The 133297-nt window shown below is 34.8% G+C and overlaps 12 protein-coding genes, 3 non-coding genes and 3 pseudogenes across 18 annotated transcripts; 14 read left to right on the forward strand and 4 right to left on the reverse strand.

The window, feature by feature from the left end:
* The first annotated feature begins 659 nt into the window (after positions 1 to 659).
* Positions 660 to 9702, forward strand: LOC125811614 (V-type proton ATPase subunit H-like). The gene is made up of 12 exons (XM_049491134.1): positions 660 to 752; positions 2127 to 2242; positions 2924 to 3049; positions 3690 to 3792; positions 4033 to 4105; positions 5233 to 5298; positions 5406 to 5523; positions 6236 to 6397; positions 7085 to 7210; positions 7520 to 7645; positions 8092 to 8271; positions 9210 to 9702. Exons 2-12 carry the CDS (start codon positions 2207 to 2209, stop codon positions 9456 to 9458), a joined length of 1365 nt encoding a protein of 454 aa, XP_049347091.1. The 5' UTR covers positions 660 to 752; positions 2127 to 2206; the 3' UTR covers positions 9459 to 9702.
* A 3249-nt stretch (positions 9703 to 12951) lies between these two features.
* Positions 12952 to 15187, forward strand: LOC125811959 (uncharacterized). 2 transcript variants are annotated; one of them, XM_049491507.1, is made up of 3 exons: positions 12952 to 13947; positions 14128 to 14657; positions 14944 to 15187. In XM_049491507.1, exons 1-3 carry the CDS (start codon positions 12969 to 12971, stop codon positions 14965 to 14967), a joined length of 1533 nt encoding a protein of 510 aa, XP_049347464.1. In that variant the 5' UTR covers positions 12952 to 12968; the 3' UTR covers positions 14968 to 15187. The 2 variants fall into 2 exon arrangements, with proteins under 2 accessions (XP_049347464.1, XP_049347463.1); XM_049491506.1 differs by having other exon boundaries at positions 12952 to 14657.
* A 727-nt stretch (positions 15188 to 15914) lies between these two features.
* Positions 15915 to 17341, forward strand: LOC125811655 (zeatin O-glucosyltransferase-like). The gene has a single exon (XM_049491179.1). It carries the CDS (start codon positions 15948 to 15950, stop codon positions 17334 to 17336), a length of 1389 nt encoding a protein of 462 aa, XP_049347136.1. The 5' UTR covers positions 15915 to 15947; the 3' UTR covers positions 17337 to 17341.
* Positions 17342 to 28058: 10717 nt separating this feature from the next.
* On the forward strand, positions 28059 to 29469 carry LOC125811605 (zeatin O-glucosyltransferase-like; annotated as a pseudogene).
* A 180-nt stretch (positions 29470 to 29649) lies between these two features.
* Positions 29650 to 31800, forward strand: LOC125811902 (zeatin O-glucosyltransferase-like; annotated as a pseudogene).
* Positions 31801 to 32432: 632 nt separating this feature from the next.
* On the reverse strand, positions 32433 to 33880 carry LOC125811800 (zeatin O-glucosyltransferase-like). Its single transcript, XM_049491343.1, has one exon. The coding sequence runs from the start codon at positions 33873 to 33875 to the stop codon at positions 32493 to 32495; it is 1383 nt and encodes a 460-aa protein (XP_049347300.1). The 5' UTR covers positions 33876 to 33880; the 3' UTR covers positions 32433 to 32492.
* Positions 33881 to 37095: 3215 nt separating this feature from the next.
* Positions 37096 to 38686, forward strand: LOC125811790 (peroxidase 44-like). The gene is made up of 2 exons (XM_049491333.1): positions 37096 to 37299; positions 37904 to 38686. The coding sequence occupies exons 1-2, from the start codon at positions 37096 to 37098 to the stop codon at positions 38684 to 38686; spliced, it is 987 nt and encodes a 328-aa protein (XP_049347290.1).
* A 2369-nt stretch (positions 38687 to 41055) lies between these two features.
* On the forward strand, positions 41056 to 48838 carry LOC125811410 (eukaryotic translation initiation factor-like). Its single transcript, XM_049490887.1, has 9 exons — positions 41056 to 41463; positions 44656 to 44727; positions 45103 to 45204; positions 45446 to 45637; positions 46106 to 46203; positions 46479 to 46566; positions 46657 to 47007; positions 47113 to 47355; positions 47439 to 48838. The coding sequence occupies exons 1-9, from the start codon at positions 41305 to 41307 to the stop codon at positions 48453 to 48455; spliced, it is 2322 nt and encodes a 773-aa protein (XP_049346844.1). The 5' UTR covers positions 41056 to 41304; the 3' UTR covers positions 48456 to 48838.
* On the forward strand, positions 43452 to 43557 carry LOC125812002 (small nucleolar RNA snoR103). Its single transcript, XR_007441952.1, has one exon. It is a non-coding gene; the product is annotated as a small nucleolar RNA snoR103 (small nucleolar RNA).
* On the forward strand, positions 43927 to 44032 carry LOC125812001 (small nucleolar RNA snoR103). The gene has a single exon (XR_007441951.1). It is a non-coding gene; the product is annotated as a small nucleolar RNA snoR103 (small nucleolar RNA).
* A 2008-nt stretch (positions 48839 to 50846) lies between the features above and the next one.
* Positions 50847 to 53591, reverse strand: LOC125811762 (uncharacterized). Of its 2 annotated transcripts, none has more exons than XM_049491300.1 (4): positions 53020 to 53591; positions 51914 to 51984; positions 51167 to 51686; positions 50847 to 51071 (listed from the first exon to the last, which is right to left on the reverse strand). In XM_049491300.1, exons 1-4 carry the CDS (start codon positions 53134 to 53136, stop codon positions 50889 to 50891), a joined length of 891 nt encoding a protein of 296 aa, XP_049347257.1. In that variant the 5' UTR covers positions 53137 to 53591; the 3' UTR covers positions 50847 to 50888. The 2 variants fall into 2 exon arrangements, with proteins under 2 accessions (XP_049347257.1, XP_049347258.1); XM_049491301.1 differs by having other exon boundaries at positions 50847 to 51089.
* Positions 53592 to 54659: 1068 nt separating this feature from the next.
* On the forward strand, positions 54660 to 60481 carry LOC125811476 (nucleoid-associated protein At4g30620, chloroplastic-like). The gene is made up of 7 exons (XM_049490974.1): positions 54660 to 54814; positions 57023 to 57177; positions 58092 to 58192; positions 58298 to 58337; positions 58619 to 58690; positions 59490 to 59546; positions 60298 to 60481. The coding sequence occupies exons 1-7, from the start codon at positions 54763 to 54765 to the stop codon at positions 60373 to 60375; spliced, it is 555 nt and encodes a 184-aa protein (XP_049346931.1). The 5' UTR covers positions 54660 to 54762; the 3' UTR covers positions 60376 to 60481.
* Positions 60482 to 62936: 2455 nt separating this feature from the next.
* Positions 62937 to 66700, forward strand: LOC125811421 (uncharacterized). The gene is made up of 9 exons (XM_049490900.1): positions 62937 to 63948; positions 64277 to 64361; positions 64492 to 64587; positions 65015 to 65167; positions 65253 to 65360; positions 65461 to 65580; positions 65778 to 65903; positions 65985 to 66068; positions 66414 to 66700. Exons 1-9 carry the CDS (start codon positions 62987 to 62989, stop codon positions 66537 to 66539), a joined length of 1860 nt encoding a protein of 619 aa, XP_049346857.1. The 5' UTR covers positions 62937 to 62986; the 3' UTR covers positions 66540 to 66700.
* Positions 66701 to 67379: 679 nt separating this feature from the next.
* Positions 67380 to 67452, forward strand: TRNAE-CUC (transfer RNA glutamic acid (anticodon CUC)). Its single transcript has one exon. It is a non-coding gene; the product is annotated as a tRNA-Glu (tRNA).
* A 595-nt stretch (positions 67453 to 68047) lies between these two features.
* On the forward strand, positions 68048 to 69329 carry LOC125811719 (early nodulin-like protein 1). The gene is made up of 2 exons (XM_049491256.1): positions 68048 to 68231; positions 68992 to 69329. The coding sequence occupies exons 1-2, from the start codon at positions 68048 to 68050 to the stop codon at positions 69327 to 69329; spliced, it is 522 nt and encodes a 173-aa protein (XP_049347213.1).
* Positions 69330 to 71454: 2125 nt separating this feature from the next.
* LOC125811422 (probable cyclic nucleotide-gated ion channel 5) lies at positions 71455 to 81762 on the forward strand. Of its 2 annotated transcripts, XM_049490902.1 has the most exons (8): positions 71541 to 71610; positions 74441 to 74528; positions 74951 to 75535; positions 76147 to 76359; positions 76919 to 77223; positions 78555 to 78666; positions 79875 to 80111; positions 80849 to 81762. In XM_049490902.1, the coding sequence occupies exons 3-8, from the start codon at positions 75020 to 75022 to the stop codon at positions 81542 to 81544; spliced, it is 2079 nt and encodes a 692-aa protein (XP_049346859.1). In that variant the 5' UTR covers positions 71541 to 71610; positions 74441 to 74528; positions 74951 to 75019; the 3' UTR covers positions 81545 to 81762. The 2 variants fall into 2 exon arrangements, with proteins under 2 accessions (XP_049346858.1, XP_049346859.1); XM_049490901.1 differs by lacking the exon at positions 74441 to 74528 and having other exon boundaries at positions 71455 to 71610.
* An 870-nt stretch (positions 81763 to 82632) lies between these two features.
* On the reverse strand, positions 82633 to 85737 carry LOC125811500 (leucine aminopeptidase, chloroplastic-like; annotated as a pseudogene).
* An 8783-nt stretch (positions 85738 to 94520) lies between these two features.
* On the reverse strand, positions 94521 to 98380 carry LOC125811485 (leucine aminopeptidase, chloroplastic). Its single transcript, XM_049490988.1, has 9 exons — positions 97943 to 98380; positions 96422 to 96827; positions 96154 to 96348; positions 95837 to 96065; positions 95640 to 95766; positions 95372 to 95545; positions 95213 to 95273; positions 94934 to 95121; positions 94521 to 94834 (listed from the first exon to the last, which is right to left on the reverse strand). The coding sequence occupies exons 1-9, from the start codon at positions 98153 to 98155 to the stop codon at positions 94706 to 94708; spliced, it is 1722 nt and encodes a 573-aa protein (XP_049346945.1). The 5' UTR covers positions 98156 to 98380; the 3' UTR covers positions 94521 to 94705.
* Between the last annotated feature and the right edge of the window lie 34917 nt (positions 98381 to 133297).

The following is a 133297-nucleotide window of genomic DNA, read 5'->3' on the forward strand; positions in this document are numbered from 1 at the left end:
CACCCCCTATCAGCCCCCACCCCAAAAAAAAAATTAAGTTTGTTTTTAAAAAATATTTTCAATTTCAAAAATTATTTTCTACTCTAGTAAAAATAAAAGAAATTTTTCAAAAACATTTTTCATTCATAAATCAAACACAAAAAATCTTTTCTGAAAAATATTTTCTACTCACTAACCAAACATGAGAAAATAAGTCAAAAATCAACTTGTTTTCCAAGAAAACATTTTCTAGGAAAACATTTTCTTTCATACCAAACACACCCTTAAGTCAGTTTTGGTTCCTTAAATTTGTCATAAGTAAGCACTTTTAGTTTCTATCAACTATATAATAAGTTAGAGTTGTTTGACTTAATGAGAATCGAGAATTATTTTTTTTAACGGAAAACACCATGAAGATCCCCTCAAATCCCATAAACAACATTAAAAACTACAAGATTAGAGAGAAATTACATCCAAAAAGTTAAATTAGACACGAAAAGTATTTATAATTTTTTTTTTAAAGAAAAATGCACAAACTAAACTTCCAAATCTAACAACTAGAATTTGTAAAATGATGATTGATGACCAATAGTATTGCTTTTGACAAACTTTAAGGACACATTCAAAATTTATTAATAATTAAAGGACCAAATGTGCTATATTTTAAGTCTTTGAATCACTTTTTTTTTTCCCTCAAGGTTGATCTATCTGCTTGGCTCTTTCAGATTTCAACTCCCATCTGTGGCACCTCTGTTCATCACCACCTTCATATGGTATTTTTATTTGTATTTATTTATTTTCATTTAATTAATCTCTTTTGAAATTTATGTCAATTTCAGTTAATTGATTGGATTATAGTACTGGTTTTTTTTTTTTTTTTTTTTTTTTTGGGTTGAGTGGAATGTGAAATGTCAAATCTTGGGTTTTAAAGGTTGAATCTTGAAAAAAACAAAAGGTTGAGTCTTTTTCATTTTTTGATGAGAGGAATGAGAATTGCTAATTTTGGGTTTTAATGAATGTGTTTTAGAAGATAAAGATTGAGTCTTGAAAAGAAAAAAGTTTTTTTTTTTTTTGTTGTGCTTGAGAGGACTGTGAAATGCTAATGCTAATTCTGGATTTGAATGAGCGTTTAATATGAATGCTTTTGTGGTTCAATTTGTTTATGATAGTTAGTTTGGATTAGTGAGCTTGAATTGTAGGGATTGTTTGAAATGGGGTGAAATCTGAATCCAAGGAAAAAAAGATTGTGAGGTCAACTTTTGATCTGCTAACTTCTCATTGCTTTATGTATCCGAATTTCGGTTAATTGACTTGATGATAGTATTTGGTTCTTTGATTTTTGGATGAGAGCAATGTAAAATGCTAATTCTTAGTTTTAAAGGTTGAGTCTTGAATTTCGAACAAGAAAAAGTTGAGTCTTTTCTTTTTTTCTTCTTTGTTTTTTTTTTGGATGAGAGGAATGAAAAATGATAACTCTAGGAGTGTTAAGTTTGATTTAAAAAAAGAAAAGGTTGAATCTTTCTTTGTTGTGCATGAGGGGAAATGTCAAGTTTGGGTTTGATTGAATGTAAGGCTGGGTTGAAAAAAATGAACTGGATAGAAATTGGGCGTATTGCTTCACGAGTAAAATGCTTTGCTTTTGTGGATCAATTATTAAATTATAATCTGTTGGAATTAGTGAGCTCGGATTGTGCTGGTCGTTGCCGACGGTCTATTGGAGACAACCTCTCTACCTCACAAAGGTAGGGGTAAGGTCTGCGTATATCCTACCCTCCTCAGACCTCACTGGTGGGATTACATTGGGTATGTTGTTGGATTGTGCTGATCGTTGAGATTTTGAGGTCAACTTTTGATCCACCAACTTCTCATTACTTTATGTATCCCACTTTATATGCCTATTGATTCTCTGACAGTCATTTTCTTGTGACGCTTCTCTTGAAATGATGTATTTTTTTCTGTAAACATCTGGTTATTTCGTTTCTACAAAATTCTCTTTTTTTTTCTTTTCTTTTTGTTGTGTTTTTCAAAATTAAATTCACTCAGTTTGTGAGAAACATTTGATGATCCCGTTTTTAGGTGAATCTGCTTACAATGTATGACTTAATTATCTGTCAGAGTTTTGATATATATATGTGGACTCTATACAGGTTGAAGGAAACAACAGATTCTGAATTTTCTTGTTTCATTAGAGGATATAAGATTTTCATATCGGAAGAATATAATCACAATGACAATTGAAAATGCTGAGCTCACCACCGAGCAGGTATTTTTTCGCATGAATAAGCATCGTCATGAATCTACAGTTATGTACTAATAAGTTGATTTCTACCATCATTGTAATGAACATCTAGGTCTGTGGCAGTTAGTTGCTTTCTTTTTCATCCATTGACCTTCTTCTTCTTCAAAGGCTATAATAGCTTGTCTGTGTAAATAAAAGAAACAATAAATGGACGACTAGAACACGAGGTTCATGACTTGTGTTAAAGTTTAATTATTAGTTGCCTTTGTAGTAGAGAATTATTTGACATAGAAAAGTTGTCTATTCTCATGATTGAAAATCGTATTTACTCTTTCTATTTTAACCATCGGGGAGATTCATCTTAGATTATTCTAGCAAATAGTAGAATCGTGGCTAGGTAACTAAACTAGTGATCTACCCAATTTATTGTAGAAATTTTCGCAATCAATGATTGGACCATGCAAACTAGAAATTTTTTTTCTTGGCTAAAGAAAGATATTACTTGATCTATTTCCATGTCGCTCATGATATGTATCAACACCCAGACATCCATTGCAAGTGCGTATCCCACTTTTGCACAGTAGGGTTATGATATCCACAAGAAGGGGTGGGTGGGGGCGGTGGAATAAAGGAAACTGCAACTAGTAGTGTGATCAACTGTGTCTCTTACTGCACAACTCATATTGTGTGCTTTACTGTTTAAAGGTTTTGAGGAGGGATATTCCATGGGACACTTACATGACCACGAAACTGATCAGAGGAACAGATCTTCAGCTGTTGAGGCGTTATGATAAAATGGCTGAAAGCTACAAATCTCAGTTGCTGGATAATGTAACGTTTTCTGTGTTTTCATTTAGCTATGATTTACATGTTAATTGCTCCCCAATTCCGGCTCATGCATCTTACTTCCATGTTCACTGAAACTTTTCTGCCTAATCTTTCTTTTATTTAGTTGGATTTTTCTTCTAAATTCTATCTGGAGAAGGTCTCATATATAGTAATATTGTGTTTGCTTTTTATGTCACCAGAAAAATGAGTCGGAACTCACTGGGAGAAAAATTAAATATTCTCTTCAATCGATATTGTTGATATAGTACAATCACTAATCTTATCTTTACTAATCCGCGGTGGCTCACGCCGAATTCCTGCCTATTTTTGTTTTGTCTCTGATTCTGTGTCCTCCTTATGTGTGGCTTCGGTGTTAATCTATCAAAAGTTATTCATTAATAAAAAAAGGGTTGTCCATATAATTTCAGTTATCAGTTGATGATGATGTTTGTTTTCAAGTTTTTTGTAAGCTACATACAATATGCTTGTGGGGAACGTACGTAATGGTGTTTCCAACAGATGAATTAAAGAAATACCTATTTTTACTTCAGTTTTGGTTTCTTTTTCAATCTTCTATCGTCCTTGATGTTCCAGAATGGTCTTTAGTTTTACTACATTGATAAACTGGAAGCATTTTTTGCAGGACGGTCCAGCTTATATCCATGTTTTTGTTACTACTTTACGAGATGTCTTCAAGGAAGAAACTGTGGAATATGTTTTAGCTTTAATTGATGAAATGCTTACAGGTAACTGGGGTGCATCTTTCACTGCAAAAGAAAAGAAGTATTATCAACGAACAACTTCTGTCACTAAACAACAAAAATCGTTGCTAATCCTAAATAACGACGGATTAGTGGTGGATTATCAAAAAAATCGTGTTAGCTATGGGCTATTTAGCAACATATTAGCCATGCTGATTCATGTTTTCTTTTAGTGTTTTAGATCTCTTTTGATAGATTGACCAATCTATACTCTTGTTCTTGCAGCAAACCCAAGAAGAGCGAGATTATTCCATGACAGCTCTTTATCCAATGAAGACACTTATGAACCTTTCCTCAGGTGCTTTTATTAAGTATTTTTTCGAACTTTTAGTCTGCTGTTGTCAGATGTGATGGTGCCTGTTGTACTATACTTTGAGCTTGTCTCCTAGATTTATTTTTCTTCCTTTCTCTCTCTATAACATGCTTGATGCACTACTCCCTCTTTATCCTATGTCTTCATGAATTCACATGTGTTTTTTTTATAATTGTGGTGTTTGCCCCATCTTGTGCGCACCTCGACTAATTCCACGGGATACTTGCCACGTCCCACCGGCAACAGATGCCAAGTTGGCTAAAACAGATGGGAGGAAATCACCTAGTGTTTTGCTTCTGTTGGGATTTGAACCTGAGACCTCGTGTATTCACGTGTTGATATATGGATTTTCCTATATCTATACTTTTATATGGCTTCATACTTTATCATCTCAATGCCCAGTTTACAAGATCACTGAAGAGTTACTGTTCCTCACGTTTGAGATGCAGTTAGCAGTAGTTCATTTAATTATATTTTATTTCATTTCTTGATGATTCATCAGCAAGTTAAGTGTTTGAAAATATCAGATATTTTGAAGGCGAAGTTCTTTTCTCTTTCTTTTGTGCTCCTTATCCAAAATCCACTAGAACTGCTTCTCTTTTTTAAAATCCGGTCAACACTTGATCTTTTGTATTTATAAATTCTCGTTAATTTGGTAAATTTTATTGATGGAGAAACTGACCTATAGTCCTTTAGGATTTTAATACCCTGCATCTATTTAAGTGGTAAGGTTCATAATCAAGACTTTCTGAACTATGCCAAATATTAGGAGGCAACATGGAGTCAAAAACAAAGTCAACAACCCTACGGTGCTTCGATTAATTATATATGCATATGTATCCCAGATTGATTTTACTCCTGAAACTAAACAGTGGGTTCATATGTCATTTGGCTCTAACGGAGCAAATGTTGAAAATGGAAAATCCAAAATCCAAATGCACATGTAGATAGCTCAACAGGAAAATGAGAGTTGTATGTTCTTTTGAAATTCACTGTTCTGCCTATATGCAGTCTCTTCTTTGCGATAATTATCTTTTAAATACAGAAGATTGTATGTTTTCTTGCGTCATCACATCCTTTCTTTTTTTGAATGATGAGTTTATTTCTTTCAGATTTCTTTGGAAAGGTAATTGGTTCATACAAGAGAAGAGCTGTAAGATTCTCTCTTTGATAGCGAGGTAGTAAAGTCATTATTCCTATGATGTCATTCAGCTCGAGAGACTTAAATTAGGACGATTTACTGATAACTTCCATATGGTTCTTCTATTCTTTTTGGTAATTCCAGTGCCAGGCCAAATGTTCAGAATGTTGTTGATGCAAATGGAGATGCCTCGAGTTCAAAGAGGACACTCACCACTATGGAAAATGTTCTGAATGGCCTAGTGGATTGGCTATGCGCACAGGTTCATCTGCATTCCTATATTTTGCACTTTTACTTTGTACCTCCACTTGTGGTCCCCCAGCCCCCCCACCTCAAATTTTTATTTTTATTTTAACCAATTCGTGAGGTGTTTTTTCTAGACATTTTAAGGGGATTTGCAATGGTTTAAGGAGGTATTGAATTTCTGCAGTAGTACTTGCTAATCTCTTTGCTCTTTCAAATTGTGGCGTCTCTCTCTGTTGGCACAATACATAAACAGACACTCAAACTTGGCCGCAGCTGACAAGTAAGAACTTCCACTATGAGTATGCACATCTCTAGACACCTCAACTCATCCTCACTGTGTCAGTTGTACACTCCAACTTACTAATAATCATCTAGACACCTCTAAAATTTATGTGCCACGTCAGCATCGGGTGTCCATGAGACAGTGGGACAACTGAGTGTCTATTTGCCATTTGAGACCAAGTTGAGGTGTCTAGATGTGCGCTCTCATAGTTGGAGTGCTTATCTGCCAACTGAGGCCAAGTTTGAGTGTTTGCTTATGTATTATGCCGTCTCTTTTTGCTTGTTATGGTATTCTTTCTTAATTTTTAAGTCAATAAAGTGATGGGAGAAAAGGAGGGGCATATGTGTGATGTTGTGGGTTTATTTTCACTTGTTGCTAGAAGCATAAAATTATATGACAATTACTTGTTACTGTTGTCCATCCTGATTCCTCTGTATCATTTCAGCTGAGAAAGCCTTCTCATCCTAGTTGTAGCATTCCCTCTGCAATCAATTGTCTTGCAACTCTGTTGAAGGAGCCTGTTGTTCGACGTTCATTTGTTCAAGCTGATGGAGTGAAGCTGCTCGTTCCTTTAATTTCACCAGCATCTACTCAGCAGTCCATTCAGGTTCGTGTTTACACTAGTATTGCCACATGTTAGACCAATTTCATAAATTCTGTAGCCGTGCTGGGAAGTGACTGTTAAGATGGTTGTCATTTCACTCCATGTGTCATGCAGCTCATAATTGTTGACAGAAAGTTCCATGCTTCCATCTTTGACCCGTCTTCCATACATGGGCCAAATTACAACAACATACTTAGTGTAATCCCACAAGTGGGGTCTGGGGAGGTAGAGTGTACGCAGTCTTAATCATCAAGCGAAGATTTTTTGTTCTTCCTTAGTCCAATCGAGATATATTTTATTGTACAATTGATGTGGAACGAAGGCATTTCCGGGGAGGTGAGGGTCGTAGACATGATATTTAGATCACCTTGAGTTGAGAAGGAAAATAAGAGGTAGAGAGGTCGACTCTCGACTCAAGGAAAGCATACCAAAGCAGATCGAAAAAGAAATAATGGAAGTGAAGAAATCATGGCAAAATACTTTAGAGAGTATGACAAAGCATTCTGGAAAAAAGGAACAGTAACTACAACATAATAGTGTGATAATTGAAGTTTAAGCGACAGTAGATAATAGCAGAAATAGGAGGACAAGAAACTACACATAGGCCAAATTACAACCTTTTTTTAGTAAAGCGGTTTCTCCGCAATTTTAACAATGATGCATCTGATTCACTGTTCTTCTTTAAAGCAGCTTCTCTACGAGACATGTCTATGCATTTGGCTTTTGTCTTACTACGAACCTGCAATTGAGTACTTGGCTACTTCTAGGGCCCTACCTCGATTGATTGAAGTTGTTAAAGGTTCGACAAAGGAGAAGGTGAGCTATTTTTGCTGCCATTTGTTCTAATATCATTTCTACTGGCTATCCCTATGTCTTAAACTTAATGTAGCTGTCTCCTTTGGATGCCTAGAAAGAACTCAGGAAGAATATCTTTTCTGCTTGCTATCCGCTAGTTATGTAGTCATGATTGACTTCCTTCATTCACGTTCATCATTCACTTTTCTTGAGTTAGTTTTCAGTCATTTGATTTCTAGGCAGTAATCTGTTGCATTTTCTATTTATCCATCTATGAAGTATATTTGACTCATCATCGTTCATGGCATTTTTATGTATCAATGACTACAGGTAGTCAGAGTTGTCATCTTGACTCTTAGGAATTTGCTTGCCAGAGGGTCATTTGGTGCTCAAATGGTAGACCTGGATGTGCTGCAAATTGTACAGAGCTTGAAAGCGCAGGCTTGGAGTGATGAGGTGAATTGAACGGTTTTGTGGTTTTTAATTTGATACAGTATCTTACTTTATTTTCTATTTCTGTATAATAAAAGCAAATTGAAAGAAGTTCCGCCAAAGTTGAAATAATAGACTGTTTAGACAGTACTTAATCATGTTAACATGTCTATGGAATAATCGTGAACCTTTTAAGACAGAACTTCTTGTTTCTGAGGATGAATCTTCTTTTCCTGCACCTAAAAATAATCCTAATGTAGGCGGATTTAGTCAGGGAGATGCAGAAATAGTACTTTTAAGATCCATTACGTGTCCAATGAATTTTTGTTCTTCTTGGCATATGTTATTTTGGCACAAATCATTTTGGTTCTTAAAAAGAAACAGTTCGAGAAGGTTTAGTTGGCCGAAATGAATTTCTAGATTCACAGATTTATCGACATCACCCTAATTTGCCGTGTAATCTGTTTTAGGACCTTTTGGACGCTCTGAATCAACTTGAAGGAGGATTGAAGGCCAACATCAAAAAATTGAGTTCGTATGATAAGTACAAGCAGGAAGTCCTACTTGGCAGTCTTGATTGGTCCCCCATGCATAAAGATCCTCTATTCTGGAAGGAAAATATAACTTGTTTCGAGGAGAACGGTTTTCAGGTATTGCCTATGGCATTTCTCATTCTTTCGTATTTGCTTAAACACCATAAATTACCATTACTGTTGTGCCTATCTGTGAGAAAAACAAAAATCTTGCAGGTCGCGTAACTGCTCAACAATCTTGCTGGCAATGACTTGCTAAATGAAATCCAAAACTTAACACATTATAAGTAACCACATATATCAGTTATAATAGTCAATAGAGTGGTGAAGTGTTTTTGAAGTGAAAAGCACAAAAAACGACAAGGTCCATAGGGATTGAAGCTCACACTTCTGTGAATAAAAATGTACTATTTACAGTAAATTAAAAACTATCAAACATCTACAATTTAGTACAGTAAAGATAAATTGAAACTAAAATAACTAATTTCAATATCGAATGTACAATAATGTCAATATTAATCTAACTCCTCAAAGTTGCGAATCAAAGAAGTGGATTGGTTCTCGTTGTATTTACTTAGCACCCATTTTTAAAGCGATAACCTCTTGCTTCACATGAATCATGTTTTAAGCACCGAAGCAATGACTCTTAATAACACTGGTGTTGTGGTGATCTTTGTAGGTTTATTGTTTTCATCCCCTGTTACTGTATTGAGTGTATAAGTAAATGGTCAAAAACACACCTGAACTATCACTTTTTCGCGAGTTTCACATCCCAACTATCAACTGTTCCATTTTTGCTTATGTATTAAAACATACCTAGTTAAGTAGATGGTGATAGTTCAGGTAGGAAAAATGAATAGTTGATAGTTGGCCTAGGTGTGTTTTAATACATAGATGGTGATAGTTCGGGTGGGGAAAGCGAACAACTGATAGTTGAGGTGTGAAACTCGCGAAATAGTGATAGTTCAAGCGTGTTCTTGACCATTAACTCATAAATCAGTCCAACGACTATTGTACTGAGTGTATAGAGTGATCATTGTCGTGTTGTGTTGCAGATCTTGAGAGTGCTCATGACGATTTTGGATACATCAAATGATGCAAGGACACTTGCTGTAGCTTGCTATGACTTGTCACAGTTCATTCAGTGCCATCCTGCCGGGCGAGTCATAGTGGCTGACCTCAAAGCTAAGGAACGGGTAATGAAACTATTGAACCACGGAACTGCAGAGGTCACGAAAAACGCCCTGCTTTGCATCCAGAGGCTTTTCTTAGGCGCCAAATACGCCAGCTTTTTGCAGGCTTAAATTATCTTCAATGGCTCCATTCTTTTAGACAAACTATACATATTTTGTTATTTCAAATGACACAAGTTTGACAGTGGTCATGTTCTATTTATTCATTTTTTTCTTATTATTGTTTGATGAGATCGGACAAACATGGACAGTGAGGACTCGTATAGCCGACCTCAGCTTGTTTGACGAGATCCTCACCCAGACAAATGCATGTATCATGAGTTAATTTTATTTCTATACAATAAATGGAGTTTTTCCCCATCATCAATGAGTTAATTTTTCCAATATTGATGCTATTTTTACTTGTAAATCCCAAAGAGTTACATATTTTCTCACATTACAAGACGACTCTATTTTACTAGGAAGATACAATACTCATTTGTTTGCATTTAATGGAGGTCTGAATTTGAATGATTCAGACATTAGGTCATTAAGTGCGTTTGTTTTTCTACTTAAAAATCTCTTAATGGGTCTGAATGAATCAGATCTGTGACAGAATTAAGTGTCTAATGACCAACGACTATAGTAAAAGATTCCAGTCCGTCATGTTTTGTGCCCCCCATGAAGACGACTTTACTTTACAGGAACACACAAATTATTCATTAACGTTCGTCAAAGAAATTCTAGCCATCCAATTTACATCCGAGAAAAAAGGGCAGTATGGTGCACTAAACTCTTGTCATGCTCAAGGTCCGAGGAAGGGTTGGATCATAATAAATTTCTTATATACCTTATATATTACTATTTTCACAGCTTAAATTTGTAACTTGTTAATCACACGACAATAACTCTTACCATTTCCACCCCCTCCTCACCACCACATATACACATGCCTTTAATGCCATAATTTTACCAAATAAATCAACTTGAAACAGGCAGTTGAGGTAACTGATGTAAAAAGAATATGTGGCATTTTATGAGCCACTTGCTATTTTCAATGATATAAAGTGCAAATTTGGAAGTTTTCGATAGAAACAACAACACCATATCTCTAAGTTATATTTTTTGTTTCCTACATATCCCTAGAAACCAGGGCGAAGCTACAATAGGAGTCTAGGGAGTATAAGATGTACATAGATTTTACCCCTGTCTTTGTGATAATTGAAAGACTATTTTCGACTGATACTCAATACTAAAAAGTCACTATTTTCCCATTGAAAAATCTTCGGTGGTCTATCCACAGATATTTTGATTGAATCAGTTAGAAAAGAAAATTTTCCAGTGGTTATACCAGTATTTCAATGGGAATCTTTTTCCAGTGGTTATACCAGTATTTCAATGGGAATCTGCTTTTGACCAGTCTTTTTCGAGTGAGCTGGTTCGGTGGAAATAGGGGGTGGGAAATCCTATTTTATAACACAAATTTCTCATTGATTCGGGGTGAGAAAAACGCTATTTCTAATAGTGGCTCGGCTCATATATATGGATATTTAATTGTGAATCCTGTAACTAAAACAAGTTATGAATTCGAGTTCATACCTAATACTATAGCTTTGCCTAATTATTAATTAATTGGTCCCATTAATTGTGGTTAAATCTAGAAGTAGAGGTAAATATCTCTATCTATACAATTAATACGAAAAGCAAGCGCTGGCACTAACTTCTAAAAATAATTTAAACCATTTCATTAAGACAATTAAATCAATTTTAGCCTTAGCATGCATAGTTTCATAAACTAATCTAGATTCAAAGGCGAAGTCAGAAATTCTAACAAGACGATAAAAAAAATGCATGAATATTACTATTGAGATTTAAATTTATGACCTAAAATAATTTTTTTAGCTATAACTTGTTGAGAGACGTATAAGAAAGGAAAAGAGTCTTAAAAAGGGGTCCACCTAGCACAATAAGGTAGTTGGGGGGGGGGGGGCAGTGTTTCTGTGAACACTCGATAGTCTAGATATGAAACTCGTAGATAATCACGTAGCTCTTAACTAGACTAATATAGATACAAGTTCCACACTATGTGTATTTCTTAGGTCATTAACAACCAATTTCTCTTCAAACACCACTTTCACTTACTATCTTTTAATTCATCATTTTTTTCTATCGACGTCTCAGTTAATTAACACTCTACTAAAAATGTCGAATGCTCGTATTGCAAGGTTTGTTAGTGAAGCAGCACCACCACAATTTGTAAATATTATGAGAAAGAGAGCATCAAAGATGTTGGAGACAATCAAAGAAGATGATAAAGAAGTTAATTATGAGACATCATCAATTTCTCCAAAGAGTTCATCATCTTCAATGAAGTCTAAGTATTTTGTCAAAAAAGTTCAAATGTCTTTTCCTTTTTTTGGAACTAAATCCTCTTGTTACAAGAGAAATTAGTCCATATTAATATATGTTGGTTAAGTTTGTATGCTAATTTCTAAATTAGTATATATTATATTATCCATCCAAGTGAGTTTGTGTTTAAGCAAAGATACTCTCTTTGTTTGAGTTCTGAGAATGGAGTCGCCTCTGATAATTAAAGAGGGTTTTACTCCAAATTGTGAGACTTTTCTGGTGTGAATCTGTATTAATCAGGCTCTAAAATAGATATCAGACAACATATATATGAAAACTAAGAGCAAAAGATACTCTATTTGTTCTTGTTTATGTAACAATGTTTCCTTTTTAGTCTGTTTCGAAAAGAATGACAATTTTCTAAATTCGGAGACATAGTCTTCTTTATGTATTATTCCATATTAATACAATTTTCTTTTTGTTACCGCATAAATGTCGGATTCTCCAAAATGCGTTACTTTTAGAGTATCTGACACACACGTCAATTTTTTTTAACGATCCAACAACTTAGTGTTCAAGGTAATGATATATTTGCCCAAATCTATTAAGATATGGATTTGGAAGAGACAAGGAAAAAAAATATTATTCGCACTTAATATTTAAATCACTTAATTTGATGTAAACACTAAATGCGGATTCACAGAGGATTTGTTTTACTTTTCATTTTGTAAAACACAAATTAAATCAAAAACAAAACTGTCATGAAAAAATTATAATAAAAAAAAATCAAATTTTTTTTTGATCTGAAAAATCTCCCTAGAGGAAAGAAAATCAATTTATATTATCTTTGCCTATTTGATTATCTTCCTCTAGTGGAGATTTTTCTATTTTCATTGATCCTTCATCAACAATAACATATCTTTTTATCTTAAATAACTTTTTTTTTCTTGTTAATTTTGTGATTCCTTAGAAAATAAATTTAAATATTTGAGGTTTCTTCATACCTGAAAATAATAAATTTGAAATTTGCTCTTTTTTGTCTAGATGTAAATGTAAATTTTTAGATAATTTCTTGTTGGATGTGCAATAGGTTGATCAAAATTGAATCTTTGGAGCTTTAGGTGATTCATATAGTACTATTATCAATTAGCTAGTAGTGAAATCAGAAATTTCGCTAACGGTGTTATTTTGACCTGTATAATATAATTTTTCGACGAAAGGTGTTCATTTCTCTTATTAGAGATATAAACAAGATTGTTTTTTTCTTCCTTTCTTTTTTTTTTGTTATGTTTGATGGCTGATATTGGCAAGGCAATGTCTCGATTCGACGTAGAATCATTACAAGAAATGCTTTGTGTTCAAGAACAACTTATAGAGAAGTTGTACAATGAGTTGGATGAAGAGAGTGAAGCCTCATCTAGTGCAGCAACTGAAGCGTTATCGATGATTTTACGTTTACAAGGTGAAAAGGCTGCAGAGGAAATGGAAGCAGAACAGTACAAGAGATTTGTAGAAGAAAAAATGAGTCATGCTGAAGAATCATTATCTGTTTTACAAGAACTTATTGATCAAAAACAGATGGAGATAGATGAATTGGATCATCATGCACAAGCTTATCGATATAAGCTTGTGAGTATGGGCTATGATGATGATATTGATGATAGTGATCTCGAATATCTCGAGGATTTAGAAGGAAAAATGATTGTTCAATCTATTGGGAGGTGTAAATCCACTCCGAATATCACATTGAAATATGCTAATATGAAAAAGGATGTTCTTAAAGACGAAAAGATCAGTCCAAAACGCGATTTGAATGATGTTCCAACGGCTGGGAGTATAAGTTTGTACTGTGAGCAGATCGAAAAGTTGGAAGAAAGAGTGAAACAGATTGCTGGTGCTAACTATGCGAAATTGTCTAGTTTACCAGTTTCTAAAAGAAGCTCTTGTAACAATTTCTTGGAGCAATTTAAAGAAACGTACCTTGTTCAGCATCGAGGGAATAAATCAGATAACGAAGTTGCTGCTAGTCGTTCTGCTTCTCCTCCGAATGTTCTTGATGTCTTTGAAGTCCCTCGAGCCATTAAAGACGAAGATTTTGTTGTCCGAAAGGAGGCTCAAAAACAACTTGTTAAAGATGAAACTGATTCGCATAAGAAATATTTAGTACCTATGCAGCATTTGGATATTTGTCCTACAACTAGTGCTTCAGAAACAGCAGAGATTCGTCATGTCAATAGGACGACGTTTGAGATAGCTGAAGTCGAGAGACAAGGTACGAGGCAAGAACCCGAGAGACATGAAGAGCTAATGTTGTTACATGACATTAAGGAGCAACCAAATTTAGTACCTGAGCAGCATTTTGAAATTTGTCCAGCAACTAGTGCTTCAGAAACAGAAGACATTCATTGCGTCAATAGGACCACGTTTAAGAAAGCTGAAGTCGAGAGACAAGGTACGAGGCAAGAACCCGACAGACACAAAGAGCTAATGTTGTTACATGACATTAAGGAGCAACTAAATTTAGTACCTATAAAGCATTTGGAAAATTGTCCAATGACTAATGCTTCAGAAACAGCAGAGATTCGTCGTGTCAATAAGAAGTTTGAGATAGCTGAAGTCGAGAGACATGGTACGAGGCAAGAGACAGAGAGACACAAAGAGTTAATGTTGTTACATGACATTAAGGAGCAACTTAATTTAGTACCTATGCAGAATGAGAACAAGTTACATAGAGTAGGTGAAGCTGCTTCTCCTACCACTAGTGCTTCAGAAACAGCAGAGATTCGTCCTGTCAATAGGACAACGTTTGAGGTAGCTGAAGTTGAGAGACAACGTACGAGGCAAGAATCTAACAGACACGAAGAGCTAACGTTGTTATATGAGATCAAGGAGCAACTAAATTTGATGCAATCTGACATTAAAACTTGGAAAAATATCAAGTCCCATCCAAGAAATGAGCCATCTGTAGTTTCTCTAACAGAGGTACTCTCTTTAACTGCTCTGTATGCGTTTTTGTGTTGCTATAAAAAAAATATTGTGCTCGCGATAAGCTATGTTGCTCGGACTCTCCAAAATGTTGTGGCACCCCTGATCAGTATCCTCCAGAAAAGCACTGCTTTTGGAGGATCTGACACGCACCCCTATTCAATATCCTCGAAATGCACTACTTTTGGAGGATCCTACATGCACAAGTCGACAATTTTGACGAGTCCTAGCAACATAGGCAATAAGTATATAAAATCTGACGGTGCATTGATTTGGTGGACAGGTGATGGCTTGTTTTTGGCTTTGATCCAGCTATCAAAAAGCTTGCAAGTTCAAGATGTTGAGATTTTTGCTTATTATGGCTTTTGAGTTGAGACAGTCAGTGTCCGAGCCAAGATTTTCACTAATAAAGTAGTAATTACACGAAGAAGCTAAGGGGATTCAACATATACTATATATACATAAAAGATAATTTTGTTCTTAAATATACCATGTAACTTTCAGCTAAACGGGATTCGGATGAACCCCCTTGCTCCCTCCTAGCTCCGCCCCTGAGTTTAGTAGTACTTTTGGCCTTTTTACGAAAATGGTCCCGTAGTACGATTCAATTATAAAATTGATTATTAGTGCCTTGTAAAAGTTTGTATTTCAAGAATCTGCAACAATTGACCATATCAACCAAGAAAAGATCTTTTATCTTGTTATCAGGTTTCAAGTTTTGTATAATTAAAATTTTTAATCAACAATGACTATACAGAAGTATGTTTTTGATACTAATGGTTAATTAGTCTCCTATTTCTTATGTCATTCATGATGAATTCCTTGATTCTACACTCAGAATAGTTGTCGTTCGGATCCTTCAAAAATTCCTCCTAGTGTGTGTGTCGGATCCTTTAAAACACGTCATTTTTGCAGAATCTGAGCAACATAGCTTAATTGTGTATTTATTTTTTGCCAACAGGTTTGGGGATACTTGAATATAACACCTTTTTTTTTCTCCTTTATAGGTCATAGAATTGTGTGCCCACTCCTTTATAGGTAATTGAATTGTGTAGCCAACTCTATGGAAAGTTTTAAATTAATAGAGTAATGTCTATCATTTGACTTTTTTTCTCTAATTCCGTTTCAATTTATCTCACTTACTTTCCTTCTATAAATCCAACACCATGTATGACATATTTAATATCACGAGATTCAAAAGTCTTTATTACCGTCTTTATAATACACAATTGTCAAACACATTGTAAGTTATTCATTTCTCAGTTCTTCTCTTCTTTTATTCTTCCAATGTCTACAAACTCATCAGACAATGTTGCTCACCTTGATGAAGTGATTGTAGCCATGGTGCCATTTCCTGATTTTAGCCATCTCAATCAACTCTTCTTTCTTGCTCGTTTCATCGCTTCCCATAATATACGAGTACACTTCCTCTGCCTTGCTGATCGGAACCAAAATTTGAAACTTCGCGTCCAAGGTGGTCTATGTGCCTCAAACATCCATTTTCAGGACCTTTTGGTACCTTCTTCTCTTGATGCTGGCAATGATTTGCCTTCGATTATTATATTTATGAAAACGCTCGTTGAGCCCATTAGAAGAACTTGTACTGATATCTCTACCAATGCGAAGAGATTGGTTATAATTCATGATTCCATAATGATGGAGCATATAAGGGATGTTCATTCATTGATCCCAAACGTGGAGTCTTATATGTTCCACGCCATTTCAGCTTTTGCAAGATACTCTATGCTCCGACAAAGTATTAATCACTTAGTTGATGATGATGATCATGAAAAAATGATCAAACAAATGCACGATGAGTTTCCGTTGTTGGAGAGCTGTTGTGGACCATATGCAGCAGCACTCGTTAGAAAAGAACATGAATGGAAGCTCAATTCAGGAGAAATCATGAACTCGTGCAGAGAAGTCGAAAGTAAGTACCTGAATTTACTTGCACATACAAAAGACAAGAAGTATTGGGCTATTGGTCCACTTCATATGTTGCTAGAATCACGCGACTCTAGCAACATGACGAAGCATGAATGTCTAGAATTTCTAGACAAGCAAGATGTTAACTCAGTTATATTCGTCTCGTTTGGAACAACCACTACATTAAGACAAGAGCAAGTCAATGAGCTCGCGCTTGGTTTAGAACAGAGCAATCATAACTTCATTTGGGTACTAAGACAAGCAGATAAAAAGATAGAAACCGAAAAACTTGAAGAGAATGAGGAGAAGATTGAATTGCCAAAAGGATTTGAAGAAAGAATGGAAGGAAGAGGACTAGTGGTGAAAAATTGGGCACCACAATTGAAAATCTTGGGACATACATCGACAGGCGGGTTTTTGAGTCACTGTGGATGGAATTCTTGTCTCGAGAGCATTAGCATGGGAGTGCCTATAGCAGCTTGGCCAATCAATTACGATCAACCATTTAACGCTGTTTTTGTAACCAACTTGCTGAAGATTGCAACATCTGTTAGGAGTTGGGAACGTCAAGAGGAATTGGTGACAGCATCAACCATTGAGAAAACTGTCAACAAGTTGATGGGAACGACAGAAGGGATCGAAATGAGGCAAAGGGCAGTAGAGTTGAGCAATAAGATCAGGAATTCTGTTAGCCGCGGAGGAGATGCACGCAAGGAAATTGAATCTTTCATATCTTGTATTATCAAATAACTTCATAGGGGCAGAGGCGGAGCCAGATTTCAAGCTCGTGGGTTCTAAATTTTAAAAAGGATAACGATCTTAAAAATCACAAAACACAAATTATGTTAATGAGATGTTTGAAAACATTATCTTAGATATTGTTATTCTAAAAACTTATTTTAATAATATGAAGCTTTGAGTAATTTAATTTAAAGTTCTAAAATATTGTCAATGAAAGATGAATAATTTTTTAAATATAAATTTCGAACATTTTTATTATAATCTAGAATACTATTTTAAGTAAGAAAAAATTATTAAATTCACCATTAATATTTTCGCACCTAAAATATATATTTTACTAGTTTCATTGTGACCTTGAACCATTTCGAAAAGCAAATAACAACTATTCACTATAATCAATTATCAATATGTGGAATAACCCTAGAAAATATTAAAAATTGATTTTTGAATAGATAATTCTAAGGTGTAAAAGAAAACAAATAAGAAAAAAATGAAAAAGGAGAGGCGGGAGTACATAGTACATATCGAAGGGCAGAGGTTGGGTGATAGAAATCAGATCAACAATAAAAGTTAGAATCCTAACTTTTGAAAATAAATTTGGGTTAGAGTTTTTGAATATTTGAGTAGAAATCAATGAAAATATATTTGGGTTAAAATTTTTTGAATGTCTAGAAATCAATAGTTAGATATTGTTTTAGAGTATGACCACTATTTTTTTTTCCTCATTAACCGTTTTTCTGTTTTTTTTTTTAATTTTATTTTATATGGAGTATAAATTATCATTTGCCAATTTTCTATACCGGTTTGCTGTTTTTTTTTTTAAAAAAAAAAAGGGAAAATGCATAAGTACCCCCCCAGCCTATATCCGAAATTTCAGAGACACACCTAACCTTTACTAAGGTCCTATTACCCCCCCGAACTTAATTTATCTATAATATTCTACCCCTTTTCGACCTACATGGCACTATCCTTGAAAATTTTGTCAACATGCGTTGCGCCCACAAGATAGTGCCACGTAGGCCAAAAAGGGGTAGAATATTACATATAAAATAAGTTTGGGGCGGGGGAGGTAATAGGACCTTAGTAAAGGTTAGGTGTGTCTCTGGGATTTCGGGCATAGGCTGGGGGGGGGGTACTTATGTATTTTCCCAAAAAAATTTTATAAATTATCATTTGCTAATTTTCTATTTTTTATAAAAAAAAAAATCCAATGTTTTTATCTGAAATTAATTCCAATTCCAAAAATTTAGTGCCATGAGTGGGCTTTGAACCCACGACATGCGTAATGAATGACTTCACTGGGTGTGTGGAGACCGCTAGGCCACCAACCTCGTTATGCTGGAGGGTTCTGAATTTTATGTGTACGTTTTATTTGATATTTTAATATGAATATAGATTCTATGAAAAAGTCAGTGGGTTCGTCCGAACCTCCTTCCGCTACAGTAGCTCCGTCCCTGCATAGGGGTGTCATTTAGACACACAGCTAAGAAGAAAGACAAGAAAACCATCGCGATATCACTTGTTTTATTTTTAGACTAATTGTTAGTGAAAAAAATAACCAAGACTAAGTGAAGTTAGGTCGATATAATCGAACCAATAAATTTCGAATATCAAATGATTAAACCGCAATGTACAAGGATGATTCGATAAAGATCAAAATGAGGATAAGAATAGCTCATCACTTTCATCAAATGTAGAAAGAGTTTAGGTTACATAGATCGATCGATCGTGTGAAAAATATTTATATAATTAAGTTATTTAAAAGATTTTCATTTTGACTTTCCATCTGGTGTTCGGTACCCGCATTGGAGTTCAACTATATCCGAATCGCAACAGTCCCAATATGATTTTTTCTATATCCAGGGTTCAAACCCGTGATCTTGATCAAAGGGTGAAGAGATCCCAACCATCCCATGTTGGTAATAAGTTATTTAAAATATAATTAGACTGAATGAAACTTGCAAGTTAGAAAGGGTCGTCCCAACAATAATAATATAATAACATGTCTTGTGTAGTTCCACCAGTGAGGTCTAGGAGGGAAGGATGTACGCAGACCCTAACCCTACCTTTGTGGGGTTGATAAAATGGTTTCGATAGATCCCTGTCTCAAAAAAGTGTCGACAAAACGATAAAAAAGAAAACAACAATTACAAAATGACAAGATACAAAGAGCAAACGAAGCAACAAGTAGTTGTGATAAGTGAAGAATAAAATACTAAGCTAATAAGAAACAATACTACATTGAAATAAGAGAAGATTAGAAGAAGGGACTGACCCCTTGCCTATCCCACATTAAAAGTATGACAATACTGAACTACTTTACTACTCTTCTACCCTAATCATCGACCTTTATGTCTTCCTATCTATGGTCCTATTATCAGTAAGATGAAGATATATCATGTTCTGTCAAATCACCTCCCCCAGTGTTTCTTCGTCTTACTTCTACCTCTTATAAAACTTACAATAGCCAACATATTACAACTCATTATGGGTGCATCCACATTCCACACACCTCATATTCACATGTCCAAACTATCTTAATCTCGTTTCTCTCATCAACAAAAATATATTTTGCATCAAAAGGTGATCTCAGTTGAAAATAGAATAACATGTGTTTAAGCATTCAACAAGATTCTGATATACTACTCTCGAGTATTACGACAGTTTTCCATCTAAAAGAAATCCCTAAAGGCATTATGTATAGTCCCCCTATTTTTAAGGCATATTTTGGCATTTACGAGCTAACCCTTTTAGAAATTACGTGACTTTCTTGGTTTTTTTCATGTGTTTGCCCATGGATCTAGCGCCTAAGGGGTACCCGAACATTTTTTTTGAAAATTTTGTGAGGACCTTCGTAATGAGTTGGGAGAGAATTACGTATAATCCCACAATTTTAAGGCATATTTTTGAATTTACGAGCCAACTTTTAGAAATTACACGACTTTCTTGGTTTTTCGTGTGTATTAGCTCATGGATCTGGCGCCTTGGGACACCCAAAAAAATTGTCTGAAAAAACTATATGAGGACCTCTGTAACGAGTTAAAGGAGAATTATGTATAGTCCCACCATTTTAAGGCATATTTTCGCATTTACAAGCCAACTTTTAGGAATTACGTGATTTTTTTATCTTTCGTGTGTATTAGCCTATAGATCTGGAACCTTAGGCACCCGAAATATTTTTCTATAAAAACTTTATGAGGACCTCCGTGATGAGTTGGGGAGCATTACGTATAGTCTCACCATTTTTAAGGCATATTTTTGTATTTTTGAGCTAAATTTTAGAAATTACGCTACTTTCATGATTTTCGTGTGTATTAACCCATCTGGCACCTTAAGGCACCTGTAAAAAAAATTCTGAAAAAAAAATATGAGGGCCTCCGAAATGAGTTGGGGGAGCATTATGTATAGTCCCACCATTTTAAGACATATTTTCACATTTACGAGCCAACCTTTAGGAATACGCGACTTTCTTGATTTTTCGTGTGTATTAGCCCATGAATCTAGCACCTTAGGCAACCAAAAAAAAATTATGACAAAACTTTATGAAAACCTCCATAATGAGTTGGGGTTTCATTATGTATAGTTCTACCATTTCAAGACATATTTTCACATTTACGAGCCTACTTTGAGGAATTACGTGATTTTCTTAGTTTTCGTATGTATTAGCCCATGGAACTGGAGCCTTGGCCACTCGAAATTATTTTAAGACAACTTTATGAGGACCTCCACAATGAGTTGGGGAGAATTACGTATATATAGTCCCACCATTTTAAGGCATATATTCGCATTTACGAGCCAACTTTTAGGAATTACGCGATTTTCTTGGTTTTTCGTATGCATTAGCCCATGGATTTGGCTTGGCGCCTTGGGCAACCAAAAAAAAATCTTGAATAAACTTTATGAGGTCCTCCATAATGAGTTAGGGGAGCATTACGTATATATAGTCACAACATTTTTTTAAGACATATTTTCACATTTACGAGCCAATTTTTAGAAATTACGAGACTTTCTTAGTTTTTTGTGTCCCATGGATTTGGCGCCTTGGCTAATTTTTTTATGAGTACCTCTGTCATGAGTTGTTGGAGCATTACTTATAAGTCTTACCATTTTTATGGCATATTTTTGCATTATGAGCCAACTATTAGGAATTACGCGACTTTCTTGTTTTTTCGTGTGTATTAGCCCATAGATTTGGTGCCTTGGGGCACCTGAAATGTTTTTCTGAAAAAACTTTATGAGGACCTCTGTAATGAGTTGGGGGATCATTACGTATAGTTCCACAAATTTTAAGGTATTTTTCGCATTTACGAGCCAACTATTAAGAATTACGCAACTTTCATAGTTTTTCATGTATATATGCTCATAGATCTAACACCTTGGGGCAGCTGAAATTTTTTTATGGGGACATTCGTAATGAGTTGGGGGAGAATTACGTATTTTCCCGCCATTTTTAAGGCATATTTTTGTAATTATGAGCCATCATTTAGGAATTGCGGGATTTTCTTGGTTTTTCGTGTGTATTAGTCATGGATCTTGCGTCTTGAAGCACCAGATTTTTTTTTCTGAAAATACTTTATGAGGACCTCCATAATGAGTTGGGGGAGCATTAAGTATAGTCTCACCATTTTTAAAGCATATTTTAGCATTTACGAGCCAACTTTTTGAAATTATGCAACTTTCTTGTTTTTTAATGTGTATTAGCCCATGGATCTGGGCCTTTGGCACCTAATATTTTTTATGAGTACCTCTGTAATAAGTTGGAGGAGCATTTCGTATAGTCCCACCATTTTAAGGTATATTTTCAAATCTATGAGCCAACTATTAGAAATTACGCGATTTTCTTAATTCTTCACGTGTATTAGGCCATGGATCTAGCGCCTTGAAGCATCCGAAAGTTTTTTTCTGAAAAAACATTATGAGGACCTCCGTAATGAGTTGGGGGAGCATTACATATAGTTACACCCTTTTAATACATATTTTCGCATTTACGAGCCAACTTTTAGAAATTATGCGACTTTCTTGGTTTTTCGTGTGTATTAGGCCATGGATCTGGCGCCCTGGGCACCCGAAACTTTTTTTGAATTTTTTTATGAGGATCTTTGTAATGAGTTGGGGGAACATTACGTATAGTCCCACCATTTTAAGGCATAGTTAACATTTACGAGCTAACTTTTAGGAATTATGCGGCTTTCTTGGTTTTTTCGTGTGTATTTGCCATGGATCTGGTGCCTTGGGCACCCAAATTTTTTTTCTGAAAAAACTTTATGAGGACCTTCGAGCCGTAATGAGTTGGAGGAGCATTTCGTATAGTCGCACCGTTTTTAAGGCATATTTTCACATCTATGATCCAACTTTTAGGAATTACGCGTCTTTCTTGATTTTTCGCGTGTATTAATCCATAGATCTAGCGCCTTGAAGCAACAAAAAGTTTCGTTTTGGAAAAATTTAATGAGGACCTCCGTAATGAGTTGGGGGAGCATTACGTATAGTCCCACCATTTTTTAAAGCATATTTTCGCATTTACGAGCCAACTTTTAGAAATTATGCAACTTTCTTGGTCATTTTTTTTGTGTATTATCCCATGTATCTAGCGCCTTGGACATCCGAAATTTTTTTCTGAAAATTTTTTAAGAGGATCTCCGATCCGTAATGAGTTGGAGGAGCATTTCGTATAGTCCCACCATTTTTAAGGCATATTTTCACATCTATGTGCCAACTTTTAGAAATTACATGACTTTCTTGGTTTTTTGCGTGTATTAGGTCATGGATCTGGCGCCTTGAAGCACCCGAAAGTTTCTTTCTGGAAATTTTTTATGAGGACCTCTGTAATGAATTGGGGAGCATTGCATATAGTCCCACCTTTTTTAAGACATATTCTTCACATTTACAAGCCAACTTTAAGGAATTATGCGACTTTCTTGATTTTTCATGTGTATTAGCCCATGGATCTGGCGCCTTGGGCACTTGAAAATATTTTCTAAATTTTTTTTATAAGGATCTCCGTAATGAGTTGGGGAAACATTATGTATAGTCTCACTATTTTAAGACATATTTTCACATTTACAAGCCAAATTTTAGACATTACGCGACTTTATTAATTTTTCGTGTCTTTTTTTCTTTTAATCAAAAGCATTGGGCCGTGCCCATTTATTGATACAAATTAGGAAAAATTACTGAAATACACGTCTTATGTTTCCTTTATTTCTAATATTCTCTTCTATTTCTAAAAACCTCTAAAATCCCTTATTTCTCTCCTAATTCTAAATTATTTTATAATGTATCTGAGCTACATATTATGTATCCGGTTTATTTTATAATGTATCCGAGCTACATATTATGTATCCGGTTTGTTTTACTTTTTCAGGGATTAATATAATTACAAACTAAATAAGGATAGATTGTAATTTCATATTAAAACTATGTGATTCCTAAAATTTATACAAATTAGATTAAGCCACAAAATACATGACTTGCGTCCAAATGTAACCCAAAGCCCAAATTTAATAGTGCAATTACTAGAAAGCTTAACATAAAAACTTTTCGTGTGTATTGGAGGGTTATAATTATTAGAAAACATGTCAACGTAACAAAAAAAAAAATTATTAGAATTTGGACGGTTGTAGTTATTTCCACATGTTAATGTAGCCAAGAAATGCGGGGCTATATTCCCAACGTGTTTAGAATTTTGGTTTTATGATGAGGGGCTAGACTTGTATATAGACAAATCCAATATTTTATTTTTACGGTTTTAATAATTATGGCTTTTAGCATTAATTTGATACATTTCAAAAGATTTACGTATATAATATTGAAAATATTGAATTCAGATTAACTCAATTTGAATACTCTGCATCTGTCCTTAGACTTGTATGTTTGAAAGTTTTAAATTTTTACTCGCGAATCTGAAGTTGATTTGACGCTTGTCCTTTTTATTATATTTTAATTTTACCTTACAAGTTGCACCACTATGATAATAGTATATTAGGAAGAAAGTTAAAAATGATGTAGAAATTAGAGCCTCATCATGTGGAGAAGTCAATTTAAATACTCCTATGTTTGTTTTTTTTAACTCAACAAATCACAAAGATCTGGCTTCGTGTGCCTCAATAGTTGATTTAGCGTTGAGCTATGTTGATATTAAATTCAATATAGGTAATATTATATTTGATAATTGATTAGAAGCTAAGTTTTTCATGTAAATTAACATTGTGTCTAGTTTGTAATATAAAACTCTACTGAATTAATATATGTAATAAGTTATGATGAGGAACTTTACATATTATTTTATGTAGAATAAAAAATGGAATAGTTAATAGTAATTCATAGTCAAAATGATATTTATTTACTTGATAGAAATGACGCAAGAGATCATAATCATAATTCATGATTCAATCTAACATAAAATCATCAAATTAATATCAAGGGAGAACACCAATGATTTTTCTTTCATTTTAAATTGTAGCTGAGGGAAAATAATAATAAAAAAGTACTCCCTTCATCCACTTTTAATCGTATATTGCATATTTCGAAGTTAAATCAAATAACATTAATTCGAATTTTAAACAAAAAATTGAGATATTCAAAAACTATTCGAAAAGTTATATAAATGTCAATATGATGAAAAAATATATCGTAAAATGTTAGTCAAAGTTCTTATCGTTTAATTCTAAAAAAGAAAATCATGACAGCAATTACAAAAGAGGATTTTCTTGTTTTTACTTTGATGTAAACTTTTCAATCTCCAAGATAACATCTTGATTAAAGCATAATGGTGCAATAAACAAGGCTGTTTCTCAAAATTAGCAAATAAGAGTACACATTAATTAATTAATCATGTCATTAATTTGTCTAACTAGTGCTATATGACTTGTTAATTACTTGTTCATTAACATATTCATTAATAGAGTTGCTATTGATTGTTGTGTTTGCCATGTTAACTTCCCATAATCTGAATTTCCTCCATGTCTTGTCTTTGTCTAATTACTTGTTAAAAATGAAACTGATAAGCAAGTTACGAAGATCGATGATTTTCATTTTAGATAAAATTAAACAGTCAAAAATACATCTAAAATATTTTTCTATTATAATATAATATTTGTCCACTTTATAAAATTAATGGATAATTTTATACTTAGTTCCTAATTTATCTCTATCATTAATTATAGTCATTTTCTTATTATATTTTTCAAGATATTGTATTTGTTATATTCAAAAAATGATACAGTAAAATTATCCTTCTATTTATAGTTTCTTAAAAAATGTGTATAATCAATACTAGTAGACAGGTATTAATGAACGGAGGAAATATCACTTACCATAACAATTATTAGTATTTATTATTCTATGTTAATGCAGACAAGAAATATGGGTTTTTGGTTGTTAGAATTATGAGTAAAAATTATTAGTATTTATCATTCTATATTTTAATGCAGACAAGATATGTGGGGTTTTGGTTATTAAAATTATAATAATTATTACTAGTATTTATCAGTCTACGTTAATACAGACAAGAAATGTGGGGTTTTGGTTAGTAGAATTTGGTGCGGGTGGCAATAGTTATTATATTCCAACGTGTAGAGTATTGATTTAGGATGAGGGGCTAACTAAGCCAACCACTTCCTCCTTCCCATTTTACGTGGCACCTTTTTATATTTTATTCGTTTCAAAAAAATGCCATCTTACTATAATTGAAAATAATTCAACTTTAAAATATCTCTTTTATCTTTAATGAAATGACTTTCAACCACACAAATATCTATGGATTGTTTTTTATCATAAATTTTAAAAGTCTTTATTTTTTTCTTAAATACCGTGTCAAGTCAAACAGTGTCACATAAAATGAACAGAGGAAGTAGTATTTAAAGGGTATTTTTTCTGATCGATCTTTCAATTAGGGAGCTTTCCATCTTTCAAACTTTTGACTTAATATATTTCCACTTTTATTATTTATAGTTAGTATTAGTATAATATGATATAATTATTTTTTAATATTTCATTAGTAATTAAATGCTTAGTAATATATAATTTTAATTTAATATAGGGGTAAAATAATAATCCAACTTTGCACTCCGATTCAAAATTTCATTGGTTATACATGGTCCAATTTTTTTCTATATTATCCTCAAGTTATTTAAAATATAGTTCAAAATTTCATTGGTTATAAATGGTCCAACTGTCTTTTTCTTTTTTCTATATTGTCCTCAAGTTATTTAAAAGATAATTAGCTAAAGCAACGGACACCGAATGAAAATTGGAAGATAATTATTTTGTGTAATTCTACAAGTGAGGTCTGGGAACGAAGGATGTACGCATATCAGATCCTACCTTTACGGGGTAGAGAAATTGATTTCAATAGATCGTCATCTCAAAAGAAATGTAGACATAATTTTTTATAAAAAGGAAAAGAACGACAATAAAATGACAAGATACACGGAGCAAATGAAGCAACAAAAAGGGACTTACGCCTTACCTATCCCACATAAAAGTATGACAACACTCAGCTACTTTACTACTTCTACCCTGATTCTCGACCTCTATATCTTCCTATCTATGGTCATGTCATCAGTAAGATGAAGATGTATCATGTTCTGTTTCATCACCTCCACCCAGTGTTTCTTTGGCTTACTCTTACACCTCCTTAGCAGTACATGTACATCCACACACCTATTATTCACATGTCCAGACTATCTCAGTCTCATTTCTCTCATCAACAAAAATATACTTTGCATCAAAAGGTAATCTCAATTGAAAATAGAACTGCACGTGTTTAGGAATTTAACAAGATTCTTATATACTACTCTCGAGGATTAAAGACGGTTTGTCCTCCAAAAGAATTCCGCAAAGGTTGGTAGGTGCGGAGCTAGAAGCTCAACGAATAATGAGTCGACCCCACCACCCTTTCCACTTAAATAACAAGTTTTAAGTCCTTGCAAGGTTTAAAATCACTACATGCGCTTAACACATGCATCACGCATTTTGATCATAATGGAACACTTAACATCACAAATTTTGATTACAACAACATACTCATTGTAATTTTACAAGTAGCGTCTGAAAAAAGGCACACATTACCCCACCTCTGTGAAGCAGAAAAGATATTTCTGATAGACCCTTGGTTCAAAAGAAAAGCATCATTATTTATTTATGTATGAAAATATTATTTATATAAATTAAGTAATATAAAACGAAGATAATATTTAATTAACTTATACTAGATCTACATATCACACCATATCTTTTATTATAAATGTTCATGAAAAGAGTGGCATGGTGCATCATATAGTTAGGTGCAAAATTCATTGTGTACTTTATCTTCTTTGGTTGGTCCTAAGCTAAGTTGTCGGTACAAAAATCATTCATATTAATTACTATATTTTTTAAGAAGAGTGTAAAGTCATTTTTATCGATCGATGTGGCATCAACTTTTTTAGGTGGGATAATACGAACGTAAATATTTATACAATTAACCTATTTAAAAAATAATTAATAAAATTGAAAGTTAGAAAAAGTCATTCCGACTAATAAAAATATGTATATTTTCCATCAAAGGGTGATCTCAGTTCAAAATGAAATTACACGTATATAGAATTAAACAAGACTTGGCAAAATGTGTTCAAAAATTCCAATGGTTATAAATTTACCATAGTCTTTTTTTCCTATATTGTCCTTAGTATTAATTAGTATATCCTTCCAAAACTCATTTTTCTCAAAGTTCTTTCTCCTTTTGTTGCTATGGCTGCTACCAATGAAGTGATTGTAGCCATGGTACCATTCCCTGATTACAGCCATCTCAATCAGCTCTTTGTTCTTGCTCGTTTCATCGCGTCCCATAATATACAAGTACACTTCCTCTCCTTTGTTGATGTGAACCGAGATTTGGAACTTCCATTTCGACAACCTATTGAGACCTTCTTCTCCAACAGATAAAGATGGTCGCGATGGAGAGCCTCCGATTCTAATGTTTCTGGAAAAACTCACGAAGCCCATTAATGAAATATGTGTTCAACTCTCTACTAAGGCAAGAAAATTAGTCATAATTCATGACCTTATAATGAGTGAACAAATAACGGATCTAAATACATTGTTGAATGTCAAGTCTTATATATTCCACACCGGATCGACATTTAGCAGATATTCTTCCCTCAAACAAACTATTCCTGACATAGTTGAGGATGACGATGATCAAGCAAATGCAGGATGAGTTTCCATTGTTGGAGCCACATGAGAAATATTGTTTTCAAATGGAGCTTGATGATCCGGATATCCATTACTCCGGAGAAATCATAAACTCGTGTAAAGAAGTGGAAGGTAGGTACCCAGAGTTACTTGCCAAAGCAAAAGACAAGCCGTTATGGGCTTTTGGTCCATTTCATATGTTGCTAGCAACATCACTCGTCATGATCAATGCCTAGAATTTCTCGACAAACAAGATGTTAACTCAGTGATATTCGTCTCGTTTGGATCAACCACTACATTATCACAAGAGCAAGTCAATGAGCTTGCTTTGGGTTTAGAACAAAGCAACCATAAATTTATTTGGGTACTAAGAAAAGGAGATAACGCGGAGAAACTTGAAGAGAAAGACGTAAAGATTGAATTACCCGAAGGTTTTGAAGAGAGAGTGGAAGGAAGAGGAATAATGGTTAATTGGGCACCACAGTTGGAAATCTTGGGGCATTCATCTACGGGTGGGTTTATGAGTCACTGTGGATGGAATTCTTGTATCGAGAGCATTAGCATGGGAGTACCTATAGCAACATGGCCAATCCATGTCGATCAGCCATTTAACGCTGTACTTGTAAACAATTTGTTGAAGATTGGAATCTCTGTCAAGCGTTGGTCTCACCGGGATGAATTGATAAAAGCATCAACCATTGAGAAATCTGTCAAGACATTGATGGGTACCATAGAAGGGGAAGAAATGAGGCAAAGGGCAGTGGAATTAAGCAAAAAGATCAAAAACTCTGTTAGCCGCGGAGGACTTGCACGCAAGGCAATGGAATCTTTCATATCACATATTATTGAATAACTTCACCGTTGAAATTTGCTTTTAGTTACTGCATTCGCAAAATAAGTTGTTTAGTTTGAGATGAATTTGAATTTTAGTTAAGTTGTTTGAGTTGTTGAATTTCAAATTATGCAGGTATTTATGCTGGCTATTTAAAGCTCTTCAATGCTTAATAAAATTATTGAAAGTCATTTCAATCCATTGAGAGATATTTTCAATCCTTTTTTGCTGCCCCATCTTTTAAATTATTAGCTTAAAAAACATAGATTGGCTTGATCCCTTGTATTAAATGATCTCCTCTTGCTTTGATTGCTAATGGAGACTGATGGGGATAGTGAGGTTAATATTTGCCTTTTCCTTTAGCCAACGGTCTATCGATAACGGCCTCTCACTACCTCCCAAGGACCGAGTACGCTTTACCCTCCCCAGACTCCACTTGTGAGATTACACCGGGTATGTTGTTGTTGCTATGCTACTTAGACTCTTCAAAGTTATTGGCAGGTGTGTGTTGGATCCTCCAAATTAAAGTAGTGAATCTTTGGAGGATCCAACACTGGTGTTGCAACATTTTTGAGAGTCCGAGCAAAATAACCTATTGGTCCTTACAAAAAAAAAAAAATGAAACATATTGTTCATTGTTCAAAACAAGTGGATTTGTGAGGCATACCTGGAAACACCAGCTGAAACTTGAGTCACTGATTTATCCTTATTGGGCTGATTCTGAACTGTCTGTACAATGGCCTGCATTTGGTACAAACATTATGAAGATAAAGTTTTGTTGATGGAATCCTTTTTTTTCAAAAGAAGAAGTTGATGGCCGAGTAACACTACGTAAGACGGGACAGTCAACTTGATGCGGGAGAGGCATGAGTGGCAGTTCAATCTTGTGGTATGCATAAACATGACCCTTAACTTGGTGTCAGCTGGCAACTATGACCTTTAACTTTGGGTGTGCACAAGTAGGCACTTAAACTTGTATAAAATTAAACAAATAGATACAGTTGTCCTACATGGCACCCTACATGACAATTTTGTGTCCTACATGTATTATGTCATGTAGGACACGTGTGTCTACTTGTTTAATTTTAGACAAGTTTGAGTGTCTACTTGTGCACACTCAAAGTTGGATTGTGCACACTCAAAGTTGGAGGACATAGTTGTCCGCTAAAGCCAAGTTAAGGGTCATGTTTATGTATTATGCCTGAAAATATTAAGCAATTACTTCCTCTTGGATCATCCCAAAGTTACACATGCTTTGATATTTTTGTGACTATAAGAGGTAGTAGCATTTTACCCTGTTAAGTCCTAAGCTTATTGTAAGTTATTCATTTCTCTTCTCAGTTCTTCTCCTTCAATTCGAATGGCTACTGCAGTCAGACAATGAAGTGAGTGTGACCATGGTGCCATTTCTTGAGTATAGCCATCTCAATCAACTCTTCGTTCTTGCTCACTTCATCGCCTCCCATAATATACCAGTACACTTACTCTGTCTTGTTGATCAAAGTCAAAGTTTAAAGCAGCGCGTCCAAGATGGTCTTGAAGTCTCTCCAACATTCATTTCGATGACCTTCAGCTGCCTTCTGAAATAGATGATACTGGAGACGTTGATAATGATCTGCCTTTGATTGCAGTTCTGTTGGAAAAAAACACAGGGGCAATTCGCCAAAGTCTTGTGCTCTCCACCAATGCAAAGAGATTAATCATAATTCATGCCAATCTAATGAGGACTCTATGTGGTGGTAGTGAGGAGGGGAGGGCTTTCGTTCACAAACGTTGAGTCCTACATTTTCCATGCCATCCCAGCTTTTACCAGATATTCGTTGTTCCGACAATGTATTGACATAATTGATGATGATCATGACAAAATGCTTCAGCAACTGCAAGACAAACAAGAACCCATTGTGGAAGTCAATGAGCTCCTAGAATCACACGACACTAGGATTCATATGTTGGTCCAATTCATATGTTGCTCCTAGAATCACACGACACTAGGAGCAGCACAACTCGTCCTGAATGCCTAGCATTCCTTGATGAGCAACACGTTAACTCGGTAATGTTCGTTTCGTTTGGGACAAACACTAAGTTCTCACAAGAACAAGTCAATGAGCTCATGCTCGGACATAAATCTACAGGCAGGTTCTTGAGTCACTGTGGATGGAATTCTTGTTTAGAGAGCACTAGTATGGGAGTTCACATAGCAGCTTGGCCTAACAATGCAGACCTGCAGCCATATAATGCTGTTTTTGTAACCACGAAAATTGGAATCTGTGTGGAGTTGGGTTCTGAGAGAAGGATTGGTGACAGCATCTGCTGTTGAAAAAGCTGTCAAGATTGATGGGTTCGACGGAAGGGGAAGAAATGAGGCAGAGAGCAGTGGATTTGAGCAATAAGATCAAGAACTTTGTTGGCAATGGAGGAGCTGCACGCGAAGAAATGGTATCTTTCATCTCCTACATTACCAGATAACTTTCTATGTTGTTTCACTCTCCAAAAATGTTGTTGCACCTATATCGTATCCTGCAATATTGCATTACTTTTGAAGGATCCGACACACACAAGATGGCATTTTTGGAGAGTCCGAACAACATGATGAGGTTAAATATGACACAAGATGTCCTTTAATAATAAAACACTAGCCACCTTGATATTTATGGAATGTTGTTCATATTACTAGTTTCACCAAAGAGATTTGGCTTTGTAATCCTTTACAATTTTGACCCTTTTCCCTTAATAAAACACTAGCCACCTTTGTTTCTTATGTTTGAATGCATATTGACAAGGCATAATACATAAATATGCCCTTTAACTTGGTATCATTTCACATTTATGCCCTTCAACTTTAGACGTGCACAAATAGACACACATTTTACGTGGCATCCTACATGACAATTTGCATCCTACGTGTTTTATGTCACGTAGGACTTATGTGCTACTTGTTCAACTTTATACAGGTTTGAACGCCTACTTGTGCACACCCAAAGTTGGAGGGCATAAATCTAAAATGAGGCCAAGTTAAAGGACACATTTATGTATTATGCGTGTCGACAACTAACATGATAGAAATTTGGTATGCATGAAATTTAAAGGAAACATGGCACTTGAAAAATAGTTATTCATGACATACTTGATACAAAATGTTGATGTTCATTGAGTGAAATTTATTTGGTAATACAAGAAATGAAAGATTCCCTTTCCTTCTGTGCAATTCCTCCATGACTAACAGAGTTCTTGATCTTATTGCTCAACTCGATTGCCCTCTGTCGAATCTCTTCTCCTTCCGGTGTACCCATCAAAGTCCTGACAGCTTTCTCAATAGTTGTTGCTGTTACCAATTCTTCCCTACGAGCCCAACTCCTAACCGGGATTCCAAACTTCAGCACGTTGGTTACAAAAACAACGTTATACGGTTGGTCTACTTGAATTGGCCAAGTTGCTATTGGAACTCCCATGCTAACGCTCTCCATACAAGAATTCCATCCACAGTGACTCAAGAACCCTCCCGTAGATTTATGTCCCAAGATTTCCAATTGAGGCACCCAATTCCTCACCACCATTCCTCTTCCTTCCACTCTTTCTTCAAACCCTTCTGGCAATTCAAAGTTCGAATCTTTCCCTCCACATTTCTCCGTCTCCATCTTTTTATCCGCTTCTCTTATCACCCAAATGAACTTATGGTTGCTCCTTTCCAAACCAAGCGCAAGCTCATTCACTTGCTCTTGCGACAATGTAGTAGTCGTTCCAAACGAAACAAACATTACTGAATCAAAATCTTGCTCGTCGAGAAACTCAAGACACTCGTGGCGATCCCTATTGCCCGATGACTCGGGTAACTCTTGCAACATATGAAATGGACCAAGAGCAAACAATGGCTTCTTCCTAACATTGACAAGTAAATCCAAGTACTCCCCTTCTAATTCCCTACAAGAATTCATAAACTCTCCACAATGAAGATTACATTCCCTTTCCTTTTGCACAAACTCAAATATATGGGGTCCAAAACAATCCCCCACTTCAGGCATTTCATCGAACACTTGGCGTGCAACTCCGTCTTCAACTTCACCAACAACCTGTTGAAATGTAGAATACATACAAAAAGCTGAAATCGCATGAAAAGAGTAACATTCAACATTTGATATCGCATACACTCCCTTAATCACATCCGTCATCAAAGAATCAAAAACAACCACCAATTTCTTCGCCTTCTTCGAGATTTCAACACAAATTTCATAAATGGGTTCCCCCAATATATCCAAAAACTCCAAAAATGCAAACTCATCAGCAAAATCCTCTCTGGGTTCTGAAATTTGGGTCAGAGGGGGTGCTAAAAGGTCATTAAAATGGATTTTTGAGGTATTTTGGACGCGATTTTTTAGATCTTGATTTCGATCAGTGAGAGAGATGAAGTGAAGAGGGATATTGTGAGAAGAGATGAAGTTAGCAATATGGAAAAGTTGATTGAGATGACCATGTTCTGGCCATGGAATTACAGCTACAATTACTTCATTGAGCTCAACAATGTTCGTTGATGAATTGGTAGCCATTGCAACAAAAATTGTTTGAATTTGAAAGGGAAATGTGATAAAAAGATATAATGCTTTGAATCACACCTGCCATTAAAGAGGTTATTGAGTAATATTTTCCCGTTCGTAAAATCTTAATAGCTGAGTTGATTGATTAGTTGATAGATAAACATTTATCTTGTAGACTCTAGTTTCGATTCGACAAATCTTAATAGGTGAGTTGATTGATTAGTTGATAGATGAACATTTATCTTGTAGACTCTAGTTTCGATTCGATTCGATTCTTGAACTTGTAATTCTTTTTCATTTTTCCTTCCCAAGATTTAATTTGAGGTCTCGGTTTGAGTCTCACACCTTGTTTAGTGGAGTATTGTATTATTAGTTTAAATACAATGTTTGTTTTGATTATTATTTAAATAGTATTATATTGTATGTTTAAATCCATTCTTAGGTAACGATGAAAAGATCTATTTTATGTAACGATCGATTTGGTTTGATTGTGTCGTTACCTTAATATTTTCTTCTCGTTTTGTCTTATTTATTATTTAATAATTATATTTTATTTTTTACGCTACCTTTCATAATAAATGTACTCATGTACTCCGTACCTTACTTTTTTTTAGGTTTATCATTCAAGTCATGGTTTGTGACATCATGTAACGACGGAGGAAGATACAATTTATCCAAATATTGTATTCATTAAAACAAAAGATAAATGTCAAAAACAACATCAAAATTATTCCTCTTTTTTTAGTTTAATACATAAACTACTGAGAGTGTGAGTTTCATATCTAAACTATCACTTATTGGGTGTGTTTTTGATATAAGACGATACATTATGAAACAATGTGTAACAACCATCCAATCTAAGTGAAATCTCTCAATATTGATGTTTATCTCCATTATGAGATTTTTCTTAGCGTGAATTCAAATTTAATAGCTTTTATCTCATATCAAATAGGAAAAATAATTGATAGGTGTGAAAGATTGGAATATATGCTCTTGTTTCTTTCTCTGCTTAGGCTTTGGTTATATTGAAATTTTTTTACGCAAATTTAAATTTAATCAATTTAAATGGGTATATTGAACATTGGATAAGAAAAAATTTACTAAGTGTGAAAAGTAGAAAATATGCTTTAGCTTTTTCTCCTAAGACATTAATAAATATTTTAAAACTCGATTAATTTGTATTCGAACATAAAAATTGTAATTTTGAGGTGAAGTTTATCGTCTATTAAATATAATTTTATTTTTAAGATTTTGAATTCAAACAGATTTAAAGAATATTTAACGCTGTTTGATAATATTTGATGGTGAATATACGGTACTTATATGGTGACAAAGATAATATTTCTTAAAAGACATAATACATAAATGTGTCTCCTATATAGCTTAATATAAATCAATTTGAGTGTATCTCATATGAATCGTCATATAAAACGCATGTGTCTACTTGTTCAAATTGATACAAGTTTAAGTAGACTTATACTAATATAAAAGTCAAAGATATAGATATTAGCTGAAGTCAAAATTTTAAATTAAAACACACTTAAATATTATGCCTTTATTTTTTTTAAAAATGCATGATAAATCATTTGTTGTCATGTATGAATTATTAGGGAATTTTAGAAAAGATAAATAATTCAATTTCTTAGTCATTTATCATTGTGCATGTGGTGGGGTTATTGAAAAAGAGAGTACAACTTATTTTCTATATTTCTTGCCGACAAATTCATTTTCTGCAGGTGCTTTAGTTTTTTTTTTTTTTTTTTTTTTTTATCTGGCATTCGAAATTTTTATTAAAGTACCAATTAAAATCTGAATAGCATATTACAGGAATAATGTAATAAGCAAAACACTGGACACAAACAATAGCAACATAAATCACAAGAAAGAAAACTATGCAAAAATTGCTAATATGTTAATACTAAAGAAGAAACTCTATCATTTAAATGAGAGCAATAATTTATTTTAGAAACGAAGTTAATATTTAAATCTTATAAATATTGAATTTTAGAACATGACTTCAATGAATTCTAAATTCATTTTTTATAAGTATATTTAGTAAAATAAATAAATAAATAATCAAACAGATATATAAATACTCTACTTGTTCACTTATATCGATTTGGGGTATGATCAATTCAACGTAATCAATTCACATGTTTTATACTCTTTCTTCAATAATAATTGTCTGCTATTAACTTAACACACGTTAAATAATATTATTTTATCATAGAGCAAGTATCATTGTACTTAGATTCCCAATTCAAATATTTCTGTACTTAAATTCCGTGGATTTTATCATTGTCTATTAATGTATTGTCTCATTGGAAAATGTGTTGTCCATTTTTACAGTAAGCTTAAATATAGTTAAATATAATACTCCATTAATTAATTTATATTCAATAATATTTTTTCTTGAAAATTTTGAACACCTGAATCATGAGAGGATGTTATGATCGTTGAAATTTCAATAAAGGGTAAATATAAATTTTAAAAAGCTCCTAATCGTTAGTATTTCATAAAAAAACATATAAAAAATTACAATTGATAATTTAAGACAAAATTAATAATTGCTATAATAGAGATGAAGTTGTCATTGTTATATGGATGCTTGTTTTTGTTTTAACTTTAGATGCAACACAAATCTCGATTAATCGAGCTTTGATTATGGGCTATATGGTCATAAATAAAATTATATTGATATGTAAACGGTCAACATATATAACTTAAACTCTATCATTTAGATTAGAAAAATTAAATGAAAGCCCAGAAATAACAGTAAAGTTATATTCGAGTTTATAAGTTACGAATTCGAGTCGTGGAAGCAATAAATAATGTGCGTATATTAGAATAGATTATCTAACTTCACAACTGCTAGGTTGTTTCTCTTCCCTGCATTCTACGTAAACGCGAGATACTTTGTACATCGAACTGTCCCGCTCAAATAAGGAAAATTAACATGCTACATATGGTGCCGGCTACCTTAAGTATGTACTTGTATTGGCTGCTATTTTTGCCGGCTCATGCATATAAGTATATTCTCATAATAATAAACTTTAACAAAATATACAAAAATAAGAAAGTGATATATAGTTGAACACTTCAAACTTTAACTCAAAAGCATCTTAATTTTTGCTCTATATAAATGGTCTAATACTTAGTTCTTTTGATCAATTATAAGTACCTAATTTAGTTGCTTTAATTAGTTCAAAAATATTACACAAAAATAATAATAATGAAGATAGTTGCATTATTATTGGTGTTTTTATGTTACTTTTTCCAAAATTTTGTGTCAGCTCAACTCAAAATTGGTTTCTACAATTCAAGTTGTCCAAATGCTGAATTTATTGTGAAAAGTATAGTGCAAAAGAGGTTCAAAAATAATCCTTCAATTACAGGAGCTTTGCTTCGTTTGCATTTTCATGACTGTGGTGTCAGAGTAAGTATCTATTAAAGTTATATATACTGATAGTTTCATTTATATATATATATGAAGTTTCACTTGTATACATCAACAAAATAAAGATTTTTTTACGTTATCATATATCTTAAAAAAATATGTTAATATATCAAGTTTATTTTAATCTTTAGAATACGACAAGTTACCTGCTATAAAAAGTAGATGTGACACTATAAAACTGATTTTTTCAGTGGATATTATTAAAACTACGTCACTAGTGTAATAATTTTCACACCATTGACCATCCAATCAATTTATTTATTATACCAGATAACATGTATTCACTACACCAAGAATGATTTTTAGCGGCAATTAAATAATGACAATAACTTAAGTGCTGCCAAATATATTTTTTTAGTGATAATTAACACTATTTTGCAAATGTCTCTAAAGTTGACACTGGATCCAATAACAATTAACTAATGTTGATAAAGACTTTAACACTCTTAGTTAATATGCATATTTATTGTCGCAAACAATTATTTCTGTTGTCGTGATTATTTGCAAACTACTATAGTTTCAATTGTTTTAATTAATTATATGGCAATATATTGAATTTTTTTTTGTGTAACTATTATGTCAGGGTTGTGATGCATCAATATTGATAGATTCAGATTCATCAAAAAACCAAATATCAGAAAAAGATTCTGCCCCTAATTTAACAGTACGAGGTTATGAACTAATTGATGAAATTAAGGAAAAATTAGAATCTATTTGTCCTTTGATTGTTTCATGTTCAGACATTGTGACACTAGCCACTAGAGATGCAGTTGCCTTAGCCGGTGGGCCCAAATACACCATCCCGACGGGCCGGCGCGATGGGCTCGTGTCGAACTCATCAGTGGATTTGCCCGGCCCGACCCAGCCTGTATCAGAAATTTTGCGATTCTTCAGAACTATAGGTTTGAACAAAATTGATATGGTGACGCTACTAGGAGCTCATACAGTTGGAGTCGCACATTGCTCGTTTTTTCAGTCTAGGGTTTCAGACTTTCGAGGTACGGGGAGACCTGATCCCACGATGGATCCTAAATTGGTTAAGAAACTATTCAGATTATGCAACACGTCTAAGCCGCCGACTACATTGAACGACGTTCCGAGAACATTCTTGGATCAAAATACATCTTTTATAGTCGATAATCAATATTATAATCAAATCTTGAAAAAGAAAGGGATTTTGAAGATTGATCAAGAACTTGCTTTGGATAAATTGAGTGCACCAATTGTTGCAAGATTTGCAAATAATGGAAATGCATTTAGAAAGAGTTTTGCTAAATCTATGGTCAAAATGGGAAATATTAATGTACTAGTTGGTGATGATGGAGAAATTAGAAAAAATTGTAGGGTTTTTAATAACCCTAATTAATTAAAAAAAGGTATAATAATTAGTGTTATACTTTTTGTGTGAGTAATTATTAATTTACTCAAGAGTCAAGACTATGATTTATTATGTATTATCCAATATTTATTAAATGCATGTTTGCATTAGTTTTTTGCTTTTTTGGATTAAGAGACTTGGAAGAAAGGAAATGAAATTCAAAATTGGGTTGATAACACTTTTGGTCCCTCAATTATCATTAAATTTCGATATTAGTTATTGTGATTTCTGGTTAAGTATGACTATTTTTTAATCAATTGAAATATGCATTTCTAATCTATTTGCAAATGAACTATATGTATTAATCATTGTACTGCTTAATCATTCGTGTTCTATATTAAGCTTACACTGTTAGTCTATCTCTAATGGTAATATAGTTCTAAATATAACATACTTTCAACATAAATGGATCAAATTGTCGTTTTGTATATAACTTGTCGAATATAAGACGTCATATAAGTTGAATAATAAAGACAAAAGATCCTCAATTTAAAATTTATTTTAATGATTTAATTGTCGTTTTAGACTTGTTGAATATACAACACAATACTTTTAATAATTGTACGGATACAATCAACTTATAGTAAGAGTTTTTGTAAATGTATAGTGATATAAAAAAGATATAAGCAATATGCTCTTTTCACATTTTTTTTAATAATTCACAAAATTAATAAGTATGATAATTTGGTTAAGATAGAGTATGTATTAATAATAACTTAGTTATATATTTGATTAATTATGTTTCAGTTTCAAATAAGTTAAAATGAATATATATAGTTTTACTTTTTTTTTTTTGTGAGGTTAAATATGATTTATAAATGACTTCAAGACCTTATGCAAAAAGGCATTTAATAAATATTGAATAATACATAGTAATAAAATAATAATAGTAGTTAGAGATATCATTTGATGATAACACCATGATTCACACATTTCTAGCTTCAAGGGCAAAAAAGTCAACCATGGCAAAACAATACATATTTTTTTCCTTTATTTAGTGTTCGGTATTCATATTAGAGTCCAACTATTTCAAATTTATGTTACATAAAACCCTATTCAAGAGAAAACACTCTCTATCAAAGATTTTTCAATATCTAAAATTCAAATTCATAACCTCTAATTAAGAAAAGAACAGTCTCATATACCTAACTTAATTTCCTCAAAAGTACCTCCATATTTTTTCCCCAAGTCTAGGTGCATGTGATAAATTATATTTTTACGAAAAGTTTTCATTTATATCAAACTAAAAAAAAATATGTGTTTATAATATTTCAATTGATTTATTTATTAATAATAAATTGTGAGGTTATTAAATTTAATTTTGATTCATGCAATATTTAATTAAGTATGTTTGATCTTTAATTATTCGAAATATATGTTTTAGATCCTTTGTTTATATATTTCTAAAAAATAGTCCATTAATGTATTGCATCATAAATAACAACGATTAATATATTTTTTTTTAAATAACTAAGGGCAAATATATTCAGTATTTTGTTTACCATCACAAGTGATAGGTGTTACGATAAATACCTCATTAGATCTTTAAATAGACATTTCGAAAATGAAATTCCTTGCGCTAGATAATGCTTTATTAAAAGGGAAAATGCATAAGTATCTCCAACCTATGCCCGAAATCTCAGAGACACACTTATACTATACTAAGGTCCTAGTACTTCCCCCCAAACTTATTTTATAAATAGTTTTCTACCCCTTTTTAGCCTACGTGGCACTATCTTATGGGCCCAACGCGTGTTGACAATTTTTTCAAGCTATCTGGTTGATAGTGCCATGTAGGCCGAAAATGATAGAAAATTATTTATAAAATAAGTTCAGGGGGTAATAGGACCTTAGTATAATATAAGTGTGTCTCTGAGATTTTGGGCATAGGTTGGAGGGGTACTTATGCATTTTCCCTTATTAAAAAAAAGATATTTCAATACAAATCTCAATTAATCGAGCCTAAAAACGTAATGAATAATAAATGAAAAATCAAAAAAGGAAATTTAGTTAGTGCAATTTTTTTAGGAACGTAGTGTTCGGACCAACTTTCATGACACGTGGATTACCCGACACCTCTTACCGGCAACATGCACTAGATAACTTCGTCCACTAAAGCTAGGCAATTATTGTAAATATCTCTCTCATTACGTATAACAATAACAACAGTATAAAATAGAATATGAGGACTATAAGTGTATACAAAGATTATCTCTTTGTCAAAAGGTAAAGAAATTGTTTTCGACAAATAAAAAAGGCCTAATATAAATTATAGTACCAAAATTACCCTTACATAAGTTTTGTAATATCGAAACTACCCTCAAAGGGTTTTTTTCCCTCACCCTCTTCACAATCGCCTCTCTTTCCCTTCACCATTTCCTCTGTCCCCAGTAGAGAAGAGAGGAAAAGCAATCTCTCTCTTTCTCTCTCTCTGAAAATTCTTACTTTCTCTCTCTAAAAATCTAATCTTTTGTATCTCTATACACATATAGATACACGTTTATCCGTATCTATAGCTTTTTATTGATTCGTTTTTGGTTTAGATTTGCCATTTTTCTTTTGTGTGTGGAGGTGTTCGAATTGATCGGACTGTGGAGAATTGAGGTATGCAGGCTGATCAAACGGTGATAAGTTTGAGACCAGGTGGTGGTAACAGAGGTGGTGGAAGCAGAGTATTTGGCTCTCGCTTTGATACCTCATCTACCAATTCTGATCTCTCAGTTTTTCGTCCTCATGGTGGTTCTTCATCTTTGCCATCTTTCAAGGTTGAATCTTTTTTTCAGATCTATGGATCTTTTTGCTTTGTGGGTTTGCCTTTTCTTCTTGATGTTTTTTAGCTGTTTGATTCATCTATTGTTGATGTTTTGTTGTTTTGCATGTGAAAAATCTAATCTTTTTTACTATCTAGCTTATGATTCTGCATTAGAGAGCCCTTATATTGTTTTAGAAGACAACTTATTAAGCATTGGAATAGTGGTGGAGCCAGGAGTTTCGCTCGGGAATCGAATATCTGCTATGTATATATAGTGTAATGTTTGGGTTTTCGGGTGAAGGGGATGAATTCCCTTGTGGCCCCTAGCTCTGCCTCGGGTTGGAATGAAATGTGGTTGAATTGAGTGGGATGGATATAGGTGATTCACATATCCGACCACAACTAGTTCAAGGCTGGCTGAAGCGTAGTTGATTGATTGATTTGTTGAAATTAGAAACTATGTAAGCATAGTTTTTTTTTTTTTTTTTTTTGCAAAATACACTCTTTGGTTTGTACTTGGTCTCTTTCTGATTAGTTTGCTTAATGATATTGGTGATATCTGTTGTTATGTGCCTGCTGAATGCTTCCGTTTCGCTCAGGTTCGGGGTAGAAATTATCAAGTCTCATGTTGGATATATCTCTGATGCATTATCCAATTGTCTTATAGTCTAGAGAAACTTGTTTCTTCTTTTCATATGTGTTCCTGTTGTACAACATGTGTTTATAAATTTTTACTTTATGCATGAATACAACAACATTACCAGTGTGATCCCTCAAGTGGGGTATGAGGAGGGTGGAGTGTACTTAGACCTTACCTCCACCTTGTATGATGTAGATAAGTTGTTTTCGATATATCCCCGACTCAAGAGAAGTGTTTTCAAGAACAGGTTTGAGGTTCATACAAGGGTAAAAGCTATGGTGAAAATGGTAATAGAAAAGTATTGACAGTACAAATAGTAAAAAATTAAGTGAAAGAAACAACAATGGTAATGCAATTGACGAATAAGATTATAATAGAATAATAATAATGATATTGATACTTTATGCGTCAATCTGTATGATTATTAAGTCTATATGCAAAGTTGTCAGTGTTTGTATTGGTACACGTGATTGGTGAATCGGGTGGTTTTCTGATGAAGTCTCTGGCTTGTGTGATTAAAATCTATAAACGGAAGTGCAAATGCATTTAATGGTACACATGCTGTTGTATGGGTGGTCGACTGATCAAGTATCTGGGCTGGACTTCTTGACTCGTGGTAGCTGGGTGCTTGATGCAGACTATCTTGTCAGTGGGATGTGCATAATGGTTTTCTGTACCATTTTGTGTCTTCTTTTGGCTTGACATGAGACTGCACTATCTGAACTTGGATAGAACTTGTGTAGATAACATGGAAGTGCCACTGCAATATGCTGAAATGAAAACATGAACAGCCTCATTAATTACATCACCTTTTGCAAACTGTTGAAATGAGAATTGTACAGGAATACCTTTAATATGAACAAGAAAGATGACTATATAGTTGGTACTCTCTCCGTTTAAAAAAGTATGACCCAGTTTGACTTGACACAAAGTTTAAGAAAATAAAAAGAAGACTTTTCAATCACGTGATACTATATTAAAGTTATGTCAAATGCACAAAAATGCCCTTTAACCTTTGGCCTGAAATATGCCATGTGGGAAGTTGAAATTAAAGTGTTACCAAAAGAGGAAATCTGGAAATGAGTCATTCTTTTTGAGACCGACTGAAAACGAAAGTAGGTCATTCTTTTTGAAACGGAAGGAGTACAATATAACTATGAGCATAGCTTAAATGGATCCCACAATTTCAGAAAAGTTGTACACTAACTAAATTAAAGTAGAACAAAGAAAACGTTTTTCTTTTTGAAAATACCCTTGCTGAAGCAGGCACGTCGACGGACTGCTGCCTGCTTCAGCTGCTCAACTCTCTCTTACATAATAAGAGAATATGTTTGTGTTAATGTCCTAATTCTTGGTAGCTCACTTTAGTTGTGTATCTGCTGTAAATATGGATGGAGAATCATTAGTAGGCTTTTGGTGGGCACTTAAGAATTATCAGGCCACCCATAAAGAACCCTACTAAAAACTGAAAGTTTTAGTAGCTATTAGCCATGCAAAAGCTAGTCACTTATGGAATTCTGTTCTTTGGACAGTAAATTCAGTTAGTGGTAGATGTGCAGCTTAACTTTGCATTGTTAGTTTGGAATATATTGTAGTAAGTTAGAACGTTAAGATATCTGAAGTGAATTGAAGAGTAAGCAACAAAGTATGACCTTTGTCTGGTAAATAGTGTTGGCTATGTGGCATTTAGGAATGTGAGCATTGATATTTCTTTGTGCTTGTGCATAATTCAAATATGAACGAGAAAGATAACTGTATATTCATTGGTCCAGTAGAAGTGTATGTGTGCATAATATTTCAATACATTCTTGTTAACGTCCTAATTCTTGGCAGCTCACTATAGTTGTATACCTGCAGTAAACATGGACGAATAATTATTAGTAGGCTTTAGGTGGGCACTTGAGAATTATCAGGCTGCCCATAAAGAACCCTACTAACACTGGAAGTCTCATTAGCTATTTGACCATGCAAAAGCTAGTCATGCTGTTCATAATGTGGGAACTTGAGCATTGGCATTTCTTCATGCTTGTATATCATGAAGATTAAAAAGAAAACATATCATGCAACTAAAATTTGAGGGAGATCCTTAGATGAAGCCTGCTAGATGATGTTTTCCCCCCGGAATTGTTACAAGTTCTGGATATCTGATTCCTGATTTACAAAAAAAAAAGAAAAAGAACAGGCTATCCACTCCTTTTGTTGCAAACTATTCTTAAACCCTCATTGTCTAATATCATACCAGTATGAAGACTCTGGTCTCTGGTTGCTTGTTTAGTCACTCAGACTGACATCCCTGTTGTGTCTTAGCTGATAGCCTATGAACTTCGTAAAGCATGTAGAAATATTTTAAATTCTTACAATCAATTCACCCATATTTCCTTCTATGTTCCCTTATTTTCACAAGGAGCATTGATTCTGATGAGTGCTTTCTTGCTGGATTTGCCTTTTATGGTACTTTCCGTGTTTTATTATAGGTCAAGAAGCTTATCTTTTTGCTTGAAATTCCTTTTAAGAACTTGTTGTTCTCAGAGTTCTGTTTGTCCTAACTCACCTTTATCATTGTAGACTGGAGATTCTCGTTTTGAGAGCCATGAACGTGTTCGCTATACTCGAGATCAGCTCCTGCAACTGAGGGAGGTAATATCATTATTTAAAATTGTTTAGCGGTAGTGTTTATTGAGTACCAGTTTTCTGTACATAGATGTGAGAAAAACAAATCTGGCCATTTTTTTTTTCTCTTATTATTACCATTTTAAAAAAAGGCCATTTTTACTGATAGGTATCGACTGTGATGTAATTTCTATTATTAAGAATTCAGTCCTCTTCTTCCATCTTTTAGATCTCTCTCAATTCCAGCTACCCAAAAAAAGAAATAAAAAATGATATCTCTTCTTCCATCTTTTAGATCTCTCTCGATTCCAGCTACCCAAAAAAAGAAATAAAAAATGATATCATGGTGGATTATCATAATTTATTTGCTTGTCCTTGATTCTGGTTTTTGTGGTCTTCTAGGCGGTTGTCTTACAGTTACCTGAGGTTTTTCTGCAAATCAAACAAGAAATTGAAGCGGAACTGTTTGGTGAAGATGCCTCTCGGGGTCGTGTGGATAATAATGTGAGTTTCTCTCTGGCTTGATATAAAAAGTTGTATTTCTTCTCATCTGACAATTTTGTTGGCATTTCTCTCCTCCCCTCCACAGAGTAAAAGGAATATTTGATGCTTTTGGTAATGTTGCAAACTAAAGAACAGTTCCAACTCACTATTTTTCGTTACTGCTTGTCTATCTTCTATTTCACTTTCTTGCAGTGTTCACTTTCTGTTGCCTTATTGTCCAGTGTAATTTGTCTTTCTGTAGGTGCAGGTTCAGTCTCAGGGTCGTTATTCTGAACCAGACAATCGTGACTGGCGTAATAGGCCAGCTCAATTTTCTGCCCCCATAGAGGAGAGGTCATGGGAAGCACTTCGAGAAAACAGGGAATTTGGTGGCCAGTATACTCGGCAAGAGCAATCACAGTTTGCAAGAGCTCAAGTTTCTGCCAACCAAGGGGTAATTAATTTCCTCTTGCGCATTTTGGAGAATGTTCATTATTGATTTGAATAACTTCTGTTAATTTATTCCTGTTTTTGTACTCCCAAAGACAAGTTCAGTTTTCCATGCATTCTGAAAGCCGTCAGCACTTGAAGAAAAGACATCCTATTGAAGAATAATATACTTGATTATCACCATACTGTGGTTGTTTTGCACTTTGTTGTATGTATTAAAATTAGGTATACAAATACATAGTTGTATTATCTTATTGACATAATTTGGAACATCAATTAGATTAATTTAAGAGATATCTCTTTTTTCCTACATAATGTCTGTCTCTCTGTTGTTTTAGTTGCTAAGTTTATTCCTTGCACCAGCAATGGTTTCTTTTTTGTTCTGCTCAAAGTTCAAACTACATGATTTTGCCTGATGGTGAACTATCTACTACATCTGATCTCTGAAACCCTTCAATTGTTTGTGCACCAGGGAGGTCCTGCTCCTACACTGATCAAAGCTGAGGTGCCATGGTCAGTCCAAAGGGGCACTCTTTCTGACAAAGCTCGTGTCTTGAAAACAGTCAAGGGGTAATCTTTCTGGAAATTCTAGCTAATGCTTTTAACAAGTTCTGTATTATAATTTGATGCTATTTTTTCACCACATCTTGACAGTAGGGAACTGCATTTTGCTCTTCTTTACTACCTTTTCTCATATTCATGGATATAATAATCCGTATTGCAAATAAAAAAATAAGGTTTCAATATGGTCTTGGTTTCAGATGTAGTTTGCAACTTCTTTGAAGGTAAATTTTAGGATATCATTATTGTGTACATGATTGATGAAAGTATTATCGATCTTGCAGAATACTCAACAAGTTGACCCCAGAGAAATTTGATCTTCTCAAAGGCCAATTAATAGATTCAGGGATAACGAGTGCAGACATTCTAAAGGTCCCATCTCTCAGATACCTATATTTCTCTAATGTCTTGTTTCCATCATATGTCTTGGTTAACTGATGTATTCTCTTCTCTAAATTCTAGGGTGTGATCTCCTTGATATTTGACAAGGCCGTATTGGAACCCACCTTTTGCCCGATGTATGCCCAGTTGTGTTCTGATCTCAATGAGAAGCTTCCTCCATTTCCATCTGATGAACCTGGTGGGAAAGAAATCACGTTTAAGCGTGTTCTTCTGAATAATTGCCAAGAGGCATTTGAAGGTGCTGACAAATTGAGGGAAGAGGCGAGACAAATGACTGCTCCGGAGCAGGAGTCAGAACGCAAGGACAAAGAAAGGTTGATCAAATTGCGCACTCTTGGAAACATACGTCTTATTGGGGAGCTTTTGAAGCAAAATATGGTTCCTGAAAAGATTGTTCATCACATTGTTCAGGTTATTGATTGTTTTCTATTAGCTTAATCTTCTTGTTCCTTTCCCTCTTAAATTTCTTCAACATATCAATTTTGTGGGAAATTGTCTTCCTGATCTTGCTAACAGGAACTATTAGGACAAGATCCCAAAAGCTGTCCAGAAGAAGAGAACGTTGAAGCTATATGCCAATTCTTTAACACCATTGGTAAGCAGCTTGACAAGAAGCAAAAGTCAAGGCACATCAATGATATGTATTTCAACCGATTGAAAGAATTATCAACAAATCCTCAGCTGGTAGCACGCCTAAAGTTTTTGGTGCGTGATGTGCTGGATTTACGTGCCAATAACTGGGTCCCTAGGCGGGAAGAGGTGATACACGATTTGCTTATGCAGTAGTTGTGACTAGTTAAGTCCTACACTTCTTTCTCATGATGTATTAACTTCTTTTATAGGTGAAAGCCAAAACCATTAATGAGATCCACTCAGAAGCAGAGAAGACCTTGGGGTTGCGTCCTGGTGCTACATTAAGCATTAGAAATGCTCGTGCTCCTCCAGGTGCTCAAGGGAATTTGGGTCCTGGTGGCTATCCCATTAATCGACCCGGCACTGGTGGTATGATGCCAGGGATGCCAGGAGCAAGGAAGATGCCTGGGATGCCAGGAATGGATAATGACAACTGGGAGGTTCCTAGGTCACGAATGCCAAGAGGTGCTCAGCAACCATTGATTGGCAAGTCGCTGTCCTTGAACACAAGACTGTTGCCTCAGGGTAGCAATGTCGGCATGAATGGCAGGAGTAGCGCTCTCTTACAAGGTAGTGGTGGACCTCCTGTCCAACCATTAGGCTATGTCTCTGGTATGGAGCCTGTATCACAAGTTCCAGTACCAGTTAAGCCATCTCCAACTAGTACCGTTTTGCCTGTTGCTGAGAAACCTCAGGTTCCAGCTGCAAGGTCAAATCCCGAGGAGCTGAAAAGAAAAACAGTTTCACTTTTGGAGGAATATTTTAGTGTTCGGATTTTGGATGAAGCCTTGCAGTGCATTGAGGAACTCAAATCCCCTGCCTTCTATCCTGAGGTTGTCGAGAAAGCCATATCACTTGGACTGGACAAAAGCCCACCACGTGTTGAACCAGTTGCACAACTTCTTGAGCACTTGTTTGCTAAAAAGGTTTTTACTGCTACAGACTTGGCCACTGGATGCTTGAACTTTGCTTCTCAGTTGGAAGATCTTGCGATGGATTTACCAAAAGCACCAGCAAATTTCGGGGAGATAATTTCAAGGCTAGTTTTGACAGGGGCAATGGACTTCAAGTTGGTGAATGAGATCCTGCAGAAGGTAACCGATGACTTATACCAGAAGGACTTATTTGCTGCCATCATGAAAGCTATTAGCTCTAGCCCTACTGGTCAAGGAGTATTAGATTCACAAGCACCTGATGTCGAAGCCTGCAAAAATCTGCTCCAGTAAAAAGCTCAAATCCTCGTCAATGGAATGTGCTCGATATCATTTATCCTCGCAATGGCCTTTCCGTTGTGCTCAGTGGACTAAAGCAACTGTATCACAGTTTTTCATAATTGGAACTGTAACGAACAGGTGAGTTTATGTGAGTTGTATACTTTTCCCAACGTGTGTTCATTAGACGACGAAAGACAGTTTTGCAACATGGTAAATTATACGCCATATTTGCTCGAGGCAACGGGCTGCTTTACAGAGTCCAGCCGTTTTGTATTCCATTAGTTTTTCATTTATTGTTTCCCAGTTGTCTTGTTATATTAAGTTTTGTCGAATTTGTGAGTTCATAAAATGCAACTGTTCCTATCTTTACACCATTTTAAAGCTGAATTTGATAAGTTTGTCTTCAGTTTATCTCCTTTGATAGGTTTATTGCTTGTACTGGGTATTTGCATCTGCAGATTTATTCTCTATTAGCTTGCTTTTGTACTTGTTAGTAATAATGATGTAATATGTTGTACAATCAAAATCTTTGTTGCTCCTGTTATGTGTAGTTTCTTATTCTTCGATGTGTAATACTATTTGTTGATGCATTTGTTTTGTATCTTGGTATTTTGTCATCTCTTTTCTACAATTGTGTCTGATATCTTCTTGAGTCGAGGCAACCCCTCTACCTTACAAAGGTAGGGGTAAGGTTTGCTTATATCCTACCCTCTTCAAACCACAAGCGGGATATGTTATTGTTGTTGTAATCAAGATCGTTGATGCAACACTATGAGGAAAACGTGTGACGTATGAGTTAAGTACATGTGATGATTTCGAACCATGCAAGGACTTGAAGCTTCTTGTTTAAGTGGAAAGGGTAGAGGGGTCGATTCATTATTCGTTGAGTTTCTATTTCCGTACCTATTTGTGTTTGTGGGATTTTTTTATTTTTTTTTGGTGGAGTAAAGTATATAAGAATATTGTTCAATGTGGTTCTAATTTTTCCACCGTCGTCCTTATGGAGCACATCTTATGTTATGTTACTACAATTCTGGTAAAAAATATTTTTGTTTTTCAACGAGCCTTATGTGATGCAAATTTAAATTATTCATGATATTAAAACGAATATCAATTATTAAATTCAACATTTTGATTTAAAATAGTAAATTTATATATTAAAATTAATTTACTAAAATGTCAACTAATTATTAAATATCTGAATTCATGATTTTAGATGTGAAATGTGTTCAATACTAATAACTCTTTAGTGTCAAAATCATAAATGATCATCAAACTAGAGGACAACAAGACAACCATAAGAAAATTTATATTTATTTTAATTTATGTGATATATTTTTATTCTTAATTTGTTTCAGAAAAATAGTATGTATTTTTCTATGTTTTGAAATAATTCAACTTCATGATTCTTATTTTAATCTGAATAAAATAATTTGACCATATAAATATCTAAGATTTATTAAACATGATATGAGGCAGCTATAAGATACTGAAAATGTGACACTAAATAAGAACATCGAGGATTAGCATAAAAAATTAGTAGGTAGTCAAGCATATTTATTTTTCTACTTTCGCAAGACATGGATAAAACTGTGTACACACCACCCTTCTGTTGTAGTGTGTACGCAACCCTACTTTTACTTATGAGGGTAGGATTATTTTCGATAGATCTTCAGCTCAAATATATTGATAGTATGAAGAAAAAAGTTGCACATCTATATTAGGTTTACTAAGTGCATGCTACAACTCTCAACAGATCATAAAAGAAGACCACAAGCCTGTGTAAATACCTAAATGAACTCATGTTGCACTAAGTTGCTTACGGATGTATACATGCGGTAGGGGAACCCCAAAGGGGTGAACACCTATAAACAAGTAGGGTCAATAGTTCAACATTAAGGCCGTAACATTTAGCAAAAGTGAGTGTTGTCTGAAGCCTTTCAAGGAACGAAAAACTCGTTCAAAAAGGTTCATCTGAGAGCATAACTGATACCAGATCAGAAAGTCCAGACGGCTTTTGGAACGACCGTGGCCATTGGTCATTTCTATAAGAAACTTAAATCCATCAAACTCAGTTGAAAAAGCCACCAACAGTGCAAGGTGGTATCAGAACTACTCTCAAGCAACATGCTTGGAGAACTCGTCTCGATGGATGAGAATCCACAAAAACAATCAAACCATCAATGCGGAATTCAACAAACAGAGAACACAAAATCCATTGCTTCACCAGAAAAACTGCTGAAGATATATGATATTTAATGTAGAGGATGAGTTACACGGACCACATCTCGTTGCTAGCAATGAACATATAGTGTGCATGTATGACATATAAGAAGTTTCTTTACACTAAAAGGATAATGTAAGCCTACATGTCAACACAAGTTTGACAATGCTCAGCATTAACACAATTTTCTTACCACATTTAACTAAACGGTGGAAGACGGATCAAACCCTCAAAGCAACAGAGTCTTGCCATGATAATTTTTGTTTTCCCACCCGAGAAGTGTCTTCTCCAACATTTCTACACACCAATAGCTTCACATCATCATTGAGGTTTTGGATAGGACTTCTCTTTGGCTCCTCGAGCTGCACCTGCTCGAAATTTACATCTCTTTCCTCTTCTCCCATCTGTAAGAATTAGAAAGTCTAGAGGTAAATGACGTAAAAAGTATACAACTAACAAAATAATGGAAAGAGTACTTGATGCTTAGTTTGAGACTTACCGAGATCTCATTCAAATCAAAGACCGGAGCACGAGTGGGCAATGCAGTTTCTTTGCCACTATGACCAGTTTCCTGATTTAAATCAAAAGTAGGCGAGCTGCTCTGTAAGATAGCATTGTCTGCAATGTACAATCTCTCATTCTGCTTCAAATCATAGGCTGGAGCTCCTTTTCGGGATGAAACTTCCTTTCCCCTATATACTCTTGATTTACGGTTCAACTCTAAATCTGCATTGTGAAAAACAGCTTCTTTTCTACCACCTAATCTGTGCTTTTGGTTCACATGAATATCGGGTATATTCTTCGAAACAGCTACCTTTGCAACCTGTATCCTTCCGTTCTGTTTAGGGCCAGGAAGAGGGGGCAGTTTGTTTAGCTTGGCTTCCTTTTTTCTCGTAACTTGATCCCTTGACCTACTTCTGGGGTAAGTTTCAACATTTGGTAGTGATACTAGCTCTTTCCCTTTTGGAGGACTTAAGGACTTCGATTGCAATAGATGCTTGAGCCTCTGGCGTAAGAAACTGCACAATCACGCAAAAAATCTGCAATTAGATTCAAATAGAAAAAGAACTCTGCAAGCATTTCAAGAAAATGCATATGCACAGAAGTGCAGTTCTTTTTTCTTAATTCTACTATGCAAGCTATATATTTTGAAGTCTTCGAATCAAACTGAATTCAAGAACTCCTAAAGAAAATGAAACTATATCAAATCAATAAGAACACCATTTGATAAGTTGAACAAACTTACCGAACTTCAGCTAGTAATCTTAGTTTCCTCAGCTTTGAGTCCTCCAACTTGTGCCTTATGCCATCAGTTTCCTGAAAATTGAAGGTTACATGTAAGAAAACCGGTTGATCACACATACACATTATTATTTACTATATTCCAAAAAAACAAAACAGCATTCTATCATCTTGCAGTTTGAAGTAGCATTGATTATGATGGACACAATCTATGGACCGTTACCCCATCACTTTGGTCTAGTGATAAGAGTGCACTGCGTGATGTGTGGGTTAGACACACGTTACGGATTGAACTCTCAGACAAACAAAGCCTAGTATTTTTTTTATGACAAAGAAACCCGCAACCGCTACCCTTTGGGTGTGCACAAGGTAAACCCCACTCTTGTGCAATAGCTCACAAACCACACGAGAGAGATAAACTGCACTAGGAAAGCCCCATGCGACAAGCTCGACCCAGAAGGCCAACCCCCTATTGTTGCAGGCAAGGGGTTTCGAACTTGATACCTCCATTATGGAAGTACCAAGCCAAACCACCTGAGCCACCCCGAAGGATAACAAAGCCTAGTATTTAGATGGGAAAGGAGAGAGCCGTCCCCGTCATCAAACCGTGCTAAGAGTTGTTTTAGAGAGAATTCCTAATAACTCTTAGGAAAAAACACAAACAAATTCAACCAAGGGAGACAATCTCAGGGAAGACCTCAATAATGGAATGATGAAAAGGGCAACTTCAGCTAGAAATTGAACAAAGAGACAGCAAATAGCAACTCTATGAAAGGTTCAAATACCAGCGGAGACAAAAAAACACTAGATGATTTCTTTTAATCTGTGTTAGCCTAGGCAAACACAGTTACCTAGTACATGCCCGTATCCCATGGAATTAGTCAGGGTGCACGTAAGGTTATAATTTTTTTTTAACAATTCTATGAATCATTGATAGGAAACAGATCAAACTCAAAGGAGGTTCCTACACCAAAAGGCACCACATTTCTAACAAGCAAGAACAAGATACTCCAAAAGACAGAAAAATCAACAAACTATTCAACACACCAAAAAAGCACATTTCTTCATAACAAATGATCAAAAAAGAAAAAAAGACAAAGGTTTTTATACCTTCTGAAGCTCTTTATAGTCCTGCAAAAGTGTTTGATGTTTCAACCTAGCCTTTGTGTCCTCAAAAACACCATAAGATGATGATTCCAAAACACCCCTTTTCATCTTCTTAGACATATCAGATCACAGATGAATCAAACTTATCCCTTCACATAAAAAGATCAGATCTTGGAGAAATAAAGAGACAAAAAAGTTGAAAAAACCCAAGAAAAGGAGCAAAAGGAAGCAGATAAAGAGAGAAGGAAAGAGGGGAGAAACAATAATAACAACACAACAACAGGGCCAAACAAAAAAAAGGAGTTATAGAGAAAGAAAGAGAGGTGGCAAGAAGGTTCTCTTGACCAAGACAAACCCCAAAAAGCCCACATAAATGAAGAACCTAAACAAAAGAAAATACTATATATACTACTATTATACATTGTTCTTGTTTTTGTTATTGGAAAGACAGTGAAGAGGTGATGAAGATTGGGAAATTTTTTTTTGGATGTTGCAGAAAGGGTATTTATGTCATAAAGATACAATCTTTATGGTCATATGTTGTATGTATGAGGTGGGTTTTGCCTTATACACATGAAAATGAAGACACCTCCTCTTCCCTTAAAATTTTCTTGATTTTTTTTTTTTTTTGATTACATAAATTTTTCCCCACCTAACATCAGAAAGAAAGTAGCTTTGTGGGCTGATTCTTGATGAGGATAGTAACAGTGGAATGGATAAATACCAATTTAATACACACACCAGAAAAAAAAGAAAAGGCAAGTGTGATGGACTGATGAATTTTTCTGAAAAAAAAAAAAAAAAAGCAAAGCAAAGCAAAGAGAGAGAAATCTGGAGTTGTTGGTAAGTGGCTTTTTGGGGATTGTTGTTTGTTTTGATGGTGATGTTTTTTTTTTACATTTGTCCTTATGTGAAAGTACTATTTTGCCCTTTATCCTTCTTTTAGGTTTCAAGATTCATTACCTTATTATGACTCCAACTATTGGAAACTATGGATTTCTTACTTTCGTTGAGTGTTAAGCCATTAGATTTTGTAGTGTTATGTGGGCCCATCTAGTCAACTGTTCTTTTTCGGGCTAGGTTAAGCACATCTTGATTAGTTCATCACAAGTTATTGACGGAAGAAATTATATACTTTATTTATTTTAATTTATCAAGAGGCATGATGGAACAATAAGCATTTATCCATTATTATAGTATCGAATATTTATGATGATATAAGTAATAACAATCTATTAAAATAATAGAGGTATAGACAAGTTTACCCAAACACACACACGAAAGAGGTATATAATGTAATTTTGTTCCATCAAACTTAGAGGTAAAAATTATCTCTTATTTTTAACCTCAACTAAAATATTGATCATCAAAAAGTATAATAGAATAGTAAACGTACATTTAACGTTATAATCTGAGTTTCAAATTCAAACTTTAGAACAAAATTCAATTGATAATGACACTTTAAAACACAACTTTAAATTAATTATATCTATAGACTATAAATGTAAATTTTGAATATTGAATAAATTTGAAAAAAAATAATATTATTTTTTATTTATTATGCCAATTTAAAAGGATGCAAGTTCAAATTATAGAAGTATTAGTAGTCATCTTGATATTTTTAAAACATGAGGGGGCAAAAACATTTATCAAGAAGTACTACAACATCGGACTTGGATAGATATTTATTCAATCTTCTTGAAAAAAGACTCATTTTTTCTGCAAAAATAATTTTGTGGTGAAAAAATGGCGTCTACAAGTGCTTTCACAGCTGGGATTTCAAATCTTCATAGATTCAGTAAGCACAATTTCTCCTTAGTATACTTATGTAAACTCTTTTCCACTATAATTAACTTTTTGGGGGGATTTTTTTAGTTTAGAGAACTATCAGTTTGACCTAAAAGAAAAAAAATATTATTTTGTATTGGAATGAATGTCTAGGATTTATATAGTCAATTAAACTAATATGGGATTGTGGTGATGTTGATTGTTAATTTGTTATTAGTAATTATTTTGAGAACAAATTAACAATTTAATTAGTAAGTCCAATTTATCTTGCTTGGTTCAGATATTTAGAAAATGATATGAATAAGCTTAAATGAAGAAGTGGGGTTTAAATAAACGACCCTAACTTGTTTGGGGCTAAGGCATTGTTGTTATTATGGCTTATGATGGTGTGGAGTTCTTAATTGCTAATGGGGTTGTGTTGATAGTATACTAAATGCCATAAAAAAAATGAAGAGAGCCATTCGGTCGAAGCTATTAGATTTCTTGATATAAAGTTAGCAACTTTCTTTGTTGAAAAGGTCTAATTTTGGATGGTAATCACAACTAACCCAACTTTTTTGAGGCTAAGGCGTTGTTGTTGTTGTTGGTGGTGGTGGTGGTGGTGTACAGTTCTTAATTTCTAATGGAATTGTGTTAGGTTACAAAGTGCCATAAAAATGAATATAGCCATTTGGTCGAAGCTATTAGCTTTCTTGATATGAAGTTAGCAACCTTCTTTGTTGGAAAAGTCTAATTTTGATGGTAATCACAAATTTTTACAACCCTTGGAAGGAAGTTCTATCTAACTTGTTTGGGGCTAAGACGTTGTTGTTATGACTTATGTTGGTTGGAGTTCTTAATTGCTAATGGGGTTGTGTTGATAGTTTACAAAATGCCTTAAAAAACGAATATAGCCATTCAGTCGAAGCTATTAGCTTTCTTGTATAGTGCTAGGAACTTTCTTTGTTTAAAATCGCTAATTTTGATGGCAATCACTAAATTTCCCAACCCTTGGAAGGAAGTTCTATCCAACTTGCTTGGGGCTATGGCATTGTTGTCATTATGGCTTATGTTTTGTGTAGAGTTCTTAATTGCTAATGGGGTTGTGTTGAAAGCTTACAAAATGCCCTAAAAACGAATATAACCATTCGGTCGAAGCTAACATATTTTTTTTTTGGAATAGTCTGATTTTGATGGTAATCACAAAAAATTCAAACCCTTGGAAGTTCTATATACACATACACAAACAAAAATCAAAAAGAAAATCCCACAATATATGTTTATGTTAAGTTTGCACCGATTGCCATAAAGGAGTAGCAGTGGTGGATGTAGCAAAGAGTTAATGAATCAAACTCAGTATTTTCAACATGAAGTATAGACATATGTGTGAAGAATCACTAAAATTTCAAGCAATGAAATTTTGGAGGTGTTTCAAACAATTATTTACACAGGAACTAATAAATTTAATCAAGCTTCAGACTTAATTACCTCGTCTTTGTGTATCATGCCGCGCCTTCTGTTGATTAGGTCACTGTATCTTGGGGATGTGTAATTTCTGATGCCCTTTCGTTTTCTTATCCTCCATCAATATAAAGTTTATTCATGAATTGTTTTCGAGAAATGATACTTATAAAAAGCTAAATATTGTGGTTATTTATATGCGTCAAGAATTTCTTTTATGGTTAATAATTTAATTTCTAACCAAATGTTGTAATTGGAAGTCAGATTGCCTTTATAATGAAAATTATAGTAACAAAATGAAATGACTTGATACGTATCCATGATATGTAGATAAGTAACAACCTTAGTTGCTCAGACTCTTCACTTTTGGTGCTGCCCCCTTGTCGACACGATGTGGGAGTGGGTGTGGGATCCATACCTGATCTGGTCAACTAGTTTTGGGTACTTTGACCAAATTCGAGGGAGAAATTCTGGACTGATTCAATGATTGTATAATCAAAACAAAAACTAATGTGAATTCTCCACTAAATAAAACTCTCCACTTACATTAACTAAAATAAATCTCAAATTTAACTCGAAAAAGAAAATGTATTAATATGCTTAATGAAATTTATTGAGTTATAGTTTTATATAGGCTTAACACATAGTTTTCTCCCTGAGTACCGTATTTGAGTTCTTTATTCAGCATTCAGTTTACTCTTACAAGTGCTATACCTCCCTGGAAAAATTAAGCACCTAATGAATTTTTTTATTTTTTTTACAATTTTGGTCTTTGCAGACAAACCGTGTCCTAATGCAAATCAAGTTGGTATGTGGACTTCATCAAGATCTGGCTGTCGAAAGGTTTTAGATAATCCCAGACCTCTGCAAATATGTTCTCTGTTTGGAGGGAAAAAGGACAATAATGAGCAGAACAATGATGCTCCTTCAAAGGTATCTGAGTATATCCCTTTCCTTGTATAGTATTTTATTGGTTACACTGACATTGGATCTATCTTGTTTGATGACTTGTCAGTGATCATTTTAAGCTATATATGTAAGCACATAAAGACTATATTGCAAAATCTTCTCATAGTAGCTTGCTAGTGTTAATGTTAATATTTCTTTTTTTGCTTCTAGTAGCTGCCATTCTCATAAAGTTGATTAACCGAATAAAACACAACATGTCTTCGTCACAAGGAGAATAAACCAAATTATCCGTGCTGTCTGTTGGAAAATCTTGTGTTTAATTTTAAAGCTTGATATCCTCAACCAGAAAAGCAGTTGATAAAGGGAGAAGGTTAGAGGGACGGGTCCATTATCAACCGAGTTTAACTAAGCCTTGGTGACTGGTGGTTTCTCATTTTTTTTTTAAAAAAAAAATGAAACTAGTGAAACCCAACTTTTATGAGTTTGAGGCGTTGTTGTTTACTACTTTACTTTCACCGGGCACTCTGAAGATGGTGTTTGACCAAGCTTGTAGGAGAAGAAAAACTGTTTTTGAGTAGAAGCAAAAGCTATTTTTGAGAAGTTGAAAAAAATAGGTTCTCCCCAAAAATACATTTTTGAATAGTACTTTTAAGAAAATACACTTGGAAACACTTTCTAAAAGCTTGACCATATACTAATTGCTGCTCAAGTATTTTTTAAATTGGTTAGCCAAACACAAATTGTTTCTCACCAAAAGTACTTTTTTAAAAAACACTTTCCAAAATTAGCTGATTTTAGAAGCTTGGCCAAACTGGCTATTATAAGCATACTAATTATTCTATATTCACTTTTCTTATGCGTCACCTGTTGGTTCACTTGTCAACAATGTTGTTCTATTTCACTGTAACCAACCTCAAGTTTTCTTATATTGTTCTTAGGCAGGTCTTTTTGGCAACATGCAAAACTTATACGAGACGGTGAAGAAGGCACAAAATGTAGTTCAAGTTGAGGCAGTGCGAGTACAAAAAGAGCTTGCTTTGTATGTTTCTAATAGTGCACTTTATAATATATTTTAACCTTTATGTGGGCTAATCTTTAAGAGAATAACACGTACTTATTCATTTTTGGTGGTTTGTGTTTTCAGAGCAGAGTTTGATGGATACTGTGAAGGTGAACTAATCAAGGTATGTTCTTTTCTTGTTTTATTTTGGTGTCATCTAACTGAAGAGATCACTTCTAATTGATTGAATGGATGTACTAATTCGACTATTCCAGAAGTTAAGATGCAATCTGGGAGCCAATCTTAGAAAAATGACAAAAATGGTCCCCTATGTTTGAGTGTAGGTTCAATATAGTCCCTTAAAACAGTTGCTGTAGACAGACCATGATAAGTAGAAAATGTGAAGAGAAATTCCAATTTAGATACAACTTTATGGGAACTTATAAATATTTACATCATTTGCAGGTAACACTGTCTGGGAATCAGCAACCAATACGCACTGAAATTACTGAGGCTGCCATGGCATTAGGCCCAGAAGTGAGTATATATTGCATAGATCATCTGAGTTATGCACTTCTTATCTTATTTGACCTGTCAGTCAAATAACATTTCACTATAACAATCATGTTTTCTGCAGAACCGATCTATCATGTTATGTTATAATATATAGTTAATCAGACCTGGCTGAACTTGGAACGACATAAGATCAAAGGGTTGTTCAGTAGCCCTACTAGTCAAATACAGGAAAAAGAGGGATGGATTTCGACCTTGCTTTTTTAGGTCTCAAGCTAGCTTTTGACTTATATGACGCTTAGGCTTAGCCCATCAAACAAGTGTGCCAAAAGTGGGGGATGGTATCATATTCTCTTATAAGAGAGGCACGACTGCTTTTAGCTAGTATCATATTATATGTTCTCTATACCAGCATTTCTCTATAGCAGCCCAACAATACCGGAACAAATGATGTTTTTATGAGAGGCTTGACTGTATTTCCATCCTTACTCTAAGATGCTGACCATACACCCCCCAAAACAACATGCCAGCGTGAAGGATGTTTTACCTTCTCTAGTCCCTCTTTTCTTTAGTCTGTGCGCTATTTTTAGATTGACAGTACTCTAGCCAAGTCGTTTCTTATTCTTTTCTAGTGAAAGGTGTTTGTAATTGGTAATAAAATCCCACATTTCAAGAAGTAATTTTTGGGCAGGGATTTGAGTTGCGTCTTTTGATTGGTCTATGCATTGTGGCTTTCGCCTTCTAGGGAGCCCTTTGGAGTATTACGATACATGAAGATTTGTGCCAAATCTTTAAAAGGGTCTTGACTATTTTTCTTGTGCAGAAACTCTCACTTCTGATTACAGAGGCATACAAGGATGCACATCAGAAAAGTGTACTGGTAAGAACCTCAAACTTGTTCTGACACACTCTCCTTTTTAGTTTGTCTTATATTTAGAAACAACGTGACCTAAAACTTTCAATTTTACCCTTCATGACATGATTTTAATACCACAAAAATGTCATGTCATGACATGTTTAAGATCACAAATTTCAAAAGTCTTTTCTTTTTTTCTTTAACATCGTCTCCTAAACTCTATCCTATGTCAAATCCTTTCACTTAAAATGAGAGGGGAGAAGTATTTTGTTAAAACGATCCATCCAACGGAGTTTAACAATGGTTCTCTATCTTCCAAAAGTCTTGGTTGACAAAGTTACTTGATACCTATATTGCATGAACTCTTCAATAATGTCAATGGGTACCTATCATGAGCGTGCAACAACATTTTAGGAGAGTTCGAGCAACATAGTGAGGTACTTGTGTTAAGGGGAAGTAGCAGGTACCACAACAAGCTTGACTCGAGCACCACAATTATAAGAAAAAACAATGATTCTCTATGTCTACCCCGATGTGACACGAGCCTCCGGCCTAATAATTGGACGTAGGGGCACTTCATCGACTTAGTAATCCTCATTCGTTGTCCCCTTAAAGTTATGTCTAATTCTACCCTTCAGGTTTTCTTATTTTCAAATATGACCCTTGTGTTTTCACTCTATTTAGTTGTATTATTTAGTATTTCATGTAGGATCATATTTTCCGATTTTACTAGTACCCGTTTCTTCTTGTTATTTTGTTGTCGTTATTTTTTCAGGCAATGAAGGAAAGAATGAGTGATCTTGCTCAGAGCTTGGGAATGCCAGCAGGCCTTGGTGAAGGATTCAAACAGTAAAAATTGTCTTCATTGAGTTTCAATTTTGTACACTAGCAGACACTAAGTTTATTTGCATTAAAATTATGAATACAATTTTTATTATTATTGTAATTTATTGGTAAGATTATGTACTCTAAAAACTTTGGATTGAAAGTTTGAATCCTTTAATTTTATAGTGAAATGAAATTATAGAGTTGGAATCACTCCTTGACAAAACAAGTACATAAAAGCAAATAATTTTGGCCCTTCTTTGAATCTCGTGTGTAATGAGAGCTTAATGCACTTGACTATCCTATTTCTGTATAGAATCTACTCAAAATTTGATTACCTTATCGTAAACATTAAATTGGTTGATTGACTCGCATCAACCTTATTATTCCGTGCATTCATTTGATTTGATGAAAATGTTTGACAATAGATGAATAGTCATTCAAAAAAAATATTTATTATCCCTTTATTGATATAAAGTTTATTAATCAATAACTATCAAGAAATGACACTCCAACAAAATGAAATACCACGATTATTTTTATGCGCCATTTTTTCTTTATGATGAGTAATTAACTTTTATTTGTAATTAATTTAATTAACATAAATCCAAAGTCTAAACTTGAAAAGGAAAATATATTAATGTGCTTATCAACATTCATCGACTCTAGTTTTGAAGTAAATTCAAAGATAGAAAAAAAAATACATTATCACAATAATGCTTTTATTTATATGCTCGAATTGAATTAATTTTTTTGTTTTTCATTCGTACTTTTTAATATAAGTTATTGTACTTTTGCTTTTATTCCGTATTAATGTTTAATTTTTATCACAATAATGCTTTTCTTTATATGCTCGAATTGAATTATTTTTTTTTGTTTTTCATTCGTACTTTTTATATAAGTTATTTTACTTTTGCTTTTATTCCGTATTAATGTTTAATTTTTGTCCCTCAAGATAAATAACTCATTTACAAAGCAAAATTTATACTTTTATATCATAAAATTTTAAAATTATACCTCACACAACGCGTTCTTAAAGACTTATATAAATGTTAAAAGACGAACTTATTTGATTAAAATTCATAAATGACAAACCATCTAATAAATAAATTCGATATTCATATTGAGGGTTTGACTAAACTCAATTTTCATCAAAAAGTTCAATATTGATAGTAAAAACGACTATATATTCTTATCTGAAACCTCTGATTAAAAACGAATGTGATAAAAAAAAAATTTCTTATTACACCTTTTTCACATGGAATTCGGTTTACCAAAATAGAGAGACACATATATTGACGAAAAGTCAAAGCTGGCGTTATTTTTTTTTATATAAATACTCAAAGCATTCCATTTTTCTCCTTCAATTTTTCATTTTTTTTTCTTTCGATTCAATCGATTTGCCTTTTTTTTTTCTTCTTCTTCAGATTCCTCGAGAAATTTTGATAGGTATGACCCTTTTTCTTCTACTTAAAGTTACAGATATTGTTTATTTATTGTGATTCTTGCCCTTTTTCTTGGGTTAGCTGGATTTGTTATGTTGTTTTCGATCTGGCTTTTTTTTTGTTTCGAAAATTGCTTAAAGGGAGCTTGGATTTGGGTTTTTTGAGGGTTGATCTCTATTGGGTTTTCTTTGTTTTTGGTTAATTGAGGAAAAAATGGAAAAAAAAAATCTTAGCTAGGCATGAATTAAGTAAATATATCAAATATCAAATTGTAAACAAAATTAGGATTGTATTCTTGGTTTATTTTCTATAAATGAGTATTGGGTTTTGTAGAATTTCTTAAAGGGGTGCTTTGATTTGGGTATTTGAGGTTCGATCTATATTGGATTGTCTTTCTTTTTGTTTAATTGAAGGAAAAAAGGAGTTTTTATTGGTGGATTGTTGTTTGATTGCTTGAATTGTGAAAAATGAGTATTGGGTTTTCTTTCCTTTACTTAATTGAGGAAGTATATCTGAAAGATGCAGTTTTTGTTGATGGATTGTAGTTTAATTGCTTGAATTGTGCAAATGAGTAGTTGGTTTTTGTTTGTTGCTTTGAGGATTTGTATGGTTGTATCAATTTTGATTATTTTCTTTGTCTTTAATTGCTGAAAGTTTTCTTCTTTTTTTTCCCGTGTGTGGGGTGGTGGATATGTTTTTTTCCGTTCTTGAATGCTTCACTTTCCTCATTTTTGTAAGAAAGTGTCATTTGTTGAATCTGTTGCCGAACCTTGAGTTTGATAGGGGATAAGCCTTTTTCCGTTGTTGGTTGCTTCACTTTTCTAATTTATGTAAGAAAATGCATTTGTTGGATCTGTTACGGAACCTTGAGTTTGATAGGGGATAAGCTTTTTTCTGTTCTTGATTGCTTCACTTTGTGCATTTATGTAAGAAAGTACCATTTGTTGAATCTCTTACGGAACCTTGAGTTTGATATAGGGTAAGCTTTTTCCTGTTCTTGATTGCTTCACTTTCCTCATTTATGTAAGAAAATACCATTTGTTGAATATGTTATGTAAACTTGATAGTTTTTGAAGCTAAACTTGATCAATACTGCAAGTTTTATTTTTAAGGGGTTTAATTTGCTGGCTGAGACGTGAGTATTTTATTAACCTCCATTTTTTTGTTTGCAGGGGTATATATTTAGAACCAGAGATGTTAGAGCAGTTACTGATATTCACTAGAGGGGGCTTGATCCTCTGGACGTGTAAGGAGCTTGGAAATGCTCTTAGAGGTTCTCCAATTGACACATTGATTCGTTCATGTCTTTTGGAGGAACGTTCAGGTGCCGCTTCATTTAACTATGATGTACCAGGAGCTGCATACACTCTTAAATGGACGTTTCACAATGATCTGGGGCTCGTGTTTGTTGCTGTGTATCAGAAAATTCTTCATCTTTTGTATGTGGATGAATTGCTTTCTATGGTTAAGCAGGAATTCTCAGAGATTTATGACCCAAAAAGAACTGTCTACAATGAATTTGACAATGTATTTCAGCAGCTTAGGAAGGAGGCTGAGGCACGTGCTGAGGAAATGAAGAAATCGAAGCAGGTGAGCAAGCCTGTAAACCATAATCTTGGTAAGAAGCAAGGACAAGTGCAGAAGGGCATTATGGATGGAGGCAATCAAAAAAAGAGTGGTGCTGAATCAGGAAATGACAGTGGAGATGGTGATAAAGTAAATAGTCGTGCCATGGAAAATGGTAATGGGCGTTCTAAAGGTAGTAAGGGAAATGGAGTAGTGCAGGCTAACGGTAAAGAGAATAGAAGCTCTGATTCTGGGGCTTTTGATGTAAATAAGCTACAGAAGCTTAGGGCTAAAGGTGGAAAGAAAACCGATACCATTGTAAAGGATTCCAAGGCAGAGCCTACAAAAAAGGCAAAGAAGAACAGAGTCTGGGATGATTCACCTAAGGAGTCGAAATTGGATTTCACGGATCCCATGTGTGAGAATGCAAATGGAAATACAGCAGTTGTGGAAGCAGTTCAAGGTGAGAGTATGATGGACAAAGAGGAGATTGTGAGTAGTGATAGTGAGACTGAGGAGGATGAGGAGCCAGGGAAAGACAGCAAGGTCGAGGCAAAGAAGAAAGGTTGGTTCTCATCCATGTTCCAGAGGTAATTCTCCTAATTCGAGAAAAGAAATGAGTTCATTTTTATGAAAATTAGTTAACGAAATGGCTGATATTTCTATCATATAGTCCTCACAAAATGGATCAATGGGTATATTATAGATCAGAAAGATTTTCACCCACCTCCATTATTAATCACCATGAAATTTGCCAAATTTGATTATCAGACACTAAAGAAGTATAATTGGTTTGGGAGTGTTATATGAAAACTGATAAATATTCAAGAGAAATGGGAAAAACAATTACTTTCAAGATAATGGATCTTTCTAACTGTTAAATTCTGGGCATAACCTGGGTTGCTGTTGTGTCTCCAGTATCGCAGGAAAGGCAAATTTGGACAAAGCTGACTTAGAGCCAGCTTTAAAAGCTCTTAAGGACAGGCTGATGACCAAGAATGTGGTAAGTTTACAGTTGCTTTACTCTTACTACCCGCGTTCGTTCTCCTTAACCTTCCCCGAATTGATGACCATATTTCTATCAGTCGTTTTCATTCTATAATTGGTTGATGAGTGTTACACATGTCTTACAGGCCGAAGAAATTGCTGAAAAGCTTTGTGAATCAGTGGCAGCAAGTTTGGAGGGTAAAAAGCTTGGCTCATTTACAAGAATTTCTTCAACAGTTCAGGTAAGAGTTGAGACCTTCATTCATTTACAGAGTAGAGTACTTTGTTGCTTTAAAGTACTTGCACTTGGAGGAACAATGCCATTTAATAAGTGTTCAAATCCAAGGTCTTTGATATCATACCCCTCAACATCTTCCAGGTTTTTAAGGATAAAAGGAAGAGTTAAAATGGAAAGGTGTTTCCAAAGTCGAATTATTGCATGCGAAAACTTGAAAAATCTCTTCATCTATCTTTTTTACTTTTTGGTATAGTCTGAACATTTCTTGAGCCAAGGGTCTGTCATAAACAATCTCTCTACCTGCCAAGGTAGGGGTAAGGTCTGCGTACACTCTACCTTCCCCAAACCCCACTTGTGGGACGATACTGGGTACATTGTTGTTGGTATAGTCTGAACATACTAATATAGGGGAATTGAATTGATCAAACCAGGCAGCAATGGAGGAGGCCCTTGTTCGGATCTTAACTCCTAAACGTTCCATTGATATCTTGAGGGATGTTCATGCCGCAAAGGAACAGGGGAAACCATATGTTGTGGTTTTCGTAGGAGTAAATGGGGTTGGAAAGTCAACCAATCTTGCTAAGGTAAACTAAGATTGCTCTTTTTTCTTTTACTTCAAGGGCCTTGTATATCTTCTGATGGGGTTCTTTACATGTCGTTCTGCTGCAGGTTGCTTATTGGCTTCAGCAGCACAAGGTCAATGTTATGATGGCTGCGTGCGACACATTTCGATCCGGAGCTGTAGAGCAGCTCCGTACTCATTCTCGGAGACTTCAGGTATGCCATGATTGGAAATTTTGTACTTGTTGGAATTTTTGGTCTTCGCTGGGGGGAGAGATTGCACAAGTTAGTTTCTGACATTGGATTGTCTTATCAGGTCCCCATATTTGAGAAGGGCTATGAGAAGGATCCTGCTATTGTTGCCAAGGAAGCAATCCAGGAGGCTAATCGAAATGGTTCAGATGTCGTTCTTGTTGATACAGCTGGTCGAATGCAGGTATGATTGAATTTCTTAGCAGTTTTAGGAAGTCCCTGTAGGAGCACTATACACAGAACTAAGTAGAATATTGTCTTGGATACTAGTAGGGGTTTCTATTGTTAGTTTCAACATCCACCCTTACAAGCTGAGCTACTCTTTTTCTTGTTTTATCTTTCACTTCCTTAAAATTTATGCACAACTGTCATATTCCACAGGATAATGAACCACTGATGCGAGCACTTTCGAAGCTTATATATGTGAACAGTCCAGATCTGATCCTTTTTGTTGGTGAGGCACTTGTCGGAAATGATGCTGTTGATCAGTTATCAAAGTTCAACCAGGTTTGCCTATAATGGTGATGATAACTTTCCCATAATTTTAACGTTTGTTCCATCATTTGACACATTCTCTTATTTCTGCAGAAACTAGGTGACCTTTCACCCTCACCAAATCCAAGATTGATTGATGGAATTCTCCTTACCAAGTTTGACACCATTGATGATAAGGTACACAGTCATGGTCTTTTCGCATTAGCAAATTTGATGCCTCCTATGTTACTTTACCGAGTTAATATTCTCCCTACTTATGTGATTATTTAAATATCAAAATATATTTCAGTCACGTTAGTATGTTTACTTTAGGTCCTATGATTTCTACTCATATCAGATATATACCGGTAGAAAATAGAGAGGATTCCTAGTACATTTTTATATCTACCTTATTTCTGTATGATATTGGCTTTGAGACAAGCTTAAATGGAACGACAAGATTCATATTACCGATTCCCACTTGAGTTTGAGATTAAGGTATAGCAGTTAGTGTTGTATTCTTATAGTCAACATTTGGCGCAGGTGGGAGCAGCGTTGTCCATGGTTTACATATCCGGAGCCCCGGTCATGTTTGTGGGATGTGGTCAGTCCTACACAGACTTGAAGAAGCTGAATGTCAAGTCCATAGTGAAGACACTCCTCAAATGAGAACACACAATCTGTCTCTACATTTTAGCTTGGCTTTTAATGTCTGTTTAAGAAGTGTTGAACACTTTGTATGTTGCTGCTTCAGTTCTGTTTGTAACTTTGTATTCTCTCATCTGTGATTTCTCACTATTTTGATTTTGAAGGTGAATCATTTGACTTAATGGTGTATATTAGTTTACTAACTACTCAACCCCCCCCCCCCCCCCCCCCCCAAAACCAAATGGATCCGGTGTTTGATATTTGCTTTGGGTCTCAAGTAATTTGGATGCACCGGGAAGTCTAGTTAAAGATGGGATGAGTATTTACTATTCCACCATATCCTTTGAAGGCAATATGAATACTCATCTCGCGATGTATTACCTATATTTCATACTAGTGTACATTTACCATGTTTATTGAAATCGAAAACATATGAAATGCCTAAATAAAGGAAAGAAAAAGAACCCAAAATGGTCACAATTAGGTAATTGGATTGAATTTTGAACCCTTTAAATGTTTCTTCCCCTTGCTATCCATTAATGGAGTAAATATTTAGGGAAGGGATAAATAACATCCAAACTTGATTCATATAAATGGTGAATGTTAAACCAGGAATATATAATCGTTGATTTTTTTTATTTATTTTTTATTATGAATATGTACTATCCTCATTAATTTATATTCGTGTTGTGTACGAAACATTAAAAGAAAAAACACTTCCTACTAGAGTTTATTTTTTTCCCCAAGAATCAAACTTGAGACCTCAAATTAAAGTTTCAAGGAACCTTAACCATTGATCGTAAGAATATCGTATAGTAAAATAACTACTAAAAAAATATAACTGAATGTTACATAACAAGATCCGTTGTAGTCTAGTTGGTTAGGATACTCGGCTCTCACCCGAGAGACCCGGGTTCAAGTCCCGGCAACGGAATTTTTTCGTTTTATTCTTTTTATGTTTTTATTTCTTAATTGTGACTCGAGTAATCGGGGATATAGAAGACAAGGAAATCAATAAAAACGTGTGAATCAAAATTTGTTGTTGTTATACCATGCTAATATCATGTTAAATATTATTTTGAAGCTCGACTAGTCCAAATTTACATAGAAACATAGTGGGATATATTTTTTTTAAATTGTACTTTTTGAAAATTTACTTAAGACTCATAAAATGAAACGGCTCATTATGCTATTTATTATATGGGATATAAATGACAAATAAAATCCACTTAAATAATCATAATTCAAACTTCCCAACCCTATTTTTTTGGATTATCATAATTCCCACCTGTCATCCCCACATAGCTTCAATTACTCCAAACCTCATCCCAAACCTAGTCTCCTCAACAAAACCAAAAACTTAATATATTATAGTTAGAAAAAAATGCCAAAAACCCCTACGTTTCTCACATTAACTTTTTTTATATAAACATATATTTCCTTCTTTGCTATTTCTATTCATCACTTTGATAACTTTGTATTTTAGAAAGAAAAGAAAAAGTTGGCATTTTTTCTTGAGGGGAAAAAAAATGAAAAATTATAATTATTCTCTTTTAGCTTATTTTGTGATTTTTAGTTTTTTCACAAAATGTTTTAGTGAAGCAAGAGAGTTTATTGTAGATGGAAAAGAAAATTCTTGGAAAATTCCTTCTTCACCTGATGAATTTAATAAGTGGGCTGAGAAAACTCGTTTTCGAATTGGAGATTATATTGGTAACAATTTTTATTTTATGTTAATCTGTCGTTCAAATAGTTCGTAGCTAACAAAAATATTTATGATTCATTTGATAGTTTTTGTTGTTTAGCAAGTTAGCGTTAACATTTTATGAATAACTCGTAGCTAACATGATTTTTTGACGATTTATGTTATATATGTTCATTTCATGCTAGCAAGTTTATGTTTATATATATATATATATATATATATATATTTGAGAAGGGTCCAAGCTTAAAATAAGTGAAACGTAGATAATTTATTTTTAACGGTAAGGTCTTGTAAGATTCCCAAGAAATTCTTTGATTTCTTCTAGAAATCATTTGTTTCTCACGTTTGACATTTTGTTAATTGGCTTGATTGTATCTTTTTTATTCCATTTGAAAAAAAGGAAGAACAATTATCTTTTTTTCGTTCACGAAAATTTTTTGTAAGATTCTCAAAAAAATCTTTGATTTCTTCTAGAAACAAACCATTAATCATCTGCTTCTCACGTTAGAGATTTTGTTAATCGGCTTGATTGTATCTTTTTTTTGTTCCATTCGTAAAAAAGGAAAAAGGGTTATATTTCTTTTTGTTGTTCGTATCTCTCTTTAATTAAGCAATGTGTGATATCCTGAATATGGAGACATTACCAACTGATTTAATTTCACGACTTGAACACATATGAAGACAACTTTATTGTTTCACCCCATATATATAAGAAGTTAATTTCTCTATTTACCCTTTTAATTATAATTTTTTTATTTTTTTTTACAGTTTTGAATTATGATCCAAAGTCAGACTCAGTATTACAAGTAAATGAAGAAGATTACAACAATTGCAACAAGGCCCAGCCCATTAAATCATATCAAGATGGAGTAACCAAGATTTTGCTTGACAAATCAGGCCCATTTTTCTTCATAAGTGGAGCAAATGGGCATTGTGAAAATGGCCAAAAACTTAATGTGAGAGTCTTGTCACCTAAACATAGTTCATCAACTCGAGTGGAATTTCTGGCTCCAGCTCCGGCTCCGGAGAGTGGAAGTAGTGGCATGAAAGCTGGGATCATTGTAGGGTTTATTGTTATGTTGGCAAGTTTTACTGTTCTAGCATAGGTTAGTTAGTTAATTTTGTCTAAGTTTTAAATTTTAGTGGTTTTTATTTAATTAACAATGATGTAGTGCATGATTTATTTATGAACATTTTATTGGTCTTTGCTTATTTCTTTATTTGTTAGTATTTTTTTGTGGTTGTCTTTGACATGTTATTGGAGATATTTGTGCAATCTTGCTTCCACCCCTACCCCCACCCCCCACCCCCCACACACTTTTTGGTAAGTGAAAATAAGAAATATGTTTACACAATCATATTTATAAGTACATTTTTTATGATAAGTTTATCGTGTACTCATTCATCCTTAATCAGAGGTCCCAGATTCGAGTCTCCCTGAATATGAAATTGCGTTTGTTAAGGAGCATTTTACCTCCTAGTGTGGACTTCTCAGCGTGTCATTCTCCGATTAGTGGATGCGGTGGCATGAAAGTTGGGATCATTATTATATTGGTAAGTTTGTTGTGCTTTAAAGCATAATATATAAAATTGAACTGATAAACACACATATTTTTTTCTTACTATTCGTTATTTATTGTGTTTTACTATGATGCATTATATTTCTCATATAGTCCTCTAAATCAAGTGAGAAGTCTTTAATTTCAAGTTGTTGAATCACAAGAATTATATGAAAATTGGATATAAGCCAGATCAGTCTCTACCAAAATCTATTCATATTGCTCTAATAAATAAAAATAAATTAACCATTTATATATATATATATATATATATATATATATATATATATATATCGGAGGGTTCATCCCAAACGTCCTTTATTACTCCATTATTGATGTTGCTTTTAATATTTTGTTGCGTTGGAGATTTTGAAACAGGAAAAAAATATCCACGAACTTGATTAAATCTGAATTGACATATATAAAAGGAAAAGGGAACTAAGGAAGTGAACATTTTTTCCCATTCAACCCATGTGTGACTATATGCAAGGGTCAATGTGAGAAAATTTAGAGAAAATTATTGAAATTGTTGGTAACATTTAATAATTAAAAACAAACTATAAAATGAGAAACATTTTATATGAAGAAAAATAAAGAATATTAGAAAATGTGTATAGCTTTTAATTTAAGTAGTAGCAGGTATTTAATATTCACAGAATTCATCCATTTTTATTTATTAGAGCAATATTATAAAAATTCTGTGTAAATGGGTTAGCCCAATAATAATTGAATACTCTCTTCAATCCATTTTACTTGATATTTAATTTACACAGAATTTTTATAATATTTAAATGTTTTTTATGTGCTTTTATTTATTCTTTGATCTCAATTAATACTACTATATTAAATTGCATTAATCTCTTTACATATTTATTAAAATAAAAATAAAGGTGAAAAATTCATTAATTATATCTTAATTTTTTAAAAGGATAAGTATTTTTAAATAAGTTTTTTTTGTAACCATGTCAACTAAAATGAATCAGATGCAATATACACAAGATATTCAATTAGGCACATTTAAAAAAAATAAAAAATAAAAAATAATCAACTTCTGGCTCATAGCAAAGTACTGTTGGAATTTGTTTAGTGTTAAATATATTACAAATTTTTTTCTCTTTAAATTTTGTACCAACAATAGTATATTATTAAAAGTAAAATAGAAAGTTAAATATAAAAAAATGTTATAGAAAGAACGGAAAAGACTCAAATATGTCATAGAATATGAACCAAACTTTTAATGGATGACACATGAGTCTCTCAAAGTTCGATGACATATTTGAGTATTTTCTCCTTTTTAAAAATGATTTAACTAATGATGTAGCTGAATCAAAATTGATCACGTGTAAAAAAATAATTTTGCAAAATTAAAACTATTTTCAGTTAATAAACAATGTCATGAATGAGACTTTTCTCAAACGAAAATGAGGATGAACCATACTTTTTAACAAATGACATAAATGAATCTTTTATTAAAATTTTGATGATATATTTGAGCCATTATCCCTCGAAAGAATAAAAAGTGAAAAGTAAAAAGAAAAAATCTTGAGGAAAAGTGGGGTCTTTATGGTGGGGGGTGGGGTGGTTGGTAACTGTATTCATGTCTCAACTTGGTCTATTTTATTTCTAACTTCTACTACTCTGTTCCTCACTTTTGACTTCTGATTTTAGTGCCATCCATTTGATATTTATATGCTCAGATTATTTTTTTTGACTTTATCTTTGCTTTCACACCCCTCCCCCCCTCCTCACCCCCAACAAAACTTTCTTCTTCCCCTCTTGTCTGTTCTTTTTCACCAAAGTTCATGGATTAACCTCAAAGACTTTAATTGTAAGTCCCCTTTTCTTGATCCATTCTTCTTTTTATCTATACTTTTGTAAAGATTTTCATTAAATTAGCAATATAATTAAGTTTTCTGTTTTCATTTTTTCATTTAATTTGAGTCTTGATTAGTTTGCTTGCTATGCTATCATTTGTTTTTGTTGTCTAAAAGTGCTTATATACAAATTTAAAGCTGAAGGGGTCAATAAAGATTCAATCTTTATTGGTTAACATCTATGGGGTTGGTCTCTTTTTTGTTTATATACAAATTTACAGAGATTATTGCTTTGTTTTTTTCTATTTTTGTTTTACTAGTTAAATGAGTCTTGATTAGTTTGCTGGTTATGCTATTGTCTGTTTTTTGTTGTCTGAATTGATTGTATTCAAATTTACAGATGAAGGGGTCAATAAAGATTCAATCTTTATTGATTAACATCTATGGGGTTTGCCCCTTTTTTGCTTTAATACAAATTTACAGAGATTATTGCTTTGTTTTTCTATCTTTTTTGACTTGTTTTGACTAGGTAAATGAGTCTTGATTAGTTTGCTGGTTATGCTATCATCTGTTTTTGTTGTCTGAATTGCTTATATACAAATTTAAATGAGTCTTGATTAATTAGCTGGTTATGCTATCATCTGTTTTTGTTGTATGAATTGCTAGTGCACGTTTATATACAAGTTTACGGCTGAAGTGTTCAATAAAGAGTCAATCTTTATTTGGTTAAATTTTGTGGGGCATGTGCCTTCTGGGGTGGAAATGAAAAACGATCAAGTCTTTTAAAGGTAGGATGATTTTGGAGCCTAAATACTATGTACTAATGGTTGTTCTTTTTTCTGATTATCAGTTCACTTACATGTCAATATTTTGCAGAAGCCACTAAAAATGAATCATCCATAAAAATGAAACTAGGATTTGGAAGGTTTTCAATTTGGAGCATTTTGAGATAAAAGAGGGAGAGGGAGAGGTGGTTAAGTTTTGTGCGTGTGTGTGTTGGGGGGTGGGCTAGCAATTTAATCATGGAATGTCTATTGCCTGATCAAATGCAATTTTTTTTTTTTTGGAAAAGATGTCCTAGAACATGTTATTGGATTAGTGAGAGGTTCCTCTTTTCTTGTTCTGGAGATTGTGTGTCTGAGCAATACTTTTGAGATTTTAAATAAGGCTGATACCAAGATTCTTTTTATATGTCTACTGATATGATGATATTTAAAAAAGATACTAACCTTACGGTTTTGAGATAGTAAGTTTTCTATCTAATGTCTGAAGCTTTGGATATTGGAGTTCCAATGGAATGGATATGACCTCTTTGCACTTTGGTTGAAAATTTGTGAACTTCTCGAGTCAGCTAACATCGGTTGCTGTAACAATAATGTAATGCTTAGGAGCTTGACTGCAGCTAAGAAGTTGTGGATTTAGTGGTTTTAGGTGAGAGGAAAATGTGACAGGTACGAGACAAGCAAGTTTCTCTTGTGGTATTTGTTTCAGTTTGCGGCTCAAGCTTAACATATATCCATTTTCTGAAATTCAATTATATGGTAAGAAAACTGTCATAGCTACATAATTATCTGATTATGTGATAGGAGACAACGAGTCACACACAATAGGGAAGATCAAAGCACCTAGTTTTGGGTGAAGACAAAAAAATGTTCCGTTCGATAAATTCAATAATATTTTTGAATCAGATTAATGTATTTGTACCTGTTAGAAATAGGTAACATTTCTTTCAATGATGCTCTTACTATGTAGAATTCAGGTTCACATAATTGCTAAAACTAGCCAAGGCCCAAAGGCTAAATCCTCGAGGGCAAAAAGCTTAACTGTATAGGACTTGTGCAAAACCTAGGCTAAAAACGTTTAGCTCACAACTTCCAAACTATCCTCCATTAGTGTAGGAGTGAAGTCTTGTGTATCAGCTAGCTTAAGGGATTCGTCTCACGTAGCTTCTGCATCTACTGCAGAAATATACCTAGTAAGGCATCTTGGAAAGATTGGGGAATAGTATCTTCTATATTTCCCTCCTCGCTCTAACTCGGCCACAAGAGAGGACGGGCTTCAGGGAAATGAGACAATAAGTGAAGAGATTTAGCAATAACTGTGCTTTTTCCCTCCCCCTCCCCCTTGCTTTCCCAGTTAAATAAAGGGAAGAAAGATTGGGTTGAGCAACATAAGGTCTCAAGTTCAAATTCCAACTAAGACAAAAACACTAGGTGGTTTCTTCCCATCTGATCTAGCCTTGGTGGACGGAGTTACCTGCTACCTGTTGCTGATGGGAGGTGGCAGGTACTCGTGGAATTAGTCAAGGTGCGCACAAGCTGGCCCGGACACCACGGTTATAAAAAAAAAGGGAAAAAGATAGGAGAAGGAAGGATGGATCTGCTAGGTAGATATGTCGCAGTAAAGCTTTACAGAAAGGTCGTCCGTTTTGTAACTCGAGCATTGGTTATTACTGATCTTGTGAATGAGTGACTAATTAGAATATTTTTAGCATCTTTGTCATTTTTAAAGCACTTGATTGAACAAGCAGGATCTGCAACATCTTAAATTCAATTTATTCCAGTTGCCTTCTTCATTTTTCTGAACTTATTTTTTCCTTTTTCTTTCATGTTAGAAATTGTTGTTGAACTAGCTCAATATATGATTCTCTTTTCGTGGTTCCATTTTGGAAAATAAAGCTTGCTGACATGGACTCCTGATGGCTTTAATGCGAGTAGAGAATGATGTAAAATGGCAAGGCTCTTGCTCTATGCAGGCAGAATTGATCTCAATGTTTTAGTCTTTCATTGCCAAAAGTTAGATTGAACTTAAATCCTGAACTTAGAATTTTTTGCTTTATTGCAGTTATTATATATGTGTTTGATTGTACAAAATGTTTGATTATGGTTCCAAGTCCCAAGATCTGGATGGGCAGCCAAAAAAAGTTTGTAAGGTACTAAAAAACTTTTGTTAAGGTTATTAAGCTTTTATTTCAGTCCACTTCTTTACGCATATATTTTGGGGTTACATGTTCTTAATGTGAAAGATGGCAGTTGGAGCTGTGGGCTAAATACAATGTGTTATATGGTGTACTGTTGAAAATTTTGTTGTAAATCAATGCATTCTAGGTTTTTTGCAGATACAATCTTACCCTCGCTGTATTTGAAGATTGTTTTTGACACTCTTTTGGTTGGAATATACATTTTTCTATTAATTAAAGATAACACCTAAGATGTTACTGTTTAGCATTTAAGCAATTTATGGCTGATGAACAGGGCGGCTTGACATGAACAATGTATTTATGGTCATTTGTTGAGTCATTGATTATTTCTCCTTGAGTATCCCTACCTTATAATGCTTCTTAACATTTTTTAGGTTGAATGACTTTGATTGCGGACTAACCTCAGCGTCGACACCGTAGCAGCAAATAAATGTGGCTTCATCATGGAAGCTTTAAGACATTCTGGCCATGCAACTAGCAGCCCGTCAAGGTCTTTTAAGAGAGGAATGAGAAAAGGATCTGAAGGACTGAAGTCGATTGGTCGATCACTAGGATTTGGTGTCACTAAGGCAGTATTTCCTGAAGATCTGAAAGTTTCAGAGAAGAAGATTTTTGATCCTCAAGATAAATTCCTTCTCTTGTGGAATAAGCTGTTTGTTATATCATGCATTCTGGCCGTGTCTGTGGATCCTTTGTTTTTCTACCTTCCAGTTTTTGATGACAAGTCAAATTGCCTTCAGATTGATCGAAAGCTAGCTGTGATAGCCACAACGCTTCGTACCGTTGTTGATGCTTTCTATCTTATTCACATGGCACTTCAGTTTCGTACAGCTTATATTGCACCATCATCTCGAGTTTTTGGAAGGGGTGAACTTGTGATAGATCCTGGACAGATTGCTAAAAGATACTTGCGATCCTATTTTATCATCGATCTTCTTGCTGTGGTTCCCTTGCCTCAGGTTTAAAGAAATGCTTTATATTTTTTGATGTCTCTTTAAATTGAAACTTTATTTCCTATAGTAAACTACCATGGCTCTTATGGTCACTGACCTTATACTCCCTCCATCCTAATTTGTGTGGCACCGTTTGACTTGACACAAAGTTTAAGAAAGAAAGGTAGACCTTTGAAATTTGTGATCCAAAACAAACCTTAGCCATTTGTCTATCTATAATTTACTATAAATGAGTATTTTATTAAGGGTAAAAGGAGAATTTTAAAGTTATTCTTTCTAATTATAGAAAGGTAACAATCTTCTTGGGACGGACTAAAAAGGAAAGTGTGCCACATAAATTGGGACAAAGGTAGTATGTTGTTTTAAAATGATTGTCTCCTTCTTGTTATATCACGCTTTCGCTTTTCAAGGTTCTTTCTTCTTACTGTTCTGAATGTGATTTGAGTGGGATTTTTCATCCTGATTCTCTTCCTTTCTGTGTTAGGATACCGTCGATGAATGTTTTGATATGTTTTGTCTTTTTATTAAACTATTTGTTTATGAATCAGCCCATACAGCTCTTTTGATGTATGGCCTATCATCATTCACTTTGCTTTTCCGTTTATGGATCTATACAGATTGTAGCTGGGAGATTCCTGCAGAGATCGACAGGTTCTGATGTACTGGCTACCAAACAAGCTTTGCTCTATATCATTTTGCTCCAGTATATCCCCAGATTTGTCCGAGTTATACCCTTAACGTCAGAATTGAAAAGAACTACTGGTGTCTTTGCTGAAACTGCATGGGCTGGTGCTGTATCCTATTTGCTGTTGTACATGCTTGCTAGTCACGTAAGCTACTTATTAAGTTGCCGAAATGTTTGCTATCTGTTGCTAAGATAACTATTCATTGCGTTTTGAAATGTAACTCTTTTTTTCTTTTGTGTAAAATTGTCTTCTTTGCAGAGGTGGAAGTTCTGGTTTCCTGCTGTATTCTGTCATTTTGCAGATTATTATGAAGGAAAATATTTATTAATATGCAATCTCTGTTAATAGCATCTTCCTTGTCTTAGATGGATTGGAGCTAAAACCACATCCGTAAAGTAAAATTAATTTGTAACTGAAACGATTATTTGAAAATAGGTGGAAAACTTTTCAACAACTATATCTGTTGTATTGGTTTAAGAGAAATGCAGCGTGCTATCCGTTTTCTGGTTCAATTGCATGTATACAGAGTTTGCTGTTTCATTTTCCAACTAGAAAATGTTCACTTGTTCTGCAAAGAATATGCAAATTATATGGTTTTTCTTTGAAATTTCGGATTGCTCATCTTTACAAGAGCATCGCAAAGGTTATCTTGAGGTGGAATTTCTGATTGTTCCTTACTTCCATTCTCGTTGGTTCTTTTCAGATAGTTGGCTCCTTTTGGTATTTGCTTTCTGTGGAACGCTATGATACATGCTGGGAAAGAGCTTGTAGTCATAACACAACATGCCAAACTGATTTCTTGTACTGCGGCAATCAAGACATGACAGGGTATAATGCTTGGAGCAATATCAGTGAATCGGTTTTAAATGGAGCATGCCCTCGGAGCAGTGAAAATCCACCATTTGATTTTGGAATTTTCGGGCAGGCTTTGTCATCAGGCATAGTTTTCTCGATGAAGTTTGTGACTAAATATTGCTACTGTTTGTGGTGGGGACTCCAGAATTTAAGGTGGCTTTACTCTTATCCTTAGCTAACATTCTTCTGATCTCATTTGCTTTAGTCTCTCGTATCTTTCAGGGATTATGCCTAAGGAATGAAAAACAAAGCATTAAAATTTTCCATCACATTACTACTTAATCCTTTTGTTGTTTGAAGTGTACATTTATGCCTAATTACTTCATTGTAGTTTACCATTTGCTTAACTATATGTTGATTAAACATTACTTGAAAGTTGTATGAAAAGTCTCCATGTACTAGGTTTTGCATATTATGACTATTTCCTTTTGTCACTTTGTCATGCTCTCTATAGTATTTTGCCATGGCTTTTCCACTTCCGCCTTTTCTTTTCAAACTGTATTGAATTGCTTTTCCTTGAGCCGAAGGTCTATCAGAAACAACCTCTCTAAGTCCCAAGGTAGAGGTAATGTATGCATACACTCTGCCCTCCTCTATTCCCACTCGTAGGATTACACTGGATATGTTGTTGCTGTTGCTTGTTGGCGCTCACTTAGGTTCTGTCCCTACCTGATAGCCTATAATTCAACGTGAACAGGACTTTATTTTTTGTGTTAAGGTAACAAGATTATTGGGTGGTAAGACTATAAGGTTTTGTGGGAGTTATAAGACAAGTGCCCTTAGGACTTTGGTCTAGTTGTAACTAGTAAGAGCGCAACTTGTGATGTGTAAATTAGGTGCACGTTACAGGTTCAAATCCTACCACAAACAAAAGCCTGGTTTTTATGTAGAGAACGATGGAGGGACAAACCCAATATCAACCGAGTTTCAAACTGTGCACCAATGGCCTGCAGAGATTTATCTGTTATTAAAAAAAAGTCAAGTTCCTAATTCAATTGTTCTGGAGTTCTAGTGTGACATACTTTTTCCTGTTGAATACGAAGAGAACAGGAATTTCCTGCTAATCATGTGCTATCATCGTATTTAAATGATTATTATTCCAATGACTTTTTCGGTTCATATTGTCTATCAACTAATTAGTTTGACGGAGGGGGTAGTGTTTTCCTGTTACTGAATCATGACAGCCTATAATTAAATGTGAACACTAATTGAAATTATTCTAGTATGATATGCTTCTTTTGGTTCATATTGTCTATTCACTATTTGGTTAGACCAATATTATCGGTAGGATTTTCTTTAATTTTTGTTCTCTACCCAGAGGACTGAAGAGGAAAAGAAGAAGTGTCTAAGCTGGAGTTCTGAAAACTAATTAAATGTATATTTACGTTATTTTGCTTATCATATGCTAAGGTACAGTAATTGGTAATAAACCTTTGGTAAACTTGTACTGATGGCATTTCTATTTTCTTGTTTTGCTTGTGTAGTACCCTTGGACAGGGACTTCAAACTAGCACATATCCCGGGGAGTCTTTATTCTCTATTGCACTAGCGATACTCGGACTCATTCTCTTTGCACTGTTGATTGGTAACATGCAGGTAATGATCGAATGTTATAGTAATGTAGTCTTATAGAGATTTCTTGTCATTTTGTTATTAACAGAATATTGTGTGAAAACTTCAGAAAAATCAATTGCCCGTGGGAGCTTACTGTTATGATACTCGTGCTTGATGAAAACTAAGTTCTTTAAGACATTTTACTGTTAAGATAAGACACTTAGAGCAACCAATTAAAAAAAATGCACTTAGTGCATCTCTTTCGGAAGAATTGGGTAAGGAGACACTCAAACTTGGCCTTAGTTGGCAAGTAAGAACTCTACTTTGAGTATGCACATCTAGACACCTCAGCTCCTCAGCTCGTCTCCACTGTGTTAGTTGAGCACTCTTAACTTACAAAATGATCATCTATATACCTCCAAAATTTATATGCCACATCAGCATCGGGTGTCAAGAGACACAGAGGGGGACCAATTGGGATGTTCAGTTGCCAGTTGAAACCAAGTTGAGGTGTGTAGATGTGCACTCTCATAGTTAGAGCTCTTACTTGCTAGATGAGGCCAAGTTTTAGGGTTTGTTTATGTATTATGCCATTGGATAATTCCACTTTGTTTTAAGCGAAAAGTTCTTGCAAAATGGTGATATCATATCTCTTTTATGCAGTGTCAAATAAATTGCTTCTCTCTCAGCAACAGTTAAGAGTTTGCAATAGTCATGAGACATACAGAGGGCTTATTCATAATTTTTTAGATTGCGGAAAATGTCAAACGATAGCATTTCTTATACTAATAGTAATTTCAATAGAGGTTTAGGATCTTAAGCTATGCCGTTGTAGAGTACCACATAGATATGAAGCTTTGTTGGATACCTCCTTGACATGATATTTTTAAATACGAGACCCGTTGCTGTTGTAGTGTTGTTTATTTTTCTTTTGGCTCCCATCTCTCATTTCTTCCAAAATGATACTAAAAAGAAAGTTTTTAAATTAAGGAAGACTCTCATGAAAAGAAATTTTGAACAAGTTGCCAAGGGACAGAATTTTCGGATTACTCGCACTATGACATCTGAGTAATGTACTCCTTTTGTTTGATCAACTAACTCGCATGAAAATTACATACACCGTCAAAATCAAAACTGCTATTCAACAAGAAGTTCATTTTATGACGTTCAATTTCTTTGAAGTGTTTCTGATAATGCATTTATCTCCATGGGAAATTTGTACTCAAGAGTTTGGTATTTTGCTATCACAGACATACCTTCAGTCTCTTACTATTCGACTTGAAGAGATGAGAGTTAGAAGGCGTGACTCGGAACAATGGATGCATCACCGATTGCTTCCACAAGAACTTCGAGAACGGGTAAGGGGCTATGATCAGTACAAGTGGCAAGAAACACGTGGAGTGGATGAAGAAAATATAGTTCAGAATTTGCCCAAGGATCTCAGGAGGGATATTAAACGTCATCTTTGTCTGGCTCTAGTGAAGAGGGTAACTAAATTTTATATTCCTGCTTTTTCGATAATATTTGTTTCTCCACCTTGAATCAACTTGTCTAATACTCTGTTGCTTAGACCCTCCAAAAATGTTACTGCACCAATGTTAGGTCCTCCAAAAATGCATAGCTCTTGGAGGACCCAACACACATCTGGCGATATTTATGAAGAGTCCGAGCAACATAGGTATCATAGTAGTCATGGTACTGTCGTTCTTCAATAATAGAGAGGCCGAATCATGAGACGATTAAATACATCCTTGCTTTAGAAATAGCACTTGCCTCAGCTCTGCTCTCATAGAAAATTGATTATACAACAACATACCTAGTGAAATCTCACAAGTGGGGTCTGGGTAGGTTAAAGTGAACACACACCTTACCCCTACCTCGTGGAGGTAGAGAGTGTTTGCGAAAGACCCTCGGCTCAAGTGCAGCAAATCAAAATAGCTATGATCAGGGAAAACGAAAGTGAAGAAAATATAGCAACTAATAATCTGGTCTTAGTAGTGTTCTTTCTTTTATTTCATGTTTTCCTAGTTTCTTGCTACAATCCGATGGTATAACGGAGGTCATGAAAATGTTTGCTCCACAATTGAAGCTCTAAAGCATGCTTCTAGAGTGAACGACCGAGCATTCATTTTATGACTAGGACAAACGATTCTACGGCTGCTAAGCTTTACGTTATTGTCTTTTGCTAGTGTTACTTTACTTATATTCCATTGTTGATTTTCAGGTGCCTCTATTTGCAAATATGGAGGAGAGATTGCTTGATGCAATTTGTGAGCATCTAAAACCCTGTTTGTACATCGAAAACACTTACCTTGTTCGAGAGGGAGATCCAGTGGATGAAATGCTCTTTGTGATACGAGGCCGCCTTGAGAGTGTGACAACTGATGGTGGGAGAAGCGGTTTCTTCAACCGCAGTTTGTTAAAAGAGTCTGACTTCTGTGGAGAAGAACTTCTTACTTGGGCACTAGACCCGAAATCAGGTTCTAACCTCCCGTCTTCTACTCGTACTGTGAAAGCTCTAACAGAGGTAGAGGCGTTTGCATTAATAGCAGATGAGTTGAAATTCGTCGCCAGTCAGTTCAGAAAGCTACACAGTAGACAGGTACAGCACACGTTCCGTTTCTACTCACAGCACTGGAGAACTTGGGCTGCTTGCTTCATCCAAGCAGCATGGAGGCGTTTCACGAAAAGGAAACTTATGGAACTTCAAAGAAAAGAAGATGAAGAAGCAGAAGCGTTGGCCGGGGCCAGTAGTAACTCGGGTGGATCTTCTTTTAGTATTGGGGCAACGTTCTTGGCATCGAGATTTGCAGCTAATGCTCTCCGAGGCGTTCACAAGAATCGAAATCTCAAGTCTGCTAGGGAGCTTATGAAGCTGCAAAAGCCTCCAGAACCTGATTTCAGTGAAGATACTGAGTGAATTTTGTATGCTTTTTGGCTTAGACTTGTTGTTGATCTTTTGAGCTTTGCAAAAAGCTTGATGTATAATTCATGTTTATTAGTCTTATTGCTTCATATTTATGTAAGAGTTTTAACTTCTATACACTGATACTACTGATACTGATTGTGTAAATAAATATTTACATTTATCATGTCGCCTAAAAGGTAACTATGGGTAGCTGCCCGTGATAAGTGGAAAACAGGGCATATAATTTACTATTTCTTTTGTTTCAATTTATTTGTCTGATTTGACTTGATATGAAGTTTTAAAAAGTAAAAAAGACTTAAATTTCGTAGTATTAAACTAAAGATATGTAAAATGTATCAAAATGTCTTTTAATCTTGTGGTTTCAAACGTCTCACGTGAAAAGTTAAAATTAAAGATTGGCCAAAAAAAGGAAGCAACACTGATCATTTTGAAATGACTAAGAGATCCAATCTTATCCTTGAAAATGACTTTCATCGTATCAAACTCATTAACACTGATCATAGGCATGGTTGCATGGTTTTACTATCTTTATTCTTATGTCAATCGAACTGTATAAAAATATCAACAGATCTGTGTCAAATCCTCAAAAAGTGTCTTTTTAGAAGTCAACAAAAGTACGACAATAATTTTTAAGAATTCAAACAACACGTCTTTGTAATGCCTTCTATTTTCAGGACAAAATGACATGAAAGTTCTAATATGAAATCTAAGTAGGGCATATTCCGTAGAACACCTAGTAAAGTGATCCAATCTCAAAGTGAAATAAATACCATAACTTCGATCTTGTTCAATAAAATCATCACACAATAAATCACCTTCAAGTTTTACCAACTACTATCAGAGTGAATATGATCTCTACCAGACATACGTAAATAAAATAGGAATAATATATTTCATTCCACAAGGTAAAGTGGCAACTTTATTTAGGCATTTTATTAATCAAGAAAACAAGAAAGCCTATACTATTGCCTTTATTCATACAACTTGATGCATTTCTTTTTCTCAAACATTAATAGTCCCTTGAGATAAGAACTGATCCCTTATATGTTTAGTCATCAACATCTTGACTAGCTCTAATTTTAAAGAGAGTTCCTCAGCACCCATTCCACCAGAGTTGAAACACCATAACCCGTGGCGTTTTTCTTTTCATCGCTCCAGACAGGGCCAGCTATGTCGAGATGCAACCATTGGACCTTCTCGTCAACAAACTGCAAAAACAAAGACCAAGTGTCATGTTTCTCGTCTCAAACTAAAGATATGTAGAATGTACCAAAACGTCAGTATTAGAGTGATGATGAGATGAGTACTTGTTTGAGGAAGAGAGCACCAGTTATGGCACCACCATCACGAGGTCCCGTGTTAATCATATCAGCCACTCCTGATTTCATACTCTCCCAGTAACTCTCCTCCATAGGCATCCTCCATAGCTTTTCACCACTTGCCTCAGCAGCTACAACCACCTCCCTTGCTAGGCCATCACTAGGTGTAAAAGCACCTGTATTCGTATACGAGATATCCAATGAAGTTCAAGCAGAGTACACATACAACGTGTACCAAACAAAGAATAGAGTCACAAACAAATATACCAGCAACTGAAGGTCCAAGAGCAGTCACAATAGCACCAGTTAATGTTGCCAGATCAATTATCTGCATATATTCGATCAAACATGTAGAAGTGAATCAGGGGAAACGTACACATTGAAGTGATCGATGTACGATGCATAATAACAATGTTTAATTAATACCTTCTCAACACCTTGGTTACATGCATATATCAAAGCATCAGCAAGTGTGAGCCTACCCTCAGCATCAGTATTGTTAACCTCAATTGTCTTACCGTTTGAAGCTGTGACAATGTCTCCAGGCCTCATGCCTGCTCCACTGATCATATTTTCACAAGCTGCAACAATGAAATGCACCTGCAACGCAACAACATAACATACGTGGTAATTGAATACATGCACTTCCGAGTAAATACATTCTAGAATGATGGATGATAAAGGAAGGACTCACCTCTACTCCAAAAGGCCTAATTTCACCAAGAGCTTTTGCTGCACCTAAAACAGCCGCAGCCCCTCCCATGTCATACTTCATTAGCTCAATCTTCGAACCAGCTCCGGTCTTTAGGTTGTAGCCACCACTGGGGAACACGAAAACAAACGTTCAACAAATCATAACGTAAGAATAATAGAAGATAGAAATCCATTTACCTGTCAAAAGTTAATCCCTTTCCAACCAAGGCTATCTTCCTTTTGCGTTCCTTAGTAAGAGTTTTAAAACATAAATGGATGAAATAAGGAGGATTTTCAGTAGCTGCTGCAGCAACAGATAAATAGGCTCCCATTTTCAATTCTTTGCACTGCTCAGCATCCAAGATGTTTACAGTAATGACATCGCTGTAAGTGGACGCAATCTTTTTAGCCTCTTCAGCAAGTACCCCTGCAGCACAAAGTCGATATGTTAATTCTCACTTTTAGTAATATATGATATGATTGAAAGGGAAGTGCATTGAAAGACGATCACTAACCAGGCGTAACTATATTGGCTGGTGCATTAACGAGCTCTCTACCAAGTATAACACCTGCACATACATGTTCTGCATACTTGATTTTGCTTTCTATTTCAGTCCAGTTCCCAGTCCAAGAATATCCAAAGATTCCAAAGCTGGTGTCTTTGACTCGGACCTAAACCTATTATCTTCGAATATCCCCAGCATAACTCCTATAGCATTCAAGAAATTTAATCAAGTTTTGTTTCTCAATATGGTTCACCAAGAAAATGGACATATATATATACCAGTTGCTATGGCAGAGGCAGAGTTAATCTTCGATTCTGCAGAGAGTCCATCCGTGGAAGCAAGTGAAACGGCAATATTACGAGCCTGAGCAGACTTGGCAGCAGCAGCAGCAGCCTCTCCTAAACTGTGATAAGAAGTAGGTGCTGATGCTGATGAGCCAAGTCCAACTAGAGTAATTCTTCCACCAGGAAGCCTGAGATTTATGGATTGTCCAGATTTTCCACTAAAATCCTCCTCAGATGAAGCTGCAGACAATAAACCATTCAATTTGGAATCGAGCTGTTGCAATAGTGGATTCTTGAACTTAGAATTCTCATCTCTAGCCAAGTCATTCTCCGTCGTGCCTATTGCAAGTAAGTCTCCTTGCCATTGCACCACATCAGTATCTTTAGCACCAATTGAAATCTTTCATGTTACAAAAACAGAAAAAGGATTTAGTATGAAAACTATAAAATAGAGATCACAAGAATCAACAATTGGTATTAGCATGCTAAGGATGGAGCAACAACAACAAAAACTGAGCGTACGCAAGACCTTACCTCTACCTCAGATTTGATCAGGTAGAGAGGCTGTTCCCAATAGACCCTCGGCTCAAGACAAAAATAGACTAAAAAAGACGTATTGAAAGTACAAGAGACAATATATGTAGTAAACAAAACAACAGATAGTAATAGAACAGTTGTACAAATAAAACAGACTAAAAAAGACATAATGAAAGTATCTGTAGTAAACAAAACAACATATATTAGCAGAACAGTACTACAACCAAATAAAACAGACTAAAAAAGACATAATGAAAGTACAAGAGACAATATATGTGGTAAACAAAACAACAGATAGTAGTAGAACAGTATTACAACCAAATAAAACAGGCTAAAAAAGACGTAATGAAAGTACAAGAGACAATATATATATAGTAAACAAAACAACATATGGATAGTAGCAGACCAATACTACAACCAAATAAAACAAACTAAAAAAGACGTAATAATAGTACAAGAGACAATATGTAGTAAACAAAACAACAGCTAGTAGCAGAACAGTACTACAACCAAATAAAACAGACTAATGAAAGTATAAAAGACAATATATAGTAAAGAAAACAACAGATAGTAGTAGAACAGTACTACAACGATATAAAACTATAAGCACCTTAGGGACATCACTTTCATTAGGCCTAGTAAGACCAAGAGTATCACCAGCAATACAATGAACTATTCTTTTACTTCTTCTTGAACACAAGGGTGTAACTGAAAATGAAAAAGCCCATCTAGGACTAGATTGACATTTAGTAAAAACTGAAGGGTTACAATGCAAAGAAGAAGAAGAAGAAGCCAATAATGAAGAAACTCTTAGTGTTGCCATTGTTAAAAAAAGAAAATTTGTTGTGTGTACTGTAGTCTTTCTCTTCATCTCTTATATAGAAGAAAGAATAAGATATTTGCATGTCAACACGTTTTATTCATTCTCTACTCTTTTAACGGGATCTATATCCTTCAATTTTGGGTGTACACAAGTAAGTACTTAAATAATTCAAAAAAAAAAGTAGACACATGCGTCCTACATAACAGTTCTACATCCTACATGACATCCTACGATATTATGCCACATAGGACGTGTGTGTCTACTTGTTTAACTTTAAATAGTTTCAATGTCTACTTATAAACCCTCAAAATTTAAGGGCATACATGACAGTTGAAATTAGGGGTCGACCGAATTAAACCATACCGAATAGATTCATAAGATTTTTTATATATCACTGTGAACTTTTGTTTAAGCTTATAACCGTCTCGAATAACTAGGATGGTCTTTCTAATTTATACTCCCTCCGTCCACTTTTATTTGTCATGTTGCGCTTTTTGAAAGTCAATTTGGCTAATTTTCAAAGTTAAATTAGATTACATTAACTCGATATTTCAAACAAAAATTTAGATATTCAAAAACTATACGAAAAATACTATAAATTGCAATTTCTTGCATATCAACATGATGATAACATACATTGTAAAATGTTGGTCAAAGTTCTCATCGTTTGACTCTAAAAGAAAATCATGACAAAATAAAAGTGGACGGAGGTAGTATAAAACCCCCAAAAATATCCAAACTGGATCGAATAGTCTTACATATATGCAAGATAGTTTACAGAGAAAATGGTCTAAAACCCCCCAACCTATACTCAAAATCCCAACTACACACTCCAACTTCAAGGGTGTCCTATTATCCCTGAACTTTATGTTTCTCTATTTTCTACACACTTAAGTGTTAACCTGTCATAGGAGGTGTTCTCACCTCCTCTAGGCGCGTTAGAAGGTGAATTTTGACGAATTCCTCTTTCTTCAACAGTCATCTTCCCCACCATTAAATAAACCATTGTTTCTTCTTCCCCACCATTAACCATTGTTCCTTTTGTAAAAAAATCACGATTTTCTCTAAAAAATAAGTAGGATTTAGTTGTTTATGTTCATTTCTACTTCAAATCTTGAATTTAGAGTTTGTAATCTGCTCTAATTTCTTATTTAGGTCTCTAATTTTAATTTTGAATTTTCTTGAAATTTATCAAAAATGACAAATGAAAACTTGAATAAGCTAAATAGGTTGATAAACTACGAAATCAAGTTGAAAATACACAGCAAAATCCTTCGATCATCAACAGAAATGCATATGCAAATGGAGAAGGAGATGAAAAGGAGAAAGGATGATTTTTGGGTCTTTTACGTTTTAGGAGGGAAATGGGGAAAAAAAGGGAATTGGGAGTTGAAGAGGTGGGGGATCCGCCGCGTGCAATCACGTTGGACTATTTGTTTGGTTTATGTGTTGAGGTCAGCGTTTAAGTGTGTAGAAAATAGAGAAATATGAAGTTCAGGGGTAATAGGACACCCGTGAAATTGGAGTGAGTAGTTGGAATTTTGGGTATAGATTGGGGGGCGGGGGGGGGGGGGGGACTTTAGACCATTTCTCTAGTTTATATGTTAAATTTAATATACAAATATATTTTATAGGGAAAATGCATAGGTACCCCCAGCCTATGCCCGAAATCTCAGAGACACACCTAACCTTTACTAAGGTCCTATTACCCCCCCGAACTTAATTTATCTATAATATTCTACCCCTTTTCGGCCTCGTGGCACTATCCTTAAAAAAAATGTCAACATGCGCTGGGCCCACAAGATAGTGCCACGTAGGCCAAAAGGGGTAGAATATTACATATAAAATAAGTTCGGGGGGTAATAGGACCTTAGTAAAGGTTAGGTGTGTCTCTGGGATTTCGGGTATAGGCTGGGGGGGTACTTATGCATTTTCCCTATTTTATAAATTATTTTTCATATACATGAATAAAAATTAGGCCACTAGACTTTGGGTCTTCAGTTGATTAGTTTTAGTTTTAACTTTTTAAAGGATACAATTAGTAGACTCATACATTCATAAATCATAACTAATTACCTATATTAATATAATAATATTGATATATCAAATAATTAGTTTACGGCAAAACCTAACACACTACGTACTAGTTCTATTGAAAGTTTAATACTAACAAAGTAATCAAAAATTAATCGAACCCTATCGATATCGAATAAAACCAACATGATTGGATTGGTTTTAAAAAATCTAATTTTAGTTATGCATGGTAAAATAATCGAAAAATTGGGACGATATCATTTTTTTAAATAATCTGCCGAACCATCTCATTAACTCCCCTAGTTAAAATCAAGTTTAAGAGCAGATTTATATTATGGCTTTATTTTATTTGCATGTGAACCAAATTTGTGGGGCAACTAAATTTAACTCATGCATCATTTTTTATTTTTTTGTTTCACTCATAGACCAAGGCAACACGTGATATCATTCATAAATATTTGTCTTTTATTGGCTTATTGCTATTGATGATATGTTTGTTTCTAATGGAGGGTATTGTTAGAATTAGTATAAAGTTTATAGCAAATTATTTTATTTTTTGAATCTTTTTAAAATAGAGTCCATGCTTAACAAAATCATTATTTATTATTTCTCTGAAAAAGTTGAATTTGTTATCTAAATTATTATCACTTATTTGTGAAAACAATTTCGATTATTCACGTAACATATATACCCTTTTGTTTGGTTATTGGTCAATAATAAATAAAAGACAATAATTGGACCATTTGTAGCCCCTTCAAAGAATTTCAACCATTGAAATTTTGAGCACGTTTTATTTATTATAAAATAAGACTTCATTATCTTTTCTATTTTTCTTTTTGGAGACCCAAAAAGATTGGTGGTACATTAAAGCAGGAGAAAGAAAAAATATTTATTACTTTTCGGAGTTTATTTTTACTTTGTTCATTTTAAATTTTTTTATATTTTTGTTTAAAAAATAATTAATATAAATATTTTATCGCAATATTTTGACGAGTAATCTAAGATTTTGATAAATAATTTGAGGAATACGTAATTAATCTTAATGGTAAAACTATGAAAAAGGATGCTCATTCCATTTCTTTTTAGTTGTCATGTTGCACTTTTAGAGAGTCAATTTGACTAATTTTCAAAGCTTTTCATTAGATTATATTCATTCGATATTTTAAAATAAATTTTAGATATTCAAAAGTTACACATAAAGTACTATATATTGCAACTTTTTTCATATCAATATGATGAAAAAATACATCTTAAAATATTTATCAAAATTCATATTGTTTGACTCTCAAAAAGAAAACTATGACAACTAAAAAAGAAGGCATAATACATATATTGGCCCCTAAACTTGGCTTCAAATTTTAACTTTGACCTCCAACTTTCATAATGCACAAATAGGCACTTTAACTATCCTACCTTTAAATAAATAAACACGCGATTTTTGGAGCCAAAAGCGTGAAATGCACACGCTGCCACGTGTATTAGTGACCCATTCAATGGCTGCCAACTATTCAATGCATATGGGCCCGTTTTCCTGTCTATTTGACACCTTTTCAAATAATTTCTCTTTATTTTTGCCTCACAACTTCTTCCTTCACTTTCATTTTGTGGTAAATTAATATTTGAAAATGTCAATTATTCAATTTATAATTTATTTGTCTTATTTCTTTTTTTAATTTATGTGTATTCAAAGATTACATTAAGAAACTATAAATTATTAGACTTAATATTTAAAAAAATTTATTACAAATTTGAAAATTACGTAATATACACTATTAATTACAATAATTACTAATTTAAAATATTTTTTCAATCTAATAAGAGCCTACAAACACACTATACGTTATATTTAAAAGTACTATAAATCATAATTAAAAAATATTTTTTTTAGAAAATTTTTTGTTGACTCTTGAAATTCTATTGGTGACACATGAATTTGAATAGATGGAACAATATATATTATTGAAAGTTAACAATACTATAAGTTATTCGAAAATGACGTTAATGATTTTTATAAATTATAACAAATTAGCAACTAAAATATTTTTGAAAAAACATACAAAAAATTAGTTGATGAATCAGCCACCACACCGTGGACATGTATGCTTTTTGTGATTAAAATTGAGTTTAAGGGTTATTTTGGTCATTTAAGGATTTTTCTTTAAACTTCAAGCTTTATTAATAGTGATGTATTCATTTTAGAGTTAACATGAACATTTACTACCATATAAATATATATAATTTATTCAAATTGAAAATTTAAAACTATTTATTTAACGTCAATTAAAAATTAACTTTTAAATTAATTATTAGCACGGGCTCTTCATCACTAGAATATAATATAATAAGCGGGAATAGAGAGGACCTTGGGGTCGACACGTGTTCCTTTTTCCTTCTGGACAAAAAAAGACTATACAGACAGGAGGTCAACCTGTAAAAAAAAGGGGGACCCATATTTTACTATTGAAGGATGCGTGTTTCTTTTAAATTTCTTTTACCATACTAAATAATTGTATAAAATATTATAAATCACGATAATTAATTACTTAAATATTTAAAAGATATAAAAATATATAAAAGATCTTATTGACTCTTCAAATTTTACCGGTGACGCATAAATTCGGACAAATGAAATAATATATATTATTTGAAAATTTCTTAGAAAGTACTATAAATTACAGTAATTAACAACTACAAATATTTCAAAGACAAAAAAAATTGATTGAATCTCAAAAAAAAAATTTAGTACTACACGTGTTCCTTTTTCCTTCTTGCCAAAAAAAAACTTCATTATAATTTTTTTTCGTAATAACAAAATTTTTTATTAAATGTCACTTGCATTTTGCAGTAAACAACAAATAATGCAAAAAAGAGGGGAAAATTGTTGAAAAAAATATAAAAAGGGTTTAATTGTCCTTTCAATGCTTTTTTTACTGTTGAGCCCCAGAATTTTTACATCTGACGCGCCTAATTTGAGTGTATTTCACGCATTTTGCCAGGTAGGATCCGAGTGTTCTTTTGTTTAAGTTTTGGATAGTTAAAGTGCCTATTTGTGCACTTACAAAGTTAAAGGTCAAAGTTAAAATTTGAAGCCAAGTTTAGGGGTCAATATATGTATTATGCCAAAAAAGAATGGAGGAAATATGTTTTTCTCTCGAATGCTAAAAATGACAAATACTCCCTTCGTTCACTTTTATTTATCCGCCATTTGTATGCCCATTAAAAATAATGATAAATATGAGTATAAGACTATATTAATACATATATAATGAAGAGGGTGGATGAGTCCATTCATTATTTATTGAGTTTCTAATTCCACACCTACTTGCCTTTGTGGGATATTTTTGTGGAGTCTTGTTCAATTCATAAACACGTGGAATTCATTTTCAATTGAGATCACCTTTATTGGTGGAACATATATTTTTATTAATCGAAATGATTATTTTCTAACTGTTAATTTTCACTTGACATCGTATCTCTAACTAATTATCTTTTATATAACATAATTTTATAAATAATTTCACATGATTGATCAATTTACATAACTAAACTGTGAAATATACGTCACATACTTCTGTCTTATTTATATGCCTTGCTTTTCATAAATATTTAAAGAAAAATAGGTAGATCTAAAAAGTTAACTTTTTCCTTCATTTCATATTAATTGACTTATATTGATTTGATATGCACTTTAAAAGGATTTAATTAAAAGTATATCTAATAAATTAATCTTACTAATTATACTTAACTTTAAATTTAATTATTATAACTTTATACTTGTGAATTTTTATTGTGTGTAATATATATAAAGAGGGCCAAACACATAAACGGGTCCCTAAACTTGTTGGGTTTTTCCCCTCATGTATCTCAACTATGTCATTTTTCTATTGAATTCTTGAACCACCCATAATTTGTTCCCTTTTAAACATTGTGGGCTGATGTGGCACAAAATGTGATCTCAGGTCGCTTGATTGCGTGAAGACGTTTGTTGCTCCCAATTGCACACGCAAGTGGACGCGGTCGCGCAAGTAATATAGTGTCTCTTAAAAGAATCAGATTATCGAACCCAAAGGACTTGTCAATTAACTATTTTTACTAAATTATACTGATCTAATTTATTTAGTTAAGAGAACCAAAAGAGAAGAATGCAAGAACAAAATAATAAAATTACTTACAATAGTTGGAAAATCCCAGGGCTGCAGCATGTATAGGATTTCATGTATCATATTTTTGGCTTAGAATTAATTTCAGTTGTCAAGTTACTGGTTTATAGGGTTGATAGTATGGTCCAGGTGGTTCGCCTCTCGCCGCCTACTCCAATTAGCCATCTAACTACATCGTTGAGCGGGGATAGATAAACTAACTGGTGAGCATTTATATTTCATCCTATTTCATAACCAAGAAAGGTGTTCGTCTGGGCGTCACTCCTGAACACTAATCACCTCAATCTAATGGGTGGACCGAGCTCTCTATATCCTCTGGTCTATCTAATCCCTCCTCGTTCGATTTTAAGATTAGACAATATATTTATCTCATGGTGATCAAGAACAAAATACTAAAACAAGAATATAGAAGTAACTTAAAATGACAACCAAGAATTAATTCGAAAACCTTAAATAATCAACATTGAATCTGTAGCTACAATGAATTCGAAAATCTTGCATTCTTCTCTTTTGGTTCTCTTAACTAAATAAATTAGATCAGTATAATTTAGTAAAAATAGTTAATTGACAAGTCCTTTGGGTTCGATAATCTGGTTCTTTTAAGAGCCACTATATTACTTGCGCGACCGCGTACACTTGTGTGTGCAATTGGGAGCAACAATAATCAACATTGAATCCGTAACTACAGCCCCAGAACAAGGGCTTTAGCTACTAATCTCTAAGAAAATAAGAAGAAGAAAAGAACCCTAAAAAGTATTGACGACTTTCTCTTCAAAAGTGCCTCCTCCCTACTCTATCTTCTATCGTTCTCTCCCCTCTATAATTATTTTTATGGGCTATTTATAGAGATAAGAAACCCTAAAATAAAATAATTGAGTCCAAAATAAATTAGGAATCCAAATCCAAGCGGAATAAGAATTCATGTACGCGTAATCCGTGCTCTGCCGAGTTTCCTGCCCATCTTCGTTCTTCATATGATGCCACGTGGAATATTCAATTCCAATTCCAATTCTACTTCCACCAAAATATAGATTATTTTATAAAGTTTAATTCATTAAGCTGTCTGCTTGATTTCCTTCTTCAACCTTTCATTTTTAATTCGTTTTAACTTCAAATTTCTTGAACTTTCCACCAATTTAATCCTACAAATAAAATACACTATTAAGCACAATTCATAAAATTAATGCTCAAAAGGAACAAATATAAATAATAAATGTGAAGCGAATAATGCTTAAAATATATATTTTTGGCCTCACATCAACGTTTTAAAGGCGCTGATGTGGATCCCTGAACCACCCACCAACGCTCTTCTCCCCCTTTTAACCCTAATTTCTCCCTTTTTTTTCTCTTATTTCTCCTCTTTTCTTTCTTTTCATCATTAAGTTGGAGTTGCTCATCAGAATACATCTCTTCTTCATTGATTTCTTTTTAATAGGGATGAAGGGGCTTTAGGTTTGGGAAATGATTATGTGGCGCTGACATATAAATGGATTGAAGTTTGATTGGTTGTAATTTTCACGTGGAAAAGGTGGATCTCACGCGCACAATCAACAAAAAATATTTGCGGAAGTTTTGTGTCACATAGCCTACAGTGTTTAAAAGGAACAAATTATGGGTGATTCAAGGATTCAATAGGAAAATGGTGTAGTTAAGGTACCTGAGGGCCTATAAAGAGAGATAGTTAAAGGGTGAGTGATGTGTTGTTGAGTCATAAATTTGCGTAGAAGAAGAATTTTTATTTATTTAGCTAATCAAAAGAAGTTTATTACATTATAGTTAGTTAGTATTAAATAACTACATTAAGTAGTAATAGTCGAATTTAGCACCTGTTCATGTGCCCCCGAGAACTAAGAGAGGAATAGTTGAGAAGACATTAAAACAGAGGCATGATTAGAAAAGAACAGAGGAAACGAAAAGGTCACCCGTCCAAACCAGCAAAAATCACCAATCATAGAACAAAGAAGAAACCCTTTTTATTACCTCTTCTTTCTCGAACACATTTGCACCCGTATTCAAAGTAATTGCAAAAAGGGTTAAATAATGTATATTTACATAAATAATATAATCATTAGGAGAAATTTGTTTGTAACCTTCATCAACGACTCTATTTTTTGTTGCATCTTCAACAATTCACCTGTTTAGTTGGCGGACACCAAAATACACAAGCAAATAATGTATTAAAATTTGGAAAATGACTTTCATCGTACCGAATTCACAAACACTGATCATATGCTTGGTTGCACGGTTTTACTATCTTTATTCTTAACTGTATAAAAATATCAAGAGATATGTGTCAAATCCACAAAAAAGTGTGTTTTTTCACAAGTCAATACAAGTACGACAACAATTTTGAGTAATTCAATCAACGCGTCTTTGTAATGCCTTTTATTTTCAGGACAAAATGACATGAAAGTTCTAATATGAAATCTAAGTAGGGCATATTCTGTAGAACACCTAGTAAAGTGATTCAATCTCAAAGTGAAATAAATACCATAACTTCGATCTTGTTCAATAAAATCATCACACAGTAAATTACCTGCAAGTTTACCGACTATTATACCAGAGTGAATATGATCTCTACCAGACATATATAAATAAGAGGAATAAGAAATTTCATTCCAAAAGGTAAAGTGGCAACTTTATTTAGGCATTTTATTAATCAAGAAAACAAGAAAGCCTATACTATTGCCTTTATTCATACAACTTGATGCACTTATTTTCTCAAACATCAAACAGTCCCTTGAGATAAGAAGTCCCTTATATGTTTAGCCATCAACATCTTGACTAGCTCTAATTTTACAAAGCATTCCTCAACACCCATTCCACCAGAGTTGAGACACCATAACCCGTGGCGTTTTTCTTTTCATCACTCCAGACGGGGCCAGCTATATCGAGATGCAACCATTGGACCTTCTCGTCAACAAACTGCAAAAACAAAGACCAAATGTCATGTTTCTCGTCTCAAACTAAAGATATGTAGAATGTACCAAAACGTCAGTATTAGAGTGATGATGAGATGAGTACTTGTTTGAGGAAGAGAGCACCAGTTATGGCACCACCATCACGAGGTCCCGTGTTAATCATATCAGCCACTCCTGATTTCATACTCTCCCAGTAACTCTCCTCCATAGGCATCCTCCATAGCTTTTCACCACTTGCCTCAGCAGCTACAACCACCTCCCTTGCTAAGCCATCACTCGGTGTAAAAGCACCTGTATTCGTATACGAGATATCCAATGAAGTTCAAGCAGAGTACACATACAACGTGTACCAAACAAAGAATAGAGTCACAAACAAATATACCAGCAACTGAAGGTCCAAGAGCAGTCACAATAGCACCAGTTAATGTTGCCAGATCAATTATCTGCATATATTCGATCAAACATGTAGAAGTGAATCAGGGGAAACGTACACATTGAAGTGATCGATGTACGATGCATAATAACAATGCTTAATTAATACCTTCTCAACACCTTGGTTACATGCATATATCAAAGCATCAGCAAGTGTGAGCCTACCCTCAGCATCAGTATTGTTAACCTCAATTGTCTTACCGTTTGAAGCTGTGACAATGTCTCCAGGCCTCATGCCTGCTCCACTGATCATATTTTCACAAGCTGCAACAATGAAATGCACCTGCAACGCAACAACGTAACATACGTGGTAATTGAATACATGCACTTCCGAGTAAATACATTCTAGAATGATGGATGATAAAGGAAGGACTCACCTCTACTCCAAAAGGCCTAATTTCACCAAGAGCTTTTGCTGCACCTAAAACAGCCGCAGCCCCTCCCATGTCATACTTCATTAGCTCAATCTTCGAACCAGCTCCGGTCTTTAGGTTGTAGCCACCACTGGGGAACACGAAAACAAACGTTCAACAAATCATAACGTGAGAATAATAGAAGATAGAAATCCATTTACCTGTCAAAAGTTAATCCCTTTCCAACCAAGGCTATCTTCCTTTTGTGTTCCTTAGTAAGAGTTTTAAAACATAAATGGATGAAATAAGGAGGATTTTCAGTAGCTGCTGCAGCAACAGATAAATAGGCTCCCATTTTCAATTCTTTGCACTGCTCAGCATCCAAGATGTTTACAGTAATGACATCGCTGTAAGTGGACGCAATCTTTTTAGCCTCTTCAGCAAGTACCCCTGCAGCACAAAGTCGATATGTTAATTCTCACTTTTAGTAATATATGATATGATTGAAAGGGAAATGCATTGAAAGACGATCACTAACCAGGCGTAACTATATTGGCTGGTGCATTAACAAGCTCTCTACCGAGTATAACACCAGCACATACATGTTCTGCATACTTGATTTTGCTCTCTATTTCAGGTCCAGTTCCCAGTCCAAGAATATCCAAAGATTCCAAAGCTGGTGTCTTTGACTCGGACCTAAACCTATTATCTTCGAATATCCCCAGCATAACTCCTATAGCATTCAAGAAATTTAATCAAGTTTTGTTTCTCAATATGGTTCACCAAGAAAATGGACATATATATACCAGTTGCTATGGCAGAGGCAGAGTTAATCTTCGATTCTGCAGAGAGTCCATCCGTGGAAGCAAGTGAAACGGCAATATTACGAGCCTGAGCAGACTTGGCAGCAGCAGCAGCAGCCTCTCCTAAACTGTGATAAGAAGTAGGTGATGATGCTGATGAGCCAAGTCCAACTAGAGTAATTCTTCCACCAGGAAGCCTGAGATTTATGGATTGTCCAGATTTTCCACTAAAATCCTCCTCAGATGAAGCTGCAGACAATAAACCATTCAATTTGGAATCGAGCTGTTGCAATAGTGGATTCTTGAACTTAGAATTCTCATCTCTAGCCAAGTCATTCTCCGTCGCGCCTATTGCAAGTAAGTCTCCTTGCCATTGCACCACATCAGTATCTTTAGCACCAATTGAAATCTTTCATGTTACAAAAACAGAAACAGGATTTAGTCCGAAAACTATAAAATAGAGATAACAGGAATCAACTATTGGCAACATGCTAAGGATGGAGCAACAACCACAATAATTGAGTGTACGCAGACCTTACCTCTACCTCAGAGGTGATCAGGTAGAGAGGTTGTTTTCGGTAGACCCTCAGCTCAAGAAAAAAACAGACTAAATAAGTCGTAATGAAAGTACAAGAGACAATGTATAAGAGACAATATGTAGTAAACAAAACAACATATTGATGGTAGCAGAACAGTACTACAACCAAATAAAATTAAACAAATTAAAAAAGACGTAATAAAAGTACAAGAGAAAATATGTAGTAAACAAAACAACAGATAGTTGCATAGTTGCAGAACAGTACTACAACCAAATAAAATTAAACAAACTAAAATAGACGTAATAAAAGTACTAGAGAAAATATGTAGTAAACAAAACAACAGATAGTTGCAGAATAGTACTACAACCAAATAAAACAGACTAAAAAGGAAGTAATGGAAGTACAAGAGACGATATGTAGTAAACAAAACAATAGATAGTAGTAGAACAGTACTACAACCAAATAAAATAGACTATAAAAGATGTAATGAAAGTAAAAGAAACAATATGTAGTAAGCAAAACAACATATAGTAGCAAAACAGTACTACAACCAAATTAAACAGACTAATGAAAGTACAAAAGACAATATATAGTAAAGAAAACAACAGATAGTAGCATAACAATACTACAACCAAATAAAACAGAAAAAAGACGTAATGAAAGTACAAGAGACAATATATAGTAAAGAAAACCACATATAGTAGTAAAACAGATTAAAAAAGACATAATGAAAGTACAAGAGATAATATGTAGTAAACAAAACAACAGATAGTAACAGAACAATACTACAACCAAATAAAACAAACTAAAAAAGACATAATGAAAGTACAAGGGACAATATGTAGTTAAGAAAACAATTGTTAGTAGCAGAACGGTACTACAACCAAATAAAACAAACTAATGAAAGTAAAAAAAGACAATATATAATAAAGAAAACAACAGATAGTACCAAAACAGTACTACAACGAAATAAAACTATAATCACCTTAGGGGCATCACTTTCATTAGGCCTAGTAAGACCAAGAGTATCACCAGCAATACAATGAACTATTCTTTTACTTCTTCTTGAACACAAGGGTGTAACTGAAAATGAAAAAGCCCATCTGGGACTAGATTGACATTTAGTAAAAATTGAAGGGTTACAATGCAAAGAAGAAGAAGAAGAAGCCAATAATGAAGAAACTCTTAGTGTTGCCATTGTAAAAAAAAAGAAAATTTGTTGTGTGTACTGTAGTCTTTCTATTCATCTCTTATATAGAAGAAAGAATAAGATAATTTGCATGTCAACACGTTTTACTCATTCTCTTCTCTTAAATGCGTGTATGTCCTTCAATTTTGGATGTACACAAGCAAATACGTATTTAAACTATCCAAAAGTTGGACAAGTACACACATACGTCCTACATAACAATTCTACGTCCTACCTGACATCCTACGATATTATGCCACATAGGAAATGTGTGTTTACTTGTTTAAGAATAGTTTAAATGTATACTTATGAACATGCAAAATTAATGGGCATAGATGACAGTTGAAATTAGAGGTATCAAAAAAATATGAAAAATCGATCGAACCAAAACATATTGAATCGATTCATACGATTTTTTATATATAACCGTGGACTTTTATTTAAGCTTATAATTAACCATCCTTAATAATTAGGGTGATCTTTTTAATTTAACCGAATAGTCTTACATATATACGATATATTCTATATATTACCAAATATGTTAAATTTAATATAAAAATATATTTTATAAATTATTTTTCAAATACATAAAAAAAATTAAGCCAATAGACTTTGCTTGGGTCTTCAGTTGATTAGTTTTAGTTTTAACTTTTTAAATGATACAATCAGTACACTCATACATTCATAAATCATAACCAATTACACATATTAATATAAAATAATATTGGTATACCAAATAATTAGTTTACGGCTAAATACCAAAACTGTAAAACCCAACACACTACGTACTAGTTCTATTGAAAGTTTAACAGTAACAAAGTAATCAAAAATTTATCGAATCCTATTGATATCGAAGAGAAATCGACATGATTGAGATGATTTTAAAAAATCTAGTTTTGGTCCTGCATTGTAAAATAACTAAAAAATTTGGGATGGTATCTATAAGAAATAAACCAAATTTGTGTATTATGAACCGTCTCATTAACATCCCTATTTAAAAATCAAGTTAAAAGACAGATTTATGTATTATGACTTTATTTTATTTGCATGTGAACCAAATTTATGGGGCAACTAAATTTCACTCATGCATCATTTTTTTTTGTTTCACTCATAGACCGACACGTGATAGTATTAATAAATACTTGTCTTTTATCTCAATTGATATGTCTGTTTCTAATCGAGGATATTGTTAGAATTAGTATGAAGTTTATAGCAAAAAAAAAAATCATCTTTTTAGAATAGAGTTCATGCTTGACAATTTTTTATTTTTTTTAATATTTAGAATTATGTTATTTCGCTGAAAAAGTTGAACTGGTTATCTAAATTATTTTATCACTTATTTGTGAAAACAATTTCAATTATTCACGTAACATATATACCTTTTGTTTGGTTATGGATCAATAATAAATAAATAAAAGACAATAGTTGGACCATTTATAGTCCCTTTCAAAAATTTCCACCGTTGAAATTTTGAACACGTTTTATTTATTTTACAATTGGTGGTACAATAAAACAGGAAAGAAAACATATATATTACTTTCCTACGTTTATTTTTACTCATTCATTTTGAATTATACATATTTTAAAAAAATAAATAATGATTGATATGAATATTTCATAATAATATCCAATTAATTGATCAATATTTTGAAAAATGATTTAAGGAATACATAATTAATGATAAGAGTAACTATGAAAAACAATATTTTTTTGTCTTAATATGTTAAAAATGACAAAAATACTCCCTTTGTAAATGATACATACAATACTCATATTTATTTTATATAAATAATAATGGTGAGGGTGGATGAGTCAATTCATTATTTATTGAGTTCTAAAGTGATCGTGCAATTCATTTTTAATTGGCTAAAGTATTCATTACCTCCTGAACTTAAAACTTTTTATTCGGTGTACACCTAAACTATATTCCGTTTTAATTACCCCTCCGAACTTGTTTATTCCTTCATCACGTACACCTTTTTTGTCCACCTGCTCCTATTGTGACTACACGCGCGACAACTGGCAAAAGTGGTGATGTGGATTTCCACCTGGATAAATAATAGCCACCTAGATAAATTAATATGGCAAAAAATAAATATCAAACATTCATTGTTTAAAATTTATTTTTGAATAAGGGCTGATTTCGCGGAACTCCAACTGGATTTGGGTTTTTCTAGACGTGAAGTTGGTCGATTCAATTTCAAATTTGTCTGAATTTTTTATCAAGTAAGTGTTAATCTTTGTTTCCTTTACTTTTCATTTACATTTTGCCCAATTTTTCGTTTAAAATATGCCAAATATTAAAGAAAAATGGAGATTTACGTTTTTTTACCGTTGTAACTTTATGATGTGGTAAAAAATCACTTCCTCACGCACCTAGTAGAGTGTGTTGTCAATTTCTACGCCAGGTGGACAATAAAGGTGTACGCGATGGAGGAATAAACAAGTTCGGGGTAATTAAAACGGAATATAGTTTAGGTGTACACCGAATAAAAAGCTTCAAGTTCAGGGGGTAATGAATACTTTAGCCTTATTAATTTAGATCACTCTTATTGGTGGAACACATATTTTTATTAGTCGGAATGATTCTTTTCTAAATTTTCAATTTTCACTTGGCATTCGTTGCTTTATTAACTACTTATCTTTTATATAACACTAGTAAAATTACCCGCGCTTCGCGCGAGAATTTAATATCACCAAATTTATAAAATAATACTTAAAATCTATCAGTCATTAAAATTAAAACACTATATTATCGTACATACAAGATTACGTAGTAACAAACATTTGTAATGTAAAGGAAAATGAAAATGATTACATCTTATTATTCGCCCTTAATAACATAAGCATAAATTAATGACTGTAAAAATACATACCAGGATCTGTAACATAAGCAATGGTGCATTGAGCCACTCAACAGGAACAAAGTACACAAATATTTAATCATGAGGAAGAAGAAGATGAGGTTCAGAATTTTCGTTATTTTAAAAAGAGAGGAAATCCCTCTATTTATAGACAACAAGGGTAGTGTCAACAAATGTTTAGTGTGCCTTATCAAAAAAGTTAGAACTATTTGGAAAAGTTGCAACACTTCGGAAAGGTCACAACCTTCCATAAAAGTCACAACTTTTCATAAAAGTCACAACTCTTCATTAAAGTCGTAACTTTAAATAAAAGTCAAAACTTTTCATAAAAGTCGCAACTCTTCATTAAAGTCGCAACATTTCATAAAAGTCACAACTTTTCATGAAAGGGGAAGGATAGTTTTGAAAAATAAATAAATTAAAAGGAAATTCTGGTTTGTGGTGGCGCCACATAGGCGAGCCTAAGGTTCTCTGGAAGACTACGAGCCCCACCTTCTGCGAGCGAGCCGAATGACGTAGGTGCACAAGAGTACTTCACGCCACAACCATCTCCTTTTTATAGGTTCTACGGACCGATGCCTGCTGCTTCATCTGGGAGAAAAGAATCATAGATATGCCGGTCATTAGAAGGAAGAACCGCCATAAAAAGATATATGATTATTATATAAAATAATTTTCACATGATCAATCGATTTAATTATTATAACTTTATGCAATTATTTAATACTTGTGAATTTTTGTTGTGTATATTTATAATATATAATAAGGGTGTCCGTGCAAGGCTCGAGCATTTTGTGAAATTAAAAACAGTTATAAAGAAGATATGTAAATACGCAACATGATTAAACTAAATTTCAATTGAACATGTTTCATAGTATATTGCATTCATGTTGCAGAGCCTTATACATTGAACTTTCTATATGTAGTTGAGTTTTGAATTCTGCAAACTCTCAAGTGTTAACATAAGTAGTTCTTCCAGCTTGAAACTTTTTTATGACCTAAGAAGAAAAACTAAAGGAGTAAATTAACACAATTCAGCAGATAGCAAAGAGAACTAGGAATACATCTTGTTATTAATTTAACTGAAACAGCAAGATGAACTGAAATCTGAAAAATAAATTTTATTGAACTTCAAGCTGATTAAATAAGTAGAGGGGCAGTACAACTAACACAGAACATGGACTGCTAACAGACTGCTAACATGCCTATAAAATAGGAACAACTATAACTAGTTAATAGGATAATGACTAAATAAAACTAATCTCCTAATAATCAGCTGAAGTCTCTGACCCATTCAAAGCAGATCCTAAGACACGTAACAACACTCCTCCTGAATCAAGAGCTACAAACTCCCAACTTTTCTGTAAGAAATTCGAATATGCTAACATGAAATGACTTTATAAAAATGTCCGCCACTTGATTCTCTGATTTGCAATAGAATAAAACCACTTCACCGTTTTTTCTGCACTTCCCTCAAGAAATAAAACTTGATGTTGAAGTGCTTGGTCCTTCCATGAAACACGGGATCTTTGGATATGGCTATAGCAGCTTGATTATCCACAAGGATCTCAGTTCTCTCTACTTGCTCCAGCTGCAAATCGATTAAAATTTTCCTAAGCCATAGTGCTTGATTAACAGTGGCTGCTGCTGCGATAAATTCTGCTTCAGCTGTTGATTGTGCTGCTATTTCCTGTTTCTTTGAGCACTATGAGAAACACCCTGATCTAAAAGTGAAACAATAACCAGACGTGCTTTTCATATCACCAGTTGACCCGCCCCAATCACTATCAGAATATCCATGGAGTTTGAAATTCTGACTGTTGCTAAATCTGATGCCATAGGTTAGAGTTCCCTTAAGATAACTAACTACTCTTTTGGCGGTCATCATGTGCAACTCACTTGCACAATTTAAAAACTTGGATAAAACACTCACAGGAAACAATATGTCAGGCCTTGTTGTTGTGAGATACATCAAGCATCCAATTAAGCTTCGATATACTCATTCATCAACTAGTTTAGCTTCATCATCCTTTTTCAGCCTTTCTTTTGGATTCATTGGAGTACTCACACCAGGGGCGGACCTAGAGTCTGCCGAGGGGGTTCACCCAAACCCCCACGGCAAAAAATTACGTTGTATATTTAAGGTATTTTAAAGAATTTTTATGTTTATATGTTGATTTTGAACCTCCTGAATATAAGATTAGAGGTTGGTTTAGTGGTTGAGGGGTTCAAACCTCAAATCTCAAGCACTGCTCTTTTTTTTTCTGAATCCCCTTAAAGAAAATCCTGGATCCGCCACTGACTCACACTCTTGCATTCTTCCATTCTAAATCTTTTTAGAATCTCCTTCATATATTTCTTTTGACAAAAAAAAAAACTTCATTCTGAGTTTGCTTGATCTCCATTCCCAGAAAATAAGTCATCTCGCCAAGATCAGTCATCTCAAAGACTTTCATCATTTCCTCCTTGAATTCTTCAACCAGCCCTGTATTATTTCCTGTCACAAGTAAATCGTCAACATACAGAGAAATAATAATGATGTTAGAGGCAAATTTCTTGACATAAAGAATAGATTCACTTAAGCTTTTTTCAAAGCCTAAGCCTAGCAAATGATTATCTATTCGGCAGTACCAAGCTCTAGGAGCTTGCTTTAGTCCGTATTGAGCTTTCTTTAACAGATAAACCATATCTTCATGTCCTGGTACGCTGAACCCTTCTTGCTGCTCAACATATATTTCTTCCTATAGTAGACCATTCAAGAAAGCAGACTTCACGTCCATTTGAAAAATCTTCCAATTTTTATGTGCCGCAATAGCCAAAAGCATTCGAATTGTATCCAATCTGGCTACTAGGGCAAAAGTATCAGAAAAATTTACTCCCCAAACTTGGGCATAGCCTTTCACCACCAATCTAGCTTTGTGCTTGTTTACCGAACCATCTGGATTTAACTTTGTTCGAAAAATCCATCTAACTCCAATCACTTTTCTATCTTGGGGTCTTTCCACGAGCTTCCAGGTTTGGTTCTTTTCTATCATGGTCAGCTCCTCCTTCATTGCATTTGTCCAATTTTGATCCATTTTTGCTTCCTCATATCCTGCAGGTTCAAAAACAACAACATTGCATCTCTCATAAATATCAGAGAGTGACCTTGTTCCCCTAATAGGTTGATCATCCACCAAGTCATCATAATCAAGTTGTGAATTATGGTTTTTAACTCGAGACTCCTCATTCCATTCCCATTGCTCATCTTCAAGGAATTGAACGTCTCTACTTACCATAATCTTGTCTGTTTGAGGTTGAAAGATCCTATAAGCTTTAGAAAATAAGCTATAGCCAATGAAGATTCCCAAATTTGCCATCTTATCTAGCTTGTCTCTCTTAACCTGTGGAACATAAGAAAAACATAGACATCCAAATATCTTGAGGTTTTTCAAAACAGGTTTGACACCATACCATCAAATAGAGTTTTTCCTTCCACTGCCCGCGAAAGCAGTCTATTCAGCATGAAAACATTAGTGTTTGCTGCTTTAGCCCAAAACTTCTTTGGTAGATTCTTCTCATGCAACAAGCATCTCGACATCTCCATGATTGTTCTATTTTTTCTCTCACTCACTCCATTTTGTTGTGGAGAATAAGAGACAGTAAGCTGGTGCTCAATTCCAGCTTCTTCACAAAAAGAATTGAACATATCCGAGGTATATTCAGTTCCATTATCTGACCTAATGACCTGAATCTTGCTGCCACTCTGATTTTCTATCCATCTTTTGAACTTCATGAAAATTGCAGCAGCTTCGGACTTAAACTTCATAAAGTAAATCCAACACATTCTTGTTAGATCATCAATGAAAATAATATAATACATGTTGCCATTGAGTGATGGAGTTTTTTGTGGACCATAAAGATCGGTGTGAATGAGTTACAACTTTTCTGTAGTTCTCCAAGTGGAACTTTTAAATGGAAGTCTAGTTTGCTTGCCAAGCACGCAAGCCTTACAACTTGAGGGGTTCTCCTCCAAGTTTGGTAAACCATTTACCATTTTGCTCCTTTGCATAAACAATAAAGCTTTGTGATGAAAGTGACCCAACCTTTTGTGTCACATTTTCGCTACAGTGAGTTGGCTTGGAAAAGCTATGTGTTCCTCGTTCAATGAATTCAAGGAAAAACTTTTTCCTTGCATTTTAATTCTGAATATTTCCTGACCACTAGGATCACTGATCAGACACGCTTTATTTTCAAATAATAATTTGAATCCATTTTCTAGGAGTTGCCCAACACTTAATAAATTATGATCAATTTCAGGAACAAATAAAACTTCATAAATAAGTTTTGTACCTTTGTAAATTTCAATTGCTACAGTCCCCTTTCCTTTCGCTAGGAGGTATTCTCCATTTTCGATCCTGACTCTTGATTTAACTGATCTATCAAGTTCTCTGAAAAGCTTTTCATCACTAGTCATATGGTTCGTACAACCACTATCAACAAGCCAACTTTCACTTGAATTTATGCTTGCGAAACAGGTGGCCACAAATAGTTGCTCATCTTCTTGTTGGTCTGCAATCTGTGCATCATTTGGTTGTTGTAATCCCTTCTCTTTGCAGATAATCTCAGCATGACCGAGCTTGTGACACTTTCTGCATTTCATATCAGGTTTTCTCCAACACTTGAAGTGTGGATGATTTTTCCTCCCACAATGTTGGCAGGGAGGATATTTGCCTTCTCTGTTGTTGCTAGTTGCAGTAATACCATTTCTCGCTGTTGTTGCTTCGTAGTTTTCATGATTCCCTTTCTTTCCTTTTCCTTTGTTTCCCCTGGCACTTGAACCGAACTGCAACTTGGCTTGCAAGGCTCCCTCAATGGATCCCTCATGCCTCATCATTCTTCGTTGTTCTTGTGCCTGCAGTGCACTCAATAACTCTGCCAAGCTAAGCTTAGATAGATCTTTAGTATTTTCCAATGAAGCAATAGTTGTCTCATATCTCTCAGGTAAAGTTACAAGTATTTTTTGAACTATTCTATTATCTGTAAGTTCATTTCCAAGTATCCTTACCTTATTGGCAATCCCAAGCAACCTATCAGAATAATCCTTAATGGTTTCTGATTCCTTCATACGCTGCATCTCGAATTCTCTAACCAAGTTCAGTACTTTCATTCCTCTAATTCTTTCATCTCCCTCGTACTCCTTCTTGAGGAAATCCCAAATTGCTTTGGCTGAGTTACATGTCATTATTCTACTGAAAATGGTGGCAGAAACTGCAGCAAAGAGATAAGATTTAGCTTTGGATTTTCCTGTCTTCTTTCCCTTGTGGGTTCTAATCTGAGCCATAGTTGGATTCCCTGGCAGAGGATGCACTTCGTAGTCTTCCTCGACAGCCTCCCACAAATCACTAGCCTCCAAATAAACTTTCATTTTTACTGCCCAGGCTTGATAGTTTTCTCCGTCAAAAACTGGTGGAGCCATAGCAGAAAAAGAGCATGCATTCTCCATTGTTTTAATGGTGTTTTGCATGTTGACACCTAATTTTAACCCTCCCCGATAATAATTAATTTTTGAGCTTCTTAATTTCTAAACGATTTAGAATAATTAGCTTTATAAAATTCAAACAGTTTCAAGGTTAGTTTAAATAATTTCAATCAATTTTTATAGTACTTTGAATAATGAATATATTTCAATTCTAGCCTACTTATTTAAGAGAAAAGAGCAATTATTTGGGCCCCACTTCTAATTTCCAGCAGCCCATATTTTCAATTTGCCCAGCTCACTTGTCCGTTTTCCCCATATTTCCTTTTAATTTCCAACCAACCCATTTTTTCCAGACCCATCAGCAGCCCAACCTCAATTCTCCAATACTTACAACAATACAATACCCATACTATACGTGCAGTAATCCAAAAACACGACCAAACCAAAACTGACCCACCCTATACTTTTTTTTAATACAGAAAATCGCGACCCGTCCCGACCCATGTACGTTTTCTTCTTTAGCGCATAGCAAACGACAATCCAGCAACAACCAAATGACGTCCTCGATGGAAAATCCCAAAGACAGCATCAACAAGCACTCATGTCGTCCATCGCGCGTGAATCAGTATTAGGCTAGATTTTGTTGTCGTCTTCCTCGGTGTCCCTTTCAGCTTACAGTCGTGGCAGCGGAAAAGCAAACACGCATTTCTCCCCTTTCCTCTTCCGGAATGGGGTTGAAACCTCAGGAAAAAGGTGTTTATCCCAAATTGTGAAAGGAATTTATAGTGTTTGAATTTTGAATGGACCCTATTCCTAACCATTTTTCACCCTTTCTCCCCCAAAAATTCGAACCCTAATTGCTCCCTATATAAACGTCTTTTATATTTTTTTTGGATAAGGAGATTTTTGAGTTTGAAATTTTGTGTTAGAGATAATTGCTAGAGAAAACAGTTACTGAATATATACGTAATACGTTTGAGAAAAGGGAGAAGATAGCTAGTGTCGGTCTGAGTGTCATTATTCTCTCCCGCTTGTTATCGTTTTCCAACGTTTGTGAGTTCGAGATTCTGCCCGGATTCCTTGCAAACTTGGGCCCGAGTTTCTTTGTCTCTTTATTTTATTTTGTTTGCATGTTTGTTAATATTTGCCGCTAATCTTAAGGTTGAACAATTCAAATCCCCGTAAGACCCCCGTTATGTCTTATCAATTCAACTAAAATCGATCATCTTTAATTAGACTTAAAGAAATATTTTTGCAAAAAGTATTTCACCTAGTTAGTATTTCCATTTTCTCCTTTAAAATAGCTTTAATTATAAAAAAATTCAATTTGAATCAAATCAAAATATTTTAGCCAAATAATTAATTGTCGGATAACCGCATTAGCGGATGTTCTAAATGCTTTAAAATCCTTCTTAGAACATTAATAGGAACCCCCGAACCCCCTTTAAATATTTTCATTAGATTTTCTGTTTTAGTCTTTTGAAAATGATAGTTTTCTTGATTTTTCTTAAAAATTAAGTGGCGACTCTAAAACCAGTCCAAAATATATTTTCCTAATAAAACATAATGACAACTCTGCTGGGGATATAGATGTTCTAACCATTATGAGTTTATTTTTTTCAAATTGATGAGTTATTGTTTTATTGTGTTATTCATCATATATTGTACATCTTATTGATTATTTGTATATTATACTTGTTATTTATTCATTATTTGTTTAAACTGTATATAAATTGTCATTGCATTTCATGGTATTTTTCGTTTTATGTATAGTATATTAAAAGACGATTTTGCGGAATCGCAGTCAGACTTTTTTATACTCAACCCTTTTCCGGAATGATCGACAATTTATTGGTTCGTCATGCGTCCAATGGTTGTCGTGAGTTCCAGCCTAAGTTGTCCACTTGGATTTTCGGTATTTCAAAAACCACTCTTAGTCAACTAGCGTAGAGCGAAACCAAATCCCGATTTCTAGCGCATTTTGAACTAAGTCGACCCAACACCCATGGCGTGTTGGGCCCATTAGAAGTCGACCTTGTGTCTATTTGGCCCATTGATCAATAAAAGACAATCATGCGTATGTGTTTAAATTTGAAGGATGTATACGTCATTTGACAAAATAATATTTCTTGCGTTAGGGAGTTTAATGGTTTGTTCATAGTCGAAGAAGGATCATGTTATTATTTCATCTAAAAACGTGGACATCCGGAGATGACAAGAAATCAAACAGAAGGGACGTCTATGGAGGCATAGCTTAGGATGGTACCCCTGCGGGGGACTGATTATTTGTATCCCATTTTCCTTATTATGTATCATCATTCAATTTTATTTATAAGGTTTGTATAAAATCGGGTTTTGGGACAGTGTTTTCAAATGATGTTATACATCCTTCAGATCGGTAGGTCTACCCATGACACAAAAGGGTCACATATTTGTATAGGACGCGCAATAATTGTATGTATGTTATGTGATATAATTAAGTTTGTCTTTAATCAAAGCAGTGTTTATGCGTTTAATTAATTCTTTGTATGATATTTTACATTATTCATTGTGAACACGAACTAACACTTTTACCTTCTGAGTTTTTTTTCCCTTTCTAACAAGAGGTTGATTAGTGTCGGAATTTAAATGTCATTTCTCGTCCGAAGTTGCAAGGAACGAAAGGACTCGCGAAATTTAAGTCTTTGAATTTCACAAGACATGAATAATCAATCAAAAAGACAAATCAGGGGAGTCCTTGATTATGAAGTTACATTCATTTATTTTATTTATTTTTTATTATTATGGCCTTGCTTTCACACATTTATCATATTTTTGCAGGAAAACAGTCGGGGATGGTCATAACGATGTTTGATTCTTGTGGATAATTGGGAGAAGACACCGTTTCAAGAGACATCCAAAAAGAATACAACAACAAGTGATTACTGTAAAATTGGGAGACCACATTCAACAGACAGTGCAAAGATCAACAGTTAATAGGATATAAGAATTGCTCCGAGTTTGTCTAAATCCTAAAATTGTTTTATGTCGTATCTGAACGAACTACGTGAACCTGATTCTCATCACGATAAGATACATAGGCAGCCCTTCTTGGGTTCGGTATTCATTTCTCAAAAGTAAAAAAAATAAATATTGTGTGCATATATTCAAAACCATATCTGCATGAACTACGCACACCTGATTCTTATCTTGATGAGATACGTAGGCAGCCCTTCTTGGATTCGGTATTCATTCTTTTAAGTTCAAAAAAAATAATCAAATATTGTGTGCATATGTTCAAAGCCATATCTGCATGAACTACGCAAACCTGATTCTTATCTCAATGAGATACGTAGGCAGCCCTTTTTGGGTTCGGTATTCATTCTTTCAAAAAAAAAAATGTTTTGTACATATTAAAAGAGTCATATCTTCAGCTCAAATGAGACCAATACAGTTAGGAGCATGTAAAAACATTCTAAATGATGAAGAGGACTGACTTTGTGGTAAACCATAGATTCTTTTGGTACCTCTCATTTATACTTTTGTGATACTTGAAAATTCTCTTGCATGCATTCAAGATAAAAATAAAACCAACCTCATGATTTTATGTGCATTGTGTGGTGAGCTGTTAGATCAAAATTCAATTGCATCGCACTGTTGATCTAGAACTTGGCTTGAATGTTTATCGAGGTGAAATTTTGAGTTATGTTTGGTTTGGGAAAGGATCGTAGGCCTTCTTTGACCAGATTGTGTCTTTCAAATCCTACCAAATGACATTAGTCCCTTGTTTTCCCCACTTTTAGCCTGAAGCCTTTCTTTGGACAACCATATCTTAGCCATTACCCTTCTGAGTGCTTACATGCATTATCTCTCTCTTGGCCCAATGTTCTTGAGCGCGCCAAAAATGTGCAAATTACAAGAGAAGATCCAAGTTTGAAGTTGCAAAAGGCAAAGATATGAAGTCTCCCAAAGTTGAGGAAGCAAAAACGACTTCTAGAAAAAGAAAAAAGAAAAAAAAAGGGGGGAAAGGTGGAAAGAAATAAAGAAAGACAAAAACACCCCTACAAAGTCAATGAAAGACGACAAGGAAAAAACTCCAATAAAAGAGGAGAAAACTTCAAAACAAAGGGGTGGAAAATGAAAAACTCCAACAAAGAAGAATTCAAAAGAAGTCGGAAAAAAATGGGACAACAAAGAGGATCAAACACAAAAGATGTATCAATCATCAAAAGCATAAATTCACTGTGACGCTCAAGATGAAATTAAATCACTCTTATCCCAAATATATATCTTACCCTTCCCTAAACCTACATTACAAGTCAATAACAAGTTCTACATGATCTCATTCCAAATGTTCTCACATTAGTGGAGATTTACATAAGAGCGAAGCATATGGTATCATAGTTGCATGCATTGAACATTCTTGTGAGTGTGATTGCACTTCAAAAAATGTACTCAAATAATATGCTTCAAATATGTGTGAAATAAGACTTTTCTTTTTGTGAGGGCACTTGAAACATGAGGATTGGTACAATTCAAATCTTTGTTTGAAGAAAGATGAACAAATCTTGTTGATACTTAAGTATGTTTGAGGTACCACTTGAAGTTTTATGAGTTACCTTGAACTCAATCTTAGTTAAAAAAAAAAAAAAAGATTTACATGCGATCCTAACTCCTAGTACTAATTGTAGTCAAAATTTGACTGTCTCTTTATATTATTTATATTTCAAAAAAAAAAAAAAAATGGAGGGCAAGCACCCATTCTTTAATGTTTTCCAAAACATATATATATATATATATATATTTTTATTTTTTTTATTATTTATTATTATTATTATTTTATTTATTTATTTATTTTTAATATTTTTTTATTTATTTTGAGATTTTGCCTTTTCTTTTTGGGTTGTTCATTGTAAAAAGTTTCATTAGGCTAATCATGTTATTGTGAGACGCCTATTTTACTTCATTGGGTCGTTCCTCCTAAAAAAATGTGACATGTCTTTTGTCTTTAAGCTGTGAATATGACAAAGAATATCGACTTCCTATTTCATCATGTTCAAATTGTACATTTTCTACTGATGATCTTGTCTCAGATTCTTTGCAGTATTCATCATCTACAGGATTGGAACTACATTTGACCTAATTTATGGCTCAACAAGATATGTAGGTGCCAAGATGGCTCGATCATATATCCAGTGTGATTTTCTTTTTTCCTTGTAATAAAAACTGGGACAGAATTTTTGAGAATATCTCAAAAATTCACAATAAAGATCCTATCTCCAACATGTCAAGATTGGAGATCATTGTGAGATTTATCAAGAGATCTAACTGGGACATAATTTTTGAGGAAGACCTCAAAAATTTCAATAAGTACTGTCAGAAGTTCGATAGTCAACTTCAAATGATCTCTGGTATCGGTTGAAGTTCAAAGTCGACGTCAGGATTTCCAGCATTGTTATGACAGAGCCAAAATAAATTTGGGATGTGAGCCACCAGCGCTTCGTACAAATCCCCAATAAAACATCAGTTTCAATGAACACAAAGTGTTCAAGAGCAAAATGATGATTGCTTACTTGTGTCAAAGTGATCCGACACTTTGAACACATTCTCTTGTACATCTTTCCTTAAGGTTTCTTAACTAAGTCACTAGCTAATGCGACATTGTGTATACTAATCGTTCCTTTTCAAGTACAGGAACATGTGAAAGCATAGAGAGGATGACACTTTCAAGACAATCACTGAGCCATCCACCTCGTTACAGGTGGACAATCATCGAGTCATCCATCTTTTTATAGTGGACAATCATCGAGTCATCCATCTTGTTACAGTAGACAATCATCGAGCCATCCGCCTCGTTACAGTGGACAATCATCGAGTCATATACCTCGTTACAGTTGGACAATCATCGAGCTATCCACCTCGTTACAGTGGACAATCATCGAGTCATCCACATCATTATAGTTGGACAATCATCGACCCATCCACCTCGTTACAGTGGACTATCATTGAGTCATCCATCACGTTACTTGGACAATCATTTAGCCATCCACCTCGTTACAATGGAAAATCAATGGGTCATTCATCATTTGCATTTTTCATTTGCCAAGAGGGCCATTGCATTTTTCATTTTGCCAAGAGGGCCATTGCATTTTTCATTTGCCAAGAGGGCCATTGCATTTTTCATTTATCAAGAGGGCCATTGCATTTTTCATTTTGCCAAGAGGGCCATTGCATTTTTCATTTTGCCAAGAGGGCCATTGCATTTTTCAATTGCCAAGAGGGCCATTGCATTTTTCATTTGCCAAGAAGGCCATTACATTTTCATTTGCTAAGAAGGCCATTACATTTTCATTTTGCCAAGAGGGCCATTGCGTTTTCATTCGCCGAGAAGGCCATTGCATTTAAGTCGCATCTATTCGAAGGTGAAGGATGCGCACCTTATCTATTTAACGTTCAAGTCGGTGGAAACTTGTGTTAAAAGATATTTACATTTAAGTCGCATCTATTCGGAGGTGAAAGATGCGCGCACCTTATTTATTCAACGTTCAAGTCGGTGGAAACTTGCGTTGAAAGATATTTGCATTTAAGTCGCATCTATTCGGAGGTGAATGATGTGCACCTTATCTATTCGCGTTCAAGTCGGAGGAGACTTGCGTGGAAAGAATTTTTATTCGTCCTACCGATGGACATACATTCAAAATCCTACCGATGGATCATCATTTTCATTCGTCCTACCAATGGACATACATTCAAAATCCTACCGATGGACCATCTTTTTTTTCATTTGTCCTACTGATGGACATACATTAAAAATCCTACCGATGGATCATCCTTTTTCATTCGTCCTACCGATGGACATACATTCAAAATCCTACCATGGATCATCATTTTTCATTCATCCTACCGATGGACATACATTCAAAATCCTACCGATAGATCATATTTTTTCATTCGTCCTACCGATGGACATACATTCAAAATCATAACGATGGATCATCTTTTTTCATTCGTCCTACCGATGGACATACATTAAAAATCTTATCGATGGATCATCTTTTTTCATTCGTCCTGTCGATGGACATAAATTGAAAATCCTATCGATCAATAATCTTTTTCATTCATCCTACTGATGGACATACATTCAAAATCCTACCGATGGATCATCATCTTCATTCGTCTTACCGATGGACATGCAATTTTTATCCTACCAATGGATCATCTTCATTTGTCGTATCGTAAAGATGCTACCTCTTTCTTTAATTTTGTCTCTAATAATGAGTTTTATCTTTGTTTTTCAAGAACATCCAAGATGATGCATTCTCAATTGAGCCACAGGTTCGGACTACTTCAACAAGAACGCAACACAGCGTGGAACCTTTTGGAGGCAAGTCCGGGATCGACTTCCACCATATTTCAACCACACTTGTATATAAAGGTCATGTGTTTGGCCAAAATCGGATTTGTCAAGTTTCTTTGTCCATAATTTCTTTCATCAATCATATCCAACGAAAGGGACAGCTGTTGACACCAAATTTTGGCCTAACATTTTCAAAATTCGTAACTTTTAAGTTTTATTTATTTAATAGTTCAAAATATTTTTTTATCAGTTAATTTTAAAATTGCATTTTTACATGTCATTAATTACGTTCTTAATTTTTTTAATATTCATTTTATTTGTTACATTTATTAATATTCATTCTGATATTTTGCACAGTCTAAAAATTCATTCAAAAACAGATATTTTATTTGATCAATAATTTCAGGCCGCCCACAAATTGAACCCATTTATCAATTATTTTCTATATAAATTTTGATTACGTTAAAAAATAGGGGGATAGAAATATTTTTCAAGATAGGGTAAAAACCCTAAGATTCTTTACTCTCATATTCTCTTAGCCATCACCACCTAAAACCCAAATTAATAGACCATCAATTTGGCCGAAAATGGAGTTTTTCTCCAACAAACTCATAGCTCCGACCAGCGAGATAAACCAGACAACTTCCCATCGCTGGCAGCCCCCATCCCCTTTTCCCTTTACATTTTTTTCTTGTCTTGCAGGTAACCTATTGTCGTTTGAATGATCTCCGACCTCTATTCATCACTCTCGACATCTCCGGCGTAGAACAGAGCAACACCAGACCAGCAGCTCCGGCATCCAAACAACATCAAATCCCCGACCCAACAACCCAGAAACGGAAGCGACACCACCATGGATGCTCGCCACGCCCATCTCTCTCACGATGGGATAGTATAAGATCTGATCGGAAATCGTCAAACTCTGAGACGGGTAACTCCATTTTTATTGTTTGTTATGTCTTTTTTAGTCATTGTTTGTGAATATTGGTTGATTTTTCTTATTTTTGACCACTGCTATTCTTATTTTTTCATTATCATAATTTTCCGGATTGTTTGCTCCAGTTTATTTTTCTTTTTAAACTACTGTTTGTTATATTGATTTAAGTACGTTAATGGTTGTTTTTCTTTCATTACTAAAATTGTTTAAAGCTTTTTGTTGTTTAGTTTAACTTATTTTCTTTCATTTTCTAGGAAGAGATATAAATACAGTACTAGTATAATTATTAATGAATGTGGGTTAAAATTAATAAATGTTGAAGGGCACAATATGTTATCTCTATTTTTGTTATTATTACTTATTTAATTTCATAAAATGGTAATTTATGTGTTTAGTTGACAGACCATTGCCACTACCTTATTTATTTAGTTAACTATGGAAATTGGATGATTCATTCTTTTCTTTGCCTTGTTGATTTATTATTATTATTATTATTATTATACATTTGCTTTATTTATGTTGTTTATTCAATTTATTATTATTTGTGAATGGGTACATATTTGAGTTCCTTTTTTCGGAGATTTGCTCTATTTTGCCACTGTTAATTCAATATTCATACTCTCTAGTGAGAGTGGGTGTTGCTACCCTTCAAATTATTTGTTACTACTTTTCCTTTCCATGTATATCTATAATGTTTAGCTTTATTTGGCTGCATTTAATTATAATTTGACTTTATTTATTGTTATTAAAATGTATTTTATTTATTATGTTGCCGTCATGTTGAATAAGTTAGACAATATTTGAATTTTATTTATTTTTCTATATTGTTTTGTCGTTATCAGTATGTTAGTGATAATCATTTGGTTATTTTATTCTATTTCACTACTCATTTTGTTGTGTTAATTATTATTTAAATATTGTTAATTACCTTATATTGTTCTCGTAAGCTTTATATGATTGTCATGCTGCTATTGTCTTATATTATTTATTATTGGATTTATATGATATTGTGTTTTGAATGATTAGTTAAAATTGACTAGTGTGAAAATCTTTTCGTCGATTTTGGAGGCCTTTACATTGTAAAAGACGGAAATTTAGTTTAAGTTCATGTATTTTGTTTGTTCAAAATGGCCAATGAGAAAATCTTTTCGTCGATTTTGGAGGCCTTTACATTGTAAAAGATGGAAATTTAGTTTAAGTTCATGTATTTTGTTTGTTCAAAATGGCCGATGAAGAAATTACCGTCGATTTTCAAGGCCTCTCATTTAATAAGACGGATTTTTATTTTTTAAGTTATTGTTTAATTCATTTATTTTTATTCATATTTATTTATTACTAACACTTTTACTAAGTGTATTTACAGGTATTCGGAGCTGCTTCCCATTGAAGCTATTCGAACAAAGTTCGAACAATATTTTGATTCATTATCGTATATTATTGACGATAGACAAATATAGGCAGTTTCTTATATTGTTTACTTTATTACTTGTGTATATTGCATGTTTGTTATATTTGTATATTATTTTTACCTCCTCCTCAATTTGAAAAAATGAATTCAGTCGGGATTCACAGTTGTGGATTTCGAAGGATGCCTAACACATTTCCTTCGAAATAACTTGAACCCCTTACCTATAATCTTGGTTTCGTAGATATTTTTAATTGTTTTCCTAAAATTAGGTGGCGACTCTTTTAAAATTCGTTTATTCTTAAAATTCTTTTAAAATTAAATCAATTGATTATTTTTGAGTCACCGCGACGTTTCGTCCTATTTAAATAGAGTAGGGATGTAAACATAATGGCGACTTTCGCTGGGGATTTGAATGGTTCTAACCTTAAGATTAATTTATTTGGCTATGTGTTTTAACTGTCTACTTGTTTTATTTATCGCTTATATTGAATTGTGACATTCATGACACCCGATTCCGCCAAACGGCAAAAAGAGTGCATTAGGAAAAAAGGCGGTTACGTGGCTTACCACGGCTGTCCTTCAGAAAAAACACAAGTTGAATTCTTTGGAAGTAATAAACGAATAGTTGGTTTGAGGTCATCCAACGTCGTTTATTAATCTTCACCCCGTTGTTTGTCCGACTCGGGTAACCGTCATTTCTAAACCAATTCTAGTCAACCTAAAGTAGAGCGAAACCAAATCCAAATCTAAGCTTTAGCCTAAGACGGCTTAATACCCCAGGTGTATTAAGTCCTTAGTAAAATCGCCAAAAATCATGTCCAAGGTCCACAACCTAACGACATATCATATTATTTGACATTTGAAAGATGTATGTGTGGAAACCTGATTGTTGCCTAAGTGGGGGAGAGAATCTTAACCGTGCCTTATTTTGTAGGTATGGATCGATTTCTTAAATTCGACATGGTAGTGGAAGCTCTAGTTTTACTCAAGATGTGGTACAACGACCTCAATGCATTTCACAAAAGGGGATCTCAACAAATATGTAGGGGCCTTAACAGAACTCATTAACATGGTTAGGTGGCCCGAGCTGATTGAAGTCTTCACGGGTTATTGGGACAACGAAAAAATGGTGTTCCAATTTGGAATCATGGAGATCACCCCAACAATTGAGGAAATTCGGGACGGAATAGACACAGTCAGTACAGCACTCGAAAGAAGAGTGAGAAAGCAGGAAAATATTTTAATCCCTAACAAGCCTACTCTCGAGGATATTATAAATTGGCTCGAATTAAAAAAGGATTGCGTCTTTTGGGCCGAAGGTTTTAGCATTTCTTTTATGGATCTTTATGTTAGATTCGGGTACGCAAGCTTTTACGTGAATTACAACCAAGAGTTCAGGGTCACTTACAGAGAATGAGACGGGATCAGACCTTTGGCATTCACCTTCGCACTATTGGACACCATGGTTTTCCCACACGACCCTAGCCTCAGTATCAACACCCGAGTGATAATGCTTGCGCACACTCTGTTCCACGGGCATCTGAACCAAGGGCAAGTAAAGTATTATCCTATCGCACTTGTCATCCTTTTCGACATGTACCGTGCTTTGGGAAAATGCAATGAAGGGCATCGTTACTTTCAGGGTTGCAACCTTCTTCTTCAATTGTGGATAATGAGTCACTTGGTGAAGAGACACGGAACTCAAGAACTCCATACCCTCGATGAGCATAACGCTCTTAAGAGTTTGAATGATATGTTGTTCTGGGCAGACTTAGAAAAAAATAGAACCAGAGAAAGATGGGCTCAAATTTTTTCTGAGTTGAGAGAAGAAAACATCGAATGGATGTTCGACCGTTTCATTTCGAAAGATGTCATAGTACGGGGCGATATACAACTTGTGCTTCCTCTGCCAGGTATTCGAGGTATTCGCCCGTATGGACCCATTCGGGTCCTGAGGCAGTTCGGGAGAAGACAAACTACACCACAGAAACATACTACCATATCTATGTGTTCGACTTCGGGGTTGATAGAGTGCCTGAGGCTTCAGAGATGCTAAGAGAATGGAAAAGAGCAGTGCGAATGAACAAGGACACAATTGTCATAGATCGATTTAATACGAGGTACGATAAAACTTACAAAGCTTGGTTGAACCGCAATATACATGGTATCTCCTTCTCAGTTCCGAACATTTATCGCAGTGTAGAGGACAAATAGTTCAAAGCTTTGATAGAACTAAGAGAGGTAAGAAGAGAAACCCAGGAAATGCACGAGGAATTTCTCCGAAAGCAAAAGGAGGATAAGTACACCCTCGAAAGCGTAACTCAAGAATTAGAAAGCTTGAGAAGGGATTTGGGAGAAGTTAACTTATGGATTGGAGATAAGAAAAGCGAAATGTGTATCGAGGACTGGGAGGAGAAAGGTCGTCGGAGTGAAGGAAGCTTGCTAGTGATTCAATATAGGCTTCAACATCTCATGACACAGAACAAGAGGAGCAGATCAGAGGCGGGGCCATCGGGAGCATCTTAGCGGATTTAGCCCCTGCGTGTGTTTTTTCTATATGTACTTATTGTTATTTTCCCCTGCGGGACTTGCCTTTCTTGTATTTTGGTACTCTTTTCAAATGACCCCTGCGTGAGCCTTTTCTTTTGTGTTTTCCGTTTATTCCCTACTTCCCCCTGCTTATTTTTGCTTTTTCGAACATCATTTTATATGCGAAATTTGTTTTGGGGTTACAAAATGGTTCAATTTTACACATACATCTTTCAAATACGCTAGGCCTACCCTTGACACAAAAAGGGTCCCCTACTTGTTTTGGATGCGCGCTAGCCGCTTGTGCGCTTTAACTATTTATGTGATTTTGTTGCTTTGAATGAGGACATTTTTAGCCCGTTAATTTTCGAAAATTTCCCCAATACTAAATACAAGTCACTACCAAATGTCCAACCAAAATTCCATGAGTCTTAAGTTTCTCAGCCAGAAATAAAATCTTACTACCAAATCCTGAAATATTACTCTATCATCTCAAAAAAGGTGAAATTGCTACTAAGATGGAAAAGGGCAAGGGTATCAACAGAGAGCTAACCGAGGAGGATTTGAGGATGGAATTGCAGCAGCTCAGGCGAGAGATCCAAGAAACCAGAGAAAGGAGAATAGAAGTGGAGTTTGCCACCGCGGTCGCACGAGCAGCAAATGCGGCACTAGACGAGGAATTGGCAGCAAAGATGACAAAATGCGATGTTATAAGTAAAAAGACAGTTGTTGTGCGGAGGGAACATGACGTCTTCAAAAATGACATAATTATGAGACTTCAGAAGATGCGCGTGAAATGCTCTTTCTTGAATCAAGAAGTCAATAGTGATCCCGAAGACACTCACCCTAGAGCTACTGAAGAAGATTCCGATGAGGAAATCATCTATATGTCTCCCTTCCTGGGACGTCTGAAAGGAGAGGACCAAAAGATCACTCTCCCGGCTTATGAGCGAACACATAGCGTGGGGGCAAGAGTCGTGCCTTGTGCTCTCATTTACGAGCACCTTAAGGCGTCAGGTATGCTGAAGTCTCTCGAAGGAACCACTTTTGGGTTTGGGCATGAAAGCTCTCAAAAGACGTATGCCTACCACCCAAACAAAAGAGGACACACTATAGAAGAATGTGTGGAGCTTAAGGCAGCAATCCGCAACGTGATCAACGTTGGGGAGATCCCGTATATGTAAGGTAGGAACACCGTCCTTACTTGTGACCAACAGGAGCCTAGTATGCCGGTCACTGAGCACACTCTGTTTTGTTGTCACCACTTTACGCTTTTCAAGAAAACGTTGCTGAATATCTACAGTTTGTAAGTTCAAAAATGATCTTGGACTCTATCAGAAAGGATAACGAAGCAATCGATCCCGTTGGAATTGAGATCTGGAAACCCTGCCCTTATCATGATGTCGTAGATCACAACATTGGAAGGTGCCTCAGGTTTCGCTACGACGTGGAATCCCTCGTCAACATGGGAAAGATTCACGTTGAGTTTGTTCCCCGTGGCTAATACGACAGTCAGAGGAAGAAGCTTCGATGAAGGCACCATCTATCTTTTAGGAGTTTTATTATCTGTTTTTTACTTTCCTTGTAATCACCAGAAATGAATGAATGAAAATGAAATATTTCTTTGTATTCGAATTACGTAGGGCCTGAATTCTCCTTGGGAGATATGTAGGCAGCCTTTCAAGGCCCTGTCCCTATCTTTTTCAAATTTTCTTTCCCCCCTCTTTCATTCTACAAGGAAACATTGAGTTCAGATCAACAGATGCCAGAAGATGCAGCAAAAAGACCTTAGCTCAACGTAATTTATCCTTTCTGAGTCACTAGCCCCGAAAATAAAACGAGAAAATTCCTGCTTGTTCAAAAAAAATCAATCCCCATTACTCGTGGGTTAACGTGTACTCAAACGAAGCAACTTTTATGTGTTTATATGCTTTTTATGTGATATCTTGCATTATTCATCCAGAACTAATGCTGACAGATTTGCCTTTGAGTTGTTTTTTCTCTACAGGTAGTTAGAACGGATCTGTGTTGATACACTGGCCGATCATCCTTATTTCACTAGATCTAAAGGCCCTACAGATTCCTTCCCTAGTCGAAGTTCACAAAAGGGAAAAGCAGCAATGGGTGATAACAATGAAGAAACCAGCTTTACTGATGTCGTGGTGGCTCAGCCCGCCTTTGCTGATCAGAATGAATTGATCCTGCAGTTGATGCAACAAATTGCTGAGATGAGGGTCGAAATGCAGAGAAAACAAGATTTGCCTCCTCCGATTTTTGCGGTCAACACTCAACCAGACGGAAGACCTCCAGCTCAAATTCCCCCTCCTAACGTGGAACAAGCTCAAAACCCGTCTTCAAGTCCTGCTCGTAATCCCTCCATCATTGACCTTACCACCCAAAACCCTCATTACGCCTCAGCCTCTTATCAAATACCACCCCTTCCTCAAAACACCAACCTCCAAGCACCACTCCCTTCCCCCAATGCAAACCTCCAACTGGCCTACACCCTCAAAGCCAAAATGTTAACCGCCCGCACATTTTCCTCCATCACCAAAATCAGTATACCAACCCCCAGACTTTTCCCCAAAACTATTGCGCCCTTTTAAATGGCCAAAGTCCCTCTATTGCTCCGCCACTACCACAAAAAGCCACTTTCCAAATACCAGTCCCCAACGAGCATGACTCACATGGTTCGGAGCTCGACCACTATGAAGAGTGGGAGAGAGAATGGAGGTCAAAGGAACAGTCCGTAAGATATATATGAAAGAGGAAATTAGAAAAGCCATGAAGGAGCTGAACTGCATTCCTGAGGTCGCCGGATTGAGTTACGAAGACCTGTGCATTCATCCGAATTTGGAACTCCCGGAAGGGTTCAAGGTACCAAAATTTGACATCTTCGAAGGAACGGGGAACCCCTTAGCACACCTGAGGGCCTACTGTGACCAACTCGTGGGAGTTGGGAGAGACGAAACTTTGTTGATGAGGCTTTTTAGTCGAAGTCTGAGCGTAGAGGCTCTAGAATGGTTTACGTCTCATGAAACGAGACAGTGGTCTAGCTGGAATGCTCTGGCTAAGGACTTCATCGAACGATTCGCCTACAATGTGGAGATCGTTCCTGATCGTTACTCTTTGGAGTAGATGAAGCAGAAGCCGACCGAAAGTTACAGAGAATTCACATATAGGTGGCGAAAGGAGGCAGCTAGAGTTAGACTATCTATGCCAGAAAAGGAAATTGTCGAAGTGTTTTTGCGGGTGCAAGAGCTCGAATATTATGACAGAATCATATTGTTCGGTGCAACAAAATTTGCTGAGATAGTCAAGGTAGGTGAGACTATCGAAGATGGATTGAGAACCGGGAAGATTGTCCGTGTTGCTGCCTCGCTCGGATCTTCAGGCTTGTTGAAGAAGAAAAGAGAGAATGTGTCCTCTATCTCTTATGAGGGGAAGAAGACCCCAAGGAAATCCTCATCATATCAAGGTCGTTCTCGACCTTCACAGAGTTCATACTCCGTTTGTTATGCACAAGATGATTACCAGAATACCGTAATTGCCTTGTTGAGGAGGAGACATTTGACGATAATTTGGAGTGTTCGAACGGGGGGATTGATATCTGGGATATGAGTTGGTTTGGTAGTTTGGTTCGAGGGGGTATTTTGGTAAAGTGGACCTGGGGTTTGGTACATTGGGGGAGGCATTTTGTAATTCGTCTGAACGTTGGCACAGTTGGGGGTGGCATTTCAGTAGTGATAAGATGGAGTTTGATAAACTTTGGGGGGGGGGGGAGTTTGGTAGATAGTAGGGGGAGTTTGGTAGCTAGAAGGGGATTGTTTTGATAACTGGGAGGAGGGTATTTTGGTAACTTGGGGGAGGGATATTCTGGTAATCATCTTGTGCATAACAAGCCGAGTATGAACTCTATGAAGGTCGAGAATGACCTTGATATGATGAGGATTTCCTTGGGGTCTTCTTCCCCTCATAAGAGATAGATGACACATCATCTCTTTTCTTCTTCAACAAGCCTGAAGATCCGGGCGAGGCAGCAACACGGGCAATCTTTCCGATTTTCAATCCATCTTCGATAGTCTCACCTACCTTGACTATCTCAGCAAATTTTGCTCCACCGAGCAATATGATTCTGTCATAATATTCGGGCTCTTGCACCCGCACAAATACTTCGGCAATTTCCTTTTCTGACATAGATGGTCTAACTCTAGCTGCCTCTTTTCGCCACATATATGTGAATTATCTGTAACTTTCGATCGGCTTCTGTTTCATCTACTCCAAAGAGTAACGATCAGGAACGATCTCCACATTGTAGGCGAATCGTTCGATGAAGTCCTTAGCCAGAGCATTCCAGCTAGACCATTGTCTCGTTTCATGAGACGTAAACCATTCTAGAGCCTCTCCGCTTAGACTTCGGCTAAAAAGCTGCATCAACAAAGCTTCGTCTCTCCCAACTCCCACGAGTTGGTCACAGTAGGCCCTGAGGTGTGCTAAGGGGTTCCCCGTTCCTCCGAAGATGTCGTATTTTGGCACCTTGAACCCTTTCGAGAGGTCCAAATTCGGATGAATGCACAGGTCTTCGTAACTCAACCCGGCGACCTCAGGAATGCAGTTCAGCTCCTTTATGGTTTTTCTAATTTTCTCCTTCATATCTATCTTGGCGGGCTCTTCCTTTGACCTCTATTCTCTCTCCCTCTCCTCATAGTGGTCGAGCTCTGAACCATGGGCGTCATGCTCGTTGGGGACTGGTATTTGGAAAGTGGCTTTTTGTGGTAGTGGCGGAGAAATAAAGGGACTTTGGCCATTTAAAAGGGCGCAATAGTTTTAGGGAAAAGTCTGGTGGTTGGTATACTGATTTTGGTGATGGAGGGAAATGTGCGGGCGGTTAACATTTTGGCATTGAGGGGGTAGGCCAGTTGGAGGTTTGCACTGGGGGAAGGGAGTGGTGCTTGGAGGTTGGTGTTTTGAGGAAGGGGTGGTGTTTGATAAGAGGCTAAGGCGTAATGAGGGTTTTGGGTGGTAAGGTCAATGATGGAGAGATTACAAGCAGGACTTGAAGACGGGTTTTGAGCTTGTTCCACGTTAGGAGGGGAATTTGAGCTGGAGGTCTTCCGTCTGGTTGAGTGTTGACCACAAAAATCGAAGGAGGCAAATCTTGTTTTCTCTGCATCTCGACCCTCATCTCAGCAATTTGTTGCATCAACTGCAGGATCAGTTTATTCTGATCAGCAAGGGCGGGCTGAGCCACCACGACATCAGTAAAGCTGGTTTCTTCATTGTTATCACCCATTGCTGCTTTTCCCTTTTGTGAACTTCGACTAGGGAAGGAATCTGTAGGGCCTTTAGATCTAGTGAAATAAGGATGATCGGCCAGTGTATCAACACAGATCCGTTCTAACTAACTGTAGAGAAAAACAACTCAAAGGCAAATTTGTCAGCATTAGTTCTGGATGAATAATGCAAGATATCACATAAAAAGCAGATAAACACATAAAAGTTGCTTCGTTTGAGGACACGTTAACCCACGAGTAATGGGGATTGATTTTTTTTAACAAGCAGGAATTTGCTCGTTTTATTTTCGGGGCCAGTGACTCAGAAAGGCTAAATTACGTTGAGCTAAGGTCTTTTTGCTGCATCTTCTGGCATCTGTTGATCTGAACTCAATGTTTCCTTATAGAATGAAAGAGGGGGGAAAGAAAATTTGAAAAAGATAGGGACAGGGCCTTGAAAGGCTGCCTACATATCTCCCAAGGAGAATTCAGGCCCTACGTAATTCGAATACAAAGAAATATTTCATTTTCATTCATTCATTTCTGGTGATTACAAGGAAAGTAAAAAACAGATAATAAAACTCCTAAAAGATAGATGGTGCCATCACCGAAGCTTCTTCCTCTGACTGTCGTATTAGCCACGGGGAACAAACTCAACTTGAATCTTTCCCATGTTGACAAGGGATTCCACATCGTAGCGAAACCTGAGGCACCTTCCAATGTTGTGATCTACGACATCATGATAAGGGCAGGGTTTCCAGATCTCAATTCCAACGGGATCGATTGCTTAGTCATCCTTTCTGATAGAGTCCAAGATCCTTTTTGAACTAACAAACTGTAGATATTCAGCAACGTTTTCTTGAAAGGCGTGAAGTTTTACAACAAAACAGAGTGTGCTCAGTGACCGTCATACTAGGCTCCTGTTGGTCACAAGTAAAGACGGTGTTCCTACCATATATATACGGGATCTCCCCAACATTGATCAGGTTGCGGATTGCTGCCTTAAGTTCCACACATTCTTTTATAGTGTGTCCTCTTTTGTTTGGGTGGTAGGCACACGCCTTTTGAGAGCTTTCATGCCCAAACCCAAAAGTGGTTCCTTCGAGAGGCTTCAGCATACCTGACGCCTTAAGGTGCTCGTAAATGAGAGCACACGGCACGACTCTTGCCCCCACACTATGTGTTCGCTCATAAGCCGGGAGAGTGATCTTTTGGTCCTCTCCTTTCAGACGTCCCAGGAAGGGAGGCATATAGATGATTTCCTCATCGGAATCTTCTTCAATAGCTCCAGGGTGAGTGTCTTCGGGATCACTATTGACTTCTTGATTGAAGAAAAAACATTTCCCGCGCATCTTCTGAAGTCTCATAGTTATGTTATTCTTGAAGACGTTATGTTCCCTCCGCACAACAACTGTCTTTTTACTTATAACATCGCATTTTGTCATCTTTGCTGCCAATTCCGCGTCTAGTGCCGCATTTGTTGCTCGTGCGACCGCGGTGGCAAACTCCACTTCTATTCTCCTTTCTCTGGTTTCTTGGATCTCTCGCCTGAGCTGCTGCAATTCCATCCTCAAATCCTCCTCGGTTAGCTCTCTGTCGATACCCTTGCCCTTTTCCATCTTAGCAGCAATTTCACTTTTTTTGAGATGATAGAGTAATATTTCAGGATTTGGTAGTAAGATTTTATTTCTGACTGAGAAACTTAAGACTCATGGAATTTTGGTTGGACATTTGGTAGTGACTTGTATTTAGTATTGGGGAAATTTTCGAAAATGAACGGGCTAAAAATGTCCTCATTCAAAGCAACAAAATCACATAAATAGTTAAAGCGCACAAGTGGCTAGCGCGCGTCCTAAACAAGTAGGGGACCCTTTTGTGTCAAGTGTAGGCCTAACGTATTTGAAAGATGTATGTGTAGAATTGAACCATTTTGTAATCCCAAAACAAATTTCGCATATAAAATGATGTTCGAAAAAGCGAAAATAAGCAGGGGGAAGTAGGGAATAAACGGGAAACACAAAAGAAAAGGCTCACGCAGGGGTCATTTGAAAAGAGTACCAAAATACAAGAAAGGCAAGTCCACGCAGGGGAAAATAACAATAAGTACATATAGAAAAAACACGCGCAGGGGCTAAATCCGCTAAGATGCTCCCGATGGCCCCGCCTCTGATCTGCTCCTCTTGTTCTGTGTCATGAGATGTTGAAGCCTATATTGAATCACTAGCAAGCTTCCTTCGCTCCGGCGGCCTTTCTCCTCCCAGTCCTCGATACACATTTCGCTTTTCTTATCTCCAATCCATAAGTTAACCTCTCCCAAATCCCTTCTCAAGCTTTCTAATTCTTGAGTTACGCTTTCGAGGGCGTACTTATCCTCCTTTTGCTTTCGGAGAAATTCCTCGTGCATTTCCTGGGTTTCTCTTCTTACCTCTCTTAGTTCTATCAAAGCTTTGAACTATTTGTCCTCTACACTGCGATAAATGTTCGGAACTGAGAAGGAGATACCATGTATATTGCGGTTCAACCAAGCTTTGTAAGTTTTATCGTACCTCGTATTAAATCGATCTATGACAATTGTGTCCTTGTTCATTCGCACTGCTCTTTTCCATTCTCTCAGCATCTCTGAAGTCTCAGGCACTCTATCAACCCCGAAGTCGAACACATAGATATGGTAGTATGTTTCTGTGGTGTAGTTTGTCTTCTCTCGAACTGCCTCAGGACCCAAATGGGTCTATACGGGCGAATACCTCGAATACCTGGCAGAGGAAGCACAAGTTGTATATCACCCCGTACTATGACATCTTTCGAAATGAAACGGTCGAACATCCATTGGATGTTTTCTTCTCTCAACTCAGAAAAAATTTGAGTCCATTTTTCTCTGGTTCTTCTTTTTTCTAAGTTTGCCCAGAACAACATATCATTCAAACTCTTAAGAGCATTATGCTCATCGAGGGTATGGAGTTCTTGAGTTCCGTGTCTCTTCACCAAGTGACTCATTATCCACAATTGAAGAAGAAGGTTGCAACCCTGAAAGTAACGATGCCCTTCATTGCATTTTCCCAAAGCACGGTACATTTCGGAAAGGATGACAAGTGCAATAGGATAATACTTTACTTGCCCTTGGTTCAGATGCCCGTGGAACAGAGTGTGCGCAAGCATTATCACTCGGGTGTTGATACTGAGGCTAGGGTCGTGTGGGAAAACCATGGTGTCCAATAGTGCGACGGTGAATGCCAAATGTCTGATCCCGTCTCATTCTCTGTAAGTGACCCTGAACTCTTGGTTGCAATTCGCGTAAAAGCTTACGTACCCGAATCTAACATAAAGATCCATAAAAGAAATGCTAAAACCTTCGTCCCAAAAGACGCAATCCTTTTTTAATTCAAGCCAATTTATAATATCCTCGAGAGTAGGCTTGTTAGGGATTAAGATATTTTCCTGCTTTCTCACTCTTCTTTCAAGTCCTGTACTGACTGTGTCTATTCCGTCCCGAATTTCCTCAATTGTTGGGGTGATCTCCAAGATTCCAAATTGGAACACCATTTTTTCGTTGTCCCAATAACCCGTGAAGACTTCAATCAGCTCAGGCCACCTAACCATGTTAATGAGTTCTGTTAAGGCCCCTACATATTTGTTGAGATCCCCTTTTGTGAAATGCATTGAGGTCGTTGTACCACATCTTGAGTAAAACTAGAGCTTCCACTACCATGTCGAATTTAAGAAATCGATCCATACCTACAAAATAAGGCACGGTTAAGATTCTCTCCCCCACATAGGCAACAATCAGGTTTCCACACATACATCTTTCAAATGTCAAATAATATGATATGTCGTTAGGTTGTGGACCTTGGACATGATTTTTGGCGATTTTACTAAGGACTTAACACACCTTGGATATTAAGCCGTCTTAGGCTAATGCTTAGATTTGGATTTGGTTTCGCTCTACTTTAGGTTGACTAGAATTGGTTTAGAAATGACGGTTACCCGAGTCAGACAAACAACGGGGTGAAGATTAATAAACGACGTTGGATGACCGCAAGTCAACTATTCGTTTATTATTTCCAAAGAATTCAACTTGTGTTTTTTCTGAAGGACAGCCGTGATAAGCCACGTAACCGTCTTTTTTCCTAATGCAATCTTTTTGCCGTTTGGCGAAATCGGGTGCCATGAATGTCACAATTCAATATAAGCGATAAATAAAACAAGTAGACAGTTAAAACACATAGCCAAATAAATTAATCTTAAGGTTAGAAACATTCAAATCCCCCGCGAAAGTCGTCATTATGTTTACATCCCTACTCTATTTAAATAGGACGAAACGTCACGGTGACTCAAAAAATAATCAATTGATTTAATTTTAAAAGAATTTTAAGAATAAACGAATTTTAAAGGAGTCGCCACCTAATTTTAGGAAAACAATTAAAAATATCTACGAAACCAAGATTCTAGGTAAGGGGTTCAAGTTATTTCGAAGGGAATGTGTTAGGCATCCTTCGAAATCCACAACTGTGGATCCCGACTGAATTCATTTTTTCAAATTGTGGAGGAGGTAAAAATAATATACAAATATAACAAACATGCAATATACACAAGTAATAAAGTAAACAATATAAGAAACTGCCTATATTTGTCTATCGTCAATAATATACGATAATGAATCAAAATATTGTTCGAACTTTGTTCGAATAGCTTCAATGGGAAGCAGCTCCGAATACCTGTAAATACACTTAGTAAAAGTGTTAGTAATAAATAAATATGAATAAAAATAAATGAATTAAACAATAACTTAAAAAATAAAAATCCGTCTTATTAAATGAGAGGCCTTGAAAATCGACGGTAATTTCTTCATCGGCCATTTTGAACAAACAAAATACATGAACTTAAACTAAATTTCCATCTTTTACAATGCAAAGGCCTCCAAAATCAACGAAAAGATTTTCTCATTGACCATTTTGAACAAACAAAATACATGAACTTAAACTAAATTTCCGTCTTTTACAATGTAAAGGCCTCCAAAATCGACGAAAATTTTTTCTCACTAATCAATTTTAACTAATCATTCAAAACACAATATCATATAAAACCAATAATAAATAATATAAGACAATAGCAGCATGACAATCATATAAAGCTTACCAGAACAATATAAGGTAATTAACAATATTTAAATAATAATTAACACAACAAAATGAGTAGTGAAATAGAATAAAATAACCAAATGATTATCACTAACATACTGGTAACGACAAAACAATATAGAAAAATAAATAAAATTCAAATATTGTCTAACTTAGTCAACATGACGGCAACATAATAAATAAAATACATTTTAATAACAATAAATAAAGTCAAATTATAATTAAATGCAACCAAATAAAGCTAAACATTATAGATATACATGGAAAGGAAAAGTATTAACAAATAATTTGAGGGTAGCAACACCCACTCTCACCGACAGTGACAAAGAAATCAGCGGAAGAAACGGACAAGATGAACTTCAATATAAAAAAAAAAGAAGAGTAACAGTGACTAGAGAGTATGAACATTGAATTAACAGTGGCAAAATAGAGCAAATCTCCGAAAAAAGGAACTCAAATATGTACCCATTCACAAATAATAATAAATTGAATAAACAACATAAATAAAGCAAATGTATAATAATAATAATAATAATAATAAATCAACAAGGCAAAGAAAAGAATGAATCATCCAATTTCCATAGTTAACTAAATAAATAAGGTAGTGGCAATGGTCTGTCAACTAAACACATAAATTACCATTTTATGAAATTAAATAAGTAATAATAACAAAAATAGAGATAACATATTGTGCCCTTCAACATTTATTAATTTTAACCCACATTCATTAATAATTATACTAGTAGTGTATTTATATCTCTTCCTAGAAAATGAAAGAAAATAAGTTAAACTAAACAACAAAAAGCTTTAAACAATTTCAATAATGAAAGAAAACAACCATTAACGTACTTAAATCAATATAACAAACAGTAGTTTAAAAAGAAAAATAAACTGGAGCAAACAATCCGGAAAATTATGATAATGAAAAAATAAGAATAGCAGTGGTCAAAAATAAGAAAAATCAACCAATATTCACAAACAATAACTAAAAAAGACATAACAAACAATAAAAATGGAGTTACCTGTCTCAGAGTTTGACGATTTTCGATCAGATCTTATACTATCCCATCGTGAGAGAGATGGGCGAGCATCCTTGGTGGTGTCGCTTCCGTTTCTGGGTTGTTGGGTCGCGGATTTGATTGTTGTTTGGATGCCGGAGCTGCTGGTCTGGTGTTGCTCTGTTCTACGCCGGAGATGTCGAGAGTGATGAATAGAGGTCGGAGATCATTCAAACGACAATAGGTTACCTGCAAGACAAGAAAAAAATGTAAAGGGAAAAGGGGTTGGGGGCCGGCAGCGATGGGAAATTGTCTGGTTTAACTCGCTGGTCGGAGCTATGAGTTTGTTGGAGAAAAACTCCATTTCCGGCAAAATTTATGGACTATTAATTGGGGTTTTAGGTGGTGACGGCTAAGAGAATATGAGAGTAAAAAGTCTTAGGGTTTTTATCCTATCTTGAAAAATATTCCTATCCCCTATTTTTTAACTTAACCAAAATTTGTATAGAAAATAATTGTTAAATGGGTTTAATTTGTGGGCTTGAAATTGTGGCCCAAAATTATTGATCAAATAAAATATCTGTATTTGAATGAATTTTTAGACTGTGCAAAATATCAAAATTAATATTAATAAATGTAACAAATAAAATGAATATTAAAAAAATATAAAGAACGTAACTAATGACATGTAAAAATGCAATTTTAAAATTAACTGATAAAAAATCTTAAATAAGGATAGTTATATATAAACTTATTAAAAAATTATTTTGAACTATTAAATAAATAAAACTTAAAAGTTACGAATTTTGAAAATGTTAGGTCAAAATTGGGTGTCAACATTGCAGAGAATATTTTATGGATAAACACTCAGAAAAGAACCTCGCAAGTCTCACACAAGTCCCTTAAGAAGTAGGGCTCTGATACCAAATGTTATTAATTTAACTGAAACAGCAAAAAAAATTAAAATCTGAAAAATTAATTTTATTGAACTTCAAGCTGATTAAATAAGTAGAGGGGCAGTACAACTAACACAGAACATGGACTGCTAAAAGACTGCTAACATGCCTATAAAATAGGAACAACTGTAACTAGTTAATAGGATAATGACTAAAAGAAAACTAATCTCCTAATAATCAGCTGAAGTCTCTAACCCATTCAAAGCAGACCCTGAGACACGTAACAATACATCTAGAACCTTAAATTGCGCAGAGAATAACACCCCGCTTTGGAGATGAGCTATTTAAATTCAGAAAAATCCAATTCACACAACCAGGCTGTAAAATTAGACAGTAGTTGTAGAGTTTGGTTAGGAAAAGGTTTACGATAAATTGATAACAAGAAAAGATACTACCAACTCCAAGCTGAAGTAACATGAAATACAGAAAACATCCACAAAACAAATATCTGAATAAATTGAACCATATAAGTTATGCTTCAGCCAACAGTGTAAGGGTATATTATTCATTACATGTTTCTAACAATGATTTACTGTATTATAAGAAGTACCCTTACATGACAAAATATTCTTGAAGTAGGCATATGGATACAAATGATAGACTAACCAGAGGAAATAAGAGGTCCAAGAGTACAACTCGTCCCCTAAAATTTACTTTCCCAGAAGATGAAGTTTCTATATTAAGGGGAGAGAATGCTACTCATAGTGAACAAAGTAACCAAATGTTGAGGATTATACAAAGCCTACAGTGCAGAAACTAAAGAAGGAGCTTACAAAGCATAATCTTGGTGCTGAACTGAAAGAATGCAAACAAGAATGATATCCTAACTTTCACCGTGCTTAATTAGTTGGGTAGAAAGTTGAAAGTATCTTAGTTATGGACAAAGACATACAACATCTGAATTTAAAATTTGGGTGCTGGCATCCTTGAACATTCTTTTTAGTTGTATAGGGCATATAACTTCTCCCATTATGTGGCTACGCAAGCTTTGCTAAATGTTGTTGCCGCCAGTGGGGCTTTCGTGTGACAAAATTTTTCATTCAGGTGTGCACTCTAACTTATCATGTCACCTAAAAGGTAACTATGGGTAGCTGCCTGTGATAAGTGGAAGACAGGGCATATAATTTACTATTGCTTTCGTTTCAATTGTTTGTCTGGTTTTGACTTGATACGAAGTTTTAAAAATTAAAAAAGACTTAAAATTTGTGGTATTAAACTAAAGATATGTTAAATGTATTAAAATTTGACTTTCATCGTACTGAATTCACAAACACTGATCATATGCTTGGTTGCACGGTTTTACTATCTTTATTCTTATGTCAATCGAACTGTATAAAAATATCAAGAAATGTGTGTCAAATCAACAAAAAAGTGTGTTTTTTCATAAGTCAATACAAGTACGACCACAATTTTGAGTAATTCAAACAACACGTCTTTGTAATGCCTTTTATTTTCAGGACAAAATGACATGAAAGTTCTAATATGAAATCTAAGTAGCGCATATTCCGTAGAACACCTAGTAAAGTGATTCAATCTCAAAGTGAAATAAATACCATAACTTCAATCTTATTCAATAAAATCATCACACAGTAAATTACCTTCAAGTTTACCGACTATTATACCAGAGTGAATATGATCTCTACCAGACATACATAAATAAGATAGGAATAATAAATTTCATTCCAAAAGGTAAAGTGGCAACTTTATTTAGGCATTTTATTAATCATGAAACAAGAAAGCCTATACTATCGCCCTTATTCATACAACTTTGATGCACTTATTTTCTCAAACATCAAACAGTCCCTTGAGATAAGAACTCCCTTATATGTTTAGTCATCAACATCTTGACTAGCTCTAATTTTACAAAGCATTCCTCAACACCCATTCCACCAGAGTTGAGACACCATAACCCGTGGCATTTTTCTTTTCATCGCTCCAGACGGGGCCAGCTATATCGAGATGCAACCATTGGACCTTCTCGTCAACAAACTGCAAAAACAAAGACCAAATGTCATGTTTCTCGTCTAAAACTAAAGATATGTAGAATGTACCAAAATGTCAGTAGTAGAGTGATGAGATGAGTACTTGTTTGAGGAAGAGAGCACCAGTTATTGCACCACCATCGCCAGGTCCCGTGTTAATCATATCAGCCACTCCTGATTTCATACTCTTCCAGTAACTCTCCTCCATAGGCATCCTCCATAGCTTTTCACCACTTGCCTCAGCAGCTACAACCACCTCCCTTGCTAGGTCA

The sequence above is a fragment of the Solanum verrucosum genome, unplaced genomic scaffold (genome assembly GCF_900185275.1).
Source record: "Solanum verrucosum unplaced genomic scaffold, falcon-dt-bn FXZP01000238.1, whole genome shotgun sequence".
NCBI classification, from domain to species: Eukaryota; Viridiplantae; Streptophyta; class Magnoliopsida; order Solanales; family Solanaceae; genus Solanum; species Solanum verrucosum.

Coding starts and splice junctions, on each gene's coding strand:
- LOC125811614 (XM_049491134.1), top strand. CDS start 2,207: ATGACAATTGAAAATGCTGAGCTCACCACCGAGCAG. Junction 5,299..5,405: donor ATTCTCTCTTTGATAGCGAG/GTAGTAAAGTCA, acceptor TGGTAATTCCAG/TGCCAGGCCAAATGTTCAGA. Junction 8,272..9,209: donor TCGAGGAGAACGGTTTTCAG/GTATTGCCTATG, acceptor GTTGTGTTGCAG/ATCTTGAGAGTGCTCATGAC.
- LOC125811959 (XM_049491506.1), top strand. CDS start 12,969: ATGGCTGATATTGGCAAGGCAATGTCTCGATTCGACGTAGAATCATTA. Junction 14,658..14,943: donor CTGTAGTTTCTCTAACAGAG/GTACTCTCTTTA, acceptor TTTGGTGGACAG/GTGATGGCTTGTTTTTGGCT.
- LOC125811655 (XM_049491179.1), top strand. CDS start 15,948: ATGTCTACAAACTCATCAGACAATGTTGCTCACCTTGATGAAGTGATT.
- LOC125811800 (XM_049491343.1), bottom strand. CDS start 33,875: ATGGCTACCAATTCATCAACGAACATTGTTGAGCTCAATGAAGTAATT.
- LOC125811790 (XM_049491333.1), top strand. CDS start 37,096: ATGAAGATAGTTGCATTATTATTGGTGTTTTTATGTTACTTTTTCCAA. Junction 37,300..37,903: donor TTCATGACTGTGGTGTCAGA/GTAAGTATCTAT, acceptor CTATTATGTCAG/GGTTGTGATGCATCAATATT.
- LOC125811410 (XM_049490887.1), top strand. CDS start 41,305: ATGCAGGCTGATCAAACGGTGATAAGTTTGAGACCAGGTGGTGGTAAC. Junction 41,464..44,655: donor CATCTTTGCCATCTTTCAAG/GTTGAATCTTTT, acceptor TTATCATTGTAG/ACTGGAGATTCTCGTTTTGA. Junction 45,205..45,445: donor GGGGTCGTGTGGATAATAAT/GTGAGTTTCTCT, acceptor GTCTTTCTGTAG/GTGCAGGTTCAGTCTCAGGG.
- LOC125811762 (XM_049491300.1), bottom strand. CDS start 53,136: ATGTCTAAGAAGATGAAAAGGGGTGTTTTGGAATCATCATCTTATGGT. Junction 51,985..53,019: donor ACTATAAAGAGCTTCAGAAG/GTATAAAAACCT, acceptor TTCAATTTTCAG/GAAACTGATGGCATAAGGCA. Junction 51,072..51,166: donor TTGATTTGAATGAGATCTCG/GTAAGTCTCAAA, acceptor TAATTCTTACAG/ATGGGAGAAGAGGAAAGAGA.
- LOC125811476 (XM_049490974.1), top strand. CDS start 54,763: ATGGCGTCTACAAGTGCTTTCACAGCTGGGATTTCAAATCTTCATAGA. Junction 57,178..58,091: donor ACAATGATGCTCCTTCAAAG/GTATCTGAGTAT, acceptor TATTGTTCTTAG/GCAGGTCTTTTTGGCAACAT. Junction 58,338..58,618: donor GTGAAGGTGAACTAATCAAG/GTATGTTCTTTT, acceptor CATCATTTGCAG/GTAACACTGTCTGGGAATCA.
- LOC125811421 (XM_049490900.1), top strand. CDS start 62,987: ATGTTAGAGCAGTTACTGATATTCACTAGAGGGGGCTTGATCCTCTGG. Junction 64,588..65,014: donor GAATTTCTTCAACAGTTCAG/GTAAGAGTTGAG, acceptor TGATCAAACCAG/GCAGCAATGGAGGAGGCCCT. Junction 65,581..65,777: donor ATACAGCTGGTCGAATGCAG/GTATGATTGAAT, acceptor CATATTCCACAG/GATAATGAACCACTGATGCG.
- LOC125811719 (XM_049491256.1), top strand. CDS start 68,048: ATGAAAAATTATAATTATTCTCTTTTAGCTTATTTTGTGATTTTTAGT. Junction 68,232..68,991: donor TCGAATTGGAGATTATATTG/GTAACAATTTTT, acceptor TTTTTTTTACAG/TTTTGAATTATGATCCAAAG.
- LOC125811422 (XM_049490901.1), top strand. CDS start 75,020: ATGGAAGCTTTAAGACATTCTGGCCATGCAACTAGCAGCCCGTCAAGG. Junction 77,224..78,554: donor TGGGGACTCCAGAATTTAAG/GTGGCTTTACTC, acceptor TTGCTTGTGTAG/TACCCTTGGACAGGGACTTC. Junction 80,112..80,848: donor GTCTGGCTCTAGTGAAGAGG/GTAACTAAATTT, acceptor GTTGATTTTCAG/GTGCCTCTATTTGCAAATAT.
- LOC125811485 (XM_049490988.1), bottom strand. CDS start 98,155: ATGGCAACACTAAGAGTTTCTTCATTATTGGCTTCTTCTTCTTCTTCT. Junction 96,828..97,942: donor ATGAAAGTGATGCCCCTAAG/GTGATTATAGTT, acceptor GTAACATGAAAG/ATTTCAATTGGTGCTAAAGA. Junction 95,546..95,639: donor TTAGGCCTTTTGGAGTAGAG/GTGAGTCCTTCC, acceptor GTTGCGTTGCAG/GTGCATTTCATTGTTGCAGC.